We start from the raw sequence: 140,185 nt of genomic DNA, 5'->3' as shown, positions 1-140,185 counted from the left end.
GTGTCCCCAGAAGTGAGTACCCCCCACCGTGATGAGACAGCTCCCTCCAATGGGGGTCTCCCAGGGTCCCCAGGCTCAGAGCAGTGAGTGGGTTTGGGGACACCCACTCTTTGGATCAAGGTGGTCAGACTTATGAGAGCAAGTTCCCAGCAGCTCAGCAGGTATGTCCAGGCAGGTGGGGTTCTGCCACGAAGTGAGTCCCTAACTCCCTAACTCAGGCCTCTTCCCACTTTGCCCTTCGGTAGAATGAAAGACACCCCTCCCCCATCCTTCCTTGTCTCAGGGACAGAGGCAGTCCTTGTTCCAAGGGGGCCAGGAAATAGGGAGCTCTCCTGGGCCACACTGCTCCGCAGGTAACCCTGACCTCTTCTCCTGGCCCAGCAAAGCCCACTCAGCAGAGGGAGGGAGGCCGTGGGGTTAGGTGGCACCTCTGCCCACCTCCTCCCTCCCCATCTTACCCTCTCCCTGGTTCTCCTGCTGAGCAAAGTCATAATTAAATCTGACAACCATTCGTTCTATCTGATAGAAGGGGCTCCAATGTCATGGCTTGTTTGAGACAGGCTGGGGTGGGGGAGGAGACTGGGCTGGGCGGCAGGAGGCTGCGTCTGCTCTTGTTCCATTCCTCGCCCTGTGTGACCTTGGGCAAATCCTTTGCCTTCTCCAGGCCTCAGTTCCCCCTCTGTGAGAGGAGAGGGTGGCTTGGGTCATGGCTAAGGACCCTTCCAATTCTGAAAGTCTCTGAATTACTCAAATGGATGACTCCATGGTGCCTTCCGGGCTCCCTGCCACCTCTCCCTCCTTAGTGCAAAGCCCAGGAATGTGGGGGAGGCTGCTTTTGCTTCTGATACGTGGGAACTGGCGAAGACTGCACCGGTCTCCATAAAAACCGCTCCAATCCTGTCTGGCCAATTTGGGGATAAACCCAGGATGCCGATGTTTGCCCAACTGCGGGGGAGAGCCCCCCTGAGACCCTTTTCACCTCGCTGTTAGTGGACAAAACATGGACTTTGGGGTCAGACTTGGGTTCAGACCTTAACTCTGTCCCTTCTGATGGTGTGTGCTTGGGAGAGAGAGTCCCTTGGTCTTAGTTTATGTAACCAAAAAGGAAGATATTAATACCAAACTCACTGAGGTGTGATGAAGGTTATGTGTTGTCCCAGGCAGAGTGGCTGGCCTGGTGCACAGCAAGTGCTCAGGGAAAGGAAGGGCTTTTGGCCCCAGTGCCATCTCAATTCCTTGCATCTTGCTCCAGGATGACAGGTTCCAGGATGACAGGACTCCTCAGCCAACTGTCCAGGACCTCAGTGCATGTCCATGCAGACAAGAGGATGTGTCCAGGTGTTAGGAATGATACCGGGCTTTATAGTCTCCTCGTCCTCTTTCTTAAAACTACAAAACTGGCCCTGCACTGCAATGCCGCTCTGCTGGGACCACTGAGTTTCTTCATCCCTGAGCCTTGCTAGGAGCCCAGGGCTCTGCGGGGAGGAGGGGGCCGGAGGACAGCCTGCTTCACACTGCTCTGGCCTCAGATCTGGCTGGCGGGCTCACGCCGACCATCAGGACTCATGAGGTATGAGAATCTGAGGGTCGGTGTGAGATCTTTTATTTTTTATTAAAATTTTTAAAAAAGAATTATTGATTTAAGAGAGAGAGAGGAAGAGAGAGAGAAAGAGAGTGAGAGATATCGATTTTGTTGTTCCACTTACGTATGCATTCATTGGTTGATTCTTGTATGTGCCCTCACTGGGGATCGAACCCTCAACCTTGGCATATCAGGACGACCCTCTAACCAACTCAGCTACCTGGCCAAGGCCTAATGTGAGATCTTTTAAATTAACTAGAGAACAAGCCCCCTAAAGCTCAAGGCTCCTGGTGGGTGCTCCAGAGTTCTGAGGTGGAACCCAAGGGGTGAACTGGGGCTGATTCCCCAGGGTCTGACACAGCTCTGTTCCTAGGGCCAGTCCTGGAGCCACAGGGCAGTGAGTTTACTACACCGGGCATATTTTGTGGCTGCCCCCCAATTTAGAGATGTGGTTTGGGATGGAGTAGATAAAATCCCCTGCAGAATGGTCGTTTCTGGGAAGGCGGAACGTGCTTGATCGGACCCCATGCTGCTACTTACTTTCAGCTGTCTCAAAGCCACCACCCACATGGCACTTCCTTTTTCCCTCCCCTAACAATCAGCACACTCTTCTCTGGCCAGGGGATTTTCCAATTAGCAGAGAAACTGCCTCCAATTTCCCCCCACTTCGCTGAGGGGGTGGGTGGCTGGAAGTGCAGGAGGTTTTTATTGTTCCCTAGTTCATTTCCTCTTGATTTTCAATTGTATTTATCCATCCATCATCCATCCATCATCCACCCATTATCCATTCTCCACTCATCTATTCATCCATCTATCCATCCATTATTTATCCATCCATCATCCACCCATTATCCACCCATTCATCCATCCATTATCCATCCATCCATCCATCCATCCATCCATCCATCCATCCATCCTTCATCCATCCATCCATCATCCACCCATTATCCATCCATCATCCACCCATTATCCACCCATTTATCCATCCATCATCCATCATCCATCCACCCACCCACCCACCCATCCACCCACCCGTCCATCCATCCATCCTTCCATCCATCCATCTATCTATCATCCACCCATTATCCATCCATCATCCACCCATCATTCATCATTCATCCATCCATTCTTCATCCTTCCATCCTTCATCCATCCATCCACCCACCCACCCATCCATTTGTCTTTCCATCCACTCACCCATCCATATATCTATCCATCCATTTGAAGATTGTTTACTGAGTGTCCACTCTATGCCAGGTGCTGTGTTCAAGAGACACAAATCTGTGGAAAACACACATGATCTTGTCCTCAGAGATATTACAGTGTAGCAGAAGTGACAGACGATTCCACAAGTAGTACAGTACTTGCTATGGCCTATTGTCCCTGCTTATCTGTTTCCTTATCTATTACCTGGGATGATAACAATTCTGTACCTACCTCATGAACTCATGGGATTGTTGTGAAGATCTGATGAGATACTACAGGTAAAGGGTTGGCCCAATGCCTGGCACGTAGGAAGCACTCAATCAATGTTAGCTATGATGACAATGATCATGATGAAAATGGTGATGAGCGAGATCACCTAGAACAATGCTTGGCACTAACTAAGCAACCGCATGTTTCCATGAGTTGTCCTGGGCAGGCTGGCTTCCCTTGGCAGCAACTGAAGGTAACAGGGGAGTGGCACTGAAGGGCAGGCCTCAAGCCAGCTTCTCGGCTCAGTGGGACCCTGGTAAGACACTTTCCCTTTCTCAGCCTCAGTTTCCTCATCGGCAAACCAGGAATTGCAATATCGACACTGGGAGTTGTGTAAATGGGAGGTGCTAAAGGGGTTTAGAAGCTGCCCAATAACAAGTGACTGCTTTTGTAATTATCCATGCACCTGAGTGACACCCAGAGTTGTAAGCCAGGACAGTGGGTTTGGGCCTGTGTGAACGGAATGTCTGCTGAACTCCGCATTGTCAAGTTTTGGGGAGACGCAGTGGGAATCTGTTGCTTACTTGCTGTGTGACCTTATGTAGGCTACTTACCTCTCTGTGCCTCAGTTTCTCATCTGAAAAAGGGGGTTTGGAAAGCAGCTATTCTATAGAGTTCTTGCAAGAGTCCATGGGCTCATGCCTGATGAGCACTGAGCCTGGCATAGTGTGAATGCTCAGTAAAGAGGGGCTGCCATCATCATCCACGGCCTTCTGAGGAGGAGTGGGGTGAACCGGCTGCGGGAGTGTGAATGTGAGAGGTGAAGGACTGGGATTTCATCTGAGGGAAGGGGCTTGTGCCCTTTATATTCCGTGCCTGATGTGCTTTCCCTTCAGAAGAGGCCCGCCCCACTCTCTCTCTGCTGACACCTCGAGTAGGTCAACAGGACCATCTTGGTGAAGGCGTTGAGGTCTCAGAACATGCTCAGTTCCAGGGGAAAACCCAAGAAAACCATCAGGCTTAACCTCTTGGGTTCCTCTGGTCAGAACTTGAGTGGTCATAACCAGAGGCCACGTGGCACGGGGGAAGGAGCAGGGACTCTGGATTTCAATCCCAACTCCTCCACTCTCCTGCTGTGTGATCCTGGGCAAGCCACCTAACCTCTCTGGGTCTGCTTTATTCATAAACCGGGACAAAGGCCCCTTCCTTGTGGGGTTGCCTGGAGGCCGAGCACACTGAGGGCCTCTGTAATCGGGAGTGATTTTGCAGGCTCCGTGGAGGGCGAGGGAGTGGATGTTAATGAACGCTGGGGCTGGTCCAGAAATCCAGTCTATAAAACTCCGGCCTGCAGCTTCTGGTGCGTTGCTAATGGGAGTTTATGTGAAGGACACAGCGGGATAAGGGCCCATTGTTCTGAGTGGGGATGGTTTTATGACTCTTAGAAAGCGTCTTTCATCTGGGAGACCAGGGAGCTTATGGAACCTTCCAGCCCTGGGCGGTGAAACTGGGGGATGCTGAAGGCTTCTGGGGCTGGTGCCAGGCTACAGCCATGGCCAGGCTCTCCTGCCACGGCCTGGGGGAGCGAGGGAGGGGAGCGGAGTCCCCCCTGGAGTATCACTGCAGTCCCAGGCTGGCAGCTGTAGCACCTCCCAGCCCCAGGTCCTTCCCTTCTGTTCTACCCCAGTCCCCATCCTGTCTGCTTGGCACGAGTGGAGGCTCGCCCTGTCCCCCAGGCCCCTTCCCTGCTCCCCATCCTCAGTAGCCAGGGCTACAGTCCCTTCATCCTTATGGCAGCTTCTAGAACAGGCCCTGGGCCCTGCCTGCTGTCAGCTGAGCAGCCGCTCTCATGCCCGGGAGTCTCTCCTGGCACCCGGAGCCTGGATATGGGCAGTAACCCGATGCCAGGAAGCGGAGACCTTGTCTTCTTGTCCTCTCTGCCTCCTTGGACGGGCCCCAGGCAGAGAAATCCAGCCTCCCTCGGCTCCGGCAGCTGCAAGCCCTCCCTGCCCGCTTATGGCCAGCAGAGACTGCAGACACCCGAGGATGGGGGAGCCTCCTGGGGATCGGGTGGGCGCACGAGGCCTGTGGGGCCTGTGCCTGCAGCTGCCTTTGGTGCTCCAGGATGTGACTTCCCCTTTACAATCCCCTTCGATTTTCCACTTGGGGAGATACAGGAAGGCCCGAGCAGGATGTTTGGAGATGCCTTAATTGGTCCCAGAATCCCTCCTCACAGAGCAGTAGCCACGGGCAGTGGGCACCACCTGAATATTAATGGACCCCTCCTCCCGTCACGGGAACAAAAATGCACTCAGGTGAATACAAGCAAAGGGTTCAAGCTCTCTCAGGACACAAAAGGACACGCTAATGGACAATCAAGGCTAGGACAGAATGTCGTGTGCCTCAGTTTCCTCATCTGTAAAGCGTGGTGAAAGTACCCGCTCTGTCGGGTTGCTGTGAGGGTTCAGTGAGCTAATACACGCACAGTGAGTGAACAGGGCACGTACAGACAGGGCCTGGAGAGCTTGCTGCTGTTGCTGCTGTGAATGCCTTCCAGGGCTCCACGGTCTCCGCCTCACTGTCTCTCTCCCACTTTACTCTGCTCGCCTGCTTTCTTTTTTTTCTTTCCTCTGGAGTTCCTGATTCCCCAGAATCTCAGCTTGAACTTGGCTGTGGTTTGCTGCAGCGTGAATGTTGGCCCCAGCTCTGCGCGATCTTTCAGGCTCAGTGTCCACGGTCAACTCCGCCTCTCAGCTCTCCAGTTCCAAGTTTCTGGAAGCAGCGAACTGATTGGCTCGGGCTTGGTCAGATGTTCAGGCTGTTGTCCTGTCGGTGGTGCTGGGGCGGAGCAGGCCGCCAGGGCACCCCGGGTGGTATACACCCTGGCCTGCTCACCCCAGCCCCTTCAGAGGCTCCATCAGAGTGGCTGGAGAACTGCGAACTGTGGTTCGGTGCCTTTTCTGCCAACCCACAGGGGCCTTCCCAGGTTTCTAAGCGTTCAGGGCAAGCTTCCAGAACTCTTCCCGGGGCTGGCACCTGGAACCTGTTTGGCTCACAAATTACAAGCCCGCTTAAAATTTGAAATAGTTGTCAATATTAAAAATCAGGGGCTTTCATATAGAAGCCTGGACTTCTGGTTTCTCTTGGGAAAAAAGAAAGCTCTGGAGACACTGGGCATAGGGATGCATCTATTAGGACTGGGTGATAACTGCCTGCTTTCCAGGCCTCCAGGGGTGCCCCCTCTTCCTGTGGCGTCCCCAATCTTGAAACCTACTGTCAGTGCTTCTTATATTTTCATCTCCTACCTGGTCCCTTTGGCACTGGTGTGTGCCTCCTGATTCCATACCCTAGAACTTTCCTGGGGGATGGGAACTGCATGAAGAAAAATTACATAGCTCTTCAAAACTTTGGAATATGTATATAAGCCCAGTTCTGTGCCCAACATTATCGAATATTATCTCATTTAATTCTCTAAAAATCCCCTGGGGAGTAGGTATTATTACTTCCACCCATACTATACAGATGATAAAACTGAGGCTCAGAGAATTCAGCAACTTGTTCTAGATTAGCACAGGCCCCTGGCTTTAGAAAGAACTTCAAACTTACAGAAAAGTTGCAGGTAGAGCTTTTTTCCTCTGAGACATTTGAGGAGAAAATGATGTTTCTTGACTAGACACTTGAGTGTGTATTTCCTACAAACAAGGACATGCTCCTACACAGCTATGATACAACCATCAACCCTAGGAAATTACATAAAACATTTCTACTACTAATCTTCAGACCCTATTTCAGTTTTGCCAATTGTCCCAATAAGGCCCTATACAGGAAAATGATGGAGTTCAGGGCCACATGGAGCACTTAGTTTTTGAATCTCTTCAATTCCCTTCAATCTGGAGAAGTTCCTCAGTCTTTCCTTGACTTTTGTGACCTTGACATTTCAGAAGAAATTTAGAGGAATGCCCCTCAGTTTGGGTTTGTTTGATGTTTGCTCATGACTTTGTGAGTTGTGCCTCTTTGACAAGAGTATCATGAAGTGAGGTTGTGTGTTTCTCAGTACATCACATCAGGAGACTCGTGATGTCCAGATATCCCACAACTGGTCAAAGCTGGCTTGGTCAGTTGGTTGAGGAGGTGTCTGCTAAGTCTCTCTGGTGTAGAGTTGCTCTTTCCCCCTTGTGGTTAGTAAGCATTTTGTGGGAAGTACTTTGAGACTATGTAAATAGCCATTTCTAACTTTCAAGTTATTCATTTATTTATTTACATCAGTATGGACTCTTGGTTTTCTATTGTACTCAGTGGAATATAAATCCTTATGATTATTATTTATTTTGATGCTCAAGTTGCCCTCAGTTTGGCTATTCAGAGCGACTTTGAGCTGGTTTCTGTGTCCTATTGCTATGTCCCCATCACTTCTTGAGCAATTTATTAATTTCTGGCACAATATGTTTCAGGCTCAACCTGTTTTTCCCCTGGAATCAGCCATTTCTCCAAGGAGCTCTGGTTCCTTTTAGTAGAGAATGGTGTTTAGGAGCCATGATCTAGCTGCTAAGTGTGCTCATTACGTTTGGGATGTTCCTGCTCCCAGGTCTTCTTGATGGACAGAGCTATGAGCTCACATCAATACTTCTAACACCACAGGGTTCATTCTACTCTCTTCCCTTTCTGTATTTATAATTCCCCTCTCTAACAGTGAAAACCCTAAGAGTTTAAACTCTTGACCACTACTATATTATGTTGCCTCTCATAAATAATAGTTATGACTGTTTATGATAATACAGTATTAAATAGCATATTTAATTTTGTCAATGAGTTGAAAAATCTCTGTTAGACTATACAGTACTAGATTGATCCTTCAAAATTTGTGAGATGGAAGAAAGCAAAAATATTATTGCTCCCACTTTATAGGCAGTGGGACTAGGGGAAAGAGATTGAGGACCGTTCTCAGGGTTCTACAGAGAACTCGGGGTGGAATCAGGCCCAAAACCCTGTACTGTGTCTGTGTCCAGTCCACTGGAAATGAGCTGTCCACCCGCCCCTGGTTAGACAGACTCTATGTAATCAAAATTGTGATCTAGCTTCTCTTATATAAGAACCTATTTACTCAAGATTGGTTTGATGATTTAGTGAATTTTGAGGACTGACAATTTCCTGCATGCCCTCCAATTGTACTGCCTGTGTGAGGGTGATATCTAGGCTTGGAAAGTCTACTGGCCCATCCACCCACTTCCTTTTTGACCCACTATGGGCCTTGGCTTGTGGAAAGGGGCCAGGCTGGGAGGCAGAGGCAAGAGCCCTGGGTTTCCATCTTGACTTTGCCACCAGCTTGCTAGGCATCCTTGGGCAAGTCACTTAGCTTCTCTGGCCAGTGGAAACTACCACCCTTGCACTCCCTCCCTCTTTCCCAGGTCAGCGGTGGAGACAACACAGAGCAGAATCCCAGTCCCATTCAGCTGTATCATTAATGCTTATGTTTACACAGCGAATCCTGTCCTTACCAGGATGCTCAGGGAGTGGGAAATTCTGGTTAATTGAATGTTCTGGGACATGGAAATGTTCCCAGAAATTCCTTTTGTTCCTTTTGTGGCAATTGAAACCCATTCATTCATCTATTTAGAAAGTATTTGTCTCCTGTCTATGCTCTACGAGGCTCTGCCCCAGGTGTTGGGGATTCCAGTGTGAATGACACAGCAGAGCTCCAGCTCCCAAGGACTCACCGTCTGGAGGAACACATGGGGCAAATATAGCCACAGCGTCTGGGGATGGAGGCAGAGGGAACAGCATGGGTGAAGGCCCCGTGAAGCACCTTACACATTCATTCGTGCTGTGGAGCACAGAATGTGAAGTTGGGGAGGTGAGAGAGAAAGGGTGTGTGTGTGTGTGTGTGTGGAAAGGGATATGGCAGAGAGATCAAGAATGTAGGAAAGCCTGGCTGGTATGGCTCAGTGGTTGAGCATCAACCTATGATCCAGGAGATCAAGGTTCGATTCTCGGTCAGGGCACAACCCAAACCTGGGTTGTAGGCTTGAGCCCCAGTAGGGGATGTGTAGGAGGCAGTGTGTCTCCCATCACTGATGTTTCTATCTCTCTCCCTCTCCCTCTCCCTCTCCCTCTCCCTCTCCCTCTCCCTCTCCCTCTCCCTCTCCCTCTCCCTCTCCCTCTCCCTCTCCCTCTCCCTCTCCCTCTCCCTCTCCCTCTCCCTTCCTCTCTCTGAAGTCAATAAAGACATATTAAAAAAAAAAAATAGGAGAATGTGGCCTGGGCTGGGGCCCACACTAGCCTGGTAGGTGAGGGCTGCAGGCTCATTTATTCTCAAGTATGTGTTTCTTTCTCATAAAAGTACAATGTAGAGGGGGAAATAAAAATGAAAACACTAAATTCATAGAGGAGAGGCCTCCGAGCCAGATGGGTTACATAAGGCTGGAGGCGTGGAGGCAAGTAGAGGACACAGCTCTGGTGAGGAGCCATGGCTCCTTGGGGCCTGCAGAGAGTTCCCATGTGGGAACGGGGGCCTGGCATCACCAGATCTTCAGATTTGTTAAGAGACACCAACAATCTGGCTTTCTATGGGAAATCTCCCAATTGTTAAATGTTGGTAACTAATTAACAACAACAACAACAACAACAAAACCACTACAGGGGAAGCAAAATGCTTCTGTGGGCTCCATTTGTGAGCTGGTGGATTGCAACCCTGGATCCAGAGGGTTCTATGCTAAGGGTTTGAGAGTGTCCACTGAAATCTATTATGATCCTCTCATGATCCCAACCCAGGCTGGGCTCTGGGGCATTATGAGGGCCTGGGGTATGGCCCCTGCCCTCAAGCCTGGATCATAGCTGCCCTCAAACTGGAGATAGTTCAAATCGGTACATGCCTGGAGCCAACTTAACAAAACAAAAGCAACTAACCAAAGCTCAGAGTGCTGTAGAGCCCAGAGGAGAGGTGGTCAGGGAACGAGGGCCATGTGGGGAGGCTTCTTGGGCATTCTAGGACTTCTGATGTTTCTGGGAGGGAGGGTAAGCCTAGTGCAACCAGAGAGGGCTCAGGCCAAGGAGGAAAACAAGATAGCCAGGGAAGGGGTTTGGAGTAGGTCTGAAAGGCTTTGAATACAGGTTCAGAATTTCTAAAATCTGGCCCGGCTGGTGTGGTTCAGTGGTAGAGCATTGACCCATGAACCAGGAGATCACTCACTGTTCCATCCATATCCGGTTAGGGCACATGCCTGGGTTGCAGGCTTGATCCCCAGTAGGGGGCATGCACGAGGCAATCGATTGATGATCCTCTCTCATCACTGATATTTCTTTATTTTTAAAAATATATCTTTATTGATTTCAGAGAGAGGAAGAGAGAGAGATAGAAACATCAGTGATGAGAGAGAGTCATTGATTGGCTGCCTCCTGCACGCCCCATGCTGGGGATTGAGCCTGCAACCCGGGCATGTGCCCTGGTCGGGAATTGAACCTCGATCTCCTGGATCCTAGGTGGATGCTGAACCGCTGAGCCACACCCGGCTGGGCTCATCATTGATATTTCTATCTCTCTCTCTCTCCCTTCCTCTCTCTGAAATCAATAAAAATATATTTAAAAATAAAACAATATCTGAATTCTGGTCCAAGGTTTAATGCTATGAGCCCCAGCGTCACTCGATGGACATCTGGAGACGTTCTCGCTGCTTTCTAGCAGTCCAGAAACTTTCCTCTCCACTGTCACGGCCACTGCTTATTCCCACCTGGAATGGAAGCTCCAGGAGGGCAAGGACACACCAGTTTTGCTCACTGAGGTCTCCCGCGTGCCTGAAATGATGTCTGGAACGTAATGCTCAACAAATATTTACTAGCTGATTACTATGAGCCTGGTGTTGCTGTAGGCCTGGGCGTCGGACAACTCCTATGAACAAGTCTTATGACAGGCTCTGTGGAGCTCATGTTCTTGTGTGGAACTCGACAATAAACAAACAAACAAGCCAATGAGTAAGGTGATTCCAGAGAGCGGGGCCTGAGTGTGGCTTGTCCCAGTACACTGCAGTGGCCTGTTTCTTTGTGTCTCCTTCTGGACTCAGACAGCTGACTGAGGGGACAGGGCCGGGGCCTGTCTGGTTCCTTGTTTCATTCCTAGCCCCTAAGGCTCCTGTCTGACAAACAGGGAGTAGTAAAAAAGAAAAATGTTTTTGCTGGCTGCACTGAATGAACGAACACGGGCTGCTGGAGATTCTAGCCCGCATACACCTGTGCCCTTCGGCGTCCACAGAACTCATTATTACCTACCCCGGAGTAATTGCTGATAAGCCTGAGTGTGAATTTCATTGTAAATTGAGAGGTAGCAGGGCAGTGGCTAATAACTCCAGGGATAATCTTAATTAATGACCTGATGACTCTAATTAATTGCATCATATCCGGAGGCTCTCTTTGGAATTCTGGGGGTAACTAGTGTCTGGCAGCTTTAGAGGCTGGGAGGAAGGAGGTGCTAGGATCTCCCTTCCACCGCCTCCTTGCTGGGTGAGCTTTGGCAAGTTACTCACAGCTCTGAGCCTCAGTTTCCTCACCTGGAAGACGGGGCCACATGCAGGGCTGTTGCCAGGTCAGTGAGATGTTGTCCTTCAGCCTAGTAAACCTTAATGCCTGCAGCTGCTAGGGTCATGGTTACTGAGGCTGTTGCGGGAGGCCAGGGGCCAAGGCCACCGAGGGACTGGAGGGCTCCCTGCCTGTGGAGACTGGGTGGGGTCATCACATAGCTGGGTCTGCCCCTGGGGCCAACCCGGGCATCGCTCCCTGGTCTGGGAAACACCTGGCAAGCTCCTGAGAGCGAGGAAGGCGCAGCGAGCAGCCGGCGTGTGGGGGACACCTGGGGGTGGGATGGTGTGCGGGAGGTCCTGGCGGGAGAACCCGGGGAAGTGGGAGGGGACGCTCCAGTGAAGGATTGAGGGGGGTCCCTGTGTGGCCCGCGGCAAAGCCCCGCCCACTGCAGGCCTCAGTTTCCCCAACTGTGTGGCCAGAGTTTGGGTCGGGTGGATGGGAGCAGGGCCAGCGGGCGGGCCGGAGCCCTCCTGCCGCGGGCGGTCGGGGGCATTCGCGCAGGCGGGGCGCGGGGCGGCGGGCGCGGCGGGGGCGGGGGCGCGGGGCGGCGGGGCCGGCCACCAGGGGTTAAGCGGTGACTTCAGCGGCTGCGGGCCGGGCGGGGCGGCGCCGTGTCGCCGTGCGCGGCGGCGGGACCAGGCCGCTCCGAGGCGGGCGGGCGGGCGCACTCCTGGCGGGGCCGCGACCTCGCGGGCGGCGCGCGGCGCGCGGCGCGGCCATTGGCTCCGGGGCGGCGGCGGGCCGGGCTGCGGGCTGCGGGGCGCGGGGCGCGGGGCGCGGGGCTGGGCCGGCCCGGCCATGGGCGCCCGCGGCGGCCGGGCGGCGGAGGCGCGGAGCCGGCCGCCGGCGCCTTTGTGAGCGGCGCGCGGACAACAAAGGCGCGGCCGGGCGGCCCGAGCGGGTGAGTGCGGCCCGCGGGCGGGGGCCGGGCGCGGGGGCCGGGCGCCGGCGGCCGGGACTCCGCGCGGGGGTGTGTGGCCCGGGTGCCTCCAGGGCCGGGGGCGTCTCTGTGCCAGGGTCGTGGGGAGTCCGGGGGCCCCGTTGCCCGGGTCGTCCCGGCCCCCATGCGTGTCTCTGCGTCTGCGGGATCTTTGTGTGTCGCTGGTTCTCCCCGTGTGAGTCCGCTATCTTCTCCGGGCGACCCGGGGTGTGTCTGTGAGTGTGCATCTCGGTGCCTCTGGGTGTGAGTGCACGCCCGCATCTTCCCCGTGCCCCCGTGTGTCTCCCGGAGCTGGCATCCCCTCTGCCCTGTGCCCCGGGAGCCTGTGCGTGGGGACGTGTCTCTGGGTGGGAGCCCCCAGAGCCTGGGTCTGCCCTCTGCCTGAGGGTCTCTACTTGTGTCCTTTGAGTGTGAGTGGGTACCTCTGGGTGTGAGTGTGTGTACCCCACTCCCCCACGGGAGTCTCTGTGCCCCTCTGGTGTCCCCCCTCTGCATGACTTCTGAGTGGTTTCTGTGCATCAGTGTGTGTGTGTGTGTCACTCTGTGTCTCACTTTCCCGCCAGTCGACAGAACCTGCAGGTTCTGCTGTCACTGTGCTTCCCCTCCCCCTGTGCTGACCTTGGGGGACCCTGGGATTGCGTGAAGTCAGGGGATGCTCCTGGCGCCTCTGTGCTGGGCTAGCCTCTCCCAGCCTGGACACACACCCTGGGATGGAAAGGGGGGGAGGGCTGTCTAGGGGGGTGCCCTGGTCAGAGGGAAGGCCATGGCTACAGAAGCAGAACCGGGTCAGGCCTGGACACTCCTTGAGGCAGGGAAGTGTATCCGGGGTGGGCCCTGCTGGGGATAAAGGCCAGCCCCCTGGCTCCCAGGGGTGGTCTCTGAGAGGGAAGCCCAGGCCTGATGTAGGAGATTGTGGGGAGAGTTCCTCCTCCCTCTCCCAGGGCGGGGGCCCAGGCAGGGGCCAGGAATCTTCTTTTAGCCTGGAAAGTCTGAGGACCCTGGCTCAGGCCACAGCAGGTAGGTCGTGGTGGGTGGACGGCACTTCCCCCCACTTTAGACCTGAGACCTTGCCTCAAAGTCCTTGGCCTTCCTGAGGGATTCAACCAGGGGAAGCCCCTCCCTGCCTGCCTGAAGCACCATCTGCTCCTCCTCGGATGCTGGGGAGAGGGGACAGGTTGTGCACACTCATTAAAATGCTCAGCCCTTCCCTGCAGCCCTGCCTGCATGGCCATCAGCTGCAGCATCCATCTGTCTATCCGTCCATCCACTTATCCACCCAGCACTGTACCCCACAGTGTCCAGTCCTCCTACACATAATTAGAAAGGAGGGCCCAGTCTGGAAATCTCCAAGCTCCCTGTGACTGTGGGTGGGGGCTATCCTGCCCCTTCCTCAGGTTCCAGGGTGATGCTCAGAACCCTCCTCGTGCCTTGAGAGGCCTAAGATTGTGCTGGTTCTGATTCTCCCTCACCTCCCTCATGCTTGCCTTCCTGAGGTCCCTGCCCCTCCTTCTTCCACTAAAGCCCCATCACCCTTGCTGTTCCTTCCATAGAAAGCTGGTCCCATCCTTCACCAGTTCATGTCTTACCCAGGACCTCTTCCTCTCTGCCAGCCAGCCAGGGTCACTCATTCTTGTTCACGATGCTGTTCCAGCCTTCACTGCGATGAAGGTGGCTTGTTTACGCCCCCAGGGGACTGTAGAGAGCAAGGACCATGTCTGTCCTGATCACCAGCCTGGAACAGTGCCTGACACATAGTAGGTGTTCCTAAATTCTACTGTTTCAAGTTTTAACTTGGGAGGAGTCTGGGGAGGGTGTGTAGTTTGTGGGCTCCTCGGGGCTCAGGGACCAGGTTAGTGTATGAGTAGTAAATGAATTAACAGAATTAACACTATTACCTATGTGTTTGTGGTAAGAGCCAGATGCTAGGCTAGCTGCTTCACATATGTGATCTTTTAAATAGGGAAGGAGCAGAGAGGAAAGCATATAATCATCTTAGTCAGATAAGTTTAGAAAAGATAAAGTGGGTATTATGTATATATGGTAACAGTAACTTAGATTCATATCCCTCTTTCAGGTCACTGTCTCTTTGTTTCTATAATGGCCCTGATAATTAGGCAAAGGAGATGGGTTCATACCCATTTTACAGATGAGGACAATCAACCACAGCCTTCAGTGGCTGCCTAAGGTCATGGTTAGTCAGCAAAGGACTCAAGCTTGGGTCTCCCTGACCACCCAGTCCTTGCTTTTTGCAGCTGGAAGGTGGTGAGTGGGCCATTGTCCTTGCCCTCAAGGGGTCTGAAGTCCAGGAAAGAGAATCGGTTTCATAAAAAGCAGAGTGGGCTAAAGTTCTCTGTCTACCCACTGTGCCACCTGGGTCCCAGCTCAGCTCCTTCCTGGCCATGTGTCCCTGGATAGTTCCTTGGTCTCTTTGCCTCGCTGGGGGCTGTCAGAGCCACCTTCCTTTGGGGTCCTGGTCTGATAGAGCTCCCAGGAGTCGGCGTCCTTACAGAGCCTGTGCTGGGCCCTGGGCAGTGGTGTGCTGGAGCGAGTTTGTACCTAAGCATGAGAGTTGATCACTAAATTTTAGGAATTTTGTGAGCTAGCTGTTAAACACAGCCTTTATAAAAAAAATTGTATGTATATAAATTTACAATTATATAAATTATACTAGAAGCAAGGGTAATAAATACTAAAAATACAGTACTTCCTAATTACTTCACTGTATTTCACTATTACCTATGTGTTTGTGGTTATTTGTGTCTTTTATGTGTGTGGATATATGTTATATATACACAGTCATGTGCCACGTAATGTTTCGGCCAATGGCAGAGAGCATATATGACAGCAGTCCCATGAGATTATAATGGAACTGAATTTCTTGTAAGAAATGTGATTCAGGGAGTATTTCTTTCTCTGACAGGAGCAGTATATTTGAGGCTTGGCAATAGATTCCTTCTTGCTCACAGCACCTCAGTCCTGAGTGCACAGATTACTCCCCAGTCCATCAGCTACTGACCTGTTTCAGCACAGAGGAGCCGGCCCCCCAGCACTACATAGTCAGAGGGCTCTACAGCCCCCCAGGCCTGGCTGATGGGCTTCAGAGAACACTGCTGTAAATTTTTTTTTTTTTTTTGAATCCTCTCCCAAGGACCTTTTTCCATTGCTTTTCAGAGAGAGTGGAAGGTAGAGAGAGAGAGAAACATCGATGTGAAAGAGATACATCAATTGGTTGTCTCCCGCACACGCCCCTACCAGGACTGAGGATTGAGCCTGCAACCGAGGTATGTGCCCTTCAGACCATGCTGATGCTCTAACCACTGAGCAAACTGGCTAGGGCATCTTTGTTGAGGACCTAGGTCCTGTACAAGGACACAGGTCTGCAGGCACTACCTTAACAAGTACTCAGTGCCACTGCCGCTTTAGTAAAGGTTTTCTGTGGTTGTGTGGGACCAGCCTGTCGCTGGGCGTTGGAAATATTTTCCGGTTGTAATGGTGTAAAGCATAGATAAGTTTTATTTCTTCTATCGGTTCAATGCCAGAGAGAGCCTTTTATGCCAGATAGGGCCAATGGAACCAAAAACAAATTTCCCAAGTCAATAGTGAGCCCTTAGTTCTACACTCTCCATGTTAAACACCCTCTTTTTTTCTGAACATACCTTAATCTGACCATGGCTCTGACAGGCAATAGCCAAACCCATGGCCTTCCGTCTTGATTCCTCATTCCTGCTGATCCTCAGGCCACCTTTCACTCCCTCCCAACAGTCACTGTTATGGTGATCTACGTCTCACCCAGCCAGTTTCTCCTCGACATTTCCAATCAGCCCACATCCCTGTTCATGGAGCAGCGTTGACAGCTCTCTGTTCTATCTCTGACCCTGTCGGAAGAAAGCCAGGGGAGGATTTGTGGGACAGTGTTTATAAAGTCTAGTAGTGTCCAGTAATGTTCTAGGCCTTCAAACTCACTCACTCACTGCCCAGAGCAACTTCTGGTCCTGTAGGCTCCATTCACTGTCAGTGCCCTGCACAGGTGTACCATTTTTAATCTTTTATACTTTATTTCTACCATTCCTTTTCTGTGTTTAGATACACAGATACTATTACGCTACAGTTGCCTACAGTATTCAGTACAGTAACACGTACAGCTTTGTAGCCGAGGAGCAATAGGCGGCACCATACAGCCTAGGTGTGTGGTGGGCTGTACCATCTAGGTAAGTGCACTGTGACGTTTGCACAAGGGTGAAATGGCCTGACGATGCATCTCTCAGACATACCCCGTTGTTAAATAACAGATGACTGTATAATGTACCTGCTGGTGGCTACTACACATTTCTTCCCAACTGTGTGTTTGGTGGTGTCACCTTGGTACCTTAAAGTTGGCCACAGTGAAAGTATTTGCACCACAGAAATTGGCAAACACTGCAAATCAGCCCTCCTGACCCCCACCCCCAGTCAGTTGTTAAACATTTATCTGCTCACCATGGGGATCCAGCAGTGAGCAACTTGGGCACATCCCGCCCCCTCCCACCCCAGCTTGCATTCTGATGTGATACCACTCCAGAGCTGGTTTAGGGTCCTCACAGGTGCAGAGCAGGAGGGGCGACAGTTGGGCTGGGCCTGCTGTGGTGGTTGGGCTCGTAAGTGGCCCTTAAATGACCTCTCCCTTTGGAAACTGGGTTATTATATTACCATGCACCAAGAAGGAGGGAAATGGGTTGAGGATAAGAGTCTGTTAATTGAGAGCCTGCTTTGCTGTTGATTGAATAACCATACTTAGGGGACCCAGGCATCTGGGAGGCAGAGTGGTGGTGGTGTCCAAGGATAGATTGTGGACAAGTCAAATAGCTCATGGCTGGTCAGGGTGTGATGGGTGTGATGTCCAGGACCCAGTGGCCAGAGGTGTCTGCGAGAGGCTTAGGCAACAGAAGGCATGACCTATCCATATGCACTCAGGGACAGCATAAGAGAGTAGAGCCAGACTGTCGAGTGGACGTCTCTTTACAAAAGCCATGGCTTTTGTCCAGTGCGTGGGCTCTGGTTGGGAGATGGACATGTGTGCAGTTATGTACAGTGGAGGTGTGAGGGCAGGAGAGTGGGATGGGGAGAGAGAAAGGGTCTGGCCTGAAGGAACGGCATGTGCGAAGGCTTAGAGGCATGAGTTGCTGGGAGTTCAGTCTGGCTCAGGTGTCAGGGCAAGTGCTGCACCTTCCTCAGGCCAGAGGGTACAGCATCATCTGGGCATCAGCCAAGGAATCCTGCCACACTCGCCTGCTGGGCGCATCGTATTGTGGGGGTCACCCCTTTCCCTGCACATCTTTTTTTTTTTTTTTAAATATATCTTTATTGATTTCAGAGAGAGGAAAGGAGATGGAGAGAGATATAGAAACATCAATGATGAGAGAGTCATTGATCGGCTGCAGCCCGCAACCTGGGCATGTGCCCTGACCAGGAATCGAACCCCGATTGCCTGGATCCCAGGTCGACGCTCAACCGCTGAGCCACGCCCGGTCGGGCTCCCTGCACATCTTGAAGGTTTCTTACATATTTCTTGTTATTACCCAAACTTTCTACTGTTCCAGCCCTGGAATCTGTGGCTGGTGGAGTCTCAAAAGAGATTTCCATTTTCAAAACAGAATTGGGAAGTGGGTCTGCTCCCCTTTCCCTACCCCCAAAAATACCAGAAAAGCTAAAGATAAAAGTAACTGAAATTGAGGTTATCCAGTGTTTTTTGGCTACTTCTGCCCTTTATTTAACAATTGAGAGCTTATTTCTTCAGAGACAACTTGTGTTCATGTTATGACTGTACATGCCAGATGCTTTTCATGTGTCAGTTCATTTAATTTCCATACAGATCCTGCAGGTAGGTAGTGTTATCCTGTCTTATAGATAAGGGAACTGAGTCCGAGCGGCTGAGTGACCTTCCCCAAGGTCACAATGTTTGTAAGTGGCAGGATTCAAACTAGGTAGTGAGATCTTTCTGTAACCCTACTTCCCGCCTTTATTCTGGGTTCCTTTTCTCTTTGAGGAGGGGAGGGACAGAAGATTCACCACTGGTCTTGTAATCACAGCACACTTTGCCTTTCTTTGATTTGAAATTGATGGGTGGTGTGTTTTCTGTGTTTTTTGTTAATTTTCACCCGAGAATATTTTTTTTCCATTGATTTTTAGAGAGAATGGAAGGGAGGAAGGGAGTGGGGAGAGAGACACAGAGAGAGAGAGAGATTGATGTGAGAGAGACACATTGATTGGTTGCCCCCTTTTCAGGGCTGGGGATCAAACCTTCAACCCAGGTACGTGCCCTTGACTGGGAATCAAACCCGCAACCCTTCGGTGCACAGGCTGATGCTCTAACCACTGAGTCACGCCGCCAGGGCCATGTGTTTTTTCACCCGCTTAGCTGGGATCACTGCCCTGTGGTGTAGGGTCAAGGCCTAGAATAGAACCCCAGTGCCCAAACGGGCCCCCCAGGCCTGTTTTCAGGACCGTGCTAATAATAATGGCCCGTATTTATGGAGATTGCTGTAGTAATTGGCCTTATTTAGGGAGTGGCAGTCACGTTGACAGGCGCGGGGCTCCAGGGAGCTTGTTCAGTCATCAGCCACCCTGAGACGTGGGCTGTGTCATCAACTCCGTTTTGCCCCCGATGAGGCGGACACCCTGATCTGTCACCTTGCTTGTCTAGGTCACACACCTGTGAGGGGTGGAGGCAGCACAGGGTAACCTCGTTCTGTTTGCCCCAGAGCCCCAGCCCCCAGCCCCCAGCCCCCTAAGGCAGTGCCACCCTTTCCAGGACCTGGCCTGGCTGTGCCTTTGATGTCCCTTGGCAGCAGTGGCCACATGTGGTGGGAAACAGGGAAGGACAGTTGACCACTTGACCAGAAGCATAGGCTGTGCCCCCCTCTTGGTTTGAGCCTGGCCCTGAGCCTCCTGCCAAGGGCTTCAGGGGTTCCCCTTCCCACCTGCCTGTCTGTTGAGAGCGTAGTTTTGGCCCAGCCACCGCCCTCCCCGTTCTGTGCAGGGACACTCAGTCCAGGGCAGTGGAGGTGGTTTGGGGTGGCCCCTGCCCACGTCGTGCATAGGGCCGCATGTGAGGCGGCATTTCTGGGTCTGGCCCCCTCCTCTTCTTTGAGAGCCTGGCCTCTTGGCCTCCGCAGAAACCCGTTCCAGGGGCCTCCCAGCCATTAGCACTCAGGCCCCAAGGGCTCTCATTACTCCCCTACCTTCCTTGTTTGAAGTGGGCAGACTTGGAGAGAGCTTTAAAATGCGGGCTTGTTATCCAATTTTGCTAGAAAAACAATCGTTTAAATTAAGTAGAGGAATAACAGTCTCTGAAAATTGAAGAAAAATGTTCCTGGACCAAGACATTGCCCAGAACCTTTGAATTACTTCTAAAAATAAAGCTGTATTGTACTTTAAATTATGTGTTACATGATCATTGACGAAACCTTGGAAAATGCAGATAGAAGGAAATGAAACTCTCCATTCCACAGACCCAAAGACCACCTCTCTCAATATCTCATTCATTGATTTTTGGTGATTGATTTGCTCATTTAGTAAGTATCCATTTAGGGTCCAGAAAGGGCCAGGGCTGTGTTGGGCTTGGCAGGTAGATGGGTGCCCTTCTTGTTGGGCCTCTTCCTGTGTCAGACTTTGGGCGACTCACTTGGCTCCTCTGTATCTCAGTTTCCTCATCTGTAAAATGGGAAAATACTAGTTGCTGCGTCATGTGTTGTGTGGATTTGATGAGAAAGTGCGGATGGGCTGCTCTGGACAGTGCCTGGTCGTGGAAGGGCTCAGCGTTGTGGGCGGCGTGATGTCGGTGAGCTGGCCGACCGTCAGCAGCCTTGCCCTGTGGATCTCACGTGATGTCGGAGGGGACAAAACCCAGAGAAACCGCTCAGATTATAAGTAACTGCATGTGGTCGATGAAAGAATGTCCAACCTAGAGAAAAGTTGTGTGAGAGTTTATTTGAGCCAAAATTTGGAGGACACAGGATCTCAAAGGATTGAGAAAATGCTTGGGAGAGTGGCAGTTCGGTAGTTCTTTCTATGCATTTGGAGTCAAAGGAGAGAGTAGGGAAAGTCCCACGGAATCCACAGGCGGTGGATTAGGGAGGCGGGAGAAAGCGAGGCGGGGAAATCTCTAGAGCTGGATACAAAGCGAAATGGAGAAACACACGCTTCTACCTTGGTGGGTACAGGAGAGTGACCATTTAACATCGACAGCTCCTACAGACGGCATGCAGGCAGCAAGGCAGCAAGGAGGAGCTCGGTGGTCGTGCTCTGGTGCCTGCCGTCGGGTCCCAGGCGTCTGGAAAAGAAAACGACTTCGGCATTTCAAATGTATGTTATCCGAGATGCGTAAGGACATTGACAGTGTTCGCTTTGGGTAAAGGGTGACCTTTGCTAAGGAAGCCACAGGCCTGGTATCCGACTTCCCCCCACGACCCGCCCATTTAGGAATTTATGGTCGGCCCATCCTGTGTGGTTCCTTTCGGTCACTGAGCCTGCCAGGCCTGCCGTGTGGCCTCCTGCGCTTGTCGGGTCTACTGTGTCGCCCCTTTTCGTTCACAGTGTCATGTGATAAGTCCTGTGAAACAGCTGATGCGATGTGATGGGAATAACTGGGGGCCTCTGGGCTGACATTCAGACTGGGGTGTTGTTAGCACATAGATGGGGCGGGTGGGACCACTCAGAGGTCAGAGGTCAGGTGAAGGAGGGGGAGCCAGGAGAGGGGCAGCCTCTTTCAAGGGCGGGGTCTCCGGGAAACCCACACGGGGTTGTGCTTCGGAAAAGGGCTAGTGGTCAGCAGGGCTGGAGGCCCCTGAGAGCCCACGTTAAGATGAGACAGAAAAGGGGCCACTGGGTTAGGCAACGCGGAGGCAGTTTGGGCCTTTTTGTAAGAGCAGTTTTGGAGGAGTGATGGGGCTGCCATTCGCGGTGGGAGAGGGTCGGGGGGGCTGGGAGGTGAGAAAGGAGAGACAGTGTGTGCGGACAGCTTCTGAGGTGCCGGATAGCGAAGGGGGGTTGAGAAAAGGTGTCTTGCTTGGAGGGGAAGCGGGGGGACCCAGGAGAAGGATTTGTGCTGGTGGCCAACACGCTTGGGGCACCTACAGGAGCCGGATCTTTAGGCGAACCAGAGAGGAGGCGGTCCCCAGTGTGATGATGTGGGTGGGGGGCGGTGTTATGGGAGTAGGAGTGCTCCTTAGGAAATGGGAGAAGTTGGGGCGGATTTGGAGTATACATGAGGGGAGGTTGGGAACAGTCTCATTCGATAGCCTCACGGTTCTCAGTGACACCTTGACCAGGCACACGGGAGGGTGGGGTACAGTCCAACAAAGACTGCCCACCCCAGGAGAGGTCATTTGCAGGCACAATGGGAATGAGCAGAAATTGATGGGTCCCCAAAATGTTGGAAGCAGGCGCTTCTTAGCTGGTCCTTTCTGTAGAGGAGGGAACGGATCAGAGAGGTCAGTGGTGTGTCTGAGATGGAAAAAAGGGGCCCACAGTCTCCAGGGTGCTGGGCTGCTGGGGTGTGCGGCCAGTGCTGGTGGACGCGATGAGCATCTGAGCCAGTTGGGAGCTTGGTGTCGGGAGAACTCGGTCCCTGCAGCAGAAGCCACTTTAGCTGGGCCAGGTTGGACGGCTGGGCCAGTGTTGCCCTCCCCTCCCACTTCTCTTCCTCAGCCGTGAAGTGCACAGAAATCACCTTCGTGCGCCAGGTCTGCACTGAGCACCCTGGGAGGACTAGCTCCCTGCATCCTCGCAAAGGTGCAGGTGCTGGTACTGTCCTCACCTTATAGAGGGGCAGAGGCCACCCAGCCAGCTACAAAACCAGGGTGAGGCCCCCTTCAGGTGGCCCAGCTATCTCTCTGATAGCATTCCTGTTTGGCAAGAGGAGGAGACCTAGCTCGGGGAGTAGTTAATTTGTTTTTGTTTGTCTGTCCTTGCATTCCTCTCTTCCCAACACGTATTTACCCAGCACAGATTTCTTTATGGAGCTGGCACCAGGCTAGGAGCTAGAGATGAGTAGAATGTGTTTACTCTCTTTCTGCTGGGGGAGGCAGACGACTGGGAGTGCCTAACCCAGGCATAGGAAAGAGAAGCTTCCTACGGGAGTGTCTGAGCAAAGCAGTCAAGGGGCAGTCAGTCCAGGGAGAGGGAAGCATTGCACAGGGGTGCAAAGGCTGGGGGCAGAGCCATGGGGGATGCTGCTGAAGGGGTCTGAACGTCTCACTAGGAGCTCTCACTTTCTCTTGAGGACCACAGGATGCCGGTCAAGTGTTTCCAGATAGGGAGGGACAGGATCAGAACCTTTTGTCTTCGGTGGAGACGGGGTTAGAAGGGTCAGGAAACATCAGGGAGACCTTTAAGGCTCTGATTCCTAGGTCATTCTGCAAACCCTGCTGCTTCCTCAGTGCCTCCTAAACTCTGCTCATGTCTCTTTTCTAAAAAGGTTCCTGAGACTCAGAGAGGTTAAGCAATTTGCTTGCGGTCACACAGCATGACAAGGCATGTAGGCAGGAACCTGTCCCTTGAGTGAAACAACCAGTTTCAAGGATGGAAACAGGTGGTGAGTGCCCCCAAGGGGGAGCTCACTGGAGGCTCCAGGTGATGTCACCATCACGCCATCCGCAGGTCCTCTTGTGGTTTTAACCTTTGCCCTTGTGCATTCTCAGAGAATGGGCAGTGCCTCTGGGCGGGAGGGGCTGGGCTATTGCTGGGAAGTGGGAGTTGGCCCTCCCCTGAGTCAGGGCCCCATGGGTTGTTTAAGCAATTTCCTGGGCCTTGGCCTCCTCCCCAGTTAGTGACTGGAAAACTTCTTGGGGCTGGGCTGGGGTTTGCTCCTGGACATAGGTCATGTGAGGCCAGTGATGGGGCGGTCTTTGCTGGAGGCAGCAGCTATATTTTACAGATGCCAGGCAGAGGCAGAGGCCTCATTTTCAGGGGTCAGGAGAGAAGGGAGCAGTTCCCAGAGACCTGCTCCTTACGAGCCCCTTCACCTTGGGCGGCCGCCTTGCCTCTCTGCAATCTTGGTTATCTGTGAAGTTTGGATGATATGAAATGTGATCCCAAAAGACTGAAAAAATTACCTGTGTTTACTGAGGGCCTGGAGTGTGCCAGGCACCATGTATTATCTTCTTTCAACAATTTGTGGCAATCTTGTGAGCTATATATGGCTAATACCTTCATTTAACAGATGTAGCAACTGAGGAACAGAGAGGGTAAGCAATTTGCCTGAAGTCACACAGCTAGTAAATGACAGAACTGGAACCCTGATCCATCTGACTCTAGATATTTCCCTTGAAACCCTTTGTTTAGCTGAGCCCTTCCTTGGCAAGTTACCTAATAGAATCTTGTGGGGTTCCAGCATTCAGCCCACCCCACTTTGGGACATCTGATTCAGTCCAACCCCTTAAGTTTTATCACGAGCCTTGGAGCTCCAGTGGGCCTACAGCCCTTTATTCATCACCTCACAGCCACTTGGGGCAGGCTCGGGACCCCAGCCTCCTGGGAATTCCAGCCTCCCGGACCCCAGGGCTTTGGGAAGAGCACTGGATTGGGAACCTGTCGCCTGGGTTCCAGTGAGGATGGTGAAGGAACAGTGACAGGAAGAGCAAAAACAGTGCTTAGTCCACTACTGGACAGTGTAGGCCTCAGCTGCTCACAGCTGTACCCGGGACCAGGGAGAGGTTGGGGTGGGACCTTAGAATCTACATTAAAAAAAAGGCTTCCTCTTGCCCAGACTGCTTGGAGCAGTGGTTGAGTGTTGACCTATGAACCAGGAGGTCGTGGTTAGATTCCTGGTCAGGGCACATGCCCAGGTTGTGGGTTTCGGGCTTGATCCCCAGTAGGGGGCGTGCAGGAGTCAGCCGATCAATGACTCCCTCATCGTTGATGTTTCTATCTCTCTCTCCTTCTCCTTTCCTCTCTCTGAAATCAACAAAAACATATTAAAAAATAAATAATAAAGGCTTCCTCTCACTAAGGTAGTTTTGAAGTCAATAATAGTTCAAGGACCACACTACGAAAAAGGCTGTTAGACTCTTAACCTAAAAATGCTTAGGAGAGTGGAGATCTGTCCGAGTTGGTGCCAGGCTGTATGGCCCTGCTCTGAGATGCCTTCATCCGTAGTCATAGCTTGTAGCTGGGACTCCTTTTCCCCACAAGCTAGCGTTTCCCAAACCTGGCCAATTACTGAAATTGCCAGAAAGCTTTTGAACAAAATACACATTCTTGAGTTTCACCCTTAGAGATTCTGAGCCAGCAGATCTCGGCTGGGGCCTAGAAATCTATGTTTAAAAAGCTTCCTAGGTTCTTTTGTTCATTTGTCATTTATTCAACAAGTATTCATTGAGGCCTGCAATGGCCCGAGCCCAGGGTCAGGCGTGAAGACATCATTGTTAGGCCAGATGCAGCCTTGGGTAGTATTCCACCTATGCTGCAGCCCGGTGAGGGAGGCAGACAGTGGTTACATAGGGATGCTCGGCCAAGCTGGGAGAACGTGTCTAGAAAATGGTGGGGTCAAACTAAATACCTGGTCAAAGCTGGGATTCCTAGGTAGCTGAGCTCCAGTAAATTCCAGATTGAAGTAGAGCCCTGTGCCTACTGGTCATTACTTATGGGATCCTATTATTTATTCATTCATTTAGTCATTTATCCATCTATCCATCCATCTATCCATCCACCTACCTACCCATCCATCCACCCACCCACCCACCCACCCATCCACCCACCCACCCACCCACCCATCCATCCACCCACCCACCCACCCACCCATCCATCCACCCACCCACCCACCCATCCATCCACCCACCCACCCACCCATCCACCCATGCACCCATCCATCCACCCACCCACCCATCCACCCATGCACCCATCCATCTATCCATCTATCCATCCACCTACCCGGCCATCCATCCATCCATCCATCCATCCATCCATCCATCCATCCATCCATCCATCCATCCATCCATCCACCCACCCACCCATCCATCATCTCTTGAGTCTCTACCGTGTCCTGAGGACTGCTCTGGGTACTGGAGGGACAGAAATGAAAGGAACTCAGGGAACTCACAGTCTAGTGGCGGAGTCAGAGAAAGTGATTTCAGTCCAGAGTGTTAGGTGCTCAGAGGGGCAAGTGGCCAGCTCTCTCAGTGGACTTCATGGAGGACTTCCCTGAGGTCTTGTGTTAAGGCAAAATGTAGGTGCTAGTGTCCCCGGCAGAGGAGGTGAGACAGTTTCCAGTCCAAGGATGGACCTTGCCCTTGGGAAGGCAGGTCGTGTGGCTGGGGCAGGTGGGGGAGCCTCTTCTGCTTCCAAAGCTCAGGCTCCGCCTTTTGTTTCCCCATGAGACCTGGCCTACAGTAGGTGTTCAGCAAACATTCTCATTGGTGAACAGAACAGGGAGATGGGGATCACCCATCAGAAAGAACGGGCCACACCGAGGAGCTTCTGGCTCTGTGCGGCCCTGCACAGGCGGAGGGAATGACACCGTCACCTCTGCTGGGCAGGGAGAACAGGGAGGGCGATGAGGGGCCTCCCCAGCTCTCACCTTCCTCAGCCTCCTGGGCCTCTAGCTCTTCCCTTGGGCAGGTCAGAGCCATTGTGTTTATAAAACCTTCTGAAGCCTGACTCTCCTGCAACTCAAGGGTTCTGCCTGCGTGTGTGTGTGTGTGTGTGTGTGTGTGTGTGTGTGTGTGTGTGTGATGGGGACAGAGTCATGTGGGGGTGGAGTACTTACAACGGTGGTTTCTGGAGTCACACCGCCTGGTTTTGATTTCTTACTCTGCCTCTTGTCAGCTCTGTGTCCTGGGGCAAGTGTCTCAACCTCCCTGTGTTTCAGTTTCATTTCTCAGCTTGCAAGTTCAGTTTCTCAGCTCATCTGGTTCTTGGACTGATAAAGACAGTTGTCACATGTGAACATGTAGAGCCATGCCTGGTACCCGGTAAACATCCCATAAACAGTAGCTGAAAGGTGGATCTTTAGAGGCAGGATGTTTATTAATTAGTCTTGGAGCCAGGAGACCTGGTGTGAATCCTCCCCCCCCCTCCCCGCCATACCTCTGACTAATTAGAGACCTTGGCAGGCTGATTCAGGCCCTAGGCTGAGGTTTCTCACCTGGGAAATAGGGAGTGACGCCCCAAACAGTTTCTGGGAGAGGCACTGAGTCTGGTGGTTCCTTCTCTGCATTGGGCTTTATTGAAGTCAGGGAACTTGGGTTTAAACAGCTAGAGTGAAATCTGCATTTGATGAGGGTGGGCCACCTCCACCACCCACAGACGCTGGGGCTCAGTCTTATGTTCGTAGGGCCTCAGCTTTCACCTTCCCATGTTCTCACTGGTTTCTAGGATCCTATGGAAATGGATCATCAGATGACTGGGGCTCTGGGTCTTCAGAGCAAGCGCTACAGGGTGGAGGGTGACACTTGGTCTGCAGAGACATGGGGAAGGGACTGACCTCTCCCGGCCAGCCTGGGTCTGGGTGCCCTGGAGAGACCAGGGTTTCTGACTCCTGTCCCAGATTCAGCACCATTCCCACCTCATGTCCCTGCTTGGCTTGAATTCTCAGGGCTGAGTGACTCAGGCATGCCTCATGCCCCAGAAGATTTGGGTCACAAGCAGGCAAATATTAACTCCACAAATCTAGCTCCAAATGCAAACCTGTTTGGGCTGGCTGCCTAGGGGATGGCCAGGTTCTGAGCCCCCTGTCCGGCTGATGGCCAGGATAAGCAGGTGCCCTCCAGGGGAAAAAAAGGTACTTGCCTCATGCCAGGTGATGGCATTTATTCACCATTGCTGTCCAGTGGGCAGGGCTGCTGTGGTTTTTTTTAAGCAGAGGAGGAGCCTGAGGCATAGAGAGGGCAGGAGGCCTGCTCAGGTTTGCACAGCTAATGGGGCGGATCTGGGGTTGGAACTGGGAGGGTCTCCCTTCCAAGTCCATGCTTTCCCCCTAGGATTCCCAGCAGTCTCCTTGCTGCTGTTAGGGCCACACCAGGATGCTCTGTGGGGCAAGGGTGCTGAGGTTTGCCTTCTGGCTCCTCTGAGGCTTGGTCTCAGATTCCTCTTTTTTTTTTTTTTAAAAAAAAAAATCTTTATTGATTTCAGAGAGAGGAAGGGAGAGGGAGAGGGAGAGAGAGAGATAGAAACACCAATGATGAGAGAATCATTGATTGGCTGCCTCCTGTTTGCCCCCTACTGGGGATTGAGCCTGCAACTCGGGCATGTACCCTGACTGGGAGTTGAACCTCTATCTCCTGGATCACGCCAGCAGGGCTTGAGCAATTTTCTTAACCTCTGTGCCTCTGTTTCCTAATCTGTAAAATGGGGATGACAGTCGTTCTTCTCTCACAGGGTTGTTGCAAAGATTAAAGTAATTACAGGATTAAAGGGCCTAGAAAAGCTCTGGGTACTTAGAGGCAATTAGTAAATGTTAGCTGTTGTGATACTGATTTTGGCACTAACTCCTCTGTGGCCCTACGCAACCCAAGGAGCTGCTGCCTTTTTTATGTGCCCAGTGCCTGGGCTCTGGCTTCCACCCCACTCAATACCATTTGCCGTGAGGAAGGACTACCGGGGCCAGGTTTCTGGGGGGCGGGGAGCAGTGGCTGCATGTGGGCCCCTGACTCTCACTGGAAGCCTCTTTCTGCCTTCTCTTTGTCTCTGTCCTGCTCACGTGTTCTCACTGATGCTATGTCCAGGCCTTGCAGAGATGAAATACTCATGCTGATGGGCAGATCCCCCCCCAATCTAAGTTCAGGGCCCCTCCCAGGAGTGCCTGCAGCCCCCGCATCTCCCCCACAGAAGCACTGCCTGCTATTCAGTATTGGTACCTGTTCAGTTCTCCTTCCCCTGCTGAACTGTGAGGTCCGAGGGGTAGGGACCGATGAGTGAGTGTGGAGGGTTGAGCCATATGCTAGGCTAGGCTCAGGGACACAGAAGGGACCTGGCCTCAGAGAGCTCACAGTTGGGTGGTTTATGTAAGAATTCAAAACCAGCTGTTTGGTGCCAGAAATTGCACTGGGGTGCTGGGGACAGGAGAGGCCTAACACAGGGCCCCTGCCTTGAAAAGCCGAAGTCTGCCTTCTCTCTCTCTCCCTCCCTCTCTTCTCCCCACCCTTTGTATTTCAGATGCTGGGCCAGGTGGTGGAGGGGCACAGAGAAGTGGGTCGTGGGCCCTGCCCCCAGTCTAGTGGGGAGACCCTCGTGGTATAATGCAGTTTCTTTAGAAACCTGTAGCCTGCTGTTTATCTGCTATGGAAACCAGTGCTCATGACTTTGGCCTTTGTGTCCCTGTGACTAATAACAGTAACACCATCCCGCATTAAAAGGCCAGTATCTGCTCTAGATCTCAGAGGACTTGACCAGGTGCCCTTGGAGTAAATGTTCTCCACCTCGGCACTGGTGACACTCCAGCTGCATAATTCTCTGTTGTGGGGCTGTCCTGGGCACTGTAAGGTGTTTAGCAGCATCCTTGGCCTCTACCCCCTAGATGCCACTAGCATTCCCTGCCCTTGCAGCTATGACAACCAAAATGTCTCCAGACATTGCCAAATGTCCCCTGGGGGACAGAATCGCCCCTAGTTGAGAACTGCTGCCTTAGATGGATTAGTAAGACTATCTGCCTAAGTCAAGGTGGGACGGAAATTTTGAAATCTAATACTGCCTGCTGCCGAAAACAGCAAGAGAGGGAAAAAGAGTCCGTGGGTGCATACTTGACCTTGTTTGGCATAAAATGCAAATGTCCATTGGGAGGGCCCTTGGAGGCTGAGCAGTGTGTGCCTTGGCTCAGGCCACACAGAGACAGAGCCCCTGGCAGAATTAACCAGATTGTCGCCTGGTTTTTGTGTCCCTTGCTTTGTGAGGTTACGATGCAGGGCAGGTGATCAGATGACCATGTGGAGTACACAGGGCCAGCATCGGTCCTGGGAGAGCTGTCCGCCTAAATGTCAGTTCTCCCTCGCCGCAGAGCGTATCTGGTTTGTAAGGGTGTAGGGGTTTCTGTAATTGTTTAGCATCTGCCTCCCTGCGGGACTGTGGAATCCAGGAGGGTGGAAACCAAGGCTGTCTTGCTTACCAGCAAATCCCCAGACCTTGAGCGGTGCCTGGCGTACCGAAGTGCTCAATAAATATTTGTTGACTGATTCAGGGGTGTGGTTGGATGGCAGAAGGGTCCAGAGAGATGAAGACTGGCTTTCCTGCCCTCCCCTTGAATGCTATTGAGCTTAAAAGTCCCCAGAATGAGGGAGTGGGGCCTGGAGACCTCAGTTCTAACACAGATAGTACGTGTATGGAAGATGTGAGCTCCATCACTCGCGTTCTGGTTTGCACCCTAATGTGGAAAGAGATGGTGTCCCATCTTCTGACCAAGCCCTGGCCGCAGGCAGCCTTTGCATGAACCAGGCGAAGGCTCAGGCTTGGCAGGGAGTGCAGGTGTCCACGCATGCAGTGTCCACACGTGCATTCACCCTTCTGTCCAGCACTGAGCACCTGTTAGGTGTGCTGGCTGTAAGCAGGGAAGAGAGCCCTGAGTCCCGCCTGCCCAGCCCCACTCTCTCTCTGCAGGTCCCTCAGGATGCTTCTGATGTTGTTGAGTGACAGCCCTGGGCATGGGGGCGGGGGGTGTCACTTTGCTGCCTGGAGGGGATTTGCCCCTGAATTTAGCCAAATATATTGGAGCTCAAGCGCGGAAGTGGAAGCATCCTGGTTTTTGCAACTCTCCTAGGCTGATATCCAGCCAGCGTGCTTTACATAAAGGGGTACATCTGCAGCCAGCTCCGAGGTACCCCACTTGACCACACAAATTCAGGGCCTTAGAATGTCTCTCTGGCACCAAGCACTGAGCTTTGGTCATTGTTGTGTTTCACACCAATGAAAGGAACTCGATTTATCTTTTTGGGGTCCTTCACTTTCCTGACTGTGATCCCCTTCCCTGGAATCTTGACTTTTAAAGGAGTGGGAGGCTGGTGGAGGCTTTGGGAGTTTACACAGCTGAGTATTAGCCTCTGGGCCAGGTCAAACTGGTGGCTGTCCCCGAGCACCATTGTGGGCACCCCCTGTCCTCAGAGTGGGGTGCTACATGGTGAGATGCTGCATGAGAGGCTACACCCTCTAAGCTTGCTCCCACGTGGAGGGCAATGATGGGGAGGGCCCTAGGATCACTCAGCTCTACCTGGGACAGCGCCCTTCCTGTGGGCCACGGCAGCTGTTCAGTTAGAAGGTTTTTCATTCATTCATTCATTCATTCATTCATTCATTCATTCATTCAACAAACATTTGCTGAGCACCTACTGTGTTCTAGGCTCTCAGCGAGGCACTTTTTGTGAATGATCTCATTTAATCCTTATAACAATTCTATGTGGTGGGGATTCTTACAGTTTTGTACAGAGATGGGACCAGGGATCAGAATAGTGAAGTAGCATCTTAGTGCCACAGTAAGCGGAGAGCCAGGACCCAACCCAGCTTGACTGCAGAGCTCACTTTCCTAAAAACCACCCATAGGGCATCGTGGCTGCAAAAAAGGAGTACCCAGGGGGCCCCAGCAGGGCCAGAGACTGCTGCAGAGCAGGAGCCACTCCAAGTGCAATGGGCTCCCCATTTTCCACTGAACAAGTGGCCGCATCTCTGGCAGCAGGACATAGGCCGGGGTCGGCTCACAGCTCATGGCAGCCAGCGCGGGTTCAGTGCCAAGGACAGGAAGACAGGGAAGTTCAGGAATTCTTTCTAGGACTAGCATGTGAACCGCATCTGAGCTATCCAGTTTCTTTTGTGTTGCATTATGGGGTTGATGAGCACCAGTCTGGTTCTTGTTAAAGTTGATTGTGAAAGAGGACCAGTGACTGGGACTGGCTCCCTGTGGGGATCCTGGTCCTGGATTTGACTCCACCCCAGGACAGTAGGATTCAGGACAGATTCATTTCATGGTTGAAACCACTCTCCCACTCTCTCTGCCCCTAACACCCCCAGCCCAGGCTCCTCACCCTGTCCCACAGCCCCAGACAGCATCTTCTCAGAGGTGTGAAGTTAATAGCCAGGGAGAGAGGGGGATGGGTTCACTGGGGAGGGAGAGGCACCCCTACAGGGGAAAGATGGGGACAGACCTCGGTCTAATCAGGGATCTGTCTCTGATGAACTTGACTTTGGATACTCTACCTCTCTGAGCCTCAGTTTCCTCCTCTGTAACGGGGTTGATCTAGCCCACTCATGGGCTGGCAGGAAGACATGCATTTCTGTGCTTCTCTCCTGGGTTTAGGGGACAAAGGGCAGCTGGCTTGACCCTCCGCCTTCCCTGGGGAGGGGTTTGAATGTAAGTGCTGGCTGCTCCGAGAGTTCAGCCAGAGCTATCCTGGGCCTTGTGGCCAAGGCCTCCGGTCCCCTGGGGCTCCATGCAGGGCCTAACTTTCTGGAGACCTCAAATGCTGCCTGGCCAGCTCCCCGGCCGTGGTCCTGTGGGCCGAGTTATTTTTAGCTCTGAGTTTTGCAAAGGCTGTTTCTTCCTGCTCAGAGCTGTCTTTGGGACAAAGTGGAGGGTCCCCTCCTTGAGAGAGGCAGAGGGTGGGCCTGGAGAGAGATCGGAGCCAGACTTGGCTCTTGTGGGCCTTGAAAGGGAGGCCTACTCCTCTCCTGGCCTGCCAGCCAGGGGCCCAGCACCCAGCCTGGACCCTGTGCTTCTGTGCTCCCCCCCTAGGCAGCTGGGTGTATGGCAGGTCCCTCACCTGTCTGCGTGGGAAAGACTGTGCGTATCTCCTGCCAGAGCGGTTGAGGGTGGCAGCTGTTGGAGCTTCGGGTCCTGCCGCCTCTCCCAGCCACATGCTTCTGACTCAGCAGAGCAAGAATGTGGTCTTTTTGGGAGCAAGTTCTTAAAAATAGCCCAAGTCCTTCCTCCTGCTCCTCCTCTCTCTCCTCTCTGCCGATCACACCCTGGCTTTGGCCCCAGACCTCTTCTCATACTGGTTTTGGGGAACCGCCCCTTGCACAGCTTGGCGGTGACTCTGTTTACGAAGCCCTCCTGGGAGGAGCCGTTCTGGCTGCAGGCTGATTTCAGATGGGAGGAGACACAGGCCCAGACTGGGATGCCTGGTGGGCCTGGCGCCTTATCCTGTCCCCTGATGGTGGTGGCAGGACGGACACAGACCAAGGGGTTCCTTCATTCATTTAGCAGGTGTGTGTTAAGGCCTAGTGTTTGCCAGGCACTATTCCAGGTCTGTAGGCAGAACAGTGAACAGAAACAACAGTGCCCTGGCCTCTGTGGCGTCTACATTCTCAAAGGGGGAGGCTGTTATAAATACCTTGAAGACAGGGAAGCTGGGGGAGGGGAAGGAGCATGAGGAGGAGGTGTGTGCTATTTTACAGAGGGTGGTGGGGAAGCCTCTGATATGCTGACCTTTGATCAGAGCCCTGAGGAGGTAAGGGAGCATCCATGTGTGTGTGTCCAGGCAGAGGGAACAGCAAGTGCAAAGGCCCTGTGGCTAGAGCCTGTGTGGGGTGTTTGAGGAACTGCACGGTAGTTCTTGTGATGGGGGTCGAGTAAGCTGTAGGGGGAGAGGTGGGATCCGAAGTCAGGGAGGTAGTGGGGGAGGGGGTGCGTCATGCAGGCCCTTGCAGACCAAGGTGAGGACTCTGACTTCCACTCTGAGTGAGGTAGGAAAGCATTTGAGGGTTTGAACAAAGGAGTAACTTGGCTGCTGTGTTGAAAACAAAGTGGAAGCAGGAGACCAATCAAGGGGTTATTTTAATGGTCCCAGGAAGAGCTGATGGCGGTTTGGACCAGGTGGTAGCGGGGGACGTGGGGAATGGTGAGAAGTGGTCAGATTCAGGACATATTTGGAAGGCAGAGCCAACAAGGTATGCTGATGGGTAGGATGAAGGTGTGAGAGAAAGAGGGAGGCAAGGGTGAGTCTGAGGTTTTTTTGTCTGAGTCCTTGGCAGGCCGGAGCTGCCATCAGGTGAGCTGGGAAGGCTGGGAGGAGCAGCGGTGGTGGTGAAGAGTTTGGATGGATGTTGAGATGAAGATGCCCAGTCAGCCACGGGCAGACATGTTGAGCAGGCTGGTTTCCAGGCAGAAGTGTGGATCCAAGGGAAACTCAGTCGAGTCATCATTGTGGAGATGGTCTTAAAAACCATGAAATGGGCGAGGTCACCCAGGGAGGCACAAGTGGAGATGGGTTGTGAGCCTGGGAGTGGTCCAGAATTTGGATGTCCTGAGGATGTGGTGGAGGAAAGGGGACCGATCAGGAGCTGGCCAGGAGGAAGAGTGGAGGGAGCATTTAGAGATGGGAGCAGCCAAGTGATGGGGACGTTGAGGTGCGGCTAAGGCATGACCACTGCATTCGGCATCATGGGGGTCACTGGTGACTCCAGGGAGCCGGCTGGCAGAGCGGTGGGGAGAACACCCAACCTTCCAGGTGCCCTTCTGGAAAATCCAGCTCCCTCCAGCCTCTCTGCCTTTGTTTGGGCCATTTCTTCAGCCTGGACTGTCCATTCTGGCCCTGCATCCACTCTGTTAAGTTGCATGGTCAGGCACAGCTTCATTTCTTGGTCCCGCCTCATCTGACTCCCAGCTCCCCGGCCTGCGAAAGGGGGGAGCAAAGCCCACCTCTCGGGTTTGGTTCTCGCATGGAAGTGCTGCACTGCTAGAATGAGTGTCCTAGGGCCACGCTGGCGCTGAATTGCTTGAGAGGTGGCTTCAGATGTGGATACTGACGCTCAGAAAGGTGAAGGAGTAGCACAAAGTCCATGCTGTTCCCTTCTGGCCTCCAAGTGTGTGTGCTGTGGGGCCCTATCACATGGGCCACCCAGGACTCAGCTGAGGATCTGGGGCCCTCTGGGGATGAGGGCAGGAGATGAGGTCAGGATAGTTCAGCCCATATTAGGAGACTTTTCCCATGCCCCTTCAGCCTGGCACCTCCTGTCTGGGCTGGATAGCTGGGGACAAAGGGGTTAATGTGCCTGGGGTTTGTGGGGAGGAAGAAGGGCTGGGGACTAGTCTGGTGGCATCCCCAGTCACACATAGACAGGGCCTTGCAGCTTCTGGCTGGCTCTGGTTTCCCAGGCAACAGCCCTCGGGGATCCCCTCTGGAGGGGTATGGGGTGGGTCGTGGGTGGGCTTCTCTGCTTCGAGGCCTCTTCTTGGGGCTACTCCCTCCTGTCCTGCCTGGGGATCACTGACCAGGGTCACTCCTAGCCAAGAAAGTCAAAGGAGGAAGGAGGGCGGGGCTGGGGGTGCCTACTCTGGTGGGACAGAGCCTCCATTGTCTGAGGCTCAGTCATTGACCAAGCTTCACCCCTGCCCACAACCAGGAGGGCACTCCTCTCAGAGCCTCCCTCCCCCTTCCCACCCCTGGAAAGCCCATTGAGTGGCCTGGCGCCTAGTGGATGAGGGCAGGAGCTGGCCCTCTTGTCCCTCTGGCATTTGGAGACTCCTGCCATGGGCTGGGGAGGACCTGGGGCCTGGAGGATGCTTGCCCCACCCCCTTCACCCATGTACTCATCCAGCGCTTGTAGTCCAGGGGCCCTGCCCTGGCTGTCTGCTCACAGCCCAGTGATGCCCCTCTTAGTAGCTGCATGGCCTTGGGGACATCCTTCAGCCTGTCACCTTCCTTTTCCTCATCTGCTATGGGAATTAAATTAGACAGAAATGGAAAAATGTTCAGCATGAGGCCTGGTGCGCGGCAGTGCTCAGATGTCAGCTGTTATCATTTCGAGGACAATCGTTTTGTGATCTCAGGGCCGATGAGGGTCACGAAGGGCAGGGCACGGATTCTGATTGACGGTCAGCCTGGACTCAGTTGAGCAGTCTGCAGAATGGGATAACACTGAGCATCCTCCAGCAGTGGGAGAAGCTCTGGGAAGGGAACTAACATTTATTAAGAGCCTGCCAGCATTGTCAGACATCATTTCATTTCCATTTGTCTCTGACCAATGAGGACAGGAGACACAGAGAAGGCGACTCACTTCCCGAGGCCTTGCCACTGGAGAGCAGCAGATACAGTGTTTGAAGCTGGTTCAGTGTTTGAAGCTGGTTCCCTCGGATCCCTGCCTGAGCCCTTTCACATCTCTCTCTTTAGGGCTCTGAGTTCTGGTCATGTTCTTCTTGCTATAGCTCCGCTGGTGTTTTCTTGGACCAGGCACCTGGTCTCTCTAGAGCCCCTGGGAGCCCTCTGCCTCCAGACTTCACAGCAGATGGCCATTTTGCTGGGGCCTCCGAGGGCAGTGTGTTGGTGACCTGCCACCCTGCATGCACTAGCCGTGCTCTCTCCACTGTCCAGCTGGCACCCCTACCTCTCCCTCTTGTTTCTGGTCTTTCTGGACCGAGCAGAGGACAGCTGGGGGCTGAAGTTCTCACCTGGAACTGTGCTCCTCTTTCTGTTGGGCAGGAAGTCCCACACCTGCAGCTGCCCCAGGCCCAGGGACGCCCTAGCCTCACCGACTCCACAGTGAGTAGATCCCAGGCAGGGCGAGATTTTCAGGATGGCTGGTTCTAGGCCTCTGGACTTGGCAGCTCAGCAACTGTTGTCTAGCATGTGGGCCAGTGCTCCAGACACTGAGCTAGCTGAAAAGAAGAGGTCACAGTCTAGTGAGGGAGATAGTTATACTATGGGTTGTATGTGTCCCAGAATCACGTGTGCTCTTTGATCATAGACTCCCTGGCTGTACCCCTGAGCTACTGAATCTTGTGCCTGGGACACATGCATTTTTTTTTAAAGCTCCACAATCAGGCTTGGGAACCACAGCATGATATGGGTCTGGGGAGTCCTCACAGAGGAGAAACTGGGTCTGGGTTTTGAAGGTTGAGTAGGAGTTTGCTTGCTGGTTATGAAAGAGAATTCCACCTAGAGGGAGCAAATAGCTTGAGCAAAAGGCCCAGAGGTGTAAGATAGGTTGGCATGGTCATGGGCCTGACAGCGCTTCATGAGGGCTGGAACAGAGTTCCCTGTCAGGCACGGGCTGGGAGCTGCTGAGGCCAGAGGGGTCAGTGGGGAGGGGGAGGGGCGCATCATCTAGGGCTTGCTTAGAGCCTGGACTTCATTCTGAAGGCAGTGAGGAAGAGTCAGAGGGTGTGTGCTGTGGAACAGTCATTGTGGGGGATAGGTTGGCCAAGTGCACGCCTGACAAGGGCTAAAAGCCAGAGAGACCTCTCGGAGGGTACAGTCGTGTGGAGGAGCTCTGGTCCTGACCAGCCCAAGCACGTGGTCCTGTTCCCCTGTCCCACACCTTTTTTCCTGGCTTCCAGGAGAGAGACATGGGTACCTATGAGGCCAGAGATGGAGGTGGGTGTCTGGGCCAGAACCTATTCCTTGTTTTCCTCAGTGCAACCCTGGGTGGCAGCCACCCTTCCTCTAGCGAGGCTGCCCGACTTGGATGTGCCCGCATCTGCTGCCTTCCCAGCTTCTGGGACTGACTTCTGCCTGCCTGGACCTCTCCCCATCCCCTCCTCCCCAGCTGGGTCCTCTCTCCAGCGGCCAGCCTCCCCTGTCCTCAAACTCCTGGTCAAACTTCTGCAGCCTCCCTGACTTTCAGGAGCCCTCCAGATATATTTCTCCAGGTCTCATTTAGAAGGAAGAGGGATGGGGCCACTCAACTGAGTGGGGTGGGAGATGGCCCAGGATGGGGTGAGTCACACAGGCTAGTGAGGAGAGGCAGGTGCAGGCTGAAGGAGCTGTTCCCTATGGGCCTTTGGGCTGGGTGGACCTTGAACTCCTGAGGCAAGGGGAACTAAGCATTTTGGTTAAATTAGAGCCTGGAAGACACCTGCCGTGGTGAGCAGGGCTGCTGAGGATGGAGGGTGGTGCTAATGCTGGCTGCTCTTGGGTGGTCCAGGTAGTGAGCTTGACCTGCTGAGGCGCACCCTGCAGCCAGGAGCTGGGGGCTTCCTCCCTGGCTCCTCTGCACCTCACCCTGTCTGAATGTGGCCACTCTGAATAGTGTAGTGGGGAAGGGCACTGTTCAGGGGATCTACCTGCCTGGCGGGTGTTGGCAGTCACTCTTAAAGAGATTGACGCGCCCCCCCAGCCAAGAGAAGAAACTCCCCTACCATCCAAGCATGACGCTGTACCATCATAATGATAATAGTGGCCGGTTTGCACGGAGAGCTTACTCTGTGCGAAGTACCTTGCACACCCCACTCAGCCCTCATTCTGTCACCGTGGGAACTGCATGGCAGGGACTCGTGAGAAAGGTGTTCACTGTACTGCCGGCAAGTGCAGACTGGGACCTGAACTCAGATCAAGTAACAAATGTCACCTTTTAAACCACTGTGGTCATGTCTGTGCCACCCATGACCTGACTCCTTTCATGTAGCAGCCCATGGGATCGTCTGGGCAGGTGCTGTCTCCACTTTATAGAGACAAAGCCCTGGGTGCTAAGAAGCCGAGGAAAGGTCAAGGTGACTGAGAGGACCAGGCAGAGCCCAGCCTGCAGGTGGATCTGGCTGTCCCAGGCTGCTGTCCCAGATCCCCACAGTTTGAAGCCCTGGGATCTCAGGGTCCCTCTGTGAGCCACCCCTAGGGTACCTTATACTTTTGGGGTATAGAGTCCAGACACACAGTCCCATTTTCTGTCCCCCATTTCAGTGGTGACAGCTTCAAGGATGAGCATCTTGGCGCTGACTGAGCGTGCCCTGGGGCTTTGTGGTTGACCTCAAGTATGCTGCTGGGAGTCCCGTGGGGCAGGCAGTAGGACTCCCATTTTACAGATGAGGACACTGAGGCTCAGCTTGCCTGCCAGTGGAGCTGAGACTCCAGCCTGGGTCCCTGACTCCCAAGGCAGAACTGTGGTCATCACAGCCTATGCCCTGAGTGTTAATGACAGCCATAGACCAGTGTGTCCCAGGGACCTCCCAAAGAGCTTTACACATTTTTACTCTTTAGTTCCTTAATAACCTCTTGAGGTGGGTACTTTGTAATTTCCATTTTGCAGGAGAGTAAACTGAAGCCCAGAGATGGGGGTTAAGTAACTCATCCAAGGTGTCATAGCTACTGAGTGGTACCCAGGTGGTATCAGGTAGCCTGGACTCTCCCCTAACTATTGCACCATGAGGGTCTCTAGTGGTGACGTTGGGCTTCTCTGAGCCATCCCCACTCCCTTGCCCACATCCTGTGAGACTAAGGAAGGTGTGTGCACAGTGGTGGCCACATGCCTATGGGCATGCATGGGGCTTGCCAGTCTGTGTCCTTGCCTGGGGACCTCATTGCCCCAGATTAGCTTATAACAGACACCCCCCAGATTCCAGCTTCAAAGTCCAGGGAGGCCATGTGATTAAAGGAGTGAGAGTAGGGCTCGGGGGTCAATACCCTCTGACTGATTGCTAGTGTTGTCCCCTGTTCCCTTGCCTCTGTGACCTGGGGCAGTGCCTTACTCTTCTTAGCCTTGGTTTCCTCATCTGTAAATGGAATAATGCAGATAAAGCTCCGCTTTATGAATGTTGGCATCTCTCTTCCTTTCTGGGGGAAGCCTTGGGCTTGGAGTGGAGGGTGGGAATCAGCCCTGAAGGGTGAGGAGGAAGGGGCTGGCATTAGACTCTCTGGCCTGGGGGGAAGAGCCTGAGTTTCTGCATCATCAGAAAACTGCATTTAAGGAGCAGTTTGCACAGGAGCCTGGGCTGGGCTCCTCCTTTCTTCCTGCTGTAAAATGGGTATATGTTTCCCTGCTCCTTCCTGAGTGGTTCTGAATGAGCCTGCAGGGAGGAGGTAGCTGCTGTGCAGTTGCTGTTTGCTTTTGCAGCATGCAAAGGGGCCTGCAGACATTTTCATTGGCTTTCCCAAGCCCTTTGCTGGGGATACAATTTTAGTCCTGAGACTTTCCAGTGTGGGGCTAAAAGGCACAGTCTCACACTTAGTGGAGAGCAATTTGCATTCAGTCAGAATTGACCCAGCTGATCTGTTTCTAGGAATGTGCCCTTGGCTCATGCATCCCTTCTCTCAAGGTGCTATGTATGGAGGATGTTAGTTGCTGCATTGTTTACAACATCAAAAACCTGGAAACAGCCTCCGTGTCCATTGGGGGGGCTCCTGAGGGTCCTTGGCATTGGTCAAAAGAAAGGCCAGTGGTGGTTGGGGCTTTCTGGGAAGCTGGGGTTACTGTTCTGCAGCTGCTGTTTTTTCTGGGTTAATGATTTATGATGGGCGAGGGCTGAGCCCTCTCTGGGCTGTGCTGTGCTCCTGGAGCTGCTGGGGAAGGAGTGTGAGAGCTAGCAGGCTGGAGTGCGCGGGTCGTGAGTCAGTGACCCCTCTCTGTTGCCAAAGCTTTGGCCTTGGACTTCATCTAATTAGACTTCTGGCCTTCTTTCCACAGGCGAGCTGCTAGGACGGTGCCGATCTGAGCTGGACTTCGTCTGATGGCTTCCTCCAACCCTCCACAGACTGCCATAGGTACTGTACCCTAGGCTTCTTGCACTTCCCCCCTCTGAGCAGGGCTGTGGGGGCTAGAGAGGGCCACCAGCTTGGGATCAGGCTGACCCCGGGGTGTGAATCTGGCTCTGCTGGTTGTTAGCTGTGTGACCTTGGCCAACTGACTTTACCCCTGTGGTTTCTGTGTCTGCAACAGGGAAATAATAATTTCCTCCTCAGAGTGGGCTCTGGACAAGGTTTGATTCTTTACCTGTGTCCTTAAGATCCCCTGAAGAGATGGGCAGAGCCCACCTGGGGAAAGAAGTGGGCTGGCAGATGAAGCTTTTGAATTGAGGGTGGGGACCCAAGGTTTGCTGGGAAGGGGCTGGGCCATCTGGCACCTGTGAAGGTGCCAAGGTCAGGTCATCTAGCAGCGGTAGGCCTTCTAGAGTTGGCATAAAATAAAAACCAAAAAACCCCACCAAAACAAAAAATACTTATGCTAATAAAATTATTTGTTCATCTGGAATTCAATTTGACATCCTGTGTTTTATCTGGCAACCAGGGCAGTGGGGCCTCAGACACAGCAGGTGGAATCCAGGCCCCACCCAGGGGGAGCTGGACCCAGACCATTTCACCCCCTGGGCCTGGCTTCCTGTCCTCTTGCCCCCATCGGGGGAGGCAGACATCAGAGTGGTAGCGAGGAGGGCATTCTCGTCAACCTGACCTGCCACTGCCACTTGGATGACTGGGTGTCTCTGTGGCTCCATTTCATCACCCATTAACCTGGGGATAGTAACAACACCCTCTCTTGTGTTGTTGCAAGGCTTAAATATAGGTAAGGCTCTGGTGTGTGGTCACTGATCGATCAGTGAATGGAAGCTGTTGTCACCGTGGGGCGTTGGCAGGATGCTGCGTGTGCGGCGTGCTCTGCACTGAGCCGTGTTCTTCTCCGGAGGGTGGGGTCAGCACAGCGGACCTGCCTTCTCCACAACAGTGTGGCTTCCTGGGTCCCGGCCTCCTGGCCTCTCTGGGGTTGGCTCTCCCGAGGACGGGGGTTGTCCAGGAAAATTAAAGGTGTGTGTGGCCAGTTCTGGCTGTGCCACCTGTCCAGATGGGTGGGAAGGGCTCAGTTCAGCTGTCAGTTATCCAGGGATGGGCCTCCTGATTTTTCCTTCTGACAAGGAGTGATGTCTGATTGCCTGGGTCTCAGGAGCCTGGGAACAGCACTGGGGACAAGGGCATCTCCTGATTCATGACTGTGACTTTGGGTCCCAGGATGCCCCGCCACCCCCCGGCCCCTGCTGCCATGATCACCTTGCATCCTTTCTCCTACCTACCTAGGGGGCCAGACGTGGAAAGAGAACAAATTCATTTTATGATTAAATCCATTCAGTTCCATCCAAGAAACATTTGATGGACATTTATTGTTCCAGCTCTGTCTGATATCGCTGGCTAGTTTCATCTGGTCGAGCCAGGCTCTTGGCCATTTTTGGCCTCTTTGGGCGCTTCCTGTCGTCTTACCAAATAAAATTCAGATTCCCTGAAACATCTCTTCGGTCATCTTATAGCCCCTTCATTCTTGCTCACGTGTTCAGCTCCACTGGGCTCCTGGATGTTTGTTCTTGGCACCTGCTGTGGCCTCAGCTGGGAACACCTGTCCTCACCTGGTCCTGTCAGACTTCTGCTCATCCCCAGGGCTCTGTGCAGGGCAGCCTTGTGCCCGAGGCCCCTGCTGGCCTGAGCCCCCTCCTCTCTTTCAGCACCGGCTCACTCTCTGGGGTTTTATGTTTTTTTCCTGTTGCATCTGCCTGCCTCACCCCTCACTGAGCTCCTTGACATTGATCGGTCCCATCTTCTCCCTGAGCCTCCTGGTCCAGGGGCTGCTGGACCAGTTCTTTGGATGTGGGCGTGATTGTGTTGACTGATGGGTTAACTGAGGCCGTTTGTGCTCTTAAAAGGAGAAGGTGCGGAAATGACCCGAGTCCCTGGACATGGTCTGGGCCTGGCCTGTGAGTGGGGAAGGCCTGCCCATCTCACCCCCAGTCAAGGACTGGGCTATGACTCAGGGCAATAGTAATAATAACAATAATAATAATAATAATAACGTGATGATGACGACGTAATGACAGTGGTAATGAATAGAGTCATCATCATAAGAATGGCTGACACTCAGTGAGCGCATACCTGGCACCAGGTGCTTTATGTGTATTAGTTCACATAAGTATTTGTGTAAACAAATATTGTGAGGGTTCACTGCTATTACCCTCATTTTACAGACCAGGAAACTGCAGCTTGCAGGGTAAACTAACTTGACCCTCACACAACCAGTGAGCTGGAGAGCTGGAGTCTGACCCAGGCGGCCTGACTGTAGTCACTATAGTGATACCGGCCAGTGTAAAGGGAAACCCTCCCAGTCATTGTCTGCCCAGCAGATCCCAGTAGGCAGGGACCAGGGCGCTGAGCCCCCTTAGTCAGGATGGGCCTGTATCCTATAGCCCAGAAATGGTGGGCAGGGACTTTGTGGTCATTTGTTTCAATATTTTTTAAATTTTAAAAATCCCCACAACCCATAGACATGACAACTGGAGTGAGAGTGTGTATGTGTGTATGAATTCAACAAATACTTATGTGCCTACCATGTGCTGGGCACTGTACCAGATGCTGGGGTTACAACAGTGAATGAAATAGGCAAGAATACCTGCCCTCATGAGGCTGTTTTCTCATAGAGGAGACAGACAGTAAAATAAATGAAACTTTGAGCATGTCACATACTCGTAAGGGCCACAGAGAAGAGTAAAGCAGGCAAGGTTAACAGGGAGCCCCAGTGTCTCCATGGGCAGGTTGGGCCAGGGCAGTCTCGCTGGGAGATGATATGTGATAAAGACCTGAAGGAGGGGAGAGTAGAAGACAGACACCTGGGGGAAGATCATTCTGGACCCTGGAGCTGAGAGGGTCAAGATCCTGAGGCAGCAGCCTGTGTGGAGCATTCATGGTGCAGCAAGGAGAACAGTGTGGCCGGAGTGGAGTGAGCGAGGGAGCAGTAGGAGGTTCTACGCACACATGTCAACACATGCGCACAGACATGCACACATGCACACACACACACATGCACACACATGAATAGGGCTGCATACACACATTACATGAAGCTGAGACAGTTTTATATATTATATTAACTGAAACAGAAGTGTAAAAGACAATATCAAAAGTAATACTAAATGTGATTTTATGAATATTATAATATTTAAAAACATCTAAAATAAGCAGTTCATAAACAAAACAAAATGCTGCCTGAGAGTCTCCTAATTGACTTTATGGCCCCCCAGGGGGTGGAGAACTATCACTTGAAAACCACTAACCTGGCTTCCCACTCAGCCCCTGCGTTTCCCTTGCTAATGCATCATCACGGGGCCAGGTGTGCAAGGGCTCAGGCGACTTCCAGGAGGCAGCAGGGCTTAGTGGAAAGAGTATGGGGCATGAGCAAAGCCAGATCTGGGTTCAGATGCAGCTCCCCACTTATTAGCAGGACACATCACTTTAGCTCTGGAAATCCCTGTGGCTCCATTGCGTGAAAGGGGGGTGGTTGTGAGGCTTCAACAGGGAGCTCCATGGGGCACATTTTAGGCTCTCAGCTGTGATTATTTCTCCACACCTGGGGAAGGAGCTTGTGCCCAGAGGAGTCCACCTGCTGATGTTGGCCCATGGAGTCTCCAGAGCTCCCAGGAGGGGCTGGGTCCCCACCTCAATGGCCTCCACCTGTCATCATCCCATAGCAATTGGGGAGGGAGGGTGAGCTTTCGGTTTCTGCCGCAGCAAAGCAGCTGAGGAAGGGGCTTCTTGCATTTGATATATTTGCACCTAAAATGTTCTGCTCTGGAGGCCCCCAGGTCACCGTGCGGGGAGGGATTGGATTTTTCTGGTCAGAGAGACTGCTGGAATCAGATCTGTCCATCTGTCTGTCTGCTGGTCCATCTACCCATCTCTCTGCTCCATACACCTCCCTGCCCATGCACTTGTCTTCCACCCGTGAGCACACATGGACCAGGCAGTCCTGTCCTCAAGGATCTCAGGCTGGGAGGGGCGGTTGTTACAACAGGTGCTATTATGTAACACAAATACCAGGCACGATGCCCAGCCCTCCATCTACCCGGCAGTTCTCAAGGAGGGGCGATTTTGTCCCTTAGGGGGCACTTGGCAATATGGGGAGAGGTTTTTGGTTGTCAGAGCTGGAGGGTATTACTGCCTTCTCGTGGGTGGAGGTCAGGAGTGCTACTACAGGGCCCTCAGTGTCCCCACAACAAAGACTACACAGCCTCGATGTCAGCGGTGGCGAGGCTGAGAAACCTGACCTACATCTCAGTCCATGTGCACGTTGGCCTCATGGGGTAGGGGCTGTTTTTATTCTTCAGGGGAGGAAACCAAGGTTCAGAGAGGTGCAGTGACTGCCTCAGAACCACACAGCTGGAAGGGGGCCCAGACAGGATGGGCTGAGTGAATGCTTGAGGTTCTGTCCTGCCTCAGATTCTAGGGACGAAGCCTGGGGACCTCAGCGGGTGAAGTGGGAGGAAAGGCAAGGGCTTGTTACACTTCAGGATGAAGAATCTATTCCTTTACTTGTTTATGAAAGTTGCTGGGCTCCGACCCGGGGCCAGGCCAGGACCTGGCCCGTTAAAGGGGCCCCAGATTGGTAGGGGAGTGAGAATGGGCACAAAGCACACCCTTACATGCTCTACAGGAGTGGATGAAGAGAGCAGGGGGCTAAGACAGAGAAGGGGGACAGGGCTTCCTTCAGTTAGGGCGGTGGCTGGGGTCAGGGGCGGGGAGAGTCCCTCTGTTTGAACTGAGTTTTGAGGGGACAACAGGAGGACATGGGCAGGAAGGGGGTCTCCCAGGAGGGAGGGACAGGGCGTGAGGCCGCACTGGGCAGACCTCCACGCTGGGAGCACGGCCCCCTAGCCCTGCCCCAGCCAGTCTGTGCCCTGGCACCTGAGAGCTGGTACCTTCAGGCTCCAGACACTTCCAGGCAGCTGTGTTTTATGGCAAATAAAGTGCAGGGTGCAGAACGGGTCTGCATGTGCTCATTGGCACACATGCAAAACTCGCAGCCATATACGCACACATGGAAGCACACACGTGTGTACCTGCACACGTGCAGACGCATTTAAACAGCTCCCTTGTTGCTTTCTCGTTTCCCCGGCCATCTTGGCGGCTGCTCTTGGTTGGGGGCCATCCTGCACCTAAGGCAGGAGGATGGTGGCCGCAAAGAGACGGAAAAGTCACGGAAGTTGATCAATTCCAAGCTCCAACGGGTTATGAGGAGTGGGAAGTGCGTGCTGGGGTACAAGCAGAGTCTGAGGATCAGACCAGGCAAAGCGAGGCTGGTCATCCTCATGAGCACCTGTCCAGCCTTGAGAGGTCTGAAATGGAGCCCTAGGCCATGTCGGGGTCCGTCACTGCCGTGGCAATGACATTGAATTGGGCACAGCGTGTGGAAAAGGCTACAGAGTACACACACTGGCTGCCACGGACCCAGGTGATTCTGTCATCGGTAAAAGCACGCCAGAACAGACAGGTGAGAAGTAAATCGTGCAAAGCTGTCCTTTATTAAAAATGGCCAGAGCTTGGTTTAAAAAAAATAAATATAAAAACAAATCGCCTATTTACTTACAAAATAGGAAAATAGAAAACAAGAGTATGAAAGACGCATTCAAGGACAGATGCACACACACTCACCGTGGAGCTCGCGCGCTCCGCCTCTCCGTCCACCCCTATCTGCTGATTTTTTTAGTTTTTATTTACTTTTTTCCTCACCTGAGGATATTTTTTCCATTGCTTTTCAGCGAGAGTGGAAGGGAGAGAGAGAGAGAGAGAAAGAGAGAGGGAGAAAGACACTGATTGGTTGCCTCCCGCACACGCCCTGGACCAGGCCTGGGATCGAGCCTGCAACGTGCCCTTGGCCCGGAATCGAATCCAGGACCCTTCAGTCTGCAGGCCGACGCCCTAACCACGGAGCCAAATGGGCCAGGGCAATCTGCCTTAGAGCTCTAACCCAACCACAGGACACTTCAGGGGCACGGAAGGCCATCTGGCCTGGGCGTGGGTTTAATCTAGTCTCTGGGAACTGCTCTCGATCCCTCGCTTAGACCTGCAGAGCTGCTCACCCATTTCCAGCCACCTCCCCCTTGGCCTACCCCTGGGACCCTGCAGCCCAGCTAATACTCCTCCTCCCTTCCAGGGGATCAGCTGGTTCCTGCAGGAGGCCCAGGCCCCTCCCCAGAGGCGGAGGACGACCCTGGAGAGGCCTTTGAGTTTGACGATAGTGATGATGACGAGGACACCAGTGCGGGCCTGGGTGTCCCAGGCGTTGCTCCAGAGTACACAGACGCCCCACTGATCGATTTCGACGCTGCCCCGGTCACTGGTAAGGTGCTCTGGGAGCCTTGGGTCCTCCCATTTCCAGGCCTCTGGGCTGGGGTGGAGGCTCCCTGCTCCCAGTGATGCCTCTGGTCCCTCTGCTGTCCCCAGAAAGCAGGAAGGGAGAAGCCATTGGGAAGAAGCTGCATTCCATTGCCTCCCCTGGGAACTGGGATTCCTCGCATTCCTGCAGCATCTGGTGTGCTTTGGCACATAGTAAATGGAAGTGGTTGGCCCAGCTCTCTGGAGCCGCCCCCCCCCCCCCCATAGCTTCTCCCAGGGAATCACATCAGCCAGAGGAGCAGCCTCCCTTTAGTTGGGATTGGAGGGCGGGTGGCCCTGGAGGCGGGAAGGCCCTGATAAGGCTGGTGTTAAATGGCAGCTTCTGGGCTCTTGATTTTGTCATCTGGGAAAGACTGGGGACCGGACTAGCAGGAACTTCCTGCAGCCTTGGGGACAAGGGACTCCTTGAGGAGCTGGGGGTGGGGGGCAGGCCTAGAGCAGGCAGGGCCGCTGGTTCTGGTTGGAGTTGGGATGTGGGCCATGGGGGTGCGGGTGGGGGCGGTGCACGCAGGACAGGTAAGGGAGCTTGATGACAGTGAAGAGGCTGGGAGAAGGGAGGCGGGCCCTGCAGGCACCCAGGCTGGCCAGGCCCCGTCTCTAGCACCCCTGGGGAGTCCACCGGCAGCCTCCGGCCTGACGGGCTGGCTCTCCCTCTGCTCTTCTCCACAGGCGCAGACCCAGACCCAGCGGCTGCACTGCCCCAGACAAAGTAAGTGAGCCTCCTTCCTTCTTTTTTGGTGGCTGGAAAAAGAGGAGAGACTGGGCAGGTGGTGTGGGAAAAGGTGGAGCTGCAGCCAACATGGCTCAGGACAGGCCTTTGGGTAAGGAGGAGCGCAGTTCGAGATCCCTGGACCCGAGGGAAGAGATCAGTCCCTAGAATTCACCCACGTTACTCCAAACCCTGGCTCTGCGCCTTGCTAGCTGTGTGGCTTGAAGGAGTCCTATGGATTCTTTAAATGTAAGTCTGTTCATGCACAAAATGGAAACAGTGAAGTCCTCACCTAGCTGGGTCATGGCTGAGACTTAGATGGCTGTCTGGTGTTCAGTGCAACGCCTGGCCCGTTGTCTTTGCCATCGCTGTTTGTTTTGCCAGCACCGTTCCCGTGACTGTTGTCGGGGAACCCGTCCTTCTCTATATGGGAGCCTGTCTGGGGCACAGCAGCCTGGTGGTTAAAAGCCTGAATTTGGAGGTTACTGCCTGGGTCTGACTCGGCCCCAGCACTGGCTGTGGGTCCTTGTGTAAGTCACAATCCTCTGGACTTCGGTTTTCTCATCTGTAATATGGGCCGCTGCTTCTTCCTTAGAAAAACGCGTTGTTCGGTAAGAGGCCCAGCATCACAGCAGGCACCCGGTCAAGGCGGTTACTTTTGCTACCCTTCCCTCTGGGGTCTTGGGCAAGTCAGCTCTGGGGTTGCACGGCACATTTGGGGGTTGGGGCCATAAAAACTGAGGCCTCTCAGAGCTTTACTTATTGCTGCTCACTGCTTGGCTTTGGAGACATGGGTGCTTAGGGAGTCCCCTTCTAAGGGAAGTGTTAGTGGTCCATTCAGGCCCTGGAGTTTATGGCCAGGGAGGGATGTTTGAGACTTCCTTTGTCTTCCAGGTGTGAGTTGGGGGGAAGGCTAATTCTCAGGCAGGTGTTGCCCAACTGGAGGTCTCTATGATGCAGATGTGGCCCTGGACCCCTGGAGCAGAAGGCAGTCCTGGATTCAAATCTCTGTCCACACTTGTATGTGCTCTTTCGTCACTGGGAGTGGGCGGACCCTGTGTGATTAAGGCCCCATGTGGGAGCTGGCTTTTCCTCCCTGATCAGGGACCTGCAATGAATCAGCAGTCCTGTAGTACTGGACTGGGGAGATCTGAGATAGCTGTGATCTCCCAGGATGACAGCCCTCCAGGTAGGCTGGGAATGAAGCTGCCCGGAAACTCCCAGTCTGGTAGGGAAGGCAGACACTTCACGATGGGACAGAGAAGGGTGCCCAGGGAACTGGGACACTGGCCCGAAGGAAGCCATGAGGGGGTCTTGGTTGAACAAGAGAGTGTAAATTCACTGGTGGGAGAGGGGAGGAATGAAAGGAGTACCCACATGGAGGAAGCTACTGGGCAGAGGCCAGGCTGTGTGCAGCGAGCACCCTTGGTTCTTTCAGGCCACCCTCCCAGAGACTCCATTCCCTACCTTGGGGTCAGGAGCACAGCCTGGCCTATCCCTGCCCACCTGCTTGCCGTGCCCTGGAGACCTGATGACTGCAGCCAGGTTGTGTGTCTGGCTGGTGCCACGCTGAGGCCATGACCCAGTGGTCCCCAGAGCTGCTGCCTAGTTGTTTTCATCAGCCCACTGGTCGGGACAGCTCAGGGTGGGCCAGGCGTTTGTGAAAGAGGCCTGGTCCTTTAATCCTCCGCCTGCCACTCCGCAGCACTACCCCTTGTCCTATAAGTTGCCCTGGAGCAACCCCAGCTCCCTTGCACACCATCTCCAGGAGGCACCAGGGCCAGAGCTCTGGAGTTCAAATCCCCATTCAGCCCCTCACGAGCTGGGTGCCTTTGGGCTGCCTGTGAACCTCTCTGAGCCCCAGTTTCCTCATGAGTAAGATGGAAATAATAATACACATCTTGAAGCATCCTGAGGAATAAATGAGACTGATTATGGGAAGCACGAAATACACACATTGTGTTCACTTCTGCTCCCACCTCCTGTCCAGTTTGGATGGCTCCAATGCATTGGGGCTGGAGGGACAGAGACCGTGTGCCCAGTGCCTTGGACTCCTGGGCTGGGCCTGCATTGCCACGACTGGAGTCTCACCCACAGCAGGCATGGATAGAGATCACACTTGGGTTCCTTTAATGGGGACAGACATTCATGGGACATGAGACTCTGCCCAGCATTGATCACAGCAGGAGTCCTAAGAGGCCTCTGTTCAGCCCCTTACTTTTACAAATGAGGAGACTGAGGGGCAGGACTGCCCAAGGTCACACTCCAGCGGCCCCCTGACTCCTTGTCCAGTGCTCTCCACCTTTCTCCCAGCTTCATCCCTCCCTTCCAGGTCTTCATTTGCTTTGGTTCCAGCCTCTTCCCAGGCTGGTGATTTTCCACTCGGAGTCCTCTGGGAGGTGAATCCATCCAGATCATGTTCCTCCTCCTTGTTACCCAAGAGAAAGGAAAAAACCCCTTGCTTTTCTTTTTAAACTTCCCTAAAGGTAGTCATTAAGCAAACACTGCTTTAAAAAAACACACAAATCTTCAAGTGGAGGACATTTCACCTCTTGTTACTGCATTTTCTCTGTGGCTCACCTGCCCAGGGTTTGGAAATGGCCTTGGGCTTTGCCTGGCTGCCCACCTGGCCTGCAGGGAAGGTCCTCACAGCACAGCTAGAGTAACTGCCCAGATCCAGGCAGAGCTGCAGCGGCAAAGTGGCCTCACTCCTCCCAGGGCCCTTGGAGGGAAGGAGGCAGGGCCAGTCCTCACCCCCGCTCGCCAGCTGGTGGCAGGAGCCTGGCAGGTGAACTGAGGGCTGGGGGCTGGCTCTTCGAGGGTCTGGGAGCCCTGGCTCTGAGCCACAGAGCTGGCTTCAAGCCTTGCCCTGCTGTCACTAGCTGTGTATCACTGGGCATGTGGCTTCCTGTCCCGAGCCTCACTTTCTTAATCAGTAAAATGGAGATAATAAGTCTCCTTTCTCGCAGGGCTCTGTGAGGCGTACGGAAGTTAACATTTATCCCATGCTTGGTCTGGCTGGCACATACTGGCTGCGCCAAACATATTTACTGTTGTTATTCTGGGCCCTGGTTTAGATTTGGTTTTAGAGGGAGCTGGTTGGGCTCTGTCCCCTGGGAATCCGACGGGCCTGGGTTTGGTCCAGCTCTCACCCACCAGCTACCCCACCTCCAGGAGTCTGCACAGGTGGGGGAATTCCACCTGCCAGGCGGGCGGTGTAATTCAAGTCCAGGGGTGCTGGGTCTGTCTCTGGCTTTGAGGCATGTGGATTTCCTGGTCCCTTTGCCTGCTTGGTTGGGCTGCCCAGAGGAGGAAGCTGGGCTGCTATGGGGTAAACAGAGCTCCTGGCATTGCTGGGGGGGTGTCATGCCAAGGACTGTGGGGTGAGTTTTAGGGGTGGACTACCCTGCTCGACCACTAAGCTACCCTGCAGGGATGCGCTGGGGCTCCAGGTTTGAGCCCAGAATCTCAGACTCTAGCTCATGGTGGGGTTGTGTGGTTAACTCCATATTAATGATCTGATTGTTTGTATGTTTATTAAAGTAAGACCTTTGCCTGCAAGCAGATGCTCTCTAGCTTTTGGGAGAGTTGTTTCTGAGCAGTCGGGATGTCCCGAGCATCCCAACTGGGGAGCCAAGCAGAGTGGACTCAGAGCTGCCTGTGTGATTCTGGGGGAGGCCCCTTCTCTTGAAATGGGAGCAAAGTAAAAGCCAGCGCCCGCCCCTGTCGCCTGCACTGAGGTACTGTGATGGCAGAGGGATGAAGAAGTGTCTTCCCACCTGCAAGCCAGCCCCAGGGGGGCAGCTTGCTGCTGTGTCTTCATTCTCAGGGCTTGGCGTGGTGTCAGGCACAAGGCGGCTGCCGAGGACATGCCTGCTGATGGGTGATGGGTACTGATGGATGGAAGGACGGGTGAGTGGGGCCTGAAAGGTGAGCTTCAGTGTCTCCGTGAAAATGAACAGAACACAAGCAGCGTGGAAATGGAATCTCTGAACCTGGGCTCTGATTCTGGCGGCCGCCGGGGGCGGGACAGAGGCCGGCAGGAAGGGAGGCTCAGGGCCGTTGAGTGGCCGAGGCCACACGGTCATAGTCCCCTGATCCTGCCGATGCTGACAGTGTAGGCTGCCATCTACTGAGTGCTTCCTGCACATTATGTCATCTCCTGGGCACAGCAGCCCCGGAGACAGGGATTGCTGATCACTTCCATTTGCAGATTAGGAACTGAGGCTTGGAGTTGGAGTGGTTTACCCAAAATCTGGCAGGGCTGGTAAATCGCAGGGCTGGAGCTTGGCCTGTCTGACCCTTGGAGCCCGCAGGGTTGGCCTTTCCTGGCAGACTTTGCAGCCAGTACACTCACAGCCAGCCTGAGCTCTCGCTGGGGGAGCTGCGGGGGAGCTGGGGTTGAAAGAGTGGCCTTGGGCGCCCAGTGGTCGCTGGCTGCCTGTGTTTTCCTGGACACGCCTCTCACCCCTCACTCAGAGCACTTGATGTGGACTCCGGCCTCCTGGGGAGTTGTTTGCTTTTCCTGCCCTGTTCACTGCCATCCCAGAGGGGCCCCTGCAGTCTCAGCATTTCCTGTTGGGTCAGGCCTTTGGCTCCTGGCCCAGCTGTAGGGACTCACAGTGGCCCACTGGAGGTACCAGTCCTGCCCCACCCTGAGCTTATCCAGACAAGATGGATGGGCCAGCATCTCTCACCCAGACCTGGACCCAGAGGGAAGCAGCTCGGCACCTGGATTCCTGGAAGGGCCAAGGAGACCGTTCTCTGTGGATGCATCTTGGGCTGACAGCGTCAGGGTGAGAGGAAGCCAGACTCAGGGAAGCAGTGTTTGCACAGAATGGAAACAAGCTGGAGGGCCTGCCTGCAGCCTGGCCTTGGCCTTGTGGCTCCCGAGACCTCTGGGTGGGGAGCAGGGGGAGCAGTTGAACAAGGGTGGAGTAGCCCCAGCCCCCAGAGGAAATTCTCCCTGGGGAGTTCAGTCATGGAGTTATCACTCAAGGTTTTCTGTATTGCTGCAGACCCAGCCTGGAATTGTTTGGAACCCTGGGCTTGGTCAGAAACTTGCCATTTCCCCAAATCCAAGTATTCATAGCCTTTTGTGTCCTGCCCTACAGGGCCTATGTGGGCAGTGGAGTCCCTCATGGGAGGGTTATGGGGCCCCCTATTCTACTGAAGATGCTCTCTGGCCCTTTGCCAGTCCCTAAATTGGAAGAGCTTTATTTTTCTGGTTTCCTCTTTCCACCCTGGTTAAATGCATTTCCATATCTGAGCTATGGCCTTTGGGTCACAGACCCTTTGAGAATCCAGTATAAAAACCACACTGTCTCTCCCCTGAAAAAGCTACACCTGCTCATTTGCGACATTGAGGGCCCTGTCAGGAATCTGGTGAGGTCGATCCCTGGGTCCCTGTAGCAATAGGACTCTGCCGTCTTCAGCTTTTATCTGTGCCTGGCACAGAGAAGCCACAATACTAATAGCTTGCACATGCATGGGCTTTACAGTTTATATAGCCTTACTACACACATCTCATTTTGATTCTCACAACTGTGGTAGGCAGAAGAATGCCTCCCTCTTCCCCTCCCCCCCCGCAAAGAGGTCCATGTTCTAATATCCACAGCCTGTGAAATGTTATCCTACATGGCAAAGGCACTTTCCAGACGTGATTACATTAAGGATCTTGTGATGGGGAGGTTTTCCTGGATTATTCCTCTTGATCCAATGGAGGGAGGAAAGAGGGTCAGAGTCAGAGAGAGAGCGAAAGATGCCTCACTCTTGACTTTGAAGATGAAGGAGTGGGCCACAAGCCAAGGATTACAGGCTGCTTCCAGGGACTGGAAAAGGGCAAGGGAGCGGGTTTTGCCCCGGGGTCCCCAGAAGGAGCGCAGCACTGCCAATGCCTTGCTTTAGGCTCGTGAAACCCATTTCGGACTTTGGACCTCCACCGCTGTAAGATAATACACTTGTGTTGTTTAAGTCACTGAGCTTGTGGTGATTTGTTACAGCAGCAATAGGAGACTAACACAAGGCCCTGGAAAGAGGGAATTATTATGGGGCACATTGTGCAGACCAGAGAGGTGCAGTCACTGGTCCAGGGGGCCGGGCTGGCAGGTGGTAGCACTTGGGCTCAAAGCCTGAGGTCAGATCCTCTGTTTACTCTTCATCTGCAGAACCCGCTGCCCACCCAGGACAGTGTTGGGGGCTGTCCTTGGCCTGTATTCTGCTGGTCGGCTGGTGTCCTCCCTGCCCTTGATCTCCATTCTCCATCCTCTTAGGGTACAGATCTTTACCGAGCACCTATGATGTGGCAGGCACTGCAGCAACCAGGCAGACAGTCCCTGCCCCTGGGGGCGGGGTGGGGGGCGCTGACAGTCTGTGCAGGGTTGCGTTATTTTCCTGAGCCCGGGGGCGGGGGGCAGGGGGTGGGGGTGAGGAATGGGCTCTCGAGCCAGATAATAATGGCCTGCATGGAATCAGAACTTGTTATTGACCATACCCTGTTCTGAGAGTTTTATCTGCCTTATTTCATGAGTCCTCTCCCAGGCTCTCCCAGGCCGGCCCTGTCAAAATCCCCACTTTACATATTCAGAAGCAGGCGCAGAGAGCACCTGTCATCAGCCAGAGGTCACAGAGCCAAGCTGAGATGAGGCAGAGCCCCATTGGCTCCCAGAACCAGTGTTGCAAACCTCTGCCCTGCCATGTCCCACAGGGATCTGGTTGGGACCCCACCCGCTCTACATAGCAGCCCCATTGCCTTATCTGCCACGTTTCCGCTCCGTAAAGTGGAACAGGAGACCCGCCTGATGAAGCCTTTGGAAGGATGAGATGAGATGTCAGAGCAGATGCTCAGTCAGTGAGATGCCCTTTATCACTGTCCCCAAAGGGTGCTGGTCTGACTGGGGCAGACCAGGGCACAAGCGACCCGTGTTGGCCAATGCATTGCTTACCATTTCCTTAGATGTGTTTTCTTTCTCCCATTTTTTTGGTTACTAATGGTTATACATGTTTGTTGTAGAAAAGTTGGAAAGCACAGAAAATGATAGAGTAAAAGCAAGATTTAATTCTACCACTGTGCGTTTCTGTCCAGCTGCTTTGCTCTGCATATATACAAGTGAATGCACATTTATTTATAGAACTGTGGTTTTATTACACATACTGTTTCATGGTGCATTTTGTGACCTAATTACATAGCAAGAGCATTTTTCCATGGGAACCTGTGTTCTTCTTCAAAACCCCATGTGGTTCCTGATAAGTTATTGCTGGGGCCCTGGCCGGTGTGACACAGTTGGTTGGGCGTTGTTCCATGCACTGAAGGGTTGCCAGTTTGATTCCTGTTTGGGTCACACGCCTGGGTTGTGGGCTCGATCCCTGATGGAGTGCATACAGAGGGCAGCTGATCGGTGTTTCACTCTCACATAGATATTTCTCTCTCTCCCCCTCTCCCTTCCTTTCTCTCTAAAAATCAATAAAAATATAAAAATTAAAATGAACTTGTATTTAGAAAAAAAATAAGGTACTGCTGGGGGTGCAGTGCCTGTTCATGGTCTGATCACAGAGTCCAGGACCCTCCAGATGTCAGGGAGGAAAGTATGTGCAGATCAGAGGCAGGGTCTGGGTCAGCCTCTGGGGCTGTGGGGCCAGGCTCCTGTGTGGAGATGGTTCCCTGGGGGGCCTTGGTGCTCAGTCCCCATTGAGGACTGTGCTGTGGATACTGTGTGAGGGGTCCCTTTGCAGATTTCCCCTAGGGGCTCCTCACTGCTGCTACTTGTTCAGTAAGTGGATGTGTCACTGTGTGTGGGGTGGCACAGGACAAGCAGACTGGGTCCTGGGACCCTTCTGTATATGAAGGATGGCCGGCTGCAGCGTGAGGAGGGGAATGCGTACAGGGACCCTGTAACTGGAGGAGGCGGGGGCAGGATGGGGATGGGAAGTGGTGCACGTGGAGAAGTTATCCTGTGCCAGACCCTGTGATGAGTATTTTACATGCCTCTTTATTTACCCATTAGCTGAACCCTTAGAGGGAGGTATTGTTGCCCCATTTCACAGATACGGAAACTGAGGCATAGAGAGGTGCTAAGTGCTTTACTGGCCCTATCTCAATCCTCACAGTAGGAAGCAGAATCGATTATTTACTATAGATTATTGACTGTCCCTGTGGCAGAGCCCAGTGGCAGAGCCGTGGTTTTGTCCAGAGCTGCTGGCTTCAGAGTGTTCTGTTCACGCCTCAAACCCATGAGCCTCGGTTCTCAACCCTGGCTGCACACTGGACCCAGCGGGAGCTTGACTGACACCAGTGCCTGGGCGCCTCTGGACCGACGGGTCAGAATTGCTGGGTAGGGCCCCAGGTAACTGCAGGGGTCAGCTGCTTTGAATCATCCCAGTGGATGACTTGAAGGTCCCTCTGACTATAAAATGTTACAGGAACTAGAAAGTGGCCAGAGCCAAAAAGAAATCTGGCAGTGGGATTGATCTGGGCTTAACGTTTTTGTGTCTCTTGGATGTAGGGGTAGTGGAAATGGTGGTGGTGAGAGTTTCAGTGGCGGGCGATGCTCTGAGTAGCGCTATCCTGGGCAAGCCCTCTGTCTCAGGCCTCCGTGTGCTGCAGATCGGGTTGTACTCAAGGCCTTATAAGGCAAAGCTTATTCTGGTCCTTTCTATTTGCCAAAGGTGGAACTTTCCCCCTTTTGTATTAGTCATACCTTGTTCTGGAAGAGGCCCCGGGGATGCCCTGTGTGGGGGTGCCCAGATAGGAATCCTCAGCCCGTTTGGTTTGAGGGTCTTCTCCTTGACCACTCACACTCTGTGGGCTCTGGGAAGGGACCCTGTGAAATCTCTTGTCATTGAGGTTCTCTGAGAACCTGGGGGCTGTGCCTGCGGCAGCAGGGGCTGGGGGCACTGCCATTCTCTGCAAAAGAAAATAGGCCAGGGAGGGCATCGGTCATCACTGAGTGTCCACTGTGTGCCAGGGCTGATGGAATGGCGCGGCCAGGACAGAGCAGGTCCTTGCTGTCACAGGGCACTCACTCCCCTCTTGTCCTCGGCTTGTTCCTGGAGAGAGAAGAGGTGAACACAGAAGTGCTCTGAGCTCCATGGTGGCCTTCTATTGCACTCGACCCAAATCCGGTCCATGAACATTGTCGTTGGGTGCCTGGGAGAGGTCCTTTGTCCGTCTCCTGCCTCCTCTTTTTTGTCAAGCTTCTCATTCTCAGTTCCTCTCCATGGACTCTGCTCCTTTCCTTTATATCCAGTGGCAGGGGCCTCACCTTGTAAGACTGCTGTCATCTCAGCTGACCTTTCTCTCCTGGGCATGCTGAGAGGCATCAGAAGTGCAGGAAGCTCAGATAAGGGTGAGCTAATTGGCCTCTTATTGCTTTTTATGGCTCTTTTATTATCTGGGGAGTCCCCAGAAAGAGTGTTTGCTTACTGGGAAAATTAGACTTCTCAGCCAGGCAGCAGCTGGGAGAGGCTGTCCCCCGGGTGGGTGCAGGGTGGGTCAGTGGCCTTGGCAGGAAGGAGCAAGGAGGGAGGAGGCACCCCAGCCTCATTTCTTGCCATACCCACCGCTTCCCTTGCCTGGGAGGCCCTTTCCTCTGAATGTGCCTGGGGAACCCAAGCCTGGGGCAGCAGAGCCCGGGTCAGAGCAAGGTTTGGGGGCAAACCTCAGCTCTGTCGCTTGTGGCCAGGTGACTTGGGGCTAGGTCCTTGCCTGTTCTGAACCTCACTCTCCTCATCTGTGAAATGGTCATAATAAGACATGCACTTGTCCTCAAGCATTTGACATCCTCCAGGCACAGAGTACATACCAGCAAAGTACAGGGCTGCTGTGGGTAGTGGTGTCCGGCAATCCTGGGAAGACCTGTCCACTCACAGGCGCTGGCCTCTTCCCTCCCTTGGGCCTCCCAGTCTCTCTGCTGGCCTCAGCCATTGAGGCCAAGGGGGTGGTTGTGAAGGTGACTTCTCTATGCCGTGTGACCCACATTTCCCACCCCAGGAAGCCAGGACCAGTACCTGGGCTGGCGACTCAATGGAAATGAGCCCAGGCTAGCTTCTCCAATAGAGGAGGTGGCTTAGATCTGCGTTGTCTTGTATGGTGGCCACAAGCCACATGTGGCTATTTCAACTTAAATTAGTTAAAATTAAACATTAAGGTCACTGTGTTTTGGCAACGTGCAACCAAGAGGCTCATGTTTTCAGCCCCACCCTGGCTTTCAGTGTGTCATAGAGTATTTCCAGAGCCCTTCTAAAGCTGCCTGATCTCACCCAAAAATATCCCCCATCCCCACTCGCCCTTGATGCCACCTTCAGGGTTTACCCGGGACTTTCTCACGTGTTCCCTGGTTGAACTGCACTGCGGCCTAGGAGCTGGGTGGTACAATTTGTATCCAGTATTTTTTTGATTGTGGCATCTTTGTCATAGATATTTTTGCTGCATGACTAATTGGCTGTAAGGCAATTTTGCCATAAAAGAGAAAAAATCATGACAAATAAAAGAGGGAGATTAAAAATGAATAACAGAACTTAAAAAGCTACTGTGAAATACAAAATATTTGAATACATCTGAAATGTGTTTAGGTTTATGGCAATCCTGTGCCAATAACTTACTTTATTTTGTGGATTGTACCTAAGTACCTGTCTTCGTTCTATGGGGAAAATGTGGGTTCACCTCAAAGAGGGCCCTCGGCCCTTCCTTTTCTCTCCTCCCCATATAGCATGTTTCAAAATAAGCAACCAACTCCCCGGCAAGTTGTCCTCTGGAAGAGATGCTAACTATTTTAAGATCACTCCTGTTTATAACTATTTTCTCCACCAGTTTGTCAATGGAGAAATGAAGCCAGACTGACAACCAGACAGACAAAACAACAATAGCAACAACAAACCAAACTTGTTTTATCTTTTTTTACAGCAATATTGCCTTACAGCCAATTAGTTACGTCGTGAAAACGTTCATGGCAAAGTGTCTACCACGAAAGTACCTAGAACGCTTACGATTCCTTTTGGACTAAGACTTGAACTTGTGTTCCTGACTCTATCCTGAACGCTCTCTCCTTCCTTTTAAAAAAAACGATGGCTGAATAGCCTAGCGAGGTTCAGTGACCTTAGGTTGCAGTGAATCTGTGATGTCAGTGGATATTTAAATGCAGGTTTCCTACTTCCGAGGCGTCTGGTTGAAAGAGCACAAACTTTGCAGGCAGACAGCCTGCTTTAGATCCCATCTCCCTGTGATGCACCGAGTGACGTTAGTTATTAAGTCTCTGCGAGCCTCAGTTTCCCCATCTGTAGCCCCAGGATGCTAACATCTACCTCATATGCCCTCTTGTGAAATGAAATATGCAAATACAGGGGTGGGCAAAAGTAAGTTTACAGTTGTGAGTACTTGAAACACAATTTATTCTTGTGTTATTATTGATTAGTAATTATATTATTTATTTGTATTACAGCTGTAAACCTGCTTTTGCCCATTCCTTTACAGAGGCAAAGCAGAGCAAGTAGCACCCCACAGGGGCATTGTAATGGTCACCAATTGTCACGGTTAATGCATCAAAGCAAACTTTCAACCAGACTCTGCCAAACCCCCTCATGGACTCCGGCTGGAATGGTTTGGTTCTGTCCGAGCATTTTGGAGCAGCTGCATCCAGCACCTTCTAGATGTCTCTTGCTTGAGCAGGTGGTGCTCCTGGAAGCAACTGGTAGGGATTGGAGCTCAAGTGGCTCCCTTGGTCCCAGCACCCCCCACCGGTGCAGTCCAGCCCTGTCCCCTCTTGGCATTTATTTCCGGTTGGTGGAAAGCCTTACCCTAAGACTGTGTCCCTTACCCCAGGGTGACACTGCTGACTTCTGGCAGTGAACTTTGAGCTGAGACCAGCTTCTCTAATAGGTGACTTAGACCTGCATTGTCCTATACAGTGGCCACTAGCCACACATAGCTATTGAAAGTAAAGTTAAGTTCCTTCCTTAGTCACATTAGTTCCACCAGCCACATCCAAGTGCTCGGTAGCCATGTGAGGCCCACGGGACAGCACAGACATAGACCGTTTCCATTGTCACAGCTGTTTGGGCTGTTACCCGAGACGCAGCCATAAGAGCCCAGCTTTGGGGGCCAGACAAGCGGACTCCACCGTCTGGCTCTGCCCCCCATGGGCAGCATAATCTTGGGCAGGCTCCTCTGCCTGCTGCCTGCAGAGCTGGGAGGGTGAAGGCAAGGGGCCCGCTCACAGGAGGCGCTGCTCATTCCCCCCCCCTTCTCCCTGGATTGTCCTGGTTTTCATCTCCCCCCCGCTCCCCCCCCCGGTCCTCCGCTAAGGGCCAAGGGCTAAGGGCTCGGGTACCAGGAAGTTCAAGGCAATTCTTGGCCACAGTGGCTGCTGTCTTGGACAGCTGGAGGCCCCTCCCTTTTGGATTGGCCAACGTGGCCTTTGTTTTTTGAGCCTGGGCTTAAAAAATAAAATCAACAAAAAACTTTCAGCCCGGCCAGCGTGGCTCACCAGTTGAGCATCATTGACCTAGGATCCAGGAGATTGAGGTTCGATTCCTGGTCAGGGCACATGCCCGGGCTGCGGGCTCGATCCCCAGCAGGGGGCGTGCGGGAGGCAGCGATCAATGATGACTCTCTCATCATTGATGTTTCTCTCTCTCTCCCCCTCTCCCTTCCTCTCTCTGCTCTGGTCTGTGACACTTTCTCAGCCTTCTCTTGGTCTTTATGATCTTGGCAGCGTCGAGGAGTAATGGGCAGATATTTTGTAGACTGTCCCCCAATCTGGGTCTGTCTGGCATTTTCCTCATGATTGGACTGGGGTTATGGGCTTGGGTAAGAAAACTGCAGAGGTAGGTGCCCTTCGCATGTCACATCATGTCAGGGGCGCATGATGTCCGAGTGATGTCGCTGGAGATGGTCGAGTGATCGCTTGGCTCAGGTGGGGGGGCCTGCTGTTCCCGCACCGTTTCCCTCTGCACGCCTGCTCCTGGGAGGCAGGTGTCTGAGAGTAACCTGTCCTTCATTCCTCAGGGGTTGAAGCTTTGTCTGTCATGCATGGTTTTGCAAATCTTTGCAAGTCCTCCTGTCCCCCAGGAGGCGGGTCCCCCAGCCCTGGCCTCCAGCTCCGTGTGGGGGAACAGCGGGGAGATGGAGGTTCCCACTGAGCCTGCGCGGGAGGGAAGACGGGTACCCATGCCTGGGGAGCACCAGGTCCTTACCCCTGTGCCACGTGATCTTTATGCTCTTAGAGCAGCAGGTGGGCCCATGGTGCCTTCTAAAGACAAGGAAGGGGCTTGTCCGAAGCCTCCTTGGCCTCCCGATAATGGCCTTGGGGCCCGAGGCTCCTGTCCTCAGCCTGCCCCTGCTCGTCATGTGCACTGTGTGCTGCTGGAGGCTTCAAGAGCCAGCTTTCCCTGCCTCCCTTGCCATCAGCTCTGTCCCCCGCCCTGTCGGCTCACTGGCACTGTGTCTTGGCCTGCAGGGTGCCAGCTGTGGTGAGCAATGGAGATGCCACGGACACAGCTTTGTCCAGGGTCCGGCGTTCCAGCTGGAAGCGGAAGAGCTCCCGTCGAAGTAAGTCCCCCGCCTAGGTCTTGGCCCCAGGAGGGTGGTGCCAGGATAGCCTCAGAGTCCCCTACTCTAAGCTGAGAGAGCTGATGTGGGCTGACGGGTCCTCACTGGCTGGGCTGCTGTGGGCTGGGTGGCAGTTCTGAGGTGGATTGGCCACTGCCCACACTTGACAGTTGCCCGTTTGCCCTGAGAGCCACGGTCCAGGAGTGGACCACACATTCATCCATTTATCAGTTCCTCGAATACTTCTGAGGCAGTTGGTGCGGGTGCCCCCGTGACCAAGACGAGGTTCCTCTGGGAGCAGAGCCAGACACACAGGCAGGTGACTCCCATGAAGAGGGCAGGTGCCAGAGTGGGGAGATCCCATGCGTCCTGAAAGTGGAGAACCAGGGAGCAGGGGCCAGCAAAAGAGTGTCCGGCAGCTCGTGCAGGAGCCCAAGGGCGAGGGGACACCTGGCACTGGGAGCAGTAATGCAGCCATGATTGCATTTCAGTCCAGTCACTGTTGGGGTGTAGCTGCGAGACAGGAGACACGGCGGGGTGGGCTGGAGTCCAGTGAGGAGGCTGGCGAGGAGGGAGGCTGAGCCCGGAGCTAGGAACCTGGACGGAGGTGGATAGGTCTGAAGCCATTGGGAGGCAGAGGCCATGGGGGGAGGGAAAGGGGATTGGGACGAGGCTCTGGGGCCCTGGGACAACTGGAAGCACCACAGTTAGGATGGTGGGGACTTCAGAGGCCATCAGGTCCCATGTCTTCCTGGAGGGCTGTGGGGTGAGGACAGGCTCCCATCAGGGGTGGGGACTGGCCCTCGAAATCCTTGTTCTGTAGGGCCCTATGCCTCTAAAGAGGGCAGAGAGTGGGCACACAGTTTTGGGGAGAGATCTCATTAGATTTTGCATCTAGGGGGCTGCTAACATGGGCAGGCCTCGCTCTCCTCATAGACCTGGAGGGATGTGCTCATTTGCTGAATTTTCATTAATCAGGACCCTGCTGGCTGGGTTTCGGGGGGACTGTTCTTAACCCCGCTCTCCAAATCCATTTCTCTCCCCCTATTTCCACTACTCACTAGGGCTGGTTGTCCCTCCTCTGCGTCTGGGTGGGAGGTGCCTCTTCAAGGGTAGTGCTGGGGGGCCTGGGCCACTGAAGATGTGTCCGGGTGCTGGGTCTGCTCCCTGCAGGTGTCCTCAGCAGCTGCTGTCAGCCAGATGGGCCAGCCAATGTGTGACAGGGAGGCAGGTGGGGCCTGCCCTGGTCACTGGGAGGGTGCCTTGGAGGGGTTGGGGGGCGGAGAGAAGGAGCGGAACCAGTGTCCTCTTAAGGGCGGCGGGGCAGGGGCTCCCCAGGGCCCAGGCGGCCTGATGCTGGAGGAGGGAGCTGCCAGCTGGTGCAGCCTGATGTCAGCCTGGCAGCCTCCTCGCCTTATCCCTGCCCTTTCCCTCTCCCTTTTCACTCCCAGTCGACCGGTTCACTTTCCCTGCCCTGGATGAAGATGTGATTTATGACGACGTCCCCTGTGAGAACCTGGACGCCCATCAAGCGGGTAGGGGCCCCTTTCACGCTTCCTTGCTTCTCTAGGGATGCGGTGGGAGGGGCTGGGCCTGGGGAAGGTCTTCTTCCATTTCCTTCCCTCCCCACCCAGCCCATTGCCACTCCTTCCTGCTTTTAAAAACCACTGCAGTCATCCAGGGAGAGGGAGGGGCCAGGCTGGGTGGGGCAGGGGTTAGGGCCTCTGGGCTGGGCACGCTCTGGCTGAGGGGGCCCTGGCGAGTCATTCCACCTCTCCGAGCCTTGATTCCTCTCCCAGGAAAATGGGGTGCTAGTCTGGGCTTCCCAGGCTTGCAGGGAAAGTGACAGCTTGTTAAGTGGTGAAGCAGAGAACGCTGGGAACCCTGTGCCCTCCTCTGGGTGAGGCCGTGGGTGGGCCTGGAAGAGGGGGAGATTGTGGCCTCAGACGGGAGACAGAGTAGAGGGGAGAGAGTCCTGCTGGAGCTGGGCCCAACTCACCCAGGGGGGAGGGGTATTTATTATCCTCATCTTTGCTTGAACACAGGCCAGTGACTCTCATGTTTGTCTCCTGTACTCTGATATTACGTCCTTTCTACAAAGAAATTGCAGAGGCGGGGCTGGGATTTGAACCTGCGTCATTCTGACTCTAAGTCCAGCGCTCTGTCTCCTATCCCAGGAGGTCTTGGGCAGCATCTTATGACAGATGAAACACATTTGATCCCACTGTTTAATCAACCTCATGAGGTCAGCAGGGCCAGGCTTATGGCTCCAGTTGACAGTCACATCAGAGAGGTTAAGCCACCAGCCCCAGATCACAGATCCAGGATTTTATGGACATCTGCCCCACTCTGCTTTTTCTCCTACACTATTCTGTCTGCTTTCAGGGGCTCCCCGTGTCGGGGGAACAGCCCCTGCTTTTGAGGGGCTCCTAGTCTGATAGGGGTGGCCTTCACCATCCTTGGGCTATGCACAGTCCCACAGGAGAGACACAGAGACATGACAAGACCCATGGGCCCCCAGAGCCACACTCCTGACTCCAGTTCCAGCAACAGGGACAAATGGGCCAATGATAGGTGCCTCCCTTTGCAAGCCCAGGAGGTGCTTAACATCCCTGTGTGTAGCTCATTCGAATCCAGGAGAGGTCGGGAAACAGTGCATTGTGTAGGGAGGCAGTGGTGTCTTGTAGGAAGGTCCCAACCCAGGAAGGAGATCTGAGTGGCCTAAGGCTGCTGTTTAACTTCTGTTGGGCTGTTTTCTCACCTGAATCAAATCAAGCAACTAATTACTTGGTCCCTAGTCTGCCCTGAGCACTAACGTCCCCAGGGTATGGGGAAACTGCCTGTTCCTGCCATCCCACAGTTTTACCCTGAGGTGGTTAAGAGTAGGTGTCAGACAACTTGCCTTTGTATCTCAGCTCTGAGCCTGCAGATTGAGGGCCACCCGCCCCCGGCCTCCACCCACAGGGCTGTGGGAGATTGAGTGAGACAAGACTGTGGCACCTCAGTAGGTCTGCTGCACAGGGACGCTGCTGTGGTTAGTATGACACCTGCTGGCCTCGTCCTGTGTGGACTGATGTGGGCTCAGCAGGCACTGGGAGAGGAAGCTATCAACTGAGGTGCAGGCCACACTCGTAGCCCTGGGTTCCAATCTCAGCTCTGCTGTTGATTAGGGCATGGGGACCTTTGGGCCTTGGTTTCTTCATATAAAATCAGAATGTCATCCTGACCTCTCAGGACTTTGGGGAGGGTCACACCAGAGGACTTCTGCTTAATCTCTCTGGGCCTCAGTTGATGCATCTGTAAAATCAGGGCAATAAAGCTCCATCCCTGGGTTTTTGTGTGGATGCCGGTAGAGACTGACATGGAGCACTGGTGGTGGTGGTGAGTGCCCTGCGGAGGGGCTGTGATCTTGAGCACCAGTGAAGCCCGAGGCCCCAGGAAGTGGAGGGTGGGACCAGGACCACTGTGAGGCCCCGAAGGCTGAGGATTTGGCACAGGCTCAGGAATTTGGTGACTCTGTGTCCACTGGAGAGAGCATTTCTAAATGAGCCCAGGGTGGTCACCAGGATGGCAGGGCTTCCGTAGAAAGCAGTGCAGCAAATAGATGGAGCCTGGCCTGGGAGTCTGCCCCCCTGCCCCCTTCACTGCCTGACCTTGGGCAAGTCACGTTTCTTCCCTGGGTCCCTGTTTTCTCATCTCTCTAATAGGAGGGGATGATAATTTATACCCTGCTGACCCCGCAGGACTTCCGGGAGAATCCACCGAGAGATGTGGCGTGTAGATGCAGGCAGTTGGGAGGCTGGGCGCCCTTGGAAGCGTGGGGCGGGAGACGGGTGCGATGCCACCATGGTTCTTCCTCAGGGGCAGCCCCAAGCATTGGGGCCTCCACTGCAGTAATAGGACAATCAACCCAGCCCCGTAAAGGTCACAGCCTAATCACCAGCTGCTCCACTCTCTGGAGACATTAGTCACTATTATTTATTGCTTAACAATAACTGCATGCTCCCTCCTGATCCTGGGACCCTAGTTTCCAGCTCAGCCTCAGTGCATCCTCCAGACCTCCCCGCCCCAGCTTGCCTGTGGGGAGCAGGTGGAGGCTTGAGGTCAGTGCGATGACATCAAGCCTGCTGAGAGCCCCCTCGAGCGAGGATCAGCAGCTCTTTGCTGGAGCTTTACGTACATGTTTTATTTACTCCACCCTTCTGCTTAGCTTACCATTATCATCCCTATTTTACAGAGAGGTCTCTGAAAACCCAAGCTCCCCATTTCCAGCAACATGCTTTTTGAGCAGATTTTTAAAACCCTTCCCAATGCCACATTTTTTGATGTTGACAATAGCATTTTCATCTGCGTGCGTTTCTTGGAGTCTGGCCTCACTTTTGTGAGGTTGGCAGTTCAGTGCTGTAGGTAACAGACCTGCAACTGAAGCCCCAAGCGGTGAAGGTGAAGCTCCAGATCTCCCATTGGGCTGGGGGGGACCCCCATGCTTTAGTCCCAGGACAGTGGCTTCCACCTCAGCCTGGAAGCAGCATCTCCCACCCAACTCAGCTGAGACCCCAAGAGTGCTCAGGCCCTGGTGGCACTGTGGCTAGTGGACTCTCAGGCCTTTGTCCCCAAGTTTTCGGTTCAAGACATTTCCTGTGGGGCCTTGCAAGAAAAGGGACCGCTCCTGGACATTGGACCGGGGGTGCCCCCTACTGGATGATCCTGAAGCCACATGGGAAACTCAAGTTTGGGGTGAGGGATGCTGACTCATTTAATGCCCGACCCCCAGGATGCTGAGGCCAGAGCACTCGGTCCATGTCTTCTCTTTTCTACTAAAAAATGCCTAGGAGGCCCAGGATGAGCACTCAGATCCCAGAAAAGTAATGCTGACAATGGGAGGAAATAATTGAGCCTGTCATGCGCCTGACACATTTCTTGTGCTTTTATACATTTTCTCATGTCCTCCTCACTTTACTGGGTGGCTTTTGTGTCTCATCACTTCTGTTTTATGGACAAGGAAGCGGAGGCGGAGCCCCAGAGCCAGCCACCTGCGCGCTTACCTGTCCCCCCCTTCCCCCGTGCACCTGGAATTGGGTCTGGTGGCTTGGCCCGGGCCTCTGCTCACTGCCCCATGGCTTGGCCTGCAGGGGCGGAGAGGAGCCTGCTGTATGAGGATGCGCCCCGCGACGGGGCGCCCAGGGAGGTGGAGGACCTAGGCTGGAGCTCCAGTGAGTTTGAGAGCTACAGCGAAGACTCAGAGGAGGAGGCCAAGCCAGAGGCAGAGCCCGCCAAGCACCGAGTGTCCTTCCAGCCCAAGGTGAGAAGGTGGGAGTGTCTCTCACGCCAGCCAGGGCCCCGAGACCCCCTCAGGGAGGGGTAATGAAGGTGGTGAGAGCCAGGCCTGAAACTCTTACCTAAACAATGATTCCCAGGAACGCGTGCGGGAGGAAGTGGCCCAGGTGCCCTGACACAGATGACCTGCCGGCATTGATCTTTGGCTGCGGGGAGCCCTAAACCTGGGGTGGGCTTGGTTCATACCTGGCACAGGTGCCCTCCCACCCCACGTCTATGGCAGATCCCACGTTGATCATGATGCTCGTGGGCTCACATCTGGCCTCAGAATCCTCCTCAGCACAGTGCTCCAGGCAGCCCAACCAGCTGATTAGATTTGGCACTTGGATCAAGTCATTTTCATCTTCCTGCACTGTGTTGGTCTGTGTTCTCAGACCAATCAATCCGAGACCCACACAGACCCCTGCCTGGGGAGGGGAACAAATGGGGGCTGCTGTGGCTAAGACAGAGCTGCCAGAGGCTCCTTCCCGTGGCCTTTCCAAGTGCCATCCAGGCATTGGTTTCCTCTGATGTTTCTGCCTGAAACAGGATTCATTCTGCTGATTTCAGGAGGGAGTCAGAGGCTGAGAGAAGGGTGGGTCGTCTGGTTCCTCCTTTCCCGTGACTTCTCCCATTTATTCTTCAGAAGCCTCTAGAAGGCAGATTCTATCCATGCTGAGATCTGGGATGTAGTGGGAGCAGCTTCTTACAGGCTGGCCCTGCCTGACCACAGGTAGACTGGGTCCCTCTCAGGCGAGCTCAACGTGTTGGCCAGTCCTGCCTGAAGGCCAGGCAGGGACGAGTCAGGGGGTCCTAGACCTAGGCTGGGATTGTGGGCGCCTCCAATTCTTTCCTAGCACTTCCTGCTCCTTTGTAAGTTTGGGGATCCCCTCTGGGAGAGGAGTGCTGGCCAAAGAGTCTTCAGACAGACTTTCCTCAGATCAAGAAGGGCCCCCCAAATCCCCAGGAAACCTGGGAGCTGCGTGGGCCTCTCCTGAACCCTGGCCTTCTCGTGGCTGGGCCCCCATGGGCTGAGCCACGGAAAATGGCCTTGACTTCTTGCTAGCAAAAAAGTCAGCATCTATGATACCTACTGTGTGCTCAGTCCATGTCTTAGGGTATGGCTGGGGTACATGGGGACAGGAAGACCCAAATAGGCTTGGGCAACCTTTGTGGTCTAAGAGATACTGAATGTGAAACAATTTGCCAAAAATGAGACAAAATGCCTTTTGGTAAACATGAGCCCTTGTACCTAAGGCTGTCTGCCTGACGTGGGTGCCATCTGATGGGGTTGGTAAGAGGAGGCTTCCAAGAGAGATGAGCTGGGAGCTGGGGTGCAGAAGCCAGAGGAGATGGAAAGGTATCTAGGCCAAAGGAATGGCCCAGGCAAAAGCCCAGGAACAGGCAATCCCTGCTCCTGTCCTCAGATGGGGCAGCGTGCGCTGTTTTAGGAGAGAAGAGGGGCTTTAGTCATGAAGCCACCACACCCCCTGGGCAGCCTGTCTGTAGGAAGGCAGGATGGGTACTTCTCAGCTCTGCTCTGGGTCTTGGGAGCAAGTGGACTCGATGCCTGGGCAAGCCCTTGTTTTCAGCCTCTGGCTGTCCCTCCTAATCCCCTACAGCCACTTTCCCAGCCCCTGCCTTCTTGCTGGGGACTGGGAGGGTACCACAGGCACCTCTCAGAGGGCAAGAGGTATGGGGACACTGAATCAGGGCTCTCTGGTGGTGGCCCTCAGCATCAGGATCACGTGGTAGCTGGTTGAACTCACACATGCCAGGGCCTCACCCTGCTCAGGGACTCTCGTTCAGGGTTTGGGGTGGCAGGGCAGTGTGCCTTTTAACCAGCACCCTGCCCCCAGGGATGCCAGGGGCCCACAGAGCACTCTGAGAGTGCTGGGCTGGCCCTCACCAGGTCTTGGCCCCAGGGTCTCTGGCTGCTGCCATGAGCTCATGTCCCCTCGCACCCTGAGGCTGGGGCTTTGGACTTTCCTCAGCAGACAAACAACACAGCAGAGTTCTTTGAATTTCTAACCACGAAGACTTTTTCTCTGGCCATGGGCCAAGGCCCTCCTGCTTCCTGAACAGCAGGCTCCAGGAGAACAGGGGATTGTGGAGGGGCCCTTCCCCTGCCACCGACCTCTGCCAGGGAACCCCCCTGAGCCCTGCCTGCAGTGCTTCGCCCTCTTGAGCTTCTTGGGACACACCTGCTCCTGTGCCTGGCACTGCAGTGGCTGCATGTTTTGCACACCGCTGCTTGGCTGTGTGTTGTGTGGCTGTGGGGCACTGGGCTGCAGAGATCTGGGGAAGTGTTTGTCCTGTCCTTGGAGCGGGCTCCTTGCACCCTGCCCAGCTGTCAGAGAACTGGTGGAGTTCCTCCTTCAGAGATCTTGAGAGGCCAGCTCTCGGTGGGTGGATTTTTGCCAAAGGAAGTGACCAAGGAGTCTGCAGAGGGACCTCCTTGGAAGCAGCTGACCCAGATGTAAGCAGGAGCCCGATCCTCATATGTTAATAATACCTGCTGGTTACCACCCGTGCTCAGTGGCTGTTATTATTTTTTTCCAGTTGTGGAATGGGCTGCATTGAACTTTTCTGCTTTCTGATTGTGACCTCTTCCTAGTCAAGGTCATTGTGATCGAGCTGGTCAGGGGACAGGGCAGAAAAGCCAGCTCCGACCTCAGCCTTGTTTGCGCCCCTGCTCTGATCTGGCCAGTTCCGTGGGTGACTTCTGACCCCAGGTCTTCTGACCCCTAGAGAGGCAGAGGGCATCAGGTGGCCCACATCGGCTGTCTGATTTTATTGTGTCCATCTTATTTACAGATGAAACAGAACTCAGTACATATCTCAAACTCCCCAGTTTTGGGGGAGTCCGAGTAACTCACAGAAGGATCCCTGTTCTGTTACTTCTTTGTATAATAATCGTGAACCTTTGCCTATTGTGTTTCAGCTTACAGAGCAGTTTCAGTTCTTTTTCCTAATACCCTAGAGTGGTTGGTATTATGGGCACTAAGAGTCTCATTTTGATCATCAGAGAACCTAAGCGACCGTAGCTCAGAGAGGTTAGATGATGTGGTCAGGGTCACACAACCAGTAAGCGGTAGAGCCACACTCATCACACATGATTTGAAAGAAAATACCTCATCCATCCATCCATCCATGCATCCATCCATGCATCCATCCATCCGTCCATCTGTCCATTCGTCCATCTGTCCATCCGTCCACCCATCTGTCCACCCATCTGTCCACCCATCCGTCCACCCATCTGTCCATTCATCCACCCATCCATCCCACCATCCGTCTATCCAACTACTCAATAGATATTAGGCGCTTATTTGAGTAAGAGCATGACGAGAGCTTCCATCTTCTGAGTACTCACTAAACTCTGGGCTTTGCGTGTGTCGTCCATTTAATCTTCTCAGCACTCTCTGAAGTGGGTATCATTAAGGCCAGCGTAGCAGTGGGAAAGCTGGAGCTCAGGTGGAGAGACTTCCCAGCTAGGAAGCGGGCTGTGGTGGTTTGAATGCAGGCTCGCCTGCCTCCAGAGCTCGTGCTCTTGGTCTCTGTACTTGTCAGCTTCTCTAGAAGACATGCGTGTCTTGGTCTTCTGTATGCTTTACCAAACATCACTATTGCTTACACACTTCATGCGTTTGAATGTCTGTCTGTTCACCTGTCCATCCATCCGTCTTCCCAGATAGTATGTAAGCCAGTCACCCATCCATCCTTACATCCAGGTGTCCCTCCCTCCCTCCCTCCCTCCCTCCCTCCCTCCCTCCCTCCCTCCCTCTACTCATCCACCCCTCCTCTAGTGCTGTGCTAGAGCCAGCTTGCCCTAGCTCACAGGGACCCAAGAACCAATTGCGGGCATCTCTTTCCAACTCCACATCCAGTGATGTCAGGTTGGTAGCTTGAAATGGGTTAGGTGGCAGCATTCTTACCATGGAAATGCTACAAAGCAGAGCTTTTTCCTGGAGAACCAGTAGTTAAATATTTATCAGCCCAGCACTGTGTCCATCCACCAGTCCATTCATTCTTTCTTCATTCATCTTACTTCTGTTCATCCCTTCTCCATCCATTTGTCCTGCCATACAGTACCTAATTAAATTTATCCATTTGCTGAGTTATCCATTTATCTTTCCATCCATCTCTCCATCCATCCATCCATGAGCCTGTCCATCTACCCATCTGCCAACCATCCCTCTGTCCATTCACCCATCTTTCTGTGCGTTTTCCTACTCATCCATTCATCTCTTGCCCACCATCCATCCACCTGCCATCCATCCATCTCACAGAGTTGCCAAGAACCTCTTATGTCACAGGCCCCTGGGATGGGGAGATGACAAAGACACAGCCCTTGCCCTCCCAGCACTGCTCCCCTTCCCTGAGAGTGGGCCTGGACTGCTCCCCTCTCACCCCTCCTCCCAGCATCAGGGTGCCCTGCTGCAGAGACCCGGCCCAGCTTCCTGGCATGTTGGGCAGGGCGATGCTGGGGCCAATTCCAGGCGGGAGCCTGGCTGGACTGCTGCTTGGGCCCTGGTCATCCCCAGGTCCCAGGTGCCGCCTGCCCCGAGTTGTCCATCCGCCACTTTACCTGAGTCTCCTTTTTCCTCTGTTGCCCCTGTTTTGTCTCCTTCCTGTCCTGCCTGCTCCTCTCACCTGCTCTCCTTCTGCCTGGCCGCTTGGGGGCTCCAGCTTTCTCCAGACCTGACTAGGCTAAAGGAGAGATACGCCAGGACTAAGAGAGACATCTTGGCTTTAAGAGTTGGGGGGAGAGACATGCAGGAGCTGAAGCACAAGTACGATTGTAAGGTATTGTTTGTCTGTCCCTCCCAAGTCCTGGGGCCACAGAGGGTGGGCCTGAGTCCTGGGCTGCCCCCAAGACCCGAGACCCAGAACCGGCCGCATCTCCCGTCCGTGCTGGAACTAGTCGATGCCTCAGCAGGCTCGTTTCTTTCCATGTTCTTACCTCCCCTTTTCTCCCCACTCTCAAGTGAAACTTAGCCACCTGCAGGAATTCCTGGTTGGGTTTTCAAACGTAGGGCCCTCAGAATCACCCGGGGTGCTTTGAAACATGCAGATTCCCGTGCTCCACCCCCAGAGATTCAGATTCTGCAGGTCTGGACCAAGGCCTGGGAGTCTGTGTATTTAATAACTATGGTGGATGGGTTTGGGTTACACTTGAAAGATGTGAGTGTTAGTGACATTAGATGTCCCTTCCACTCCTGGCTGTTCAGAAAGATGCAGAGTACCGTCTTCTCAGATGGGACCCAGACTTCTGGATAATGCTGCTGCTGACAGCAATAGCTTCCATTAATTGAGCACCTGCCATGTGCTATGGGCTTTGAAGGCCCATAGGCCTGGGTCTGAATCCCCATCCTAGGACTTTCTGTGTGATCCTGGGCAGGCCTCCTGACCTCTCTGACCTCAGTTTCCTTGCCTGAGAAATGGGGACATTAACAGTTCCAGCCCCTAGGGCAGATGTAAGGATTAGATGAGCTCAGATCTGTTAGGTGCTCCATGCTACGCTTGGCACAGCCGGAGAGCTCAGTGGATGGTGTCAGTATTACTTGTGTGCCTGACTGTCCTGTCCCCAGGGCACCCTGGGAGGCAGCTGTCTCTCACTGCTGTCATTTAGCGGTAGTGAGGACGGTAAGGGTCATGCCAGCGGTCAGCAGCAGAGCTGGGCTTCAAACCCGGGTGTGTGAGGGTCAGAGCCTGTATGATCTCCAGCCTGTGGCACTACCCTCCTCGTCAGAACCAGGGGGCTCCCAGGGAGAGGACCAGAAGAGGCACTCTACAGTTTGCAGGGCCCTTTTATAGACGCCCTTTGAGAGGCCTGGGACCCGGGGTCAGGCAGGTTTAACTTCTCAGGAAGCCAAGGCCCAGAGAGGAGCAGGGAGCACGTGGAGTACAAGAGACCAAGACCAGGGTGCTCTCCCTGGCCTTGGCCTCTGCTCTGCGAAGATGGGTGGGGTGGCAGGTGAACTTAGGGACACCTTTGGGGTTTTCTTTCACCTGTTCTTTTTTTGCCCGGGAAAATGCCAACAGAAGGGCTTCAGGTGGTTCCCCTAAAGACCCCTTTGGGGGTTCCTAAGACAGCTCCCCCCTCCCCCCATGGCTCTCTGCCAGGACGGGAACTGGGCTCCAGGACAGAGATTTCCTATCGGGGGGTGTGTGCATGACCTCCTCAGAAGAGGATCCATATCTTTGTGCAGTTTGGGGATCAACATCTGTCCCTCTTGTCAGTCCTCAAAGGTGTTTATGACCCTCCCCGCCCAAAAGGCCAAGCAAGACTTGCTACTCTAGAATTGTCCGTGTAGATGCCGGGAGGGGCTGGGGACTTCCCTTCCCCTCTGCTGGTTGTTTCTAGAAAGTTGACCTTGTTCCTGAAAAGGCAATACCTGTCCCCCCCCCCCCCCCCCCCCGCCTTAGCGCCCACTGGTTGTCAGCAAGCCTTCCTCTCCCGGACCGCCCCCCCCCAGTGCCCCGCCCCTTATGCTGGGACCCGGGGTGTTTGGAGGAAGGAGATAGTGAGAGCAGAGACCAGAGCCCCCCAGATGAGTGCTCCTCACCTTCAGCAGAGAGAGAGCTCCAGGAAGGAGAGGGTTGTCCTCGAACCCCACTGCCCATTATGACAGCCATGCGGTCGTCTAACTTCAGACGAATTAAAATGAGACATAAGCAGGAGTTCGGGTCCTTACCGCGTCAGCCGCTTTTCAAATGCCACGTGGCTGTGTCTGCCCGGCATTACCGTGTGGACAGCGCGGGGAGGAAGCATTTCCACCCGTGTCGAAACTTCTCAGTGGCGCTGGCTGTGTGTCGGGGAAGATGCCAGGGCTGGGGTGGGTGCTGAGGGGACAATAGAATGAGCTAGGGGACAGCGGCTCTGTTCGCAGGCCCAGGGAGGCCGCCTTCCCCCCCGGGCACGCCTCCTCCCGTGCCCATGCCCGTGTCCGTGCCCGTGCCCGCTCCCTGCTCAGCTTGCTGCGCCCGTGTCCTGGGGCCTCCCCGCCCAGGGGAAGCTGCGCCCTGCTCTGTGGCAACTTCAGCTTTCTCCCCTTTCCCGGACAGTGGCTCAGTAAGGAACCTGGGTGTTTGGGGGCACGGGACGGGCTTCCTCACGCGGGTTCAGCAGATGGTGCAGCGGTGCGGGCTCACCTCCTTGCAATGGCTCCCTAAGTAACCGCCAGCATTTGTGCCGCTTGCTTTCTGTGCAGCGTGCTTCCCAGGCCTGTCTGTTAGCCCTCGCAGCCCTGGGGAGTCTCAGTGGGTCGCGTCCGGGGAGTGGCGGGGCTGGGATTGAACCCAGGCTGGGACTCCAGGCCTCGAGCCTTTCCCCCATGCTACCTTCTCCTTAATTTGATGGGAGTAGGTACCGTATAATTTGTCCCAAAGGGAAAAAAGTCAAGTTAGGACCTCCCCTTGCCCATAAAGAGGGTTCCCCTGAGGGAGCTCCCCCGGGGCATGAATGTCCCATCTTACCCAATCCCAGTAAGTCCCAGGGTGGCACTGCCCACTGTCCTTCTTGGCCTCTGCTGCCACCTCCCTGGGAGGGAATGGCCCCGGGGGTCTTGATGTTTGTAGTCCTGTCCTGGAGGCCTGGGTGGAGCTGGCGGCCCTTGGCGGCAGGTGCCCCAGGGCCTCCCTCAGCTTCTCTGATGAGCCCCTCTGCCTTTGCTCAGATGACCCAGTTCATGAAGGCTGCCAAGAGCGGGACCAAGGATGGGCTGGAGAAGACAAGGATCGCCGTCCTGCGCAAAGTGTCCTTTCTGCACAGGAAAGACGTCCTTGGTGAGGCGCTGTGGGCCAGACTGGGAGGGGGGTTGGTGTCAGCCCTGTGACAGCAGGGACGTTTGGGCAAGGTCACTGGTGTCTGAGCTCCTCTGGCGGTGGGCCTTGGGGACTGAGCCCACGTGTCAGACCGCTGTCCCAGCCTATTTCCTACTTCTCTTGGAGATGTGGCCTTCTCTTTCAGGAGAGGTGGGGCCTCTTTCTTTAGCATCGCTGCTCTTGCCCTTTGCCATGGCCTTGCCCTTGGCCTCCCGCCTTCCAACCTGTCTGGCTCACCTGGCCTCATCTCGGAGCTCTGTTGTTCATTCCTTCCTTTATCCATCCACCCATCTCTCCATTAGCTGGTATTTACTGAACACCTACTAAGTGCCGCGCCCCGTGCTGGCTGCAGGGGCACCAAGGTGAATTGAACGGCATTTCCTCCATGAGCTCCTGCGCAGTGGGGGGGACAGGCATGTAGAAAGGAAATGACAGTACAGATGAGGGGTGACATAGTGGCATGGTGGGGTACCGTGGCGAGAGGTAGAGAAAGTGGGTATGGGATATGGGAATGAAAGGTCAGGGAAGGGCGTAGAGCAGGAGAAGCAGACCCAGGTCAGTCAGCAGGGGGAACAGGAGGGGAGGGATGCTCCGGGGGCAGGAGTGAGCATGTGCAAAGGCCGGGAGGCGGGGACATATGAGATGACTTTTGTGATAGCTCACATTTATCGAGTATTTATTGTGTGCCATGCACTACTAACAGCTTTACAGCTCCTCACTTAATCCTTATAAACACCGAAGAGCTACAAAGGACTGTCCTGTTCCCATTTAGAGATGAGGGAACAGGCACAGAGTGGTTCAATGACTTGCCTGGGGATACACAGGCATAGACAGGATGGAGGAGGCTTCTTCCTCCGGCTGGAGTGAGGGTTAGGGGTGAGAGATCGGGGCCAGGTGTTTAAGCCAGGGAGAACTGTGAGGTTCTGTGCCCTCTAGTATCTTACCCACTCTGTGCCTCAGCTTGCTCATCTAGACAATGGGCTAATACGGCATCTGTCTCAGGGGCCATGGTGAGGATGACTGAGGTGGTGTATGGAAAGAGCCTGGCCCAGACCCCAGCTCCTGCGTGGCAGGCGTTATTCTCGATGGTGGGGCATGAAGTGGAGTATTTGGTGCCAGGACCGAATCTTACTTTCCTGGGTTCAGACCCCAGTTCCATTGCCTCCTAGCTGTGTGACCCTGCACCGTTAATCCCACCGCTGCACGCGCTAGATGCAGCGCTAAAGCTTTGGGGTCGCCCTGGCCCCAGACAAGGAAGGGGACAGGCCCAGAAGTCATTCCAAACTTAGCGGAGTGGCCTGGAGAAAGGGCAGGGTGGACAGATCGGCTGTCTGGGAGCTGCTCTTGGTCACTGTCCCTACCCCCAGGCCAGCCAGGCGGCCAGCGGGCTCTCCCCAGGCCCTCCCCGCCCAGCCCATTAGCTCAGAGCCTTTCCTAAAGTGACCCTCCCACCAGAGGCGTTATTAATAGCTGTGGTAGGGCTCGAATCACCAGCCAAGAATGCTACCCAGTGGCCAGTGGGGGAAGAGGAAGCCGCAGGGCCGGAGGCTGGGGTGGGTGCGGAGTGATCGCCCGGGTACCATGTGGGCCAGGAAGGAGGGCCTTCACCACCCCCACCCCCAAGCTGTCGTCCGTTGTCCCTCCTCTTCCTCCTCTTCTGTCTCCTGCTCAGGTAAGGGCCCACCTGAGTGTCCCTGCTCTCTTGGCCCCTTGGAGTCCCCGTTGCCACTTCTTCCCAACTTCCCCATGGCACCCACTTCCTGCTGCCCACAGCCACCGCCATGGGGTTTCAGAGCCAGGAGCAGCCAGGGTCCCGTCTCCTCGTGCTCGCATCTCCCTCGTAGGGGCCGGGCCTCCAAGGCCAGACCCTGGCACTCGGCCCGGCCCCCCTTGTTCTCACTGCCGGAGCCTGTCTCCTCTCTCCTTCTCCGGAGATCCACGCCCACCCATGCCCGCGGTGCCCGAAGGACGCCAGCTGAACTTTTTTCCCCCTTACGTCTTTGCATATTTTTTTGAAAGATGAAAGCCCAAAGCCAAACAGCTCATTCTTTTTGGGGCTTTCTTCTCCCTTTTAGGCGTCCAGAAGAAAACTATTTTTAGAGCCTAGTGATGGGGACAGAGGCGACAGGCAGTCTGGTGTGGCCCTAGGAGCCGCTTATCCCCCAGGACCCTGGGCCCAGCGGGGCTCCCAGTCCTGGAGTCTGAGCAGGGTGTGTTGTCCTTGCCTTGCATGTGTCACTCACCCATCTGACTTTCCAGGTGACTCGGAGGAGGAGGACATGGGGCTCCTGGAGGTCAGCGTTACGGACATGAAGCCCCCAGCCCCGGAGCTGGGCCCCATGCCAGACGGCCTGAGCCCTCAGCAGGTCTGTGGGAGGGGCAAGGGGCTGGGGGTTTTCTCGGGAAGGGATGTTGGAGTCCTAGCCTATTATCTGGGGCCACAAGATCTGCATCTTGAAGGGGAAATGACGATCGGGGACTCTTGGCAGATCCCCAGCTGGGGCCTCGGGCTCTCTTCTCAACCAGCTGCGCACACTCTCCAGACTGGGCCCCGCTGTTGTCCTGGGCGGAGGGGCCCCAGCGTCTGCAGCTTTGCTTCCCACATCCATGGCAACTAGAGCAGCTCCAACTTAGAGGTTTCGAATGAAGGTGGTGTTTGATGGAAGGGACTAGAACTACAAAAGGGCTGAGATGCACTGAACTAGTCCAGCTCAGAGAGGACTGAGCGAGTTGCCCAGTTCCATCTGCCATCCCCCTGTCGTTAAGCTGGGGTCTTGGAGTCACCACGGGCTTCCCCTAGGAGCTGGGGTCCTTGGGCGATGTCTTCCCTCTCTCAGTGTCACACCGAGATGGGGCGGCTTTGCTCTGGGGCCTTGGCTGTCATGTTTGATTCCCTCCCAATCTGGGTTTTCCCAGCCATGAAACAGGGTGAGAGACCCCCGCTTTCCTCTGGTTGTGAGGACACTGAGCGAGATGTAGTAGGGGCTCCAAGCTGAATGAAGGGATTTGTCACTTTTTCGGGGTGGCAGAAAATCCTGATGTTTGGCCTCTTTTAAAAATCAGGGAGATATGGCCACACATCTCATCTTGGGAGTATATCTGCCTGCTTCCTTTATTTCTGTTACCTACCTGGCCCCTGAGCAGCGTTGAGATGGTGACCCCTCTTCTCTGCCGAATGCAGAGTTACTGTCAGAGCAGTAGGAGCTGGGCGGGACCCAGGCCCCCAGCTCAGACCTAGGGTTCCTCTTCCTGGCGTTGGCTGGTCTCTGCTCAGGAGCTTTGCATTTCCTGGGCCAGGCAAAATTAGTTATTTAGGCCAGTGGCTTTCAACCAAGGCGATTTTGTGCCCAGGGGGTGTTTGGCAATGTCTGGTGACGTCTTGGTTGTCACAATTGGGAGATGCTACTGGAATCTAGGGATGTTGCTAAACATCTTACAGTGCAGAGGACAGCCCACAATAATCACCTGGCCCAGACGCCAATGTGCTGACGTTGAGAACTCTGGGAACAGCTTGGGCAACTGGGGCCGTCCCAGGGCCCCTGTCCCCTTCTGCAGCGTGGGGGGCGTGGGTGTTTCTCTGGGGTGGGCCCTGGAAGGAAATACCAGTGCTCCAGGCCCCGGGGGTCCCGGACGCTGGCTGTGTGCCGTGCTGGCTCTGTGGCGCGGTTGGCGCAGGCACTGACCATGCTCTCTGCCTGTGCAGGTGGTCCGGAGGCACATCCTGGGCTCCATCGTGCAGAGTGAAGGCAGCTATGTGGAGTCTTTGAAGCGGGTCCTCCAGGTACGGCTCCGGGGCCTCTGGGGAGAGGGCAGCGAGGGCCCCGCAGGAACACTTGGCAAGGAGTGTTTTGGGACTGCGGGTAGTTTTAAGGGGAGGGGGCCAAAGGCCAGAACTTTTATGGGGACAGTGGGACCTCCCGATGGGAGATGCCAAGAATTCCTGTTGCCCTGGTGTTCACGGGAGGGCTGCGTTTTCTGAAACAAAGCTGGGGATCTCTGGAATGAGGGCTGTTTTGGAGAGTCTAGGGCATGTGGTCCTTTTTGTGTCTGAAAGGGGCTGTGTCTTCCTCGCTACTCCGGGAGCCCTGGGACAGGGCCGTGCCTTCCCATCACACTGGGGCTCTCTGAGGCAGGGGGTAGGTAGGGCGCGCCCATCAGATGCCCAGGGAGTGCTAGATGGTCACGTGACCCGGTTCAGGTGTATCCGCCTGGTCTGTCGTTGGCATTCCTGAAACAGTGAATCTGCTGGGATGTTGTGGGCTCTCGGAGTGAGGCCAACAGGGAAGGGAATTGTCGAGTGGGAGCCCCCTGAGGGGAGCCCCGATCCCCGACCTCAGACAGGTGGGGATGAAAACCTATGTTTCTGACAAAGCTGGGTGGAGAGTGTGGCTCTAGGTCTGGGGGCCAGGGGAGCTCGCTGGGACATCACTGTCGCTGCTCCATCAGACAGACCGGCTCAGGCGCAGGCAGAACCGAGCAGGTCCAGCTCTCCATGGAGCTCCTCCAGGCTGGTGTCTTCCTCCCAACCCAGCTTAACACATGAGTCATGGGCGTGGCTTGTGGGTGGGCACAGAGAGAGGGGCCAGGAGGGTTACATCCATGAGATCCTTCTAGAAGACAGGTGAGTGAGGAGTGAGGGATATGTGCTCCCCCGACAGGAAGGTCCAGGCATGGCCTTGTCCAAGGTGGGTGGAGGGGCTCTGGCCTGGTGTTGGGCACTCACCCCCACCCACCCCGGCAGGATTACCGCAACCCCCTGATGGAGATGGAGCCCAAGGTTCTGAGCCTGCGCAAGTGCCAGATGGTGTTCTTCCGCGTGAAGGAGATCCTGCACTGCCACTCCATGTTCCAGATCGCCCTGTCCTCCCGTGTGGCCGAGTGGGACTCCACCGAGAAGATTGGGGACCTCTTCGTGGCTTCAGTAGGTGTCCTCAAACTCTCTTTTCCTGGCTCACCAAGGGAAAAACCATAGCCTGTCTGACCTTGAGGTCATTTGGGCCAGCCTTCTGCCTCTGCCTGCTCACGTTGTTCAAGTCAGTGGGGTCAGGGGGTGGCAGGGCCTGAATCTGCCCAGTGGTCTGAGCCTGGGGTAGGCATGACACTTTCCAGTGTCCAGTATGTCCTTGGAGATATTTGTAGGCGTGGTGCTGGTGAACTCCAGGAGACAGGCCACTGTGGGCAGCCACTGGTGGTCTGAAGTTTCCCTGCCAAGCATTCCTGAGTGACCGCTTTTTGCGATGCTCAGACAGACCACGCCTTGGCCCCTGGATGATGCCCCAGGGGGTCGGGGCCTCCAAAGTGCACTGGATCATGCTCCAGAAGATCTGGCCTGGTCCCCCTCAGTTTTGCCATGCCTGGCAGCTCTAGGGCCCTCTCAGACCCAGGTCCCCTCTGTGGATTGAGGGATGTGTTGAACTGTGGTTTTTCAAACTGAAATCCATGGGCCCCAGAGAGATTCATGGAGCTAAGGAGGGCGAAGTTGGTGGAACTCCACTCTGGCCTGTCTTAGATAATTGGGTTCTGCTAAAAGAAAAAGTACTGTTTTGAAAACCTGAGTGCTCAGTAGATGCGACGCCCTGGTCTGTGTGTCTAAGGAGTTTGGAGTCGGGAGCACTGTCCTTGATGGTTTATTTCCAGGGGGCAGTTTATTTCCAGGGGGTGTTGAGGAAATGCATGTTGGAAAGGGGTGTCACACCTGCTTCCCCTTCACCTGTGGGCCAGGGCTGCTGAGCTAGGGCAGGAAGAGTGTTCGGATACCCCTTGTCCCTCCTCTTTCTCCCTGCAACCTCGGCGTCTCTTGGCCTCTCTGAACCCAGTTTCCTCCCCTCACTGGGGTGACAGGTGTGCTGACCTCAGACTAGTGGGGATCCTCCAGGTGGTGCTGTCAATAGGTGTGGTGGTGGTGAGGGTGGGTGGGTTGTGACCCTCCCTCTCCACACCGGTGCCTGTTTCAGTTCTCGAAGTCCATGGTGCTCGATGTATACAGTGACTACGTGAACAACTTCACCAACGCCATGTCCATCATCAAGAAGGCCTGTCTCACCAAGCCCGCTTTCCTCGAGTTCCTCAAGGTGGGCCTGGCGGGGATCCGCAGTCCCTCCCAATAGGGCGGTGGGCAGGAGGGCTTTTAGGAGAGAGGGGGGATTTCAGCCCAGCTTCAGGTATTGTGTCTTCGCCTGGACACCTCCTCTTTCCTTTGGGGCTCGCCTTGCCCCATGGGAAGACAGTGGGTTCCTCCTGCTCCCCACCAGGCGACTCATAAAGAGTTACGGTTTCTGTTAACATCTGGAGATCCTGGGCTTTGCCAGATGTCACAGGAGGCCTGTGACATCTTGGGGATGGGTCGGCCATAGGGAGACCCAGCAGTGCTGGGCCTGTACCTCTGGTGGGCTGGGCTTGGGTGGGTTTCCAGGTATAGCTCAGGGTGTCGCTGGGCTGTCCCTTTTCCTTATTGGTAAAAGGGCGAGAATTTCTCAGAGGGGTGTCTTGGGGCTCATGTGGGAGATTAGAGGTGGAAGGACCAAAAGCCTCATGTAGCTATGGCCAGGCTCCCCAAGATTTCCTTGGGTGTGCATTCAGGTGAGTCAGATGGAAATCCTACCTGCAGGGAGAATGCCACCAGGTGGAAAGTGCAGGTGGGCCAGGAACCCACTGCCCCGATCCAAGACGGCATCTGACATGGGTCCTGGGGGCCGTGGGGTTATAACAGGTGGAAATGGAGGAGGGGTGTAACAGGGGCAGGGTGGGAGGGCAGAGGTCGAGGCAGGAAGATGGGGTTAGATGAGCGAGTCTGGTTGGATCCTGGGAGCACTGTTGTTGGGGAGTCCTGGGAGAGAACACCCAGAGGCAGCTGTGGTCAGTGTGGGTGGCTCTGGACCTGTAGGACATTGCATTTTGGGCTGTGGGGAGCTGCTGCAGAGTTGTGGGCCAGGGCAGATGGAAGCGGAGGCCAGTGGAGAGGCTGTGCCAGCAGCCTGGGTCACCAGGAACGAGGCCCAGGATCTAGGGGACAGGTGGGTGGACAGAGTGGTAGAAACAGATACAAGAGACAGGACAGGAAGACTCTTCTGCCCACCCTTCATCGTGGCCTGGGCCTGGCTACTTTAGTTTAAGTGGAGGGAATTGTTGTCTTGGCTACTTCTAGAGGTCCCACCTCGGCAATAAATTGCTGAATTTCCCAGTTGTGCTTTTAATCCAGAAGCTTAACATGACTGCTGTAGTTTCCCCAGGCTGAGGGGCTGTGTGGGGACCCCCATGGTGGCAGGGAGCCCTGGCCGCGGGACCAGAGAACCCCCTGGCTCTTCTCTCAGGCCCGAGGCTGAGCAGAGTCCAGGGCCCAGGGAGAGGAGCCCATCCCGGGCAGCGGCTGCACCCCGGGGCACTGGGGCCTCGCTGCAGAGGGTCAGCGAATGATTCCACCTCATCTTCAACAGCGACGGCAGGTGTGTAGCCCCGACCGCGTCACACTCTATGGGCTGATGGTGAAGCCCATCCAGAGGTTCCCGCAGTTCATTCTCCTGCTTCAGGTACCACCCGGGATTCCCCATGGTGTGAGCCTGTGGGGTGGGGGCTTCTCACCCGTCATCCCCAACCTGAGCACCTGCTGTGGATTGTGGGCGGGGACTTGCCCCACCCTGGCCCCCTCTTTCTTCACTCCTGGAGTGGAGCCCATCAGATCGGATAGCATATTTCCCATCTCCCCGGTGTGGGGTGCTGAGTGGCTGGTGGTGGGTGAGCCCGGGACTCAGGAGGGGAATGAAGGCACGTAGAATCCCAGGACCTGTGGGCTCTGGGCAGGGAGGAGATGCTCAGGGAAGGAGCTGACCTGGGCCACTTCAGGCTTCCCAGGGAGCATTAGGCCTTTCCCCCCACCCCCCAGGGCCCCGAGTCCTTGGGACACCTCTGTCAGGGGTGAGCCCTGCTGCCCAGCTGGGAAGGATGGCTGCCGGCCTAGGGCCCCAGCAGTGTCTTCCTTTCTGTCCTCAGAGCTGCCAGCTGCGAGAGTGGGCTGTCAGCATCCCGTTGATCGGTGGATCAGGAATTGGTCCACATGTTTATTTTATTTTTTTCACTCATTAGCTGTTTCTTGAGGCCATGCTCTATGTCAGGTACCACCTGTCTTGGCTGCAAGCTGAGCTTTCAGACCTGGCCTCTGTAGGGGATGTGGAGGCTGAGGCTTTGCCCTCAGCCAGGGGAGGGTCAGCTAAGGTGGGGCTCTCAGCCCTGGCTCTCTTTGGGCCCTGGCAGGACATGCTGAAGAACACCCCCAGGGGCCACCCGGACAGGCTCTCGCTGCAGCTGGCCCTCACGGAGCTGGAGACGCTGGCCGAGAAGCTCAATGAGCAGAAGCGGCTCGCTGATCAGGTGGCCGAGATCCAGCAGCTGACCAAGAGCGTCAGTGACCGCAGCAGCCTCAACAAGGTGAGTGCCGGGGCCTGCCCACCTGCGTGCCCTGTGCCCTTACCTGTTCTGCAGCCTTCACCACCTGCTTCTCCGCCTCCTGCCTCGTGGCCACCACTAGGTGTCAGTGTTCTCTGAGGGAGGGGCTTTGCTTTTCTCTGAGCCCACAGACCTTACCTAGAGGATTAGTCTCACTGGACCCTCACATTTATTGCTATTCATGTTACTCTAGGATAAGAGCTCGTCCATGTAGTTGCCAGTAAAGATACCAGAAGTGATAGTCTAGTATTGTGCTTAAACAAGTGGGCACTGGAGTCAGAGTTCGGGCTTGAATCCAGATTTTGCCACAGGTGCTCGCTGTGTGGCCTCCGGGGGAGTCATACAACCTCTCTGAACCTCACTTGCTCCCACTGAAAGGAGAATTCAAGAGTGCCTGACCCCCAAGGCAAATGAGGGAGTTGGCAAAGCAGCAGGCCCAGTGTCCTTAATACCAGGTGACTGTTGTCAGTATCAGTGTTATTTTTAAAGAAGAAAGGTGAAAAATCCAATTTGGCAATTTAGGAATATTCTGCCAAAAAAATCTTGAAAAACTTTCAAATGAGCCTGTAGAAACCCGTTTTTAAAATACAAAGCCAGTACGCCCCTCCCCCCCAAATAGTCACCTCCTAGAGTCACCTGCTAGTAAACTTCAGTCCTCTATATCTCTATGGCATGTGACATGAGCCACCTGCAGCTGTACCCAGATCTGCACCTGTGCTTCTTTCACTTATTAGAGGGTGGAAGCCGGCCCAGATGGCTCAGGGTGAGGTGGCCCCTCCCCAGGGCACATTGGTGAGAACATGGGTTCTTCTTTCGGGAAGTGACATTATGTGGGGTCATAGGGAGGTGTTCAGATCTTCTGGGGGGAAAAACGGGGAGCCTTCTGGCTCTGTGGGCCGGAAAGCAGAACTAAGGCCAGTGACTAAGGCCAGTGGGATTTCAGCCACATGGGGTGGAACTTTCTAATGGCACAGGAAGGGTTGCTGGGAAAACAGCCCTTTCCAGGTAGGACCACAGTTTACAGTATATAGTGCTCTCTAACCCACATTGCCATTTAAAAAAAAATTTAATCCTTACCTGAGGATATTTTTTTCCCATTGCTTTTCAGAGAGAGTGGAAGGGGGAGAGGGAGAGAAAGAGAGAGAAACATTGATGTGAGAGAGACACATGGACTGGTTGCCTCCCACACACATCCAGACGGGGGGCAGGGAGCGAACCTGCAACCCAGCTCTGTGCCCTTGACTGGGATGCGCTCAGACCACTGAGCAACACCCACCGGGGCCACATTGCCTTTTTTTTTTTTTTTTTAACAAAATCTTTATTGATTTCAGAGAGCAGAAGGGAGAGGGAGAGAGAGAGAGAAACATCAATGATGAGAGTCATTGATCAGCTGCCTCCTGCACGACCCCAACTGGGGATCCAGCCCACAACCCGGGCATGTGCCCTGACCTGGAATCGAACTACGATCTCCTGAATCCTCGGGCGATGCTCAGCTGCTGAGCCACGCCTGCCTGGGCCACATTACCATTATGATTTTTTTATCTTTACCGCAGCCTGTGAAGCTGGGCTGGGACAAGACAAGCTGCAGGGTCCCTTGAAATTCTAGGCTTCAGGGGTCCTACATCTTGAGACTCTCCCACCTCAGGCCATATTCAGGCTGCATACAGTAGTTTAAAAAAAAAAGAATTAGTTGCCATCCTTTGAAAATGGAGAGATATGCCATAAAATTCAGACTTGTGGATCGTCCTGAAGGATTGAAAGAGCTGGGACGCTGGCCCACTGGCCCACTTTCCTACATGGTCACCCGAGCAACAGCTGCCTGCTTCACTCAGCACCCATCCACATTTTCCCAGTGTATCATTTTCCCATGTTATCTGCTGGCCCCACAGGCATCTGGGTTTGCTTCCCCTATTCCTGAAGGAAAGAGATGGGAAAAAAAGATGGGGTAGAAGAAGAGCCTCCTCCTGGGGGGGATGTCTCCCCATCTGTGATTTGATCAAGGTGGGCATGAAGGCTGGGGGGTCATCCCTCACCTTCTCCCCGCCTCCAGGCAGGATACCCTCAGCTAGTGACACAGCCTTCTATTTTGGAATGTCGCTCTAGAAAAAGGCTTGGCCATGGCCACCTGTGCTGGTATTTAATGGTCTTTGCACTTGGGAGGATCTTCAGTCCTCTCCTTTAGCTCCTTTTCTGTGACCGTGAGGGTTCCCCTTGCCTCTGCTCACACACCTGTGCAGCTGCAGGGGGAAGAAATTATGAGGCGAAGGAAGCCCGTTTCCATAGCAGTTACTCTGGGAAGAGCCATCTGTTTCTCTCCTGCTCTGTCCCCCATGGGGACCCGGGCAGTAAGGAGTGGTGGTCACTGGCTGGAGGTTAGGAAAACCTGTTGTTGGGCAAGGAACTGAAGGCTCTGAGCCCGTTTCTCTACCTGTCAAGTGTGTGTGTGGGGGTGTTTGATGCATGTGGATGTTGTGAGGAGCATGGTGGTGGCAGCCACCATGCCTTCCCCCTGCCAGGGCCCCCTTGGGCAGTCACAGCCAGTGCTGAGACCAGCCCAGTGAGTTGTCCGTCACCCAGGGGAAAGCAGAAATGAAACTGGGTGGGCCCTAAACGGAACCATGTGGCTATTTCAAAATGTGCCTGCTCAGGACCCTCCAGGGGGATGTTTGTGCAATATCTGGGCTTTCTTTTGTTTTTTAAATCTCCCTAAGGGCAGGGGGATGGTTGCCAGAAAGCCCAGGGGACTTTCCTTTCTTAAGTTTTGGGTCAGGGCACACTTGACTGTCTTCCACGGGGCCTGCTGTCTTCAGGGTTCCAGCTATGTTTTCATAAGCTTATTGGTAGAAGTAGTGGGGATGGAGGAGCTTGGTCTTAGCAGTTGGGGGGAACCCGAGGAACCTCAAATCTTTTTCTTGTGTTAGGAGCAGTGGGGTATCCCCTGACTCCTATGGCCCAGCCAGGAGCTGGAGGGACAGCTCCTGTGGCCTGGCTCCATCCAAGCTGGGTCTCGGCAAGTCACTTCACCTCTGGGATCTTGGTTTCCACCCCTGGGGATGGGGATGGCCTCGGGACTGCTGAGCAAATGAAAAGAGAAGCAGAATATTTAGTGCCAAGCACAGTGCGCACACACAGTGGGGTTTTGTGCCGTTTGGACGTCTGTGTTGACACGAGACACGTGGTTCTTTGGAGACTGACAGGCCTTCTTTCCAGGAGAGGTTGTGGGATGCTCTACCCTTTTCCTAGTGAGGATGGGGAGGAAGGAGAGGATAACTGTTGTCCTCGGAGTCATGGGTTTTGGGAGTGAATTTTGCCGACACTCTGTCCCCCCAATATTCCCGTTAGTAAAAAGGTGTTTTCCTAGTGAGACCCTAGGTAGGATGGTAGGAAGGGGGGGCTCTTGGTGTCCAGCTTGAGATTGGTAAACACCTGTGGACATGCCTGAGGCTTGAAGGTCCTAGGCCACCTCAGAGGGTCACCTCATTGACCAGCAGATATATTCCCCACCCCATTGGGAGCCTTTCCAAGGGGAGAGCCTGGCCGAGGCTGTTCAGTAGGTCAGGGTGCAGGGACAGGACCACTTCCAGGCCAGGCTCTCCCCCGTGAGGTCACACCTCTTCATGGTGAGCTCAGTCGCAGCAGCAGCAGTGGGGACAGCTGCCGTCTAAGAGGTGTCCACCCTGTGCCATATGCCTGTCAGCTTCTTGGGTGTGCGACTTGTACTGTCACATGGGGCCCATGCTCAGAAGGGCCCACTCTGGGTTTAATGCTCTGCTGTTGCCATCTTGAAATTCTTAGTAACTTTTGAATGAGGGGAGCATTTTCTTTCTTTTTAAAAAAAATGTTTTTATTGATTTTAGAGAGAGAAGAAGGGGGAGAGAGAGAGAGAGAAACATCGATGAGAGAGAAACATCAATCGGCTGCCTCCTGCATGCCTCCCACTGGGGATCCAGTCTGAAACCGGGGCATGTGCCCTGACCGGGAATAGAACTGTGACCTCCAGGTTCATGGGTTAATGCTCTACCACTGAGCCACACTGGCCAGGCAAGGGCTGCATTTTCATCTTGCTCTGGGCTTGGTAAGTTATGTAGCCAGGTCTGCTCATGTGTACCTTGGTGACTTGAGTGGTGGAAGTTGTCACCCCACTTGACTGATGAGGTGTGGACAGGTGAAGTGACCCGCCAGAAGGCTTCACAGCTGGTGCTGGGGGAGCCAGGGCTGGAACACGTCTGTGACTCCGGGGATGGTGTCCCTGGCAGTGCTGGTCATGTGGGATTGCCATAGGGACAGGCTGCCAGTGGCTGGCTCACCTGAGAAGGATGCTGGCTGCTGGGCAGGGTGGGTGGTCAGAGAATCCAGCGTGTGGTCCTCCCCAGTGCCTCTTGTCCTGGAGGTGTAGGGCGAGGCCCCGCTTTATCTTCTGCCTCTCCCAGCCTCCATCTCCTTATAAGAAAATTCTGGGTCTTTGGCATGGTGATGTCTGTGAAACAGCCTACGTGCTTGTTGGTGTTGACCTTGCTCTGTCCCCCTCCCCCAGATGTTGACCTCAGGCCAGAAGCAGCTGCTCCTCTGTGAGACGCTGACAGAGACTGTGTACGGTGACCGCGGGCAGCTGATTAAGTCCAAGGAGCGCAGGGTCTTCCTGCTCAACGACATGCTGGTCTGTGCCAACATCAACTTCAAGTAAGTGGGCCTGGCCGTCGCCCCTCCTTGGGGACCCATTCCTGTCCTGTCCCAGGCCCTTGGCTGGCCTCTCTGTGACAGGGTCCCTTTGAACTCAGCTTAGGTCTCTGATATCCGGCTTCCTTCCCATCCCTCTTGGCCTGCTCTGTTCCTGGCCCTGGAGCTAGGAAGCACCTGGAGAGGTCATCGGGGGCCACCTTGGCCTCTGGGCAGACAGCTGTCCATGCACAGTGTGGTCTGTCCTGGAGCTCTGCCGTTGGTAACTGAGCAGCCTCCTGGGTTTGGACCACTTTGAAATTCATGAGAATCTTCCTTGTGTCCAGCCCAAATCCCAGCTGCCCTAGCTCACATAGCCCTTCCTCCGGTAGGTCTCAGCGTTTCTCAGCACGAGCCTGTGCCTTTCTCCCCACCGCCCAGAGCATCTTTTTCCAAAGCAGCCTGGTGTTCTCGTTCAGGGTCAAAGGTTGTAGAAATGCCCAGAACCAGCTGCCAGTCTGTGCCCAGGAGGGTTGGAACCCTGGATGGGGTGAAGGTGATTCTTTAGACTCGTGGCCCATGGGTTGCATTAGGCCTCCAGGAATCTTTAGTTTGGCTCCCATAAGGAATTCACACAAAGATGGAGACATTTGTCTTCTTTTGAAAATTTGAAGATCCCATATTGCCCAGGGCTACACAGGCCTGGAGCTGGGTCATGTGTCCCCTTCCCTGGGCTCGTGCTCTGCTGTTCGTCACCGCCCTCATCCACCGGTTCACTACGCATCCTTTGCTCGGCGCTGTCGGCGGTGGGGATTATGACCCTTCACCAAAGGAGCTGCAGCTGGACCTTACCAGCCGGCTCTTCTCCACTTGTGGAGGGAAATCTCTGCTCTCAGTTTTAACAGCATTTTAAAAACATCACGGAAACAACACTATGGCCACAGTAACCAAGACCCAAGAGGGAAAGCAGTCACCCGTAGTTGAATGTTCATCCCGGCCTGACTCTCCCACCCCTGCCTGGAACACACACGGGGTCAGGGTGCCCGTGGAGCCCTAGACTCGACACCTGGGGTCGGCTGTGCATTCCTGCCCGTGGCCACAGCCGGCGCAGAGTTGGGGATTGTCCATGGTTGTCCACTCTCACACTCACACTCTCACACTCACACTCTCACACACACACTCACATACTCACACACTCACACACACACACACTCAGTTGTGGATCCCGCATTCTAGAAAGGGAGCAAGCAGGATTGTTTGGGGACTTGGACACTGTTAATCCATCAGATATTTATTGAGCCCTTACTTTGTGCCAGTTCACAGGTCTAGACAAGACCCAGTCCTGGTAGGGACTCCGGCAGGGAAGCCTCTGTTCCAGGTCAATGTGGCAGTCAGCTTATGGCTGACTCATATACGCACTCACACATTCATGCACTCACTCACACACACACACACTCACACACACACAGTCACGCACTCACACACTCTTACACGCACACACTCACATACACACACACACTCAGTCACTCACGCACTCATACTCTCATACGCAGTCACTCAGTCACACACACACTCACACACACACTCACGCATTCTCACACTCACACACTCACATGCACTCTCACACACTCACACTCTCACACTCATGCACTCATTCGCACACACACACTGTTACTCACACACTCACTCACGCACTCATGCACTCACTTGCACACTCACGCACTCAGTTACTCACACACGCACTCACTCACGTACTCATGTACTCACTCGCACACTCATGCACTCAGTTACTCACACAGTCACTCACTCACGCACTCACTCACACACTCACGCACTGTAATTTTTCAGGCCCATTGATGTCCTCGACACCACATCTGATCAACACCTTCTCTGCCCACCTAGCATGATGTGAAAGTTAGATGGGGATGCTACTGGCCCACTTTGCGGGGGATCAGTTTGGGTGAATTGGGGTGAGTCCTGTGACCTGTCTGAGCATCATCTCGTCCAGAGCAATATAAGCTTCTTAGGAAGGCCGCTGTGGGAGCAGGTGACAGGAGGCTGGTGCCCAGCCCAGTAAGGAGGCCTCTGTGTGGCCCCTCTGCCCACACCTGGCCCGTCCCATTGCCAGCCCCCAGCAGCCTCATTCCCTGTAGAAACCACTCAGTAACAGTAACGACCTTTTCTTCCTTCTTGCCTTTTTCCTCAGGCCTGCCAACCACAGGTAGGGGCTTGGGGGCATTTGGGGGGCTCATGATTCTGGACCTGGGGCTGGGGCCTGAGCACTTGGTGCTTTTGCCTCATCGGCGGCTCCCTGCCCTGCCCGGCTTGGTTTTGGCCTGAGGTGTTGCGCTTGGGCTGGGAGGCGCCTGGCTGGGCTGCTGTGCGGGGGAGCGGCACGTGGGGCTGGCCCTGGGCTGGGTGCCGGTGGCCCCACAGGCCTGGTCTCTCTGTCCTGCAGGGGCCAGCTGGAGATCAGCAGCCTGGTGCCCCTGGGGCCCAAGTACGTGGTGAAGTGGAACACGGCACTGCCACAGGTGCAGGTGGTAGAGGTGGGCCAGGAGGGCGGCTCCTATGACAAGGACAGCGTTCTCATTCAGCATGCCGGCGCCAAGAAGGCCTCTGCCTCGGGCCAGGCTCAGAGTGAGTATCTGCCTGGCTGCCCCGGGGAGCACCTGCCCAGGCTTAAGGGGCCCACTTGGGGGCCCCCAGGCCAGTGGACCGCTTGGCCCAGAGACTCTTGCTGGTTTGCAGCCCCACAAACACATACCCACAATCCAGACTCCACAAGCACACGCACATCCCGCAGCCATAGCTCCACCCCACATGCTGGACAGATGCTCCTGGCCCTGCCCACTCCAGCCCCATGTGCCCTCATGCATGCACATGTGTACACACATGTGCGCACACGTGCAGGCACAAGCAACGACTTTTGAGTCAGGAAGCGTGACTTCCAGTCCCTGCCTGGCCATTGCCTACCTCCCTGTGTTCTGTGGGCAGGTGTCACCTCCTCTCTGTGCCTCAGTTTGCCCCTCTGGATAGCTAGGGGCCCAGGTGACACTCACCTTGCACCTTACACCCTCCGGGACCAGGCTCAGGGTTTCCTGGCCCTACCTGGGTCCTCCTTCCCCATCCTTACCATCCCCTCAGACACTTTGGGACTCAAGGAGAATGACAACTCGAGAGTGACGCTCGGTGGCCTCTCTCTTTGTTGTGGACTTCTTTCCATCTCCGTGGTGGCCGAGACCACTGTGCTCAGTGCTGCTGCATTAGCTTTCTGGCTGCTGTCCTGCCCTCCACCTTTGTCCCTTCCTGTCCATCCTGTACCCGTCCCCAGAGCCAACTCTTTAAAATGCAGATCAGATCTGTGCATGTCACCAACCCTCCCGAAATAGGCCGGTAGCTTCTCCTGGATCTCAGGATGAAGTTCGGGGGCCCTGACTCGGGCCGTGAGCCCCTCCTGGAGGTGCCCACCCACTGCACTTCCTCAGCCCACTCCTCCCCCTCGATCCCTGGGCTTGGCCACACTCCCTAGGAGGGGAGTGAGCACCCTCCTGCCCCAGGGCCTTCTCCTGCCTCCGCCCTTCCCAAGTGTGCTCATGCCATCTTGTTTTTGTCTACTTGCCTTTACTTATCCTTGCTCAGGTGATCCTTCCTTGGGAAGCCTTTTCTAATTCCTTTGGACTAGACCAGGTTCCCCCCCTACCCCACCCCAGTGCTCTCAAGGCCAGGGTATTGGTTGCTGGTTTGCCCCTTGGTGTGACTGTAGCCCTGCCTGGAGCTGGCTCTAGGTGGCGTTAACAAACGTTTGTTGAATGAATGAAGGGTGCTGAACCGCAGGGCCAGCAGAAAGGAGCACTTAGATGGGAGCACCTCCCACAGGCTGGGAAGGTGCTTGGCTATACTCCCTTCCCCACCGGCCAGACTCAGGCTCAGGCTCGGGGCTCTGTCCATCGCCTGACCCTGGAGGTTGCCTCATGGGACTGTCAGCAATTCTGGAAACAGGGTGATTGCATCACGCACTCTCGCCCTTGGAGGGCCGGGCCAGACAGCTGCGCCCACGTCTGGATGCTGTGTATCTTCCCCCTGGTCTGTGAGGCTGGAAGGGCTGCCTGCTTGGAGAAGCCTCCCTGGGAAGGGCTCTGGAGCCACCTTCAGCCCAAGCTCTGCTCCACTCCCTCCACTAGTCTGCCCTCACCCTGGGACCCTGGTTCAGCAACTGTTGCATCTGTGGCTGCATTGCTGAGATGAAAGCAATATGCTGCCAGACCCCCTTTAAGGGGAAAAAGAATTCTTGTTGAACCCCAGTTGGCCATGAATGACTTTTTATCATATTGTTATTCAAATGTGTGCAAATCTAAGACTAGGTATAATTGACGCCTTATGCTCATAGCCCTCGCACAACCATAAAAACCAAAACAAAAATCACAAATAGGATAAAAATGAAGCCACAAAACAATAAAATTCAGATGAACAGCATTAATTTCATGTGATGGGTGATGTTGTTTTGCTGGAACCAAATTGCTCACAATATGGATATGGCCTCCTACGGGGCAGGTTCTTTTGAGTTCCTTGCACCCATAGCGCAGGGTGCCTTATGGTGACCCGCATTTCCCACCAGCTTGCCTGTTGGGGTCCCCGCAGAGCCTGTCTTGTCATTTGTTTGGTGGGAGCCATCACTTCCCTCCCCTGTCCACCTCGCTCCCTGCTCCTATTGGTGACCCGTTGAGGTGGCCCTGCTTAGTACCAAAGCCCACGGGAGCCCTGGCTCCCTGCAGCGGAATGTGGCTTTAAAGCCATTATATCCAGGTGACTCAGGATGTGCATCTGGTTTTTAGATAATCATCTAAATGACAACTCAAAATAACTTCCCTCCCTGGGATTCCATAGATCTCAGCTTGAGAAACTGTGGCCTACAGAATACATCCCAAATGGCATTCAAGGACTTCCCCATCTAGTCCTGCTGGTCCCTGCTGCTCTGTCACCTTCTGCCCATCTCCCATGCCCCTGACACTCCATTTGTATCATCAGCAGAGATCTGGGCATCGTCACCCCGCCCCGTCACTGTCTCCTTGCTCTGATATGCTCCTCAGTACCTTCCACCGTCTGTGGTTGTAACTGACTGCTTCCCCAGTCTTCCCCTTTCCCCAGGCCATAAGCTCCGTAAGAGTAGGGACCCTGTCTGCCTTGTTCACGGCTGTCTCTCTAACACCTGGAATAGAACCTGGCACATAGTAGGTCTTCAGTATGTTTTTGAACAAGCCACAGTGCCTTTGCACTTCCATCCTACTTTTTGACAGTGCCCATCACTCTCCTGGCCCGTGAAAGCCCCTCATCTCTTACAGGCACAGGTGGTTCTCAGTCTTCTTGTCTCCTATGACCCTTTGTAGTGCTTGAGTGTGTCCTGGATCCCAGGTGGTAGACTTTACCTGTGATTGGATCTGTGTCCCCCAGTAGATAAGAGCCTGGTAATGTTTCTTTTTGTATCTCTGGTGCCATATCCCTAGGGCTACCCCTCTTCTTTTTTGCAGTGAATGGATGCTTGGGTTCTCATTCCTGGGGCTCAGCTGGGTCTCTCTCTGCCTAGGTAAGGTGTACTTCGGTCCCCCACGACTCTTCCAGGAGCTGCAGGACCTGCAGAAGGACCTGGCCGTGGTAGAGCAGATCACCCTCCTCATCAGCACACTGCATGGCACCTACCAGGTACACAACCCTGGCCCGGCCTTGTGGGGCTCCAGGCTCCTCCCTGTGGGCAGTGCCCAGACTCAGCAGGCAGACTGGGGGGGGGGGGGCTGTTCTCCTGGCCCATTCCCCTGATGGGCTGACTCTGAGTTCCCACAGCAGGAGAAGTGGCTACACCCCCTGTTGCTACCTAGAAATCTGGTGTGTGACCCCTGGTTGAAGCTCTAGTTCAGGTTGAGAGGGGCCTGGCTGCCCCGCATTTTTTGTTGTTACTGTTTTCTGCACGGTGGCCAGTCCGTCCTGTGGCCCCTTCTTGGCTTTGCCCCAGGCTGGAGAGGAAGCTGGCTAGGAGGGTGTGTCCCTCTCAAAGCAGGGGTGCCAGGTGGTACCTGAACCAAGGGCTGAGCAGCCTGCCCGCCCCCAGAGCCCAGGGGAGTCAGCCTCCTGCCTGTGGCTGAACGGGTGTCCAGGCTGCTCTCCATGACTTGTCCCCAGCTTCTCTCCCCTGGGGCGCCCCAGCTGCTGTTGGATCTGGTGTGGCTTCTGGGGAGCTAGTGAGCTATGTGTTAACTTCATTCACTTTCTCAACCCTAGAACCTGAACATGACTGTGGCTCAAGACTGGTGCCTGGCCCTGCAGAGGCTGATGCGGGTGAAGGAGGAAGAGATCCACTCGGCCAACAAGTGCCGCCTCAGGCTCCTCCTGCCCGGGAAACCTGACAAGTGAGAGCGGAGGCGCCAGCGATGAAGTGGGGGTATCCAGGGGGGCACCCGGAGCGGTCCTATTTGATAGTATCGCTGTGATGGGAATGGGTGTGTACGCACTGAGGGCCATGCCTCACACCCAAGGGGCCCCTGATGCTCCAAGGTGAGATGACAGTGTGGTGGCAACAGTGACGTCCAGCTGCCCCAAGCCTGGGCATAACCCCATTCATTCATTTCTTCATTCAGTCATGTGTCCGTTCGGCAGACGTTTACCAGGCAGCTGCCCTGTGCCGGGTGCTGGGAACAGACCCGAGTGAGACTCGCTCCTTCTTGCAGAGGCTCCCAGTCAGTCACGTGCGGGTGTCTGATAAGGCCCGTGGAAAGCTGGCCAGGTGGAGCCCTGGAAGGGCCTCTCACGTCACAGCCCACAGAGGGCCAGACACCTCTGGACTTGCTTGGCACCCAAGCCAAGGCTCCTGCAGAGTGTGGCCTGGCCACTCTGAGGGAGGTGCCTTCTTCTTGGGGCTATGTGGGGTAGAGGGACTCCTCCCCAGGGGACTGAGGCTTTGCTGGGCAGCCACCGGCCTCTCTGGCGACACTTTGATGCTCTGAACAGAACTTGCTTTTTCTCTAAGGCACATGGGTTGAGGGAAGAGCTGGGAGCTTGCCCAGGGGAAGCCAGGGCCTTGCTCCGAGCACTCACAGTCCTCGCCCTTCTCACCGAAGGTCCGGCCGCCCCATCAGCTTCATGGTGGTCTTCATCACCCCCAACCCCCTGAGCAAGATCTCCTGGGTCAACAGGTTGCACTTGGCCAAGATTGGACTCCGTGAGTAAAGCCCCAAAGAGAGCACCTCAGGGGGCAGGGGTGGGAGAGAGGAGGTTCGGGGTGTGTGTATATATGTGTGCGTGGGGGGCGTCCAGGCTCACAGGGAAGGAGGCTCCTGAGTTGGGGGCAGGTGGTGCAGTGGAGAAATAGCTGGAGTAAGGGTTCTGAGTCCTGAGACTCTGCTTAGTGACCTTGGACAAGTTGCTTCCCCTCTCCAAGCCTCAGTTTCCCCATCTATGAAAATGGCAAATTAGTGGTTGCCAGGGACCTGGGTGGAGGGGAAATTGGAGAGGAACTGCTAAGGTTTTTTTGTGTTTTTTTGTGTGTGGGAGTGATACAGTGCTCTCAATTTTGGGGTGATGGTTGCCTAACTCTTAATATACTAGATACCAGTGAAGTGTACACTTTAAAATGATGGGTATTATGGTAGCTGAATTATATCTCAACAAAGCTGTTACCAAAAAGCGATGCAGGTTAGACTAAACTGATTTTCAACCAAGGACCTCTCTATGATTTTTTTCTCCCATGTCCCCCAATAGAATACAGGTAATAGTGGACATCTATATTTACAGGACACTTCCTGTGTACAAGCATCTTTCTAAGCATTTTACACACTCCCTTCCTTTCACATTCACAGCAACCCTCAGAGGCAGGTCTGCTGTGAACCCCTTTTTTACAGCTGAGGACTCTGAGGCCCAGAGAGGTGCTGTGACTTGCCTGAGCTCATACAGCGGGCAGGGGTGGACCTGGGCAGTTGTTCCTAGAGCCCACTCTCCATCCCTGTCCATTGTTCTTCCTCCAGTTGGCGAGTGTCTGTCTGCCAAACCACATTCATTAAGTTATAATTACTTTATTTGTGTTTTTGTAAATTGACAAAAGGCCCAGGTCCTTGCCGATCAGAGCCATTACTCCCTGGGATGTACTGGAATTCTCATTTGCTGATTCCAGCCAATAGTGATGATTTTTTTGTTTCCGCTGTGATCTTTTTATAGATAAGTCTATATTTCCAATAGGTTCTGAAACATTTCCGGAAAGAAGTCAGGACTTTTGTCAATGGCTTTCATCAATTAAAAAACTATTGAGTCTCTACAGTGATTTTAGGCATAGGAGAAAAGAGCAATTACAAACACAGAAAGATCCTTGCTCTCCAGGAACTCACTGTTTATGTGGGGCAGGCAGACTTTCCACGAGGAACAAATCAACAGGGAGGGGCATGCTGTGAGGGTACAGAGCTGGCTGATGTGACTGGCATCCAGCCTGGGGGTCAGGAGTGCTGTCACAGAGGGCATCTGAGGCAGTGACATCTGAAGCCATGCAGAGCTTTGGGGAAATGATCCAGGCTTGAAAACAGCAAGTGCAAAGGTCCTGAGGTCGCCAGAACTAATGAATTGGCAGGTGGGGGCGGGGGGGGGAGGGGAAACGACAGGTTTTCCAGAATGCCAGGGTGAGGTGTATGGAACTTGTTCGGGATGAGACGGGGAGCTGTTTGTTGTAGCGCTGAGAGCTGGTTTCTATTTGAGTGGATCATTCTGGAGCTGGGCACAGAGGGCATGTGGAGGTCAGGAGGGAGCGGGGAGGAGGTTGTGGCTTTGGAAGAGCCCGGATCAGAGGCTTCTGCTCATCCAGTCCCTTCAAGGATCTGGTGCTGATGTTCCACCGGCCTTTGCTGGATGTTTCTCGGATGCCAGGAAGGTGGAGGAAGGATTTTTAAGCAGAGGCTGTTCCTGGCCCTGGCAGAAGACTATGGGAATTCTGGCCAGAGGAAAGGCTAAGTTGGCTCCCCACCTGCTGGGCCTCAGGCTCCCCCGACCCCGCCGCTCTAGCAGCAGTTGCATCTCGGGCAGATGCCTACACCCTATTTGTACACCTGCTCTAAAGGCAGGTAAATCTGTTCGAACCCCAGATGCTTTGCCGAGCGGGGCTTGGTGTAGGAGGGAGAGGAGCTGACCCATGTGAGCATCTCAGCTCCCGCTGCCTGTGGAGAAGCTCAGCTGCCCTGTCTGCGCAGTTTCACTGCAGCAAAGAGTTTTAATGGAATGAGAGTCATTTGAGATCTTATCTGACTGCCTGGGTTCCCCTGGGGCTTGAATAATCTGTGCCTTTTATTTTCACCAGTTTGTTTTTTTATCTGCAGTGCCTGGTGGGGAGGGGAAAATAACACGAGCCCATTAGAATACGGTTTAAAAAATTTACTCACAAAGGGTGTTATTCCTTTAATTTTTTTTTTTCTATATCTCCCTCCCACCCTGACTACAGTGCTGAGATCATAAGCCGCTGAAGATCGAGAAGGGATAGGGCCAGAGGGGGCCCCTGGGATCCAGGAGGGGGCGTCGGTCCTGCCCCTGGGAAGGGCAGGGGGACCTGGGGAATCTGAGCACCTGTTCACATCCCATCATGGCCACCACCATGCCATGTGGTCCTGGGAAAGGCAGGCTTCTGGGGCCCTTTCCCCGTTGGGTTTTGGGATCTTAGCACCGCGTGAGGTGGAGCCAGACTGCCTGGGTTCAGTTCCTCGCTCTTTCGCTTCCCAGCTCTGTGATCTTGTGCAAATGATTTAACTTCTAAATGCCTTAGATTCGCCATCAGAAAGTGGGGATAATGCCAGTGCCCCCGTCGCAGGTCTCTGGCGAGCGTACGGGGAGATGGTGCGCGGAGGGTGTCTGGGATGTGACCTAAGGTCACACTTGATTTAGTACAGAGCCTGGCCGTTTCTCTCTGCCAATCAGTCTCCCATTTTTTGGGGCTCCAGACAGGGGTTGCGGGTGGAAGGTGCTAGAGAGGGAAGAGGCAAGGTTGGGACTTCTGACGCTCCCTTCCTGTGTCTCCCCCACCTGCAGCTCTCAAAGCTCAGCATCCCTGGCCCATGGGTCCCTGGATCCTCTCCCACCATGGCCTTTTGTTCCTACCTCCCCAGAGGAGCTGGACAGGGCAGGCCACACCAGGGATGATCCCACCCTCACAAGGGCATATTCTCACAGGGGCATATTCTCATCGGGGCATATCTCACAGGCTTGGCCTGGAGGGCCCTCTCTCGCTGCCTTTGACTTGGTTTCCCAGCCCTCAGTCCTCACAGTAACACCATTGCTCCTCCTTGCGATGGGTCCAGTTACAGAGGCCTGAGCACGCCTGGGTGCATGCCAGGAGCACTCTAACCCTCATCCCTGTAACCCTCAACCACCCCTGAGGTTGGGACCTGGCCGAGCCCTCAGCTGGAAGTGGTGGGTCTGCCCTCCAGGATGGGGCTGAGGTGGCCTTGGGACATGACTTGGTTTTACCCCTGCAGGGTGACCGTGACCATTTGCCTGGCCTCCCCAGACACCAGTGTCTGTCTGCAGGGGAGGGGTGTTTGGAGAGGACTCATGCTGAGGTCCTGCCAGCCCCGACATCTGTGCTGGGAGGTGTGAGAGGGAGGACCAGAAGGGCAGTCGGCTGTCCTCAGGGCAGAGTGACAGAAGGCACGGTGCTGGGACTGAGCAGGACGCATTTGGGAGGCTGGTCGGGGCTGGAGAAGCAGGCCAGACCCCCGGTGCTGGTGGGGGAGCCCCATGGGCAGCACCCTCAAGTGTAGTGATAGGCAGTGCTCAACCTCAGGGCCAGTGAGCAGAACGGGCACTAGCTCTTGAGTGCCGGGGGCACGCCAGGCGTCACATCTGCTCTTTCCAGTGCTCTCCACGGCTCCACATGGTTGGAATTATTCCCCCATTTTCCAGATGAGGCGACAGTCTCCTAGGGGCTACGTGTCCAGCGCAGTGTCACGCTGAACTGGAGGCTGAGTGGGGATCTGCCGGGGCCCTTCTGGCAGAGCTAGCCTCCCACAGCCTGCAGGGCTGTTCTGTGGGCCCGGAGGTGGGGAGCGGAAGGGGACGTGGCCCCAGCCCTGAGCTGCTCCCGCTGCCCCCCGGGCGCTCTCACGTTCAGTGGGAGCCGCAGCGCTGGGCACTAAATAAGCCCCTACTTAATGTCATTTGGAAATCACAGCCTTGCCGTTGGTGCCAGTCCTTAATGTCACTTATCCCAAGTGGGCCTTCAATTTTCAGCAACAACAGCCTTCTAATTTGGTCTCAGCCGCTCTGGTTTTGTGACAGGGACAATGGCAGTGGCAGATGGGAAGCAACAACTCCATTTTCTTTTAACGTTCCCAGGCGCAGGCAGGGAAGGCACCATCTGGAAGGAGAAGGTCAGATCATTAAGAAATATATATACTAATAAATTGCCAAGACTGGGTGGGCTGCGGGTAGGGGGGTGGTCGGGGGAGGAATGAGCCCCTGTCCTGGAGCTCCTTGAGAGCAGGGACACACTCAGCTAGTGCCCAAGTTGATTCCTGCTGAGGAGACGGGTGCCGCCCCGCAGGCGGGTGGGCTGTCTCGGCCATCACCCCGTGTGGCAGGCAGTGTGATGTGCCCCTGTGGCTTAGTTCCTTGGCTCTGGGCCCTGCCTTTAACTTCCCCTGGCCTCTGCTTGCCCAGGGCACAATGGGGATGGAAACGCTGACCTCCCCTGGTGGCTGTGAGGATGAAATGAGACAGCGGGTGGGACAGCTTTATAAACTATGAAGTGCGGGGAACGTAGTCCTGCTATGCCAATGCCCGCCCTGTGCGTCGTTGTCCTTTCCTTGGCCTCGCCTCCTCCTTGGAAGGAACCAGGCTTGCTGTGCCTTTGTCTGCAGGCCCCAGTTTAGGGAGTGAGTTCACCAGCCAGGGACTCTGCTGCTTGAGGGAGTGGGTGAGCCGGGCGGGAGAGCTGGTGTGGGGCCGGCGCTGGAGCCTCGGCTGCTGATGCCTGACATTTGCGACTGTCTTTAACTTCTCCAAGAACATCCGCACCTGCCACCTCATTCCAGCTCCTCTTGCTGTGACGGACACTCCAGTGCCACCTTTCTTTGGCGGCAGTGGCATTTTTAAAAAGCCACTTTATTGAGGCATGATTGGCACACGGAAAGCCGTGCATGTCTAATGCACACAACTTGATGAGCTTGGAGATTAGTATGTGCTTGTGAACCCATCCCCACTTTCTGTGCCATAACAAATTTATCCAAAAATCCCCTCCTGCCCGCTTAGTTGTTATTTTTTGTGGTAAGAACAATTAATGTAAGATCTACCCTCTGAGCAGATTTTTAAGTACATCATACAGAATTGCTAGCTTAGGCACCATGCTGTACAGACTACCTAGGACTTAGCTTGTGTAACCAGGCCTGGTGCCCTTTATTGACGTCCCATTTCCCCTCCCCGATGATGGTACTTCTCCAGGGCTTGCTCTGCGCCGGCTGGTAAGGCTGCTCCCACAACACTTCAGTCCATGACCTGTCCTCCCATCTCCAGAGCTCTTGGCTCCCCTCAGCTTGATGTCACTGTGTTATGTGGCCCCTCTCACTTAGGGTGTCCCAGTGCCTCTGGCTCTTTGGGGCAAGGCTGCCTCCTTATTGTCCGGTGTCACTATGCCCAGGGTCAATCATGCCCATGGCTGTCTGTAGGGGGCTGGATGCTAGAAGACTGCCCGGTTTAGTGCAGAGAACCTGGGCTGTGAGTTAGACAGGCCTTGGTTCCCATCTGGGCTAGGCCATCTAGGCACACGCGTGACCTGGTCAGCGTGATCCCCGAGTGTCAGCCTCATCTTCCATGAACTGAAAATCATTACCTGACTGTGCTTGGTTCTTGTGAAAATGAAGCTGGGGGACACGTGTATACCACTCAGTGTATGCCTGATTCACGGACACATAGTAGGTGTGTCCTAGCTGCGCTGCGCCCCTGCTGTCCGGGGTCCCGGGAAGGCAGTCGTCATGTGGTGTCTCCATGTGGAGCGTAAGGATGGGCTCCTTAGTGGGGAGACCTCTTTGGAAGAGATGGAAGTTTGCTCCCTCACTCACTCCTTTCATTCATTCTTTCAACCCGTATCTGCTGAGCACTAACTCTGTGCAGGCAGCATGCCGGGTGCCGGGGAGACAGTGACGAGTGAGATAGCCTGGATCCTGCTCCCCTGAACTTACATTCTAGGGACATGTGGAGACAGATTATAAACAAGAAAGCAGACACACAGATTTTAGACCGTGGCGAAGGTTACGTGAGAAATCAGATAGGGTCTTTAGAGTCAGGGCCTTCCCCCTGAGAGATGGGGGCCACTGTAGCCAGGGTAGTCAGGGAGGACTTCTTGGAGGTGGCAGTATTGAGGAGCCCTGATCCATGTGAAGGAGCCACAGCAGAGAAGGTGGTTTAGTGGATGATCTTGAGCACAGAGGTCTCCAAATGTGAGACCGGGGTCTGGGCTTGGGCCTCGGTGTCTATACTTGTAACAGGCCCCCAGCGGCTTCTATGCCCAGCTGGACTGGGGGACCTGGAGGTTTCAGGGTAGCTTCAAAGGAAGCCAGAGAAAGAGTCTTCCACTTCACCACCATCATCGCAGTCAGGTATAAAAGCAGCTGAACTTACATCATCATCGCAATCCAAAATCATCTTGTCCACATGCTGGTCTGTGATCAGGCCCCAAGGTAGCCAGGCCTGGACTGAGTGCATCTTAACCCTTCTTGAAACCCCTTTCCATCTATTATTTCACTGGATGCTCATGACAGCCGTGGGAAGAGGGCATTGTTATAGTCCCTACTGCATAGGTGAAGAAATTGAGGCTCAGGGAATTGGGGTGATTTGCACAAGATTGCTAAGCAAAAGGCTGTTTAAGCTGGTACTCAGACCTTTGGTGTCCAGACTCCTTGCTGGGGACCCACGGCCATGACCACAGAGTGAGGCTGGGTTTTATCTCAGATGGACAGGAGTAGGGCTGGGGGTGCAAGTGGCTGGGTCTGTCTAGGCCGCTATGCAGGCCTTGGGCGTGTGGGGCTCCCTGGGCTCCCAGGGCTGTTCACTACCCACTTGGGCCTTGGGCTCTGACCAGCTTCGCCCACCTCCATCCTTTTGCTATAGGAGAGGAGAACCAGCCGGGCTGGCGATGCCCAGATGAGGACAAGAAGAGTAAAGCCCCGTTCTGGTGCCCAACCCTGGCTTGCTGCATCCCTGCCTTCTCCTCCCGGGGCCTCAGCCTGCAGGTGAGTGGAGCAGATCTCGCTGAGCTCACCTTCTCCTGGGAGACCCAGCGTGTCCAGGCCGTGGCCACAGCAGGAGAGGGCCAGGCTCCAGCCCAGCGCCTCAGCTTCTTACTGATGGAGTTGGTCAAGCTTTTTTACTGCTCTAGGAGTCAGCTTTCTCACTAACAACATGGGGGTAGATGCCCTCCGTGGGTCAAGTGAACGGAAAATTCCATTATTTTGAGCTAACAAATAGCAGTGATCTCATCTGTCCATGGCCTGACTCCAGCCCAGAAGACAGGCCGGAATATGCCCAAGCGGCTGTGCCAGACTTTGTGGGTTAGACCCTTTGTAGGCTGGAGCCGGGCAGAAGCCGGCTTTGATGTGGGCGGGGCGGGGCCCCTTTCATCGCCATCATGCCTCCCATTTGTCAAGCACCTACTGTGCTCCCCTCCTGCTCTGCCTCACTCTCTCATTTTAATATTTATGAGAACCCTATAAGTAGATATATGTAGATATATTTCATAGGTAAGGACCACCTAAGGCTCAGGCAGATGACATGACTTTGTAAAAATAACACAAGGATGGATCCAGGAATTATAACCTTGTTCTAGCTAATTCCAACACCTGTGGTCTTCACCTGCACTGGTCATCTGTCCCTGATGTCCTGGCCACTCTCACTCCTTTTTCTGGAGCAAGTGCTGCCCATTGTCCTCCCAGGGAGACGAGGTTATCTAAGCTCTGGGGAGGGGAGAGCAAGCTTAGGACCTAGGCCCAGATAGATGAATCCTGAGAGATAAGTTGACTGAACTGTAGATTGGGGCTCTAAGTAGCTGAGAGAACAACTTTGAGATGCCAATTTATTCATCAGTTCATTCATTCATCCATTCATCTATCCATTCTGCATATAATTGTTGAACACCTACTGTGTGCCGGGCCTTGTGCTGGCCACTGGGAATCTAGTAGTGACCAAAACATGCAACATACCCTCATATAGCTTTCAATCTAGAGGGAGATAGGAAAGACCCCAGCAAACAAAAGGAAATAGAAAAGAGTGATATGTGTTATAAAGAAAATAAATCAGATATAATAGGTACAGAGATAGGGCCAACGTATTTAGTGGGTCAGAGAGGGCCTCTCGGAGGAGGCAGCATTTAAACTGAGACCCAGCTGGCAAGAAGGATGCCACCTCGTGAGGGCCCAGGGGAGGAATGTTCCAAATAGACAAAGCCACAAAGAGGCCCGCCATAGGCGCTGTCAGGGAAGCCAGCATGGCCACAGCTCTGTGAGCCAGGAGAAGAGGCTGGGCAATGAGCTGCGACAGTATTGACACCTCCAGCATGGTCTCTGGGTAGAGCCCAACCAGAAGGGGCACTGCGCTGGGAGTCGAAACTGAATTCCAGCCCTGACTTTTCCACTGACTTGCTGTGTGACCTGGAGCCAGTCTTGTCCCCCTCTCCACTTCCCCAAACTTCAAGGTTACTGACTCCTAAATGAGCGGCCGGAGGAGGTGACCTCTTTGGGACCCCTCGCCTATGGCCATTAGACATTTTGTTAGAATATTCCCTCGGGGCTGGTGCTGGCCTGGGCCTTCAGCGCCAGCAGAGGGCAGCAGCCGCCTGGCAAAGGGTCCAGAGGGGCACCTTCGAGCTGTCCCCACTCTGCCTCCTTCCCCTGCCATCTGCCTGGGGTTTCTAGCAAAGCCCTGGAAAGGGCCAGGCCATCTCATCCCATTGCTGTGCTGGCCAGAGAGAGACTGACCGGCAGGATCTCACTCAGGAAACAGGCCCCCGAAGGCCGCCTGGCAGGGATTTGGGGGAAGCAGTTGCAGGAGGAACAAGCAGTCGGTGGCTCTCCATTTCAGCCTGTTACAGACGGAGCACCCGACCCCTGTGGGCAGCCCCCACAAGCCACCCAGCCCTGTCCTGGGGGCTCGTCTGCAGAGTGATTCTGATGATCTGGGGGTCCCTCCGCTGCACTTCTCTGGAGGCATGCAGGAAGGCCAAGGAGGGGGGTGGGCACAGGCCCGGCCCTGCCCCTCGCCTTCCCTGTGGCCTAGGACAATCCTGTGTCCTCTGTGGACCTCATTTCCCCTCTCTGCAAAGTAAAGGGGGGTGGGGTGAGTGTAAGTGATTTTCAACAAAGCTTAACTAGAAGCTGGCCAGTTTGAAAAATCCTTGGGGGTCCCCGAATATCGTTCAGGCCCCTTCTAACCAGAAGGTTCTAGGAGTGATGGTGAAATGCAAGTGCGTAGGAACTTCTCAGAGATCCTGCCAAGCCCCCTGCTCCCCGGCCCACCCTCAGGGATTCTCATTTGCGGCTTGAATGGGGCCCAGGAATCTGCAGGTTTAATGACCCCTGAGCCTTGCTGGTGGTTCAGACTAAAGTTCTGCAGCCAGATGCTGGCCTCAGGTGCCTCGATACCTAACCCAGCATGTGTCATCTCTGTCTCCGTAGCTTGGGGCTCTGGTCCACAGTCCTGTCAGCTCTCCCCTGCTGGGCTTCTCAGCGGTCAGCACTTCTCTTCCGCAGGGCTACCTCTGGGTGAGTAACCCTGTCCCCAGCCAGGAGCTCTGGCCTCAGGACAGCAACAGGGAGAGTAGCACTGGGAGGGGTTGCTGGAGGAAGCCGCCTGCCTGCTGGCCCCATTTTGTGCATTTTACCGAGCAAGGTCTCCCTGGGAACCTGTCGCGGGCCCTGTGCTTGGAGTTGGCAGGTGCAGCCTCACCAGGGACAACAGAAAACCGGGGACAAATAGTGAGCATGAGTCTTACAAAAGGCCATAGTGCTGTGAAGGAACTGAGTGGGAGCTGTGCAGAGTGTCTGGGTGGCAGGTCCCCACCACGGGTCAGGGAGCAGGGCTGGTTTTTACCCATCTCTCAGAGATCCCAGCCCCCCTTTCTGCCCTCGGGGTTCCTGGCAAAGCTTTCCTCGATTCAAATAGGCAACCTTCCTGCTGCTTATGTTGCAGATTGTGTCCTTCCGTAGACACCCTGAGGTGCCAGCCTCGCCACCCCTCTGCTTACTCCAGGGAAACTCTGGCTTACCCTTCAGAGTCCAACCCAAATGTCCCTTCTGAGGGCGATTTGTTCTTCACTGTTTCTCCAGTATCTAGCACACGGTGTATCCATCCATCCACCCATCCATCCATCCACCCACCATCCATCCATATACCCTTCCTTCCTTCCTTCCTTCCTTCCTTCCTTCCTTCCTTCCTTCCTTCCTTCCTTCCTTCCTTCCTTCCTTCCTTCCTTCCATTACCCATCCACCCACCCATCCATCCATCCATCCACTCACTCACTCACTCACTCACTCACTCACTCACTCACTCACTCACCCATCCCTCCATCCATTCAGCAAGTATATACTGAGTACCTACCTTGTGCTAGACACTGAAGTAAAACAGTGAACAGGCAGAGAAGGACATTTTTATTCATTTATTTAAAAAAAAATCTTTATTGATTTCAGAGAGAGGAAGGGAGAGGGAGAGAGAGAGAGAAACATCAATGATGAGAGAGTTGTCATTGATCGGCTGCCTCCCGCACGCCCCCTGCTGGGGATCGAGCCCGAAACTGGAGCATGTGCCCTGACCGGGAATCGAACCTCGATCTCCTGGATCCTAGGTCGATGCTCAGCCGCTGAGCCACGCCCGCCAGGCAGAGTGTATGTTCACTATTTGTTGATTGAAATTTACCCTAAAGACAAGGTGATAGAAAGGTGACTGGATGTCTAGTCCACCTTAGCTCCTTAGCTGGCTTCCTCTGGGCCCTGAATCTAACTTGCTGCCATGTAGGCCGGGGACAGGTGACCTTCAGTGACAGCAGGATGCATGTGGCAGGAGGGGGATGCTTCTCTCAGTTTCAGCGGGAAGTTGAAGTTTGGGACAGGCACTGGGAGGGCAGGAGTTAAGCTCCGCCCCTGCTCTCCCAGCTCCTCCTGACAGCTCCTTTGGGTCTCTGCCCCAGGTTGGGGGTGGGCAGGAGGGCGCAGGAGGCCAGGTCGAGATCTTCTCCCTGAACCGGCCCTCGCCCCGCACCGTCAAGTCCTTCCCGCTGGCGGCCCCGGTGCTCTGCATGGAGTACATTCCAGAGCCGGAGGAAGGGGAGAGTGGAGATGGAGACAGGGACGAGAGCCACACGGCCGCGGACCCCTCGGCTGCGGCGCACCCCACCATCTGCCTGGGGCTCCAGGATGGCAGGTGAGGGGCTGGGGAGGAGGGCCCGAGAGCTGCCAGGGGCAGGGCTGGGAGGGTGTGTGGGGTGGGGGCTGTTTTGGTCAGCTTGTTGCCCACCAATATTCTCCACCCCTGGTTGGGAGAAGGAAGGTGGGGACCAGGGTTGCCCAATGTGGGAGGCAAATTGTCAGGAATCTCTGGCCCTTTAACCGAGACCCTTCGGGGGCTGCTTCCCGCACTCTGGCTCGCTCCCAGGCAGCGTGGTACAAGGTGAGCGCTTACATGTCAGCAGGACCTGGGTTTGAATCCACCATTTCCTCCCTGTGATTCTGGGCCTCACCATTTAACCACCCCGAGCCTCAGTGTCTCGTCTGTAGAACCCCTCCATGCAGGACCACTGTGAGAGTCCAGGATGTGGACACTTGGGCCATCAGTTTACTTGGCTGTGATTGATAGCATCCACCCCCCTGTGGCCTCAGTTCCCTTTGCAGCGAGGGTGAGGGTCCCGGGCATGATCCGTGGGCAGAGTGGGCTCCTCGGTAAGACATGCTCCAAGCTTCTGAGTCAGCAAACACGTCCTTGCAGTAAGGGGAGCCCTGGCCAGAGCTCTGTCCTGCTGGGAGCCATAGCCAGGTCCAGTGGATGGAGAATGAACCTCCCTCCTGGTTAACTGGCAGGTAAAGATGGTGATTCATGAAGACCCTGAGGCGGGCCATGCCCTACACCCTCCCTGCAGCTCTGTGCTTTCTGCTCCTGTCCTGGGGGGAGGAGATGTTTCCTGAGCACCTACTATGTGCTGTTGCCGGGGCTAGGGTGTGTGGGACTCACAGCAGCCCCACTGTGAAGTGTTTCCTTTGTTTCCTACACAGTAAACCCAGGAAGAAGCAAAAAGTTAACGTAGAACTGACGTGGAGACCCTGGAGGCTCCATGAAGTCCGGGTCTAGGTGCGCAGCCCGGTGACTAGGAGGAGCTCAGAGAACACCTTTTCTGTTTTTAATGAGATAAAATTCACAGAACATAAAAGTCACCATTTTAAAGTGTACAATTCAGTGGCTCCCAGTACATTCATGATGTGCAACCATCGCCACTCTGTAGTTCTAGAACATTCTCACCATCCCCCAAAGAAACCCTGTACCTATTAAGCGGTCACCCGCAATTCCCATGGCTCTCCTCCCCCAGGAACTGCTCACCTGATTCCTATCCCTGTGGACTTGTCTCTTCTGCACCTTTCATAGATGTGGAATTATACAGCATGCGGCCTTTTATGCCTGCCTCTCAGCATAACCCTGTCCAGTTCGTTCATCTAGCACGCGTCCGTGCTTCCTTCCTCTTCATGGCTGTGGGCTATCCATCATGGCCCCAGATTTGAGAGGGGACCGAGGCTCAGCAGTCTGGGGTCGATCAGGTGGAAGGTGGCTTGCTGGATTCACCCTCTGGCCTGTGTGACCCTGAAAACTCGGGTCAGCACCTTTACTGCGCTGCTTCTGGAGCCCCCTGCCTTCTGAGTCTTCCACAAGACAGAGGCCAGGGAAGGCACCATCCTAAAAGGCGCCCGTGGAAAAGTGAGCTCCTAAATGTGGCATGAAGGCCGGGCCACTCAGCAGGGGGCCTGGCGGGGCAGAAGGGAGCCCCCAGCCCTTCTCTCCTGGAGAGCGGGGGGGCTAAGTGAGTGACTTGGGCCTCTCCCCACAGCATCCTGGTCTATAGCAGCGTGGACACAGGCACCCAGTGCCTGGCGACCTGCAGGAGCCCGGGCTTGCAGCCCGTGCTCTGCCTGCGGCACAGCCCCTTCCACCTGTTTGCTGGCCTGCAGGATGGGACCCTCGCCGCCTACCCTCGGACCAGTGGTGAGGATGGGGCTGGGGGTGGGGGCAGCCCTGGGCACTGACCGGGAACCCGATCCTGTGCCAGTGGTTGTGGGAGGCAGGCCAAGGAGGCAGCTCAGAAACAAATCAGGGCATCTGAGAGCTGGGGGATTGGAGAGCCCTGATCCCCATCGGGGTCCCTGCAGGAACGGGGTGCTCACTACTGCACAGGTAGCTAGCTCCGTCCATTGGCAGGAGACTCCAGGGGATAAGAGCAGGGATTCTGGGCTCACACAGACCTGGCTTCTGGTCCAGGCTCTGCCCTGATGACAGCTATGCTCATCGGTTGGGGGCTTCTCCTCTTTATGCCTCGCCTGCTCGACTCTAAAATGGTAATAATGGGAAACCCACCGCTTATGGGTTCTGGCAGCTCAAACAGTCCAGTGAAGGCAAAGCCTCGGGCCTGGCCCAGGGATGCCCAGTGGAGTCGGGCATTTTAGTCTATTATTTTATGGAGCCTTCGACGGCACAGACTGGTGAGCGGCTGTGTTCCAGAAGCTGGGTGAAGGGCTTGATGTTTATGCATTATCTTAATTGTCACCACAGCCCTTGAGAATTGCCTCCCCTCTACAGACCCAGCCCTGAGGCTAGGGGAGGGGACACGGCTTGTCCACAGCCACACAGCGCTGTGGCCCCCTGTTCCCTGTGGTCCCCTATCCCCTGTGGTTTGTTCGGTTCCCAGTTTGATGATGACAAGGGCTGGGGGGAGAGGGTAGCTGCCCCTGGTGCCCCCCAGAGAGGGCTGATGGGTCTGAAGCTCTGTGGCCGCCCAGCCTCCCTTCCTCTCCCTCCCATGAGCCTGTAATTGCTGCGTCATCACAGCCTGTTGCAGGGTTATAAACGGATATTTGTACTGAGCTATTTTTTTTTTTGCCACTTGGCACTGTGTTGGTATTTTTAATTAGCTTTTGATAAGGCATTTATAGTTTTTAATTAAAGGGGGAAGAGGGAAGGAATAAAATTCCTCTCACCGTCAGAGCGTGCGTGTGAATACAAATTATAGGCTCAGATCTTCAATTAGACAAGGGGTTCTGGAGGGACCTCCACCCTGTGGCCCCCACTGAATACTATGAGCCACGCTCACCCCACTCTAGCCCTTCTGGTCCCAGTTTGGGCTGCCTTTGGCCCTTCCTCTCTTGGTTCTTGACTCATCAGTTTGGGTACCCCAGTTGGGAGGAAGGAAGGGGGGGTATGAGTTTGCTGGGGCTTGCCTAACAAAGTACCACAAACTGAGGGGTTTAAAAAAGGTAAATTTATTGTCTCACAGTTCTGGAGGCTAGAAGTCCAAGTTCAGGGTATTGTCAGGGCCCCGCTACCCAGGAAGGCATCAAGGAAGATCTGTTCCAGGCCAGGCGCCCACCTCTGGTGGTTCCCTGGCTGTGGCAGCGGGGCTTTGATCTTCACATGATGTTCTCACGAGTTTGTGTCTGTGTCCAAATTTACCTTTTTATAATAACACCCGTCACATTGGATCAGCGGCCCACCGTACTCTGGTATGACCTCATCTTAACTAATTATATCTGCAACAACCCCATCTCCAAATAAGGTGACATGCTGAGGCCCTAGGGGTTAGAACTTCAGCACATGAATTTTTAGGGGACAATTAAACCCATAGGGGGTTTTGGATCTAACCACTAGCCTTTAGCCTAGGGTTGGATTTGGTAGTTTGTCAGAACCAGAAGGGCCATTGGACACCATTGAACTCCACACCCTCATATTCCAGGTGGGAAGGGACTCCCCAGGGTATCAGGGGTGACCTGAGACCTGAGCCCAAATGTCCTCTTTCTGAGGCTAGAGCCCTCTCCAGGTGTAAAAGGGCCTCGGCTTCTCTAAGCAGAGCTGGCAGCCATCTGGCCTGCAGGAGAAGGTTGAGACGTCTCTCCTTGGCAAACATCTGTCCACCAAATATTTACTGAGCACCTACTATGCACCATGGATACAGTGGCCAGCAAAGCAGATGTGACCCTGCCCTCACAGAGTTTATAGAGGGAGACAGAATTAGTCAAGTGAACAAGTAGGGAGCTTACGCTTATGTACCATGCTGGGGGTCCTAAAGGAGGGAACAGGGTGTCAGGGGAGAGCCTGACCCTTCTGGGCATGAGGTGGGCTGGTCAGCAAAGGCCTCTCCAAGGAGCAGGATACTGAAGCAAAGTCCTGAAGAAGTGGCCAGGCAAGTGAAGAGTTGAGGGAATGGTGTTCTCGGCAGAGGGACCAGCATGTGCAAAGGCCTGGAGGCCTGGTCTGGTGGGGGAACCCAGAGGGGAGGCCATCTTGCTGGATAGTAATCAGAGGGAAGTGGCATGAGGTGAGGTCTGGGAGCAGATGCTGGATCCTGTGGGCCTTGGGTTTGTCTCAGTCGATGGGAAGTAGAGGGAGGTGTTAGTGGTGGAGCACTGTGCGCCACCTGGCTGGTGGACAGGAGTGGAGGCAGGGAGACTGGCTGGAGGCTGCAGCAGCCACAGCCAGCTGGGCAGATGAGTCTGTGTCACTCTCTCCTCATGAGCCCATCCTCTGTGCCTTTGGTTTGACTTTGGCCAGAAAAGCCTCTGGGAGAGGCCTTGCCTGGTGCTTCTGCCTCCTGTGGTGTCCTTCGGAGGTGGCCGGGGTAGGAAGCGAGGCTCTCAGAACGTGCTGCACAGGGTGGTGGGGGATTCCTCTCCATCACCTTCCACCTGGGCTGCGTGTGGCTGCCACTGGATCGCCAGTCTTATCCATGACCGAGCCGTGGGACCTCCTGCAGACTCACTAAGGCCTTGGATACCCCTCAGATACCCCAACTGCATCCCAGCCCCAGAGCCGGAGCACAGCCCCAGCCCTGGGCCTGCAGAGCCCACCTCTGGTGCCCCCTGGTGGCCTGCAGGGTCTGGGGGTTGTGAATGATCCAGACCCTTATCCTGGGCTTGGAGCTAGTATAGGATGAGAGGTTACCATACTTGGCTGAGACCAGGCCTGGAAAAAACTGGCATCCCTGGCCCACACTTTGGCTCACTGCAAAAGGGCAGGACCAGAAATATTAACTTGGGATTTGCCTGAGTCCTGGAGGACCTGTGGAACCAGCAGCTGAGAAGTGACTGAGGAATCCAAGGCCATGAGGTCACTTTGAGTCCTGGTATCAGAGCTGGAGGGGCCTCAGAGTTCAACCTCCAGTTGACAGGTAGGGGAAACCGAGGTCAAGAGCACTGTGGCGATGGTAGTCATTCATTCATTTGTTCATTTGTTCACTCACTCAGAAAATATGGATTCAGTGCCCTGAGGTCCCAGGCACTGAGCAGGACACAGGGCCCAGAAAGGAGTGGATGGCCACTGTCCTTGCCCTGTCCTGTGTTCGAGCAGAGCTACCTGGATCCCTTCTGCCTCCCTCATCTCTGAGCAGGCACAGGAGCATGACCAGGCCTGGGTGCAGGTGTGGGAATGTCCCTGGTTAGATGCTGGGGATGTGGGCCAGGGTCACTTCCTTCAGGAGCCAGATGAGGGAATGGGTGAGGGGCAGGGCTGGGGAGTGAGACCCAGCTTTGAGACTGCACCTGTTACTTTACCTCTTGGAGCCTTAGTTTCCTCACCTGTGAAATGGGGATGAAGACACCCCCACCACACAGGCTGGCTGTGAAGGTCAGGTGTGCCTTTGCTGAGACAGGGCCTTCATCTCCCTTCACCTGGCAGTGAGAGAGCTGATGACGGGCCCAGATGAATGGGCTCTCATGCAGGGGTGGGTGTGCGTGTGAGTGTGTGAGTGTGCATGCGTGTTCTGGAACACGTGTCTGTGCGCCTAAAGCCTGGAGGGCAAGGAGCGGGTGGAAGGTGGATCTCCCACCCACAGGGGGTTCAGGGGGTTCTCCCTGCACAGAGCTCACAGTAATTGTGTTTGAATCTCAGCACTGTGGCCCTCGAGGCTGGGAAGAACCTTGGAGGTCAGAGTTCTGTCGCCTTGGGGAGTAGATGGGAAAACTGCTAAGGATCCCACTGTGGGCCCTCTAATCGGGGACTCCTGTCCGGTGTCCTTTTGATATCACAATACAGGTGTTACACTTTAACACAGTTTATCATTCTGTCCTCGAGTCAGGACATCTTACAGGGTTCTGGAGAAGCCCAGCAAGTGGAGGTATGGTCAGTGCATGTGTGACCCTCAGGGCTATCAGACTCTAGCTCCTGCCCCGGGCTTAGCCATGGCCATGCTGTTCTAGGAAAGTGAAGGGCAGAGGTTGCAGGGGTCCCAGTGCCCATCACCACTGTGCCCTCGGGGCAGAGCCCCCATTTCCTAGTTTTCGAGACGTGGTTCCAGCATCCCCAACTGCTTCCTGGGAAGGAGGCCTCAGTCCCCACCTTTGCCAAAACTCCAGCTTCTGGCTACAAGCACTACTCACCGGTGGCCACTCGGGGGCGCTCAAAGCCTTGTATTTTGTGGCTCTGGTGTTCCGGTGGGGGTCAGTGTGCCTCGCGGAGGCCTGGCTGCCTTGGGGCCACTCGCCCCTCCTTGCTCCCAGGTACGGTCCCAGGGCCCCCTGGAAGCTCTTGGAGCCTGGAAGGGCAGCAAGGATTGGGGAGTTTGGCAAGGGCCGGAGTCAGCTGCGTTTCAATACTGCTCGGCCTGTCAGCCCTCGGGTGGCTTCGGGCAAGCTCTCAGCTCTCTGGTCTCCATTGTCCCATTAGTCAGATAGAGCCAACACCTGTTTCCACAGACTGCTACGTTGTGGCAAATGACACCAAACAGCATGAGCTAACGAGCACCCGGTACTCTCTAGCTATGTGATCGGGGCTGGCTATTTAAACTCTGTGTCTCCGCTCCCTCAGTTGTAAAACAGAGATACGAATAGAACACAGGCTGGGAGTTAAGGAAACAATTCACGGAAACAGCGCCTGGCATGCGGGTAGATAGTGGTGCGCGGCACCCGCTGTCGACGCTCCTTACCGTGTGCCAACCCTGGGCTAAATGTTCTACGTTTCACCCGATCCCCGCAGCATCGGTGAGGTGTAGGCACGGCTATCATGCCCATTTTACAGATGAGGAAACGGAGGCTCAGAGAGGCGAAGTCACCTGTCCCAGTTCACGTAGAAGTTCAGAGGCTGCAGCCAGGGTTCTGGTGGTTCCTTGGCTTGTCATGTGCTCGTGTGCCTGGGCTGGAAAGGCCTGGCTGTGTGTTGGGTGGAGGGGGGTCCCCATTCCCCAACTCTTGGGTGAACTGGGAGCTTGCCAATTTTAAGTAGGACGGAAGGGTGAGTGGCCAACCTGTTTTACAGGCAGGGAAGAGTAGGGAGAGAGGGAAAGCCTAGGGGTGTGGTAGTGGCGGGGAAACTGGCCTGTCCTCGGGGGCCTCTTCCTCCCACACCCTAGGCAGTGGCTTCCACTGTATACCCTGGTCTGTAACAGCTGTATCCCATCGTGTCACCAGCAGCTGGCTCACAGCTGGGAGAGTCTGTGATGGGGCTGCTTTGCACTCCTTCCAGGGACCCAGTGGGGGGCGTGTGGGGTGGTGGGGCACTGGCAAGTTAGCAGCAGGCTCCATCCTGCCTCCCAGGCCCAGCCACTGCGGCCTGTCTTTCCAGGGGGTGCCCCCGTTTCTTCCCCCTTTCCCACCAGGCATCCTAACAAGACAGGACAGCCGCTGGGGTTCTGTGTGATGTAAGAGAAAAACCAATCTTAGTGAACACTGCTCACCTGCCAGGGAAAATTCTTGGCCTGTTCTTGGGTGAGCCAAGCATCCCTGGGGTGGGCTGGGGACAGCCTTGTTCAGTGCCCAGCCAGGTCGCTTGGTTTGTTTCATCTTCAGGGTGGCAGATTGGGGACTGATTTCTTCTTGGGACTTTCTCCTTCCACACCTGGGGGCAGTGGTGTCCCTTGAGGAGAAAGGTCATCAGAGATTTTGGTTAAGGTGACAGATTGCAATGGCAGGCGAGCAGATCAGTGAGAAGGCAGGCGTGTGTGGAATGAATGAGCAGGAGAGAAAGGGAAAGAGGAAGAGACCGGGCGAGTACAGCCCCCAGGGGAGGGGACATAAGCGAAGGCAAATGGGAACAGCCTGGGAGGAGAGAGGGGGCCACAGAAACAGGTGAGAGGGTCTTGTGGAGCCAGTCTGGGCCCACTGCAGCAGCCGTGGATCTCGAGGGTTGAGGGGCCCTGGGCCCTGGGCCCTGACCTGCTTCCTTCTTTTCCCTTCAGGAGATGTTCCCTGGGACCTGGAGAGCCCTCCCGTGTGCCTCACAGTGGGGCCAGGGCCCATCCGCACCCTGCTGAGCCTTGAGGATGCCGTGTGGGCCAGCTGTGGGCCTCGGGTCACTGTCCTGGATGCCACCAGCTTGCAGACTCAGGTACTGGCCTTTCCTCATGGCTCGTGGCCCCTACTCATGGGGCCGTCAGCTGAGCACACCCTCGCTGACCCTCCTTACCTTCCACAGTGCTCTCAGGTCCTGACTGTGTCTCAGGAATCAGTCAGAGTTTGTCAGGGAGCAGGGGCCACCCACGATCCCTGCCGGGCCCTACCTTCTGCCCCCACACGCATCCCCAGGGCTGCCGTGAGGGGAAGGGGCCTGACTACACTGGGCTGTGATCTGCATTCTGTGTGTCTGTTGCTGCCAGTGACGGTGCCTGTCCTCGCACTGGTGCCCGGGACCCAGCTGTGCTGAGGGGACAGCTGTTGTAGACACAGCCATCCTGGAGGCTGGAGGCAAAATGGGAACTGAGAGGTGTTTCTGGAAGGATCTTCCAAGGAAGGGTCCTTTGGACCTGGGAACCACAGGCCTGAGGGAGCAGAGAAGTTGGCTGTGGATTGTTGGGGAGGGGTTGTGGGCAGCCCGGCCTAAGGATCTGGGGAAATCCAGGCCCCATGTGGCCCCTGCCAGGACCATAAGACTTTCTGGAGGGGGTGGAAGTGGGAGGCACCTCAAAGTCTCAGCCCCTATCCCTGTCCCGGCTGTGCCCACCTCGGGTCCACTGGGCATCCCTCCCTCAAGTGTGGTTTGCCAGTAGCTGCTTCAGATGAGACCCTGGCTTTGCCCCTGCCAAGCTGTCAGCCCTTGGACAAGGCACCAAGCCTTTCTGGGCCTCAGTCACTTCATCTATAAAATGGGATAATAGTGCAGAGCTTCCTGAAGGAGTGAGTGGGAATGTTTATGTTTCACACAGTGCCTCACACAAAGTAAGTGTTCGATGAACACTAGTTATCGTTGTAATTATTTGCCTCACTTAGGTCCTTGTTGCCATATTATGTGGTTTATTTGGAAAATCAAGCTACTTCCTTAGAGTCCGCATCGGTGGGCGTGTCTGTATTGCACTGAGGGTCTGCCGTCCTCTCCCTTCACTGGCAGGAATGCTTCCTCCTGCCCACAGCCGTCCTAGGAGTGGGAGACAGATAGACAGAGGGAAGCACAGGGGCCTGGGCCAGGCCCTGCCGCCCTCTCATCGGATTCTGCCCCTCACCAGCCACAGCGCTGTCCTGCCCGGGCCTGCGCCTCAGCTCTGGCCCTGCCGTCCCTGGAACCGAGTGGCCACCAGGCTCCAGCCCGAGGCTGCGCTGATTTAAGATTAGTTCGGGATCAATATTGCCTTCACCTGCTTTGCACACCGCAGAGGGTGTCGGAAGGCGCTGGGTGGGGGCAGGCAGGGGGAGGAAGGGGCAGTGAGGGCGCCTTCGCGGTGGGGCCGGAGGGAGCACGCGCCTGGTCTGCAGCCAGGGAAATTGCAAAGTTTGTGCGCAGCTCGCGGTCAGTCCACGCGCTCCTTGGGCACAGTAACGAGGTGATGGCCATGCATATTTAATAAAGCCACGCTCGCTGCTGCTTGCAACCGAGAGCAAGCCTCCCGCCCTGGTGCCCCAGCTCTGCAAACGGCTTGGTCTGGCTGCCGCTAATGACCCCCGATCTGCGTGGCTGCTCCCCATTTGTCTCGTCTTGGTGCCTCACGGGGCCGGCCAGGCCTGGAAGAGGGGGCTGCTGTCTGGGCTGCTGAGGCCTCGCATGTGTGCCTAGGGCTCAGCACCTGCAGGAAAGGGCCCTCTTGATCTTTGCAGCAGAATGCCTCACTTCAGAGGGAGGGCATCGCTTCTTAGCCGATCCTCCCCCAGGCTCCAGAAAACCCCCTCTGGGGATTTGGGCTGCTGACGGCTCAGGGCCTAAGCTTGTTGATTCAGGGTGTGGCTGGTGAGGCTCTGGCCCAAATTCCAAGACACAGGAGCTTAATCTAGGGAGTGTGTGAACTCTAAGGAGCCTCCCCTGGTTTCTCACCCTATTTAACAGCCTCGCCGCTGCCTCCACTGGGATCAAGGCTCTGGATGATAAAAATAACCAGCACATATTGAGTACTTAATGTGGCCCAGGTATGGGTTTCAGTACTTTGCATGAATTAACTCACTGAATCCTCAAACCACTCTCTGGGATGAATACTCTTATTATTCCCACTTTACATATGAGGAAACACAGAGGCACAGAGAGGTTAAGTGACTTGTCCAAGGCCACACAGCTGGAGGGAGGCCGAGCTGGGATCTGAGTACAGGCACCCCACAGCCGAGTCTGCGCTTAACCTGTGTGCTGGCCACCCTGGTAGGCCAAAGGCTCAGTCCCCTTTGGGTGGCATTGTCCCCTGCATTTCTGACCTGTCACACATGAAGTCTTGAGAACTCATTTGTTTACTCACCTGCTTTTTCCACCAACACGCCTTCCGGGCTTTGGATTGCACCCTGTTCATATCTTTTCCCCAATGTCTTTCTAGCTCATGTAGCTCACATGGCTGGTGCACTGGTAAAGGGCGGTGGAGGGCAGACTAGTGGTGTCCTGCTTTCCAGGCCCTCACGGAGGGTATGGCTGGATGGACACGAATAAGGCCCAGTCTCAGCTCCTCAGGAGCTCAGAGTCCCGTGTGGAACGGTCAGTATGAGGAGGCCCATTGGGAACCCAGGGGAGGTGTCAGACCCAGCTGGAGGAGGGACAGGAGCAGGGGAGGTTCTCGGAGGGTGGGATCCCTGAGGAGGCCGGGCACTGAGGGGTGAAGGAAGGGAGGAGGCAGGGAGGATGGTCTGGGCAGAGAAAGCCCCATGAGCCAAGCCCAGGCCAGAGACAACCGGTGTGTGTGGGACTCGGGGTGGTGTGGATGGCTCCCCAGGAGAGAGGCCTCCAAGGCACGGCCGCCCTGGGCTGTCTCCATTAGGCCTGCTTGGCCCCCGCTGGCTGCCCCTGACCCGTTGAGCCCGTTTCCCGTGGAGCAGTGCCTGCAGCCTGTCTCTGGGTTTGACGCTTGCCCACCAACTGCTTGTTCAGCGCCTTGATCCCAGTGGAGGCAGCAGCGAGGCTGTTAAATAGTAATGTAGCTCGCCGGGGCCTGTGTCAACACCGCAGCCTCCGTGTTCATTATCTAGATCAGCGGCCACCTTCAAAGTCTAATCCAGTCGTCTGGAGTTCATTTTAACCGATCGCCAGAGGGGAAAACCAGCTGTGGGATGATTGTTGCATCTTAATTTAAAAAAAACTTATTGGGGCCAGGCTGAGAGGAGGCCTGTGGTGTGTGGGATGTGATCTGCTGAGCGGGGGTGGTCTGGGCACCGGGCAAGGCATGTTCCCTGGCACGGCGTGGGCTGGGGTCTCCGTCACCCCTGCTCATAAGGGTGGCAGCAGCAACAGGGATGGGTGGTGGAGATGGAGCTGGGCTGTGAGTGTGCTTTCTGTGACCGGAGCCTCATGTGGCTGCAAAGAGATCAGCTGGGCCCATTCTGTAGATGGGGAAGTGGACAAGAAGGCAGGCCTTTCGACCTGGAGTGGGTGGCCTCTGCCCCCCAGCCATGCTGACCCCCCTGTTGGTTTCTGAAAATATCAGGCTCCTTCCTACCACCAGGCCCTTGCCTCTGCTGTTCCCCCTGCCTGTAATACCATTCCCACAGCTTCCCTTGGGCAGCAGGTCTCAGCTCAGCTGCCACCCCTCAGGGGGACCTGCCCTGATGGCTCCATCAGAGTCTCCTCTGCACCAGTCAGTCTTGACACAGTTCCTGCGTTTAATGTCATCAGAGCATTGACCGTGGTCTGAAGTCACCCCCTTGACCATGGTGCATTGACACCCGCTGGGCTGTAAGCAGAAGTAAACAGGGCCTGGTCTGTCTTGTTTGCTGGCGTGTCCCAGGGCTGGGCCCAGCACCACCTCTTGCTGGTGCTGGTGGGAGAACATGAGGACACCCTCCCTCTGTGGGGCTGGTGGGGTGTGCTGTGGCTCTGGGCCCGTTCTCTCTGGGTGGAAGTTTGGAAATCTGGGTGGGAGGAGGCTCAGAGTGCCCGGTCAGTTGGAGAAGTGTCCCGGGAGGAATAGTGCCTTCGAGGAAGCAGAGTGGAGAGGTCACGCTGGAGACGGTGGGAAGGAATGTGCTAAAGGGCTAGCCAGAGGGTCCTGTGCCCGGGAGGAGTGGGTCCTGCTCAAGGGCATTCACTACCACAGGGCAGTGATTCGGGCAGGTGGGACATATGTGGTGGCACAGCTGTGTCACACAGAGGTCCCTCCACCCCCTTTCCCCAGAGTCTCCTTGTTGCTCTTGGCCCGGCCTAGAAAGTGCCAGGACACAGGGGCAAGTTGTGCCTGTGCTTGGGTACCAGGCCTGGCTCCCCGAGCCCGCAGGGCTGTTGTGAGGGATAATTGGGATAACCTTCTCCCACAAGACCCCAGCTCCCCCACCCTCAAGAAGCCTGTCTAGACCCTTCTCCACATGCTCCGGGTCACACCCCTTGGACTTGCTGCCACAGGACTGTCGGTTCCCTTCGCAACACTGGTCACACCTGCACCTTGATGTTTTGGGGATGATTATCAGATTAACCAGACTGACGCTTGAAAATCAGGCTGACACATAGTAGGTGCTCAGTGAGGGGCAGTGAAGGACAGGGTTTTTACCTTAGGGAAATGGGCTCTGTCTGTGGTGGGTCTGCTGAGTGTGGAAGGGAGGTGTGGGTGGAGCAGTTGACTGAGGACTTGGTTTTAACCAGATCCCAGGCTGGTGGGACACCTGCCTCCCATTGGCTCCTGAGCCTCTGATACAGGCATTGACGCCTTTTGTCACTAAGCACAGCAGATGAGAAACTTCTCTGGATTCCCGGATACCAGTGGCCCTCAGGCTTCCCCCAGCCCATCCCCACACACACACCTTCCCTACCCTTAATTTCCACATTTAGCGCCCAAACTTAGTTTGCATGTATTAGCTGTTGTAAATCTATCATAACAATGTGATGCAGCATGAATAATGCATCGCTGGGTTGTATTAGTTTTCTGTCTCCCATCTTATTTATGACATGAAATGGGTGGGAATTTGCAAAAGCGAAATCCAGGCACAGGGCTTCTTGGGTAATGGTATGCAAATTGACGTGAGGGCGGAGAGAGATCCCCCAAGTCCTCCTGGGCAGGCCCCGCCTTCATGCCACCTGAGCCTTCAGGTCCGTGTCACATCACTCCAAGGAGTCATCCCAGTTCAGCAGTTTTGCCTTAAATTGTGTGTGTGCGCGTGTGCATTGCTGTCATCTTGTCTTTTTTTTTCAAATTGCAAGTTGGCAGGTGAAACTTGAGAAATCGATTTTTCTAAAGGTTGTGGAGACTTCCCTGGAGGCTCTGACAGTAACAAGTTCCAGGAGGGTGAGCGGTTCCCAACAGCGTGAAGAATTGAGGTTAGATGTTCAGAAGAACTTCCTTTTGGGACACTTGTGAGCGACAGGGTGTGGGGATCCTGGGGTCCCCCTTCCTAGGGGAGCATCGAGGGCTCAGGACCGTGGTTTCCAACTCTGCTCCAGAGTCTGGGGTGTCTCAGGGCATGTCTTGTGGGGCTGGGGATGGCTAAGCGCAGGGCTCCAGGCCTCTTCTTCTCATCTGGAAGAGCTCAGATCTTTCTTGTATCCAATATTAGGTTCCCCCACATCCTGGTCCTGGAAGATTTACATTGATGAAAGGATTTCATGGTTGGAAAAAAAAGTGGTTTGAAGCTGTTGGCTCAGGAACATGTCCTGTAAAGCCACAGAAGAGGAAAGGGAGACGGTAGGGGGAAGGCAGATGAGAGGGGACACTGTGGAGAGAATGGGTGTGGTGGGGGTGGGGGCTGGAGGTAAGTCAGGGACAGATGATAGCAGCAGGTGGCAGTCCTCCTTCTGGGCCCCTGCCCACCCCCAGCGTCTCTGGCTGTCCTTCCCTCCCTGTAGCTCTTCCATGTCCCCCACCCTTCTGGTCACTGTCCCTTCTGAGTGCTGCTGCAGGGGTCCAAGAGGACAGGTACTGAAGGAGCAGCTGCCCAGCTCCCTGGAACTTGACAGGGCCACAGACAGACCCACTGGGTGCCGGGCCCTGTGCTGGGCTTTGATACAGTGGAGGCTGAGATTGGGAGCTAGGGCCTCAGTTTCCCCATCTGTAAAACAGAACTTACCCCAGGACTATGCCTGATGTATGCAGAGTAAGTGTCAGCAGCAGTTTCGTGGTGATTACAGGACTTGGTCACGGTCACCAGGAACACCCAGCAGGTGGTGGAGCCAGGACCTCAGGGTGTTTCTGACCCCCATGCCCCGGCTGAGGCCTGCGGTCCATTGTGCCCGGTAGATGTGTGTGCTCCTGCATCCTCCCATAGGATTGCACATTATTTGTGAGCAGGGACAGTGTCTCCTTCCCCGTATTTACCTGTGGCGCAAGTGTAGGCTTTGAGCTAACTTCTCTGTTGCTGTCCCTCTCCCTCTCCCTCTCCCTCTCCCTCTCCCTCTCCCTCTCCCTCTCCCTCTCCCTCTCCCTCTCCCTCTCCCTCTCCCTCTCCCTCTCCCTCTCCCTCTCCCTCTCCCTCTCCCTCTCCCTCTCCCTCTCCCTCTCCCTCTCCCTCTCCCTCTCCCTCTCCCTCTCCCTCTCCCTCTCCCTCTCCCTCTCCCTCTCCCTCTCCCTCTCCCTCTCCCTCTCCCTCTCCCTCTCCCTCTCCCTCTCCCTCTCCCTCTCCCTCTCCCTCTCCACGCCCTCCTGGCTCCCTCCCTCCTGCACCAGCTCTTCCCTTCTGCCTGAGCTCTGAGCCGCCCAGGGCCTCCAGCTACCCCAGCCCCCTCACTCCCTGGCCTTTGCACGGCCACTGTGCTCTGATGACCAGAGGCAAAGGGCCCAGGAAGGGTCTACAGGTGCAACTCGGTCTGCCCCTTTGAGCTGGGAAGCAAATAGAGAGCAGAGCAGCCGTAGGCCGACACCTGGAATGATGTTCTGAAGCCTGGCTGCTGGGGATCTTTCCAGACCAAAGCTCCCATCTCACTTGACCCTGCTTTAGAACTGTCCAGCTGCCTCTTCCCCAGCTCTTCCATCCCTTGGCTCTTCCAGCCCCTGCCCAGGTGGGCCATGACCAGCACTTTGGTCCCTGTACTGGGCCCTGGGCTTCAGCAGTCCCTGTCCTCATGGACCTGCCCCTCTGGGGTGGGTGTGGTGAGAGGGGTCATGGGGTTGGCAGAGACCACCCCCAGCCCCCGTGAGTTAACTCTTATTGAAACTCTCATCTGAGAGGCTGTTCCAAGCTCTTGGCAAGTAGCAACTCTGTAATCTTTACAACAGCCCTCTGCGGTAGTTATCTTATTTCCCCGTTTTAAAGTTGAGGAAACTGAGGCAGGAAGTGGTGGAGGTGGGACTGGACCCTGACAGTTTGGCTCTGAGCCCATGGCCTCACTGCCTCTCCCAAGCAGGAAACAGATGACAAGATCATCTCAGGCGGCAGTGAGCGTCATGCAGAGGGTGAGCCAGGCACACTGAGCCCGGCTTGCTCTGTCCAGGACGGTCCACTCCTGCTCTGAGCCTCGCTTCCTCGCCTGATCAGAGACTCAGGGGTCCCACCTCCCGTGGGGGTTGCAGGACCTTGAGGTGAGCTGAGCTGTGTGACTGCAACCTGGGCACGCACAGGTGCCAGAGATGCACATTCCTGTCTCTACCGCTTGGCCTTCATGGGGTCTCTGCGGTGGTTGGGTCAGGGGTGGGCACTAGGCAGACCCCCGGCTCAGCCCAGGCACCTACTTATACAGGGCAAGGATGGAGTGGCTGCCAGGCAAGATTATGCAAAGGTGCTTGGTGGCCCCAGTAGTTGCCAGCCCAGCCTCCCCCCTAAGGTGTCCATGGAGAGAGGGACTGCTACACTAGCTTGCATAATTGAAGAGATCAAAAAGAAATTAAATAGTACTAATGAGAATATCAGTAGCGCATGTTCTGCGACGCTTTCATTTTCTGCTTCCTCCTGAACAGCCAGATGCGCCCGAGGACTTTAGTTTGGCTTGTTTTTAAAGGCAAAATGTCTGTGCGGCCACAGCGGGACAGCCTCCCTGCTGGGGTGCTTTCTGTGCCTTGGCCTGGGCTGTGGTTGGGGTGGCAGGGGTCACCCCCAACCTCTGTGCCTACCTTCTTATGTGCTTTGTGATAGGTAGGCTTTAGTGCAGGAAAGTTTAACTTTTGGGTGCTGGTTGGCCATCTTTCTAGGAAAATGCACCAGAGACACCAGACTTTGCATAGTCAATTCCAAAATGGCTTGTTGAAAGTTTGGGGTTGGCTCTCAGTCTTGGAGCTGACTGGGAAGTCCATTCCTCCGTCCCTTCTAGGTTTCCGTGGTGGCCCTGAGCTAGGAAAGCCTAGCGTCTGATGAAGGCTCTTGTTAGTCAGGAATGACCTCACCCCCATTTTACAGATGAGTAAACCGAGACCCAGAGATGTTAACTGTGCTGGTGAGAGGTGGAGGTGTATGCCTCTGCCAGAAATGTGCCTCGACGGGCAGCTCTGCTTCGGGTACACGGCCCCTTGGCCTTGACCGGGTCAGATTCTGAAAGCAGAGTATTTAGCATTAGATGGGGTGCACATGAAGAAGTTTGTGCGTGGCTCGGAGGTTGGGTGTGGGTTTTGGGGTCCCAGTAGGGTGACCAACCATTCTGGTATGTCCAGGATGAGGGGCTGGGCGTCCTGTGCTATGACTGGGGCCTCCCTGGGCAAATGGGGATGAGCCGGTCACCCTGCTGGAATACTGGCTTCTCCCCGTTTCCTAAGCACTGTGACTGTGCGATCCTCATGTCGCCTCTCAGTTTGTTCCCTCAGCTGTGAAATGTTGATAATTATAAGACAGATAAAGAAAAGGAAGGGAGTTGTTGTGCTAATTGTCTTTAAAAGATGGGCTGTGCCTGCCCGGTGAGCAGCTGGAGCGTGACCTCTGGTTGATGGAATGACCCCACACTGCTGATTTCTGGAAGCTTCGGTGTCCTGCCTATTACATGAGGATGGACTGATGGTGCTGGGGCGTTAGGTGGAGGTGGAGTTGTTGAGGTGTTGGCAAGTGTTGTGTGGCTGATTTCTGTGCCCATGATGTGCCTCCCAGGCCAGCTGGTGGTGGTGCCTGAGCGGGGAGTGGGAGGCAAGAGCCCCTCACACCACACCTCCTGCTGGGGGGGGGGGGCACTGAGCTTGGGGTCTGCAGGTCAGGCCCATGCCTAGCTCCTCCCTGCCCAGAGGGTAACCCGGCTCATCCTGTCCTCTTTCTGGGCACAGTCTTCTTTCATAAGGGTCTGTGAGGATGGACTACTGCAGCCTGGGAAAGGCCTGGCACACAGTAGGTGCCCAGCAAGCAGTAACTGCTGGCCTTCTGCCTTCGCCTCTACAGCTCCCATCCCGACCCCCGAAAGCCCCAGCGTTCCTTCCCGGCTCCTTGGCATCATCTTAGCTCTATTGACTTTGAATTCTGAGCTGCTTACCTGGGAATTTATAGAAACCAAGCACAGAAATGTCACCTGGAGGCACATAAATATTATACGACTGGAGGTTGGGCTGTGTCAGCACTATTTGGGGCAGTACCACTCACCCGAAGCCCTCCGTGCAGATGCCAGCAGAGGGGCTGCCGCGAGGCTGTGGCGACAGGGCCAGGAGCAGGTGCAGGACACCTGGTTTCTCCCCAGCCCCCGGCCGGCTCCTGACTGCAGCCCCTGTGCACAGAGCACCCGCGGTGCGCAGCCCTGTCCCGGGAGCCTCCCAGCACCACTGACAGATGAGAGAGGAGATCCAGCGACCTGGCCGGAGAAGAGCAGGGAGCTGGGAGGCAGACCCAGGCCCTCCCCTCTGCTGCCAGCAGTATTGTTTTTAAAAAAATAACTTTGCCTCCCTCTGCAATCTTTTATTTAAAAATACATAAAACTACAGAAAGTTGAAAGAATAGGACAATAAACACACATATATTCTTCACCTAGTAAACCAGCTGTTAACATTTTGCCATAATTCCTGCCCCCTGTATTACGCATACACCCCCCTGCCCATTTTTTTGGATAAACCATTTAAAAGCCAGTTGTGGACATCATCACCCTCACATCCAAATCCTTCAGCATGGCTCCCCTACCTAACTTCAGTAGCATTTATCACACCCCCAAATTTAACATCAATGTACTGTCCATATGCACACTTTCCCAGTGGTCCCCAAGGTATCCTTCCCAGCTTCTCCCCAGCCCCGCCCAGGATCCAGCTGGGACCCCACGTTGCATTTGGTTGTCATGTCTCTTTAGTCTCCCTTTGATCTAGAATAATCCCTCTGCTTGTGTATGTGTGTGTGTTTGTGTATCCATGATGTGGACTTTTTTGAGACATTCAAGCCTGTGTCTTCTTTTAAAAGCCCCACAATCTGGAATTACCCAGTTGTTTCCTCCTGATGAGATTTGAGTGTTTGGCCAAGATTCTTGGCCAGATGTGACTTCCTGTCGCATCACCCGAGGAGGCCGAGCACAGAGGCTCGACCTACCCTTGATCACTGGGTTAAGGCGGGCCCGCCAGGTCTCTCCGTCATAAAGGTACCAGATTCCCTTTGTAATGACTAGGTCACCTGCCGGTGATTCTTGGAGAATTTCTGAATATCCTGTTCCTTAGCAAACTCCCTCCCGCTCCCTTTAACTACCACTGCACATCCATAGGACCTTTTTAAAGCCCCCACCCCTGGGCCCCCAAGACCGGCCAGGGATTAGAGGAGGCAGCTGGAGGTGAGAAATGAGAAGCCGTGACCTGGGTTGGGGTGCCGGGTGGGCAGCATTTCACCTGTTGAGGTAACAGCCTCCCCTGGCAGTTTCTGAGGTCCTTTCAGGGCAATCGAATACTGCGTTTGGAAAACAAAATAAGCTGTGTGGCTTGTCAGCACCGAGCCCAGTGGGCATCGAGGGCGGGGCCTCGCCACCAGCTGCCCCCACTGGGGATGCTGTGCTCAGCTCCCTCAGCCCCCCTCGGACACCCACGATGCCGGCGTGTCCCTGCTCCTGCCCTGTGTGTCCGGGAGGCCCAGCCAGGACTCCCAAGACCTGACTCCTGGGAGCAGGCTCCTGGCATGGGGAGGGGCCTGGGAGCCCAGAGAGAGCCAAGGAACGAGGGGCTGGGCTGCTGCCCTTCCCCCCGCCGCCTTACCTCTGGGCTTGGTGGGTTCGCGCAGGTCTTGTGCAAAGCCCTCTGGGCCTGGAGACAGACTTGATGCCTCTGGAGGAACGAGCCTGGATTTCCACCGCTGACTTTTCTTTTAATTAGATCCCGACAGCCCCGCGCAGGCTGGCTGGCTGCGGATTCGGCGCAGCTTTCTGTCCCAGGCCTCGCGGCTCAGTGTAGTTCGGCTTCTCTGGAGGCGGGAAATGCTCGCTTTTCTGCGGAGCCGGGCAGGAGGCTCGCTGCACCCATGTGAGGACATGTCGCCTTCCCGATGGTGCGTGTGTTTGCGTGTTCGTGTACAAGCATGTGCGAGCCGCCTTCGCGAAAGTCTGGACAGAGCACATCGGGCCCCCCTTCCATCCTGTTCCCCATCCGCTTGTCCAGCTGTTTGCCGGAGGTGGCCCTGCGGGAGGTGAGGTTGGGCCTCAGTGTCCCCTCTGTGACTGGGGTGCACGGTTCCTCCTCGGGCCTCTCCAGCAAGGCCCTTGGGAGCGTCCTGTTTGAACCGGGTGTCCCGCCTGTGTGGGGGCCTTCAGGGAAGTTGTCTGCAGTGCAGGCTGGCTCCGGAGGTGACCATCGTCCCGACCCCTCCCAGGGTGTCCCTGAAGGGTGAGCCTCTCAAGGAAAGAGAGCTGTGTGGGGCTGGGTGGGAAAGGTGGAGCCACTAAGCAGAAAAAACAACTCCGATTCAGACAGCGGCATGGTGATGACCAGAGGGGAAGGGGGTGGGGGGAGGCAGGAGAGGGTAAGGGGGGGACAAGTGGTGATGGAAGGAGACTTGACTTGGGGTGGTGAACACACAATGCAATATACAGGTGATGTGTTATAGAATTGTGCACTTGAAACCTACATAATTTTATTAACCAATGTCACCCCAATAAATTCAATAAAGAAGTTAAAAAAAAAAGGAAAAGAGACCTAGAGGCCAGTGTTGCCAGGGCTGTGGGCAGCATATTTGGGGTGAAAGGCCAGAGAAATGGAAATTCACCCCCCCAACACTGCACGGACTGGGCCTGGCTTTGTGGAGGTTGTTAGGAGTTCAGCCTCCCCCCAAATTCCAGAAGCTCCCTAGCTGAGCCTCCAGCACCTGGGCCTTCATGGGTGGGGGTGGGGTGCTGAGGAAAGAGGGACAGAGACTCCCCCCAGGAGCCCCTAGTATGAGCCCCCAGTCTGAGGGAGGAAATAGCTCCCTGCCCTCTGAGTGTGCCCAGGCTGATGTAAGAGCCCTTCCTTGCACCTGGGGAGCCCCCACTTTGGTGGAGACATGTGTCCCTGCTGTTGGTGAACTTCCTGTCTGAGAGGGAGCTATAGCTGCCGCTCTCGGGGTCCCCCAGTGAGGGGCGAGCGGTAGAACCCTGCCCCGAGATCAGGACATCTTTCCGCCTCTTCCCGCCCCTCCTCTGGGGATCCTTGGCTTTCCTGTTCCCCCAGGCCTCGTGCCCCTCTCCCCACTCCTCCGCTGGACCGCAGAGCTCAGCCATTTAGGGACTAGTTTAGCAAAAGCAATTTTGTTGGCCGTCTCAAAGTCATGCCCTTCTGGGTCCTGCATTCGGATCAGGAATGAGATCAGGAATGAGCTTAGAGTTGATTGGCTTGGCTCCCCCGTGGAGGAGCCCCCCGTCCCCCACCAGCTTCTTTATCTCTATGGGAAACCTCTTGGTGAGCTGAGTCGGGATGGAGTTGGGGTTGAGGCCCTGGCCAGAGTGACTCTGCAGGACAACAAATCGAGTCAAGTTACTTCCACCTCCTGTTCACCAAACTCAGGAGAGGCCCAGAATTCCAGCCTCCTGCCATGCACAGCCGATGATCTGAGCTCCTTTCAAAGGTGAACCTGATCATGTCGCTCACCAGCTCGGCCTCCCCCAGCACTTAATACAAGCAAACTCTTCACTGTGGATTCAAAGGTGGCCTGGTGTGGTCTGGCCCCTGCCCACCTCTCCCACCTGTGTCTTACCACCGCGCTCCCCACCTGGACCACCTTTCTACTTATCAAACACGGCAAGCTCATTCCTGCCCCAGGGCCTTTGCACCTGCCGTGCCCTCTGCCTGGAATGCTCTCCCCCTCCCCCACCCTATTATCCCAGGGCTGATTCCTTCACATTTTTTATGTCTCTGCTTAAATGCTACCTCCTAGAGAGATCTGCCCTGGCCACCCAATCTTAATGGTTCCCAGCATTTTTTCTGTGCAGTGGTTATCCTTATTTGGGGTAATCTTTATCTGTTTATTTGTTTCAGTGGTTGTGCACTGGGAACACACACTTCCTAAGAGTGAACTCCTTTAGTTTTCTCTTTCATCATTACCTTTCCAGCACCTAGACCCATGCCAGGCACACAGTAGGAGCTCAAGAACATCTGCCGAATGAACGAGACCATCTTAGGAACTGGGCCTGTGCCGAGCTCCCCCTCACTCAGGTCCCTGTAATCCTCATGACAACTTCTGCTTACAAATGGGAAACCGAGGCCCAGGCCCGCGAAGTTACTGAGGAAATGAGATTTAATCACAGGTCTGATATCAAATACGTGTTCTGTCCAACATCTTCCTGCAGTGTCAGGTCTCTGTCCTCTGTGTTATAGATGAAATGGAAAGGGGGACCCTCCCCAGGTGCTGCCCCTGAGCTAGTCCTCAGTGTCCAGGTTTCTCCTCCCCTGCACACCTTCCTCCCCAAGTTTTTTTTTTTTCTTTTTTTACTTCCTGCTGTACCATTCACATTTTCCTGTGCTCTGCACACAGTCTCTGTCTGTAAACAATTTGGAATGGATGTGGAACAGCCCACCGAGTGGATGTCAGAGTGTCCCGATGGCTAGGCACTTAGGTTGCCTCCAGTCTGCTGTTTGGGGAGTAACAACTGAATGTCGTAGATGGAGCTCGAGAGTCTATACAATCACTCTGACCAGGTTTTACTGTGTGCTGGTGCCTGTGCTGGGCACTGAAGGTCCTGAGGCTCAATGTCTGTTGTTGGAGATCGTAGTCCAGGGTGGGAGGCGCTGAGGAGAGCCATAGGGTGACATGGGTGTCACTGGGCTGGACATGGAGGATGGCGTGCAGAAGGAAGGCCGGTGCAAGAGTGGCTGGGGGTGCCTCATGGAAGAGGGACATCACCCTGAAGGGGAGTCTTCAGATGCCGACAAGCTGATTCCAGGAGGGCCGTGGGTGATGCACACAGCACATAGGTCATCGTGAGGGCGGAGGTGCGGCCGTGTGGTTCGTCCTGAGCATCCTTCGGGCACAGGCTTTGGTTGGCCTGGAGCATAGGGAGCCTGCTAGGAAAGAGCCGAGGCAGAGGTGGACTGAATGCTAAGCTCAAGAATTTGGATTTTGTTCCGCAGTGGATGGGAACACTGGCTGTTTGTCTTCTCTCTTTAAAGAGTGTTTGGTTTTTTTAAAGATCAAAATTATATATACACCTATTTAAAAAATCTAATAGCATAGAATGGTTCCTCCCCAGCCCTTCTTCCTGGCAGAAAATACTTTCCACCTGTTTCTGTTTTTAATTCATCTCGCACTTTCTTCATGACTCTAACTTGTCTGCCCTGCTGGTTCCTGACTTATCAACTTTGGACACCCTGTGTTGCCCCCCTGCTGTAAAAGATGAGGAATTGGCTCACAGCTTCCACCTCCCTTCCCAATAGTTGTGTAGTTACCTCTTCCCATTGACTTTCACTTCTTCCTTTCATGTCATGGCGGCATGCTAGAGCCGGGTCCTCTCAACTCCCAGGAGCCCAGTGCGTGAATTTCTCCCTGCTCCTTGTTTAGTGATGTCATGTGGGTAGCTTGACATTGGCCCTTTTGGAAGTATTTACACCATGGGAATTGGTAGACACGACACACCAGGATGCCCCTACCTGTTAAACAATTATCAACATGCCACTGCTGGGCTTCTGGGGTTTCTTACCAGACTCAAGTGGTTCAGACAGAGGCCCGAGTAGCCTGGCCCCCAGGTATTTGGCTGGAAGGCCCAGCCCTGCACCAACACCCCCCACTCTGTCTGCAGCAAAGCTTCGAGGCGCACCAGGATGAGGCTGTGAGTGTGACACACATGGTGAAAGCGGGCAGTGGTGTCTGGATGGCCTTCTCCTCTGGCTCCTCCATCCGCCTCTTCCACACAGAGACGCTGGAGCACCTGCAGGAGATCAACATCGCCACCAGGACCACCTTCCTCTTGCCAGGTGAGGCTGCTGTGGGGGCGCTGTTCTGGCTGTCCTGGGCCGGTGGAGGGAGGGAGCTGACATTCATGGAGCACTTTCTGAGGCCAGGAGGAGATGTATCCTGTCCAGCCCATCACATTAACCCTTGTGGTAGCCTTGGGTCAACCTTGAAAACTGGGCCCCCAAGGGGGAAAGTGGCAGTTAGAATTCGAACCCAGACCTATCATCAAGTGCCCCCCTCACCCGCAGCACAGTGGCCTCAGGCTCGCAGGAAGTGAGGCTACGAGCTCAACGGATTGTCCCAAGTCAGGCAATTGCTAAAAAGCCACTCTGGGTGGGTACCCAGGCCTGTTTACACCCGCTGCTCCTCAGGTTGACAAAAACCCCAATTCTCCCTTAAGTCACCTTCAGACTGAGTTGAAGGGAGAGAGAGAAGGCCGAGCGAGGGGCTCTTTTCTTAGAGGTTTTCCTAAGAAAGTCAGCTGTCTCTTTTAGTTCACTGGCGGGGTTTGGAGGTGGGGGGGGTCCAAGGGCTCGGGCAGCATCCCCGTGGGGCCTGTGCTTCCTCCTGCGTAGCTGTTTGTGAGACCAGGTGGAGAGGAGTAAGGTCGGAGCTCCCCTAATCCCTGCCTCGTACCTGTCTGAGGCCTTGATGGAGTTGGCTCCAGGTGTGCCCCTTACATCTGCTGCCCCGGCCCCCGCCCCGGCCCCCGCTCCCACGCCCACCCCTGCAGGCCGTGCTGGGGAGCCAGGGTGGACACCTGCTCGGGGCCCATGCCGACCCCGCCGGCCTTAGAGCAGCCTACAGAGCCAGCAGCAGCTTGCCTTGCCTCCCTGCGTGGCCCAGCTTCCACCAGGCAGACTGACCTGTGGCTGGCCTGGGAGGCCGAAGAAGCTCTGTCTGGTGCAAGCACTGCAGGCTGGGCTGGTTTTAGCAGCCGGGACAGCTGGAGAGCCCTGGGGCCAGGGACAGAGAGCGGGCATGGCAGGCTGGGGCCTGGAGCTAATTGTTACCAGCACTCGGCAGATGGGCTGTGGCATACGCTAGGAGCAGCTGTGTGCTGAGCCGGAGGCTGACCTCTGTGTCTTATGAGGCTGGGCCAAGGGCAGGCACCCTGGCCAGCACTTCGGGGGCTGTGCGGGCCTGTCTTACCCCAGAGGCCTGGTCCCAAACTCCAGAGAGGGCGCCTGGAAATCACCCTGACTCCTCCTTGCTCCCGGATAGTCGCGACTGTCCTTGAGTCTGGACTTGTGGCCACAGGGTCTAGTGGTTACTCACAAGATCAACAACAAATAGCAATAGTATATAATAACTACCACCCTGCCATGAGCCCTACTGTGAGCAAGGTCCCAGGCACTTTACCTACAGGACCTCACTTCATCTTAACCCCATGCGGTGGGGGCTGTCCCCACCTTACAGAGGTAGAAACCGAGGTTTATTCAGTGGGTCAGGGGGCTAGTCTGTGGTCAGGGGGCTAGTCTGTGATCATAAAAGGTCAGACTCACTCCAGAGCCCCACTGTGTGTAATGGAGGAAGGGATGACTTCAGGGTGGGCCAGAGTCCTGGCTCCACCACTGTTGGGCCTCGGGCAGGTCTCTGTCTCCAGGACCCTCTGGTCCCTCTATTACTGGAGGTGGTTCCTGACTCGGGGTAAATGCCATCAGGCATGGGAAGACACCTTGCCCAGGTCTGCGGTGGGTACACCACTGGAAGAAATACCTCCTAACGTGTTCCCCAAGGTGTGGGAGGGCCTTGTGGCACCTGTGTTATGGATCTTTTTCTTTTGCAGCTTTAGTTTTATTGTATTTCATCGGATTTAGCGATTATACAAAGTCAATCTGTTTACCTATGATAGATGTGTCTCTGTATCACAAAAATATTTCCCCATTCATGCTGATGGCTAAATTATTTCAAGTTAGTGGGATTAGGAGAAAAACGCATAATCTATGGGCCTCTCTGATCTTCAGTCTCATCTGTGGGAGGGGAGCAGAGGGGGAGAGAATCACACTGCCGATACGGCCAGAGCCGGAACGCGAGTGGCAGCTCTCACGGGCTTCCTGCGCAGTGTCCCCCTCCCTGGGCATGTTTCCCCATCTACACAGTGAGGGGCCGAGACTTGAGGCGGAGCTTGAGCATGCTGTGCAGGGCGGAGCAGGGCCTGGAGTCGGGCAGCCCTGCTGGGATCCTGGCTCTGCCGCCTCCCAGCCCTGGACTGGGAGCGAGTGGGGAACCTCTCTGATCCTTGGTCCCTGCCTCTCAGGGAGGTGTGGGCCTGAGACGGTGCGGTCCTTAGCTTGGGTAAGTCTCAGTCCCCAATGGTGCCGGTCACTGTCATCATCTTCGTCACGTCTTCTTGGCCATCCCCACGCCTCATCACACTGGCCCCTGTGGGACATGCATCTCCTGAGGGGCTCCCTTGCTCACCCCCCACCCTTTGAGTCTGTGCCCTTCCCACCACAACAGCTACATCAGAGCAGACAGGAGCCACCCCTGCACTTGCCGGACTTCTTTGGGGCTGGGCCCTGGGCACTTCTGGGGCGGAGGCCGAGGTTCCTGGGCGCAGGGCTTCCTGAAGGTCCCCATGGGTTACTGCCCTGGGCCTTCGTCCCCGGCCTGACCGTTCCTAAGCAGCAGCAGCAGGGAGCCCAGGGCCTGCCAGGCCGGGGCCCCCAGACCCGCGGGGAGCTGGGCCGGTGCCAGCCTCAGGCGGAGGGCAGCTTCAAACCCACCCACCTTGTGCCCCAGCCGAAGGACAACAGAGCAGGACTTCCCATTCTTTATTAGAAATAGTTTAAAAAGCCTTTTCAGTATCTTTCTTCCCCTGCATCAGCAAATGAAATAATTGCATAATTAGTAATAAATTTGTTCCTCCTTTAAGCGTGGATTTCTTTAAGGGGGCGTTAAAAATTTATCACGCTTCCTCCCCCCCGACCCCCGCCTTCCACCCGTGCACCCAACTGGTATTAATGCATTTTTGAACCTAAACTCCCTCCTCTTAACGAGACAGGTCATTAATAAAATGTTCTCCGAGAGCCTGAGCTTTTTAAAGTTGTATATCTCCAGATAGATGGCTTGGGCGAGCTGAATACTGCTGCATTAAGTCTCTGTGATAAAATATTTATCCACCATTAGGATTTTTTTCCTCTCGAACTGTTTGTGAAGTGCCTTGCTCTTTTCCTCCAGGCGGACCGGGAGGAGGAAAGGCCCCGGAACGAGGCCTGACGATGAAGTCATTTCTCAATTCTGCATCTCTTTCCGCTTCTCGCCGCCTTCCTTCCACTCCCCGGGTTTCGGTGGTGGGGCCGGGGGCCGGGGCTGGGGAGGCTGTGAGGATGCGGGGGCGTCAGGAAATGGTCTCCTTCTGGTCTGCAGGCCCCTGGGGCCCTGGGAAAGGTGACGCACTGGAGATGAAAAACTTGCCGCTGTTTTCCGCTCTTGGCTTTATTGTTTTTGCGGGTTTATGGCTCTGGTGGAGCAGGTCTTAAGACATTAGAGTCTAGGTCCTTTTAATAATTACAGCTGTTATCCTAATAGCCTCCATTTATTGATTGTATACTAGGGCTAAGAGCTGTGCTCAACCGTGTGTATATATTATGTCTTTATATACTGTATATATACATGCATATTTCTAATAATCATAAAATTGAGCAAGGTGGGTTTATAATATTCATTGATCAATGAAAGTGACTTGTTAATTCATATAGTTAGTGACATCAACACCGTGCCCTCTTTTACTTGTCTTCATTCATTCATTCGTTCATTTATTCACCCATTTACTCACAGGGTACTAGGGAATTGACTTAGAGGGCACCGGTAAGCCTCTGCCCTCACGAAGCTTACGTTTGGGTTGACAAAGAGTAAATAAGCAAAGGAGATAGTTATAGACCTCGGCCAGGGCCAGGAGGGCAGACAGCTGGTGACAAGAGGGGGCCTCTTGCTCTGACTTCCCCGGGGGCCGGGAGCACTGCTGTGGGACTGGAGGTGTCCTTGTCGTTGGAGCTGGCACTCTGTGGATTGACGCAGGTGTGGGGCAGAGTCCCAGCTCCACCGACCCGCAGACACCGTTTGTGAAATAGTCCCTGTCGTCAAGTGATGAACTGGCTTTTTTTCAGTGTGGTTTGCATTTCCACATTGAATCAATACTACGAATGTGCCTCTTTGAGTTTGCATCATATAGCCAGACTCATATATCTCCCTGCCTGCCGACAGCTCCATTTGGCTGTGTAATGTGCATCTCAAACAACACATCCGATAGGTAGAGAGCTTCGACTTCCACCCCGAGCCCACTCCTCCCCCACCTCAGCCGATGGCACCGCCGCGGACCTGGCTGCTGGAGACGAAACCCTCGGAGTGTCCTCGATTCCCCTCCTTTTCTCTCCTCCCAATATGGCCCGTCAACAGCTCTGTCGTTCTGCTTCAAAACAGATCTCAAACCTGTTGGCTTCTTGTTTTCTTCCTGTCACCACTGTGCCTCGGTCACTGCTGTCTTGGCCCCCTCCTCCCCACCATATCCTCCGTTGCACTGCTAAAATGCTCCCCTAAAGTCAGGTCTGTCACTCACCTGCTTGGACCTTCTGGTAGGTTCTCATCATGCTCCGAATGAGCAGTCACAGTCCTTACGCTGACCCACCCACTCTCCTGACCTCCCTCTGGTCGTCTCAAGTTGGCCCCCATCCCCGAGCTGCGCTGGCTTCAGTCTGTTCCACCTACCCGCTAAGCTCATTCTTGTCACAGGGCCTTTGCATGTGCTGTCTCCCAGGGAGGCAGGTGTTAGCCTGCTCCCAGCCTCTCCCTCTCCCCCATTCTCAGTGACTGGAACTGATAGCAATGGAAGAGCAACGATAACGGCAGACAGCACTTGCCTGTGCCCACCACGGGCCCAGCGCTGGCTCAAGTGATTCTCATTCATTGACTCGTTTCATCCTCAGGACAAGGCTAGCTATGAAATGTCATCATTGTCTGCCCTTGCAAGTGAGGAAACCACGGCATGGAGAGGGTTAGGGACTGGCCCTGGGTCATGTTGCCAGGAGGTGGCAGAGTTGGGATTTGAACCCAGCACCTGGCCCTGGAGCCCTGCTCTCAGCCACTGTGCTGTGAGGCCACTTTTCTTCCTCCCTGTAAAGAGCAGTGGGACCCTCCCTGCCACTGCTTTTTGCTAAAATGAAGAGAAAGCACCCAGTGGATAGCCAATAAGAGCTAACCTGGGCTGACATCAGAAACAAGCTAGTTGCTGGCCCTGAACTGTCCATTTCACTCTTGGGCCCAGGGACCACAGTGTGCGCTGTGCCCTCCCTAGGGGAGGGCCCACGTGAGCAAAATGTCCAGCCCACTGGAAGTTTAGGGGCTGCGCCAGTTTGCCAGTTGCCCTGCTCCTTCGTATCTACCCTGCCCCTCCCCATGCACCCCTTTCCGCACCAACATCTTCTTCACCCTCACACTGCATCTTTCCAGGCCTCCCTGGCTTCACTGTCCAGGCAGCTGGTTGTGACCCTGGTGTGGGCTGCCCTGAGCCTGCCTTTTGGGCCAGAGGACCCAGCCACTGCATTCCGGGAGCTCACATGGGCCAGCGCCGTGCTCTGTGGCATTACCTCATTGCATCCTTGCAGCAACCCCAAGTTACACGGGCGGAAACTGAGGCTGGCTGAGGGGAGCGCTCAGCTCGGGTATCCAGGGGCCAGACCCCAGCCAGGTCCGCCTTCCAAGCCCCAGCTCTTAACCACGCCCCATCCAGCTTCTTTCCTGCCTCACCGGAGGAGCCCAGACTGTACCCTTTCCTCAGTTTGAGGTGGCTCCCAGAACCCACCCCTGCCCCCCAAGGAGGGTGCACCGCTGCTCATGCTGGCCCCTCTCTCTGCAGGCCAGAAGCATCTGTGCGTCACCAGCCTCCTGATCTGCCAGGGTCTGCTCTGGGTGGGCACTGACCAGGGTGTCATTGTCCTGCTGCCGGTGCCTCGGTTAGAAGGCATCCCCAAGATCACAGGTGAGTTCGGGGAGCCAGTCTTGTCAGGCAGGGCCCAGGAATTAGCTGCAGATGGCGGGGCGTGGGGGGATGGCGGGTCATGCCCAGATGTGTGTGTGCGTGTGGAGGGGTCTATTCTCCAACTTTCTGTCAGTGTAAGCAGCACTGGGGCACAATGCAATTAAATCGTCTCAGCCCCACAGTCTCCCGTCTTCTTTGAGTCTCAATTTCCCAGCCTGGCAAATGGGCATAGTAGTGCATATCAGCCAGATGTCTTGAGGGCTGGCTGAGACACGTGACTGATGGCAGAGGCTCTGCTGGGCCCCTCCTGATCCCTCCCCACAGCAGCTTCAAAATGTCTAGGCTCCAGAGATAGAAATAACCGAGGGCTCCTGGGGATGGAGGCCATGTACAAATGTGTGTGCGTGGATTAGAGGAAGGTCTGCCCCGACGTGTGGCACCAGGGCCCAGGAGAATAGGGTGGGTCAAGGAGGACCCCAGAGCCCTGGGTCTCTCTCTGCCTCCTCCTGGAGGGTGATGACAGAGTGGCCGGAGAGCAGGGGTGAGTGGGAGGGAGGAGCCCTGAGGGTAGGCCAGCCCTGGCTGCATCTCGAGCTCTCTGCTAAAGAAGACTTTCTTCCTAAATTCTGAGATTGCCTGTTTTCACCATATAGGTCATGTTGTTCATCCCAGGCTAGGTCCTGGGGCTGCAGAGACCCTGCCCCCAAGGTGTGGCAGCCTGGTAGGGGGGGCTGTAGTCCAGGGTGGCAGGTGCTAGGATGGTGGGTGGCCCGGGGACTGTGGGCACAGAGACAGGATGATCAGCTCTCCGTGGGTGGATTCCAGAAGGATGTGCTGTGGAAGAGCTTGAGCTGGCCTCCCAAGGATGAGTTATGGAATCAGGGGGGTGAGAAAGGCTCTCTAGGTGGAGGCAGTGGCTTGGGCAGAGGCACTGAGCTGTGAGGGTGGCTCAGGCAGGGAGCTGCAGATGCTTTTACACTGAAGGTCCCCCAGTGGTTTCTAAGATCACTCCTGTCCTCCTGCTTCACCCCCAAAGAAAGTAGCCCTAGAGAGTGGGAGAGCCCTACTAGTCCAGACCCATGGCCCTCTGGCAAGGTTCCAACATAGACTGGCAGTTACAAAAAACAAACAAAAACCCCACAACCAGAAAGTTCTACCAGAGACATATGTCGGTGCCTCGCTTAAAGCTCTGGACCTTTGAGCCCCTTCTCTCTGCCCCATTTCTGCAGGGAAAGGCATGGTCTCCCTCAACGGCCACTGCGGGCCTGTGACCTTCCTGGCCGTGGCTACCAGCATCTTGGCCCTCGACATCCTGCGGAGTGACCAGGAAGAGGCCGAGGGCCCAAGGGCCGAGGAGGACAAGCCCGACGGGCAGGCCCCCGAGCCAGCACCTGTGCCCTCCAGCCACGGGGCCCGAGAGCTGACCCGCAAGAAGGGCATTCTCCTGCAGTACCGCCTGCGCTCCACCGCCCACCTCCCGGGCCCGGTGCTCTCGGTGCGGGAGCCCGTGCCCGCCGACGGCTCAGCCCTGGAGCACAGCGAGGAGGACGGCTCCATCTACGAGATGGCCGATGACCCCGACGTCTGGGTGCGCAGCCGGCCCTGTGCCCGCGACGCCCATCGCAAGGAGATCTGCTCTGTGGCCATCATCTCCGGCGGGCAGGGCTACCGGAACTTCGGCAGTGCCTTGGGTGTTGGCGGGAGGCCGCCCTCGTGCGGGGAGATGGACAGCACCCTCCTCATTTGGCAGGTGCCCTTGTTGACACTATAGCCCCCACCCAGGGTGCACAGCTGCAGCCATGCCCCACCGTCGGCCTGCCGCGGGCCCTTCGGTCATCCAGGGTCCCCCGGGCAGTGCGGGCGGAATCGCCTTCCAGGGACCGGCGCAGGGCCACGCGGACGGACGGGTCTGGGTCTCTAGTACCTGCCCCAGGCAGACTGGCCTGATCTATAGTAACTATCTTTGCAGAGCAGAGGAAAACCCCTTCCTTTTAAAAAACAAAACAAATTTAGAGTGTTTGGGGGAGGGTTTGGGCTTGTGGAGAGGGAAGACTCCTCTGGAGGAAATGGCCATTTTAAAAAACAAAACACAAAACCTCACAACTGCTTGGCAAGCCCAGCGCCTCCTGTCCGGGCCGAGCGGGGCCCAGAGGCGGCCACGCGCCCCTCCTGGAAGGGCGTGTGTGTGTGCGTGTATGAGAGCATGTGGGCTGCTGTGTGAATATATATAAATACGTATATATGGTGTATATCATCTGTGTATAAATAAAATCTGTACATATTGGAGCTCTGGGAGATGCTGGAATAAAAGGCAAGAGTAACGCCAGTACTTGGATTGAAGGGTTTTCTTTTTGAGATGTAACAGGGGAAGAAACAGAGAGCAGCTGTCACTGGATAGGGATTGTCCTGGAGCAGGAGGGACACTGCCCTCAGCAGGAGTGTCCGAAGCCAGGCACCAGGGAGACCTGCCACAAGCACAGGCCCTAGAAGTGTGCCTTTCGGTGCGGTTGCCACTGGTCACCAATGGCTATTTGATTTTTTAAAATTAATTAATGAAAACTGACTTAAATGGAAAATGCAGTTTCTCAGTCCCGATAGCCACATTTCTAGTGTGGCCTGAAGCGCCCCCCAAGGTGAGTGCAGACTGTGTTGGACAACACAGAGACGACTGTTTCCATCACCCTGGGAGGTTCCCTTCCGCTCGAGAAGGGGCTCGTGGGAGCTTCTTTTCTGAACATTTTTTTGAGAAAAAGGCTGGGCCCCCAGCTCTGGAGTGGTATGGAGGCAGGAGGCCTTGGCTCTGCCAACCTGGGAGGGAAGGAAGCTGAGGGCTTCACCGCATGGAAGGCGAGGTCTGGGGCTGTTGCTATGGGCAACAGAGCAAGGCAGGGATGGGGCTGAGGTCCCTGTGTCTGCGGGAGGATGTGAGTTCTGGGCGGTGGGAGCAGAGCCCAGGCCGTGGGGGGATTGAGAGGTGGGGCTGCCCTGGGCCCTGGCTTCGCTCTTCTGGCTCAGCCTCCATCCTTATATTCCTAGAGCTGCCTGCGTGGAAAAAAACAAAACCCCAAACCACCACCCAAAAGGAAAGTGTTTCGTCCATCTTCCCACCCTTCCGCCTCTCATCTGTCCTCGCGTCTGTCCACCCACCCATCCATCTGTTCTCTCTTCCACACTCTCCCACAGTGGCAGCCCCAGGAGGCAGGGCGAGGGAAAGCAGGGCTCGCGGAGATGGGAGGCAGACCTCGCCACTGGGCCCGCCGAGAAGCTCGACGACACTCTGGGAACGCAGCGAGAAGAGCCACTGCGGAGAGGCTGTTCCGGTTGGGGCCTAACCGCCTGGTGGGGTCGCACCCACTGGAGGATCATTCACTCGCTCGTATCTTTTGAAAACATCCTCAAACTTCTGCTAGACTCAGGCCCCATGCTCGTTGCTGGGGCCGTGGAGGTGAGCAAGGCAGTGGCCATCCCTGCCCCCAGGAGGTGCATGGTTAGAGGGCAGGGCGGGCACAGGTGCCAGCCAGTGTGGGCTTGGGGAGGGGAGGGCGTGCAGAGACGGGAGGGCCTCTCATGGGGCGGCCTCTGCGAAGGTGGCTGTGGAGTGTGCAGTGGTCGGCTCCATTGCCAGCAGGTAAGCTGTCCGGCGTGGGTCCCAGGAGGGGGTGGGAGAACTGTATGGAGGGACCATGGCCATGGGCACTGACCAACACATTCCATTCCAGCTGAACCCATCTTCCCTGGGCCTCAGTTTCCCATTTCATAGCAAAGGGACACCCACTATGTCCTGTGCACCTCTCACGGGAGAGGGGTGTCCTATCTAAGTACAAGTGGGACAAAGTGCACAGTGCTCAGATCAGTTACCAAACGCCCGTCGGGTGGGGCTCCCTGTGGGCGCCTTTATCCAGTTCATCAAATGCCGGTCAAGATGTTTCCTAGAAAAATGACTGGTATGTAGAGGATGAGAAAGCCTGAAGTCTAGGATCCGGCAGGCCTGTGTTCAAGTCCTGCCGCACTGAAGACCTGCCTGTGGCTCCCAGCCTCGGTTTCCTCATCTCTAAGATGGGGACCACGACACCTTGCACAATTGCTGTGGATGAGTGGAGACAAGGCCACGGAAAGCACCTGGACCAGTCCTCCAACGGCAGCTTCGTGATTATTCCTTATATCATTGTAGTCTGCCTTGTTCCAAACTATTTTAGGCAGGCTGTCCCCCTTTTGCGCAGGAGTTGGTGTCTGAGAGCTCTGTGGGTCTGTTAGATCTGGATCTGTAGATCGCTCAGCTGAAGGGGACCTGGGAGATCTAATGGGCCTGTGACATCTGTCACTGAGAAAATGACGACTTTGCTACTGTAGTGAAATTATATCAGTCAACACTCACTTCCAAGTCTCTGACAACAAACAGCAGGGAGGTTTGGGGGCCGAGAGGATGCAGTTAGCTGCGGTGCACGCAGCCCTGGAGGGGGCAAGGACAGGGTGGGGGGGCCTGGTTCTGGAAGGGACTGGGGCTGAAGGTGGGCGTTGGGATTGTATTCTGGCCTGAGCTGGCCTGGCCTGTTTTTAAACCCTGGGCTCAGGAGGAGACCCCAGCTGTCCCTCCCTGGAGCCAGAACCATGTCAGGCTCCTGGGCATAGGCCTCTCGCCCTATCAGATGGGAACCAGCCCTCCTGCCACCAACATGCTTTGTGTGACTCTCTGAAAGCCTAGGACTCATGCATAGAAGCCCAGGAACTGCCCCGTTGTTCCTTGGGGGTAACAGAGCCTCCGCTGCTGGCTTCCTATAGACAGAAAGCATGTGCGTGTGTGTCCATGCGGGAGGTGGTCACATGGGTGTAGAGTGAGAGCTTTAGTCACTGAACATGGGAATGTTACCAGCACTGACCTGACTGGTCTGAATGGAGAGACAGAGCCACTGACCGGGAACATTCCCGGTGTGATGGGGGAGAGGTCGTTTTCTCAGGAAGCTCCCAGTCTGATGGAGGACTCGGTCCATCTCACAAGTTGATGGGGAAGCTGCTAGTCTGATGGGGAGACATGGGTCTGTCCCTAAGGACCCCAAATCTGATGGGGGAGACCTAGCCTAATTCTCAGGATCACCTGCCGGTTTGATGGGGAAGATAGTGTCTGCCAGGGAAGAGACCCTAGTCTGAGGGTGGAGACCCCTGGGCTGAAGGAGGGGAGAAATCCTTTACCCTTAGGGTGCTCCCAGCCTTACGGGAGATGGAAGACTTAATAGTAAGACACACGGCAGGAACTTTTTAACAATGCAGACCTAATTCCAGCACTGCCAAACTAGTCTAAACTCCTCATTTACACTTTCCCAGAGCCGGCAAATAGCAGGAATGTGTAAATTGAAGAAAATTAATATAATTACCTGAGCTGTTTCTTGTCATCTTTTCATATCAACAGAAACCACGGCCCTTTCCTGGCGAGAAGTGGGTCATTATGGGCTCTCCCCCCGAGGCAGACAGCTGGCTCCGTCTCTGCAGGAAAGGCTCTTACAGGTGCCCGGAGCCGAGTTCTGGAAGCCAGCCCGCCCGGCAGATGGGCTGGGCCGTGTGTGGAGCGGGCACTAGGCCTTGAGTCAGGAGACGTGGGCTCGAGGTTTGGCACCAGTGTGAAGGTGACCTACAGGTC

At 54.9% G+C, this 140,185-nt stretch overlaps 1 protein-coding gene and 1 pseudogene across 4 annotated transcripts; both read left to right on the top strand.

Annotated features, from left to right (window-relative positions):
- Positions 1-39,690: 39,690 nt before the first annotated feature.
- On the top strand, positions 39,691-136,879 carry ARHGEF10L (Rho guanine nucleotide exchange factor 10 like). 4 transcript variants are annotated; one of them, XM_087820203.1, is made up of 27 exons: positions 39,691-39,868; positions 46,065-46,250; positions 46,976-47,015; positions 60,467-60,558; positions 62,010-62,093; positions 65,691-65,860; positions 70,564-70,680; positions 73,554-73,662; positions 75,961-76,067; positions 77,405-77,482; positions 78,443-78,622; positions 79,656-79,772; positions 81,135-81,227; positions 81,949-82,122; positions 86,675-86,820; positions 89,255-89,436; positions 92,381-92,496; positions 93,070-93,197; positions 93,906-94,006; positions 100,918-101,039; positions 103,476-103,562; positions 104,984-105,216; positions 106,886-107,040; positions 113,213-113,361; positions 128,419-128,593; positions 134,431-134,553; positions 135,783-136,879. In XM_087820203.1, exons 1-27 carry the CDS (start codon positions 39,835-39,837, stop codon positions 136,322-136,324), a joined length of 3,840 nt encoding a protein of 1,279 aa, XP_087676329.1. In that variant the 5' UTR covers positions 39,691-39,834; the 3' UTR covers positions 136,325-136,879. The 4 variants fall into 4 exon arrangements, with proteins under 4 accessions (XP_087676329.1, XP_016071556.2, XP_016071574.1 ...); XM_016216070.2 differs by lacking the exon at positions 70,564-70,680 and having other exon boundaries at positions 39,692-39,868; XM_016216088.2 differs by lacking the exons at positions 39,691-39,868; positions 46,065-46,250; positions 46,976-47,015; positions 65,691-65,860; positions 70,564-70,680.
- Positions 44,147-45,480, top strand: LOC107541777 (large ribosomal subunit protein eL30 pseudogene; annotated as a pseudogene).
- Positions 136,880-140,185: the final 3,306 nt, after the last annotated feature.

The sequence above is a fragment of the Miniopterus natalensis genome, chromosome 9, assembly GCF_054644295.1.
Source record: "Miniopterus natalensis isolate mMinNat1 chromosome 9, mMinNat1.hap1, whole genome shotgun sequence".
Lineage (NCBI taxonomy): Eukaryota > Metazoa > Chordata > Mammalia > Chiroptera > Miniopteridae > Miniopterus > Miniopterus natalensis.
This window is presented reverse-complemented; position numbering and strand designations above follow the sequence as displayed.

Bases quoted from the DNA above. Each gene is read 5' to 3' on its own strand.
- ARHGEF10L (XM_087820203.1), top strand. From the start codon at position 39,835: ATGGCTTCCTCCAACCCTCCACAGACTGCCATAG. The intron at 47,016-60,466 runs GTAAGTGAGCCT...CTTGGCCTGCAG, and splicing joins GCTGCACTGCCCCAGACAAA to GGTGCCAGCTGTGGTGAGCA. The intron at 113,362-128,418 runs GTACTGGCCTTT...CTCTGTCTGCAG, and splicing joins CCACCAGCTTGCAGACTCAG to CAAAGCTTCGAGGCGCACCA.